Consider the following 144,179-nt stretch of genomic DNA (forward strand, 5'->3'; position numbering starts at 1 on the left):
AGGCTTTATTTATTGGGCCACTCCTTACACTGGTAAAACTAGGGGTCGGGGAGGAAGTTAGTTAGAAGCTGACTGGGTTGGATTCAGGCAACATCCCGTGGCAGGGGGTGTTGCAGGGAGAAGACACAGGGGGGTCCCTGTCAGGCGTGGGAACCTGGCAGGTGCCTAGCGAACAGAGCAGAACATAACGGAACCGCGCCTGCACACCCCGCGGCGCTATCCAAGAGAGAGACACGAAGGGAAGGATATTGTGGAACAGTGTAAACGAGATCAAGCACAAAGGAGTACCAGTAGGAGTCGTGCCGTGAGACCGAGGCAACATCCTACTGAGGCGCGTAGCCGGTGGCCGGAACACCGCGGGAGTAACTGACTCTAGGCCTTACTTCGAACTCCGCAAGACAGTTAATTATAGGTTGGCTGTCTCACCTAAACACCTACAAAGACATAGGGGGCAACTGTGGGAGAGGGGCGTCTCTAGGGTCCCGGAAGAACTCCAGGCCTTCCCGTCATACGGGTGCGTCCTAGCCATAACATACCTGGGGGACGTTGAACTAGAAAGATCTGGAACCAAAGAGAGAGAGCTGTAGAGAACGAACAAACGAGAAAAGCAGTTGTGAGGACTATTCCGAATGCTCAGCAGGGTAGGACTACAACACACAGGCGCTAGTGGTAGGCAACGATTTCCATCTGCGAAGGAAACTCTGGATGTGCCCATCGGACCGGCCGGTCTCAGATAGCCCTGTTAAGCGTGCTCTGGATTGAGGATCCTGAAGTCTTCAGTAAAGAGGTAAAGAGACTGCAACCCTGTGTCCTCGTTATTGACTGCACCCTACACCATTACCATCTACCTTACTGGGAAGCCCTGGGGACATACTTCACCTGTGGGAAGGTATACCATCCAGCTGCCATTCCATCACCCCAGCGGACCCCACAGCAGCGTCGGTCACCCTGACCGAACACCATAGGTGGCATCACGAACCCCTGACAGACTGCACCACCTTTATTGGACGCCCCTTAGCAGGGTTCCGGACCGGGTCTAGCCACCGTGACAGCCTCAGAACCAAACCAGAGAGGCCCGGTACCGAGAACTCGTGGCTCTGTGTCTGGGGGCGCTCCAACTTGGCGTCACGAACAGGATCCTACTTAAGCCTGAGAAGCAGGTCATGTGTGCCTTGGAACTGTGACTGAAACGTGTTGGACTGTGATTTATTGCAAAGACTGTGTATTGCTATCTGCCGCAAGATTCCCGCCAAAACCGCCGCCATTGCCACGCCACGAGGAGCGCAGGAGAAGAAGGAGGGCGTGCCATGGGAGGAGACTATCAAAGTGGTGCCAGAAGTGCCGATCGCGCCCTCCGATTACTGTTGCGGGGGATTGATCTGCCCCAAAGCAGAGGAGAACCGCCCCCTGACTTCCGGCGGCGGGAACCAGGACAAGAAGGAGCCACACCCCCAGGAAATGCAGAAGCAGCGTGTGAGTGCCATTGCAGACCCCGGAGAGGGGATGACGACCAGCGGGTGCCCGAACGACGAAAGAGAGATCTTGGCCTGTCCCCGTCAACCGGAGGTAGACCAGAACTCGAATCTGCCGCGGCTGGAGGGCTCGGATTTCTTGGAGCCGCGGGCGGAGGAGCCGAGTCAGCCTATCCCGAGCGTGGAGCCAGCCGATGTGAAGCAATGGAGATCGGAGCTGTCACTGAGGGCCGCACCGGGAGAACCACGGTCCGAGCTGCAGCCGACTCCAGCGTCCCCATCAAGGGAACCGATCGGCATCGGTGGAACCACATCAGATGGAGGTATGGAAAACGCCCCTGCCCTCCTGATCGATCCGGCTCCCGTGACTGCTCCCCGTCCTGAAAGCGACTGACTCCCTGCTCCTGAGCTGGTGGTTATAGCCCCCGGCACCATGGAGAAGCTGGTGCCTCCGCTACTGACAACCATGGGGATACCACTGGGAGAACGCTCAGAGGGGGTAATATTCCAATGGGACACCCCAAGGATGGGGCCAGACGGGACTAGACAGGAGGGCCTCAGCATCGCTGCGCTTACTTGGGAACAATATAAACATTGTCTAATTTTACACTGGAAAGACCGAAAAGAGACAGAACAAAGTGACCCACTGAAAGTACAAGGACCAAAGACAGAATGCAGTAAAGGGAGTCCGGTAAAGCAGGGAACTGTGCTAGCCTTTCACCCGAAGCGGGGTTGGGGCTATATACAGGAACCGGGGCTACCGACAGAAATCTTTTTTACTAGCTACAATGTGAATGCCCCGCGCCACGATAGAGGTGACGGACAACTGCTACACAGAGCGGACCAGGTGACGTACACCCGCCATCGGAGTGCGCAAGGGTGGTGCGCTCGAAATGTCTACCGATGCGAGCCGGTAATGGTGCCACCTGCTGTCCTGACTACGACTAACCCTGATTTGACGAACTCCACCCCTGTCACCACAGTGTGCATTATCGCCGCTACTGAACTTGCAACCAAAGCTGACATTCGGATCCAGACACCGGGTGACCTGGCCGCACCTGAGAGACGAACCCACGACACTGACACTGCATCAGGCGAGAACACGGAACCAGGGCTTCCACAGCCGGAAAGTGTTCATTACCGATGGATGCCTTGCAACCTATTATAGAACTAAACCTCGAAGACCCGGATATGTACATAGTTAACTGTTTCTTGCTGCTGCTTAAAACCCGGGTTATTCCTAAAAGGGGTCCCTTTGTTTACCGGGGATCCCTATTGTTTATAGTTCTTTTTCTATTTTTGCACAAGTTCATCATTGTTTAAAAGACTGCCGGATCATGAACAGTGAATGATTCAAAACTGTTTTGTATATAGTTTGCACCTTCTTAAAGGTGCTCCCTACTGGTTTTACAAGCGAAAGAAGACTTTGCGAAGATAATGCTTCTGGACATGACGCAGAAGGACTTGCTTTCAGTAGACTTGCAGACAGAGAGAATCTGCACTACTTCCTAGGGACTTGGTTCCCTCTTAAAGGGAATGTTGATATGTTGCTTCGGAAAAGATTGAAACGTTAATAATGTTGAAAGTTAATAAAGTTTGATAATGTTAATAAAGATGGAGGACAGGAAAGCTTGAAGTGAACCCGTAGGGGTTAGAGAGAGAGAGTCCTCCTGAGAACCATAGAATGATGGTCGGTACAATGACAGTAGGCCCAGCCAAGGAGCTAGGCGGTCCTGCATTGGTGAAGCTAGAACGGAAAGAAAAGTTGAGTTATTTATATAGTATTTTATAGTAGGCCTTTAGTGGGTTCAGCTTGTATGCCCTTAAAGGAAAAGTTAAATTATTGTTCAGAGTTTGCACTTGGTAGAATACCCAGCTGGGTACTGAGAGTTATTTATAAGTCAGAAAGTTATTTAAAAATATTTAACCTTGTTTTGTTTGCAACATTCAAGTGTCCTCACTTCCCATAAAGGGAAGCATTGTTCTATTTACTTGTTTTAAGCATTTCAAAAATTTTGTATGTCTTTTGCTGAAATGTATTGTTGTTCTTCTTCCCAGTCCAGGAGCACCAGGGGAGTGATGGTACGTCTGATGGCACTAAAAGAGTTCTCCTGACCAGGTATCACCAGAACACATTACACTTCACACTCCGGCCACTAGGGGGAGCAAAAGGCTTTATTTATTGGGCCACTCCTTACACTGGTAAAACTAGGGGTCGGGGAGGAAGTTAGTTAGAAGCTGACTGGGTTGGATTCAGGCAACATCCCGTGGCAGGGGGTGTTGCAGGGAGAAGACACAGGGGGGTCCCTGTCAGGCGTGGGAACCTGGCAGGTGCCTAGCGAACAGAGCAGAACATAACGGAACCGCGCCTGCACACCCCGCGGCGGTATCCAAGAGAGAGACACGAAGGGAAGGATATTGTGGAACAGTGTAAACGAGATCAAGCACAAAGGAGTACCAGTAGGAGTCGTGCCGTGAGACCGAGGCAACATCCTACTGAGGCGCGTAGCCGGTGGCCGGAACACCGCGGGAGTAACTGACTCTAGGCCTTACTTCGAACTCCGCAAGACAGTTAATTATAGGTTGGCTGTCTCACCTAAACACCTACAAAGACATAGGGGGCAACTGTGGGAGAGGGGCGTCTCTAGGGTCCCGGAAGAACTCCAGGCCTTCCCGTCATACGGGTGCGTCCTAGCCATAACATACCTGGGGGACGTTGAACTAGAAAGATCTGGAACCAAAGAGAGAGAGCTGTAGAGAACGAACAAACGAGAAAAGCAGTTGTGAGGACTATTCCGAATGCTCAGCAGGGTAGGACTACAACACACAGGCGCTAGTGGTAGGCAACGATTTCCATCTGCGAAGGAAACTCTGGATGTGCCCATCGGACCGGCCGGTCTCAGATAGCCCTGTTAAGCGTGCTCTGGATTGAGGATCCTGAAGTCTTCAGTAAAGAGGTAAAGAGACTGCAACCCTGTGTCCTCGTTATTGACTGCACCCTACACCATTACCATCTACCTTACTGGGAAGCCCTGGGGACATACTTCACCTGTGGGAAGGTATACCATCCAGCTGCCATTCCATCACCCCAGCGGACCCCACAGCAGCGTCGGTCACCCTGACCGAACACCATAGGTGGCGTCACGAACCCCTGACAGACTGCACCACCTTTATTGGACGCCCCTTAGCAGGGTTCCGGACCGGGTCTAGCCACCGTGACAGCCTCAGAACCAAACCAGAGAGGCCCGGTACCGAGAACTCGTGGCTCTGTGTCTGGGGGCGCTCCAACTTGGCGTCACGAACAGGATCCTACTTAAGCCTGAGAAGCAGGTCATGTGTGCCTTGGAACTGTGACTGAAACGTGTTGGACTGTGATTTATTGCAAAGACTGTGTATTGCTATCTGCCGCAAGATTCCCGCCAAAACCGCCGCCATTGCCACGCCACGAGGAGCGCAGGAGAAGAAGGAGGGCATGCCATGGGAGGAGACTATCAAAGTGGTGCCAGAAGTGCCGATCGCGCCCTCCGATTACTGTTGCGGGGGAATGATCTGCCCCAAAGCAGAGGAGAACCGCCCCCTGACTTCCGGCGGCGGGAACCAGGACAAGAAGGAGCCACACCCCCAGGAAATGCAGAAGCAGCGTGTGAGTGCCATTGCAGACCCCGGAGAGGGGATGACGACCAGCGGGTGCCCGAACGACGAAAGAGAGATCTTGGCCTGTCCCCGTCAACCGGAGGTAGACCAGAACTCGAATCTGCCGCGGCTGGAGGGCTCGGATTTCTTGGAGCCGCGGGCGGAGGAGCCGAGTCAGCCTATCCCGAGCGTGGAGCCAGCCGATGTGAAGCAATGGAGATCGGAGCTGTCACTGAGGGCCGCACCGGGAGAACCACGGTCCGAGCTGCAGCCGACTCCAGCGTCCCCATCAAGGGAACCGATCGGCATCGGTGGAACCACATCAGATGGAGGTATGGAAAACGCCCCTGCCCTCCTGATCGATCCGGCTCCCGTGACTGCTCCCCGTCCTGAAAGCGACTGACTCCCTGCTCCTGAGCTGGTGGTTATAGCCCCCGGCACCATGGAGAAGCTGGTGCCTCCGCTACTGACAACCATGGGGATACCACTGGGAGAACGCTCAGAGGGGGTAATATTCCAATGGGACACCCCAAGGATGGGGCCAGACGGGACTAGACAGGAGGACCTCAGCATCGCTGCGCTTACTTGGGAACAATATAAACATTGTCTAATTTTACACTGGAAAGACCGAAAAGAGACAGAACAAAGTGACCCACTGAAAGTACAAGGACCAAAGACAGAATGCAGTAAAGGGAGTCCGGTAAAGCGGGGAACTGTGCTAGCCTTTCACCCGAAGCGGGGTTGGGGCTATATACAGGAACCGGGGCTACCGACAGAAATCTTTTTTACTAGCTACAATGTGAATGCCCCGCGCCACGATAGAGGTGACGGACAACTGCTACACAGAGGGGACCAGGTGACGTACACCCGCCATCGGAGTGCGCAAGGGTGGTGCGCTCGAAATGTCTACCGATGCGAGCCGGTAATGGTGCCACCTGCTGTCCTTACTACGACTAACCCTGATTTGACGAACTCCACCCCTGTCACCACAGTGTGCATTATCGCCGCTACTGAACTTGCAACCAAAGCTGACATTCGGATCCAGACACCGGGTGACCTGGCCGCACCTGAGAGACGAACCCACGACACTGACACTGCATCAGGCGAGAACACGGAACCAGGGCTTCCACAGCCGGAAAGTGTTCATTACCGATGGATGCCTTGCAACCTATTATAGAACTAAACCTCGAAGACCCGGATATGTACATAGTTAACTGTTTCTTGCTGCTGCTTAAAACCCGGGTTATTCCTAAAAGGGGTCCCTTTGTTTACCGGGGATCCCTATTGTTTATAGTTCTTTTTCTATTTTTGCACAAGTTCATCATTGTTTAAAAGACTGCCGGATCATGAACAGTGAATGATTCAAAACTGTTTTGTATATAGTTTGCACCTTCTTAAAGGTGCTCCCTACTGGTTTTACAAGCGAAAGAAGACTTTGCGAAGATAATGCTTCTGGACATGACGCAGAAGGACTTGCTTTCAGTAGACTTGCAGACAGAGAGAATCTGCACTACTTCCTAGGGACTTGGTTCCCTCTTAAAGGGAATGTTGACATGTTGCTTCGGAAAAGATTGAAACGTTAATAATGTTGAAAGTTAATAAAGTTTGATAATGTTAATAAAGATGGAGGACAGGAAAGCTTGAAGTGAACCCGTAGGGGTTAGAGAGAGAGAGTCCTCCTGAGAACCATAGAATGATGGTCGGTACAATGACAGTAGGCCCAGCCAAGGAGCTAGGCGGTCCTGCATTGGTGAAGCTAGAACGGAAAGAAAAGTTGAGTTATTTATATAGTATTTTATAGTAGGCCTTTAGTGGGTTCAGCTTGTATGCCCTTAAAGGAAAAGTTAAATTATTGTTCAGAGTTTGCACTTGGTAGAATACCCAGCTGGGTACTGAGAGTTATTTATAAGTCAGAAAGTTATTTAAAAATATTTAACCTTGTTTTGTTTGCAACGTTCAAGTGTCCTCACCTCCCATAAAGGGAAGCATTGTTCTATTTACTTGTTTTAAGCATTTCAAAAATTTTGTATGTCTTTTGCTGAAATGTATTGTTGTTCTTCTTCCCAGTCCAGGAGCACCAGGGGAGTGATGGTACGTCTGATGGCACTAAAAGAGTTCTCCTGACCAGGTATCACCAGAACACATTACATTTCACACTCCGGCCACTAGGGGGAGCAAAAGGCTTTATTTATTGGGCCACTCCTTACACTGGTAAAACTAGGGGTCAGGGAGGAAGTTAGTTAGAAGCTGACTGGGTTGGATTCAGGCAACATCCCGTGGCAGGGGGTGTTGCAGGGAGAAGACACAGGGGGGTCCCTGTCAGGCGTGGGAACCTGGCAGGTGCCTAGCGAACAGAGCAGAACATAACGGAACCGCGCCTGCACACCCCACGGCGGTATCCAAGAGAGAGACACGAAAGGAAGGATATTGTGGAACAGTGTAAACGAGATCAAGCACAAAGGAGTACCAGTAGGAGTCGTGCCGTGAGACCGAGGCAACATCCTACTGAGGCGCATAGCCGGTGGCCGGAACACCGCGGGAGTAACTGACTCTAGGCCTTACTTCGAACTCCGCAGGACAATTAATTATAGGTTGGCTGTCTCACCTAAACACCTACGAAGACATAGGGGGCAACTGTGGGAGAGGGGCGTCTCTAGGGTCCCGGAAGAACTCCAGGCCTTCCCGTCATACGGGTGCATCCTAGCCATAACATACCTGGGGGACGTTGAACTAGAAAGATCTGGAACCAAAGAGAGAGAGAGCTGTAGAGAACGAACGAACGAGAACAGCAGTTGTGAGGACTATCCCGAATGCTCAGCAGGGTAGCACTACAACACATAGGCGCTAGTGGTAGGCAACGATTTCCATCTGCGAAGGAAACTCTGGATGTGCCCATTGGACCGGCCGGTCTCTGATAGCCCTGTTAAGCGTGCTCTGGATTGAGGATCCTGAAGTCTTCAGTAAAGAGGTAAAGAGACTGCAACCCTGTGTCCTCGTTATTGACTGCACCCTACAAAATTACCATCTACCTTACTGGGAAGCCCTGGGGACATACTTCACCTGTGGGAAGGTATACCATCCAGCTGCCATTCCATCACCCCAGCGGACCCCACAGCAGCGTCGGTCACCCTGAATGAACACCACAGGTGGCGTCACGAACCCCTGACAGACTGCACCACCTTTATTGGACGCCCCTTAGCAGGGTCGCGGACCGGGTCTAGCCACCGTGACAGCCTCAGAACCGAACGAGAGAGGCCCGGTACCGAGAACTCGTGGCCCTGTGTCCGGGGGCACTCCAGAAATATTATGAGACACCCGGATCATGATCATATCATTAAAGGGGTCAAACCGCAGCAATCAGAGCTCAGCTCCATTCTCTGCTGTTAGAGTCTGATGTCGGCTGTATACCACAGCCCTCTCCATACATCGGGACACCACATGATGTATGTGTGCATCACACATCGGAGAAGATCTATCCCATATCCCATCTATTTCTCAGGGCAATATATTCAGTGGTGCCAGGTTGCTTTCCAGCATCCTCCATTGTTTGGTCATGTCCCTGAATTTGTGATTATTGAGATTACTTTTTACGTGGATGAATCTTGTCATTACAGGGTCCATAGTATTATTGACACCATGACCAAAAACAAATTTGCCTCTTCAGACGAGGAAACGACAGAAAAGGAGCAAACGCCATTCGAGTTGTCCTGGTAAGTCCATTATTAACCCACAAAATGCCAAGATCCTGCAAACTTTGGAGAATCAGATGGTTGGCATAGTTTGACTTTCTCTAGGATTTTCCATCTGGCTGCCGCAGCAAGATAAGAGTTAAAAATACAGAAAGATTAAAAATAAAACTGTCGAGCAATATTAATGTAACAAGGACTTGTATATTACATATCTTTACTGGTTATTATGTGTCTATATATACTTATATTATATATATATATATTTTTTTTTTTCCCTGTAGGCTCAGCCTAGTACCAGTAAATTATGCCTACAAATCTAATCTAATCTGATTTTTTTTAATACATATTTTTTTAATGCTTGTACAATACAGAAGGTAAAAATACAGTGTGACTTTGTATTTGTGTGCGAGTTTCAGATTTAATGAAGTTTTTTGCTATAATCGGGTCATCAATAGGAACTCAGGTTATGAGGCGACTGAATCCTATGGTGACATCGGCAGGGCCGATCTAGGTCCGGCAGCTTTGCCATTTTGGGGGTGACAAATGATCATGTGACGGCTGGGATATAGCTTTCTGTATGCTGCAAAAGACAAGACAAAAAGCAATAATACATTTCTTCTGTCTTGTCACCATTGCCCTCAACTTTTTCAGCATCCGACCATAGGTTTGAATGGGTTTTTCAGGCAAAGCATGTCAATCTGCTTGCTGAATCCTGACAGTATGCAAAATTTATTTTTGTGATTTCAGGGTGCAAATTTAAAAACATTCAGAGGAACCTTTTTCAAAATGTAGGTACAGTAAGTATATAATGGACCATTACACAAAATATCTGTTCTATAGAAGTATATTGTTGAAAAAACTTAGAACAGGTATGGATTAAAAAAATATGCTTGATTTCACCTGCCACATCACCTCACAGATGCTACTTTGGGTACTGATCAAATAGGAGACACAGACTGCTGCACATATATTACATAGGAGACACTGAGACTGCTGTATATATGTCACATAGGAGACACTGAAGCTGATGTATATATGTCACTTTGGAGACACAGAGGCTGTTTGTAGCGTCACTTTCTAGATACTGAAGCTGCTGTATACTCGTCAGATAGGAGACATTGAGACTGCTGCATATGTATCACATAGGAGACAATGAAGCTGCTGTATATACGTAACATAGGAAACTGATGCTGTATATTCATCACAGACTCTGAGGCTGCTGTATATACATCACATAGGAGACACTGAGGCTGCTGTAGGTACGTCACATAGGAGACACAGAGGCTGCTGTATATGCATCACATAGGAGCCACTGAGGCTGCTGTATATACATCACATAGGAGACACTGAGGCTGCTTTATATATGTCACTTTGGAGACAGAGGCTGCTGTATATACATCACATTGGAGATACTGAGGCTGCTGTATATACGTCAAATAAGAGACACTGAGGCTGATGTATATGTCACATAGGAAACACTGTGACTGTCTTTGGTAAGAAAGGTGGGCCTCAAACTGTCCCTGGAACTGGGACCCTAACTATCCTTGTCTTGGATGTACTCTTGAAGGTTGAGAGGCCCGAATTTCCGACCTTACTATGCTCCTGTTAAACCCTGATCTATTCCCTCCCCAACCCCATGAGGCATGGGACAGAAATGTAAGGTAAACACGACACAAAGACAAAACAGTAATAACAGAAAGCAGCAAACATACAAACACTCACCAAAGGTAGAGGTATATAGGAAAGGATAGGAATGTACCAACCAAATGGGAGTAAGACAATGAGGAAAGTAAACACCCCAAAACAGCATGCAACAATCTCCAGTAGCAACAACGCTGATCTCCAATTCAGTGCAGTGTCTCCAAGGAGCTAGGAAGCAAAGCTTTCAGTTGCAAGACAGAGAAGGTCTGGCCAGGTTTTCTAGGGAGAGGTAATGACCAGATCAGAAGTAGCTGAAATGGAGCTGCAAGTTTCTGACCAGCATAGAAAGGGTCATTAACCTTTTCAGCACCAAAGGAAACCAAATCCATTTAATATGCGACACAAACACACAAGCAAAATGGTAGATCTGTGATTCACAATATGTAGTCATCTAACCCGATATCCCAGGATGACGTGAAACACTGAGGCTGCTGTATATATGTCACACAGAAAACACAAACTCTGCTGTTTACACATCACATAGGAGACATGGAGATGTTTATCAGGGGACATCAGTTCTAGGTCACTGATCTATTATTGCTGCAATTAGATAGGAGCAAGATCAATGGAGATGAGACTCATCATCATGGAACATGCAGTCTGCATCTATAGCAGCAAAACTTAAACATGTAGCCAAAACCTATTTTACCTTTTGCATACAGTATTTTATTTCTTTTCCTTCTAGAGGAAATTAAGAGGCTTGACATCGAAGACGTGTTTCTATTTTGCACTACTTCCAAGCTCACATATTCACCGCACTCCCACTCTAATACAAGAATATCACAAGCAGGGCTTTGCGGTACATCAATATCCTTTCCTTGATGGAGATGTGCCGGAACTTGATACCTGCCATCAAATATTAGAAGACTTACTGACCTGCATGGACAACAGAAGGAAGACTTTAACCCCTTCCCAACCCATGACGCCACGTAGGCGTCATGAAAGTCGGTGCCAATCATGGAAAGATCGCGTCCCTGCAGATCCGGTGAAAGGGTTAACTCCAATTTCACCCGATCTGCAGGGACAGGGGGAGTGGTACTTTAGCTCCCCCCCCCCCCGTGGCTACGATCGCTCTGATTGGCTGTTGAAAGTGAAACTGCCAATCAGAGCGATTTGTAATATTTCACCTAAAAAACTGGTGAAATATTACAATCCAGCCATGGCCGATGCTGCAATATCATCGGCCATGGCTGGAAACACTGATGTGCCCTCCCCACCCCACCAATCGCCCCCCCCCCCAAGCCACCGATCTGTGGTCCGCTCCCCTCCGTCCTGTGCTCCGCTCCCCCGTCCTCCTGTCCGCTCCCCCCGTGCTCCTATGCCACCCCCCCATGCTCCGACGCCCCCCGTGCCCCGATCTCCCCCCTTATACTTACCGAGGCTCCCGGTGTCCGTCCGTCCGTCTTCTTCATGGGCGTCGCCATCTTCCAAAATGGCGGGCGCATGCGCAGTGCGCCCGCCGAATTTGCCGGCCGGCAGATTCGTTCCATGTACATTTTGATCACTGTGATAAAACCTATCACAGTGATCAAAATAATTAAAAAAAAGTAAATGAACCCCCCCTTTATCACCCCATAGGTAGGAACAATAATAAAATAAAGAAAAATATATATTTTTTTTCCACTACAGTTAGAACTAGGGTTAGGGTTAGGGAATGTGCACACATATTCTGGTCCTCAGCGGATTTTTCCGCAGCGGTTTTTATAAAACCGCAGTGCAAAACCGCTGCGGATTTACCGTGGTTTTTCTGCGGATTTCACTGCGGTTTTCTATTGGAGCAGTTGTAAAGCCGCTGCGGAATCCGCAGAAAGAAGTGAAATGTGCGGAATGTAAACTGTGCAGTTTTTTCCGCAGCATGTGCACAGCGTTTTTTGTAAACTCATGGGAAACTGCTGCGGACCCGCAGCGGCGGAAACGCTGTGGATCCGCAGCGTTTTCCGCATCGTGTGCACATACCCTTAGAATTAGGCTATGTGCACACGGTGCGGATTTGGCTGCGGATCCGCAGCGGATTTGGCCACTGCGGATTCGTAGCAGTTTTCCATCAGCTTTACAGTTCCATGTAAACCTATGGAAAACCAAATCCGCTGTGCCCATGGTGCGGAAAATACCGTATGGGAACGCTGTGTTGTATTTTCCGCAGCATGTCAATTCTTTGTGCGGATTCCGCAGCGTTTTACACCTGTTCCTCAATAGGAATCCGCAGGTGAAATCTGCACAAAAAACACTGGAAATCCACGGTAAATCCGTAGGTAAAACGCAGTGCCTTTTACCCGCGGATTTTTCAAAAATGGTGCGGAAAAATCTCACACGAATCCGCAACGTGGGCACATAGCCTTAGGGTTAGGGTTGGAATTAGAGTCAGGGTTGGAATTAGGGCTAGGGTTGGAAATAGGGTTAAGATTAGGCTTGTGGTTAGGGTTATGGTTAGGGGTGTGTTGGGGTTAGGGTTGTGGTTAGGGGTGTGTTGGGGTTAGGGTTGTGATTAGGGTTATGGCTAGAGTTGAGATTAGGGTTAGGGGTGTGTTGGGGTTTATGCTGGAGTTAGAATTGAAGGGTTTCCACTGTTTAGGCACATCAGGGGTCTCCAAACGCAACATGGCGCCACCATTGATTCCAGCCAATCTTGCGTTCAAAAAGTCAAATGGTGCTCCCTCCCTTCCGAGCCCCGACATGCGCCAAAACAGTGGTGTACCCCCACATATGGGGTACCAGCATACTCGGGACAAACTGGGCAACAACTATTGGGGTCCAATTTCTCCTGCTACCCTTGTGAAAATAAAAAACTGCTTGCTAAAACATCATTTTTGAGGAAAGAAAAATTATTTTTTTATTTTCACGGCTCTGCGTTGTAAACTTCTGTGAAGCACTTTGGGGATCAAAGTGCTCAACACATATCTAGATAAGTTCCTTGGGGGATCTAGTTTCCAAAATGGGGTCACTTGTGGGGGTTTTTACTGCTTAGGCACATCAGTGGCTCTGCAAATGCAACATGATGACCATCCCATCAAAGTCTGCATTTCAAAGCGTCACTACTTCCCTTCCGAGCCCCGACGTGCGCCCCCAAACAGTGGTTTACCCCCACATATGGGGTACCAGCATACTCAGTGCAAACTGGGCAACAACTATTGGGGTCCAATTTTTCCTGTTACCCTTGTGAAAATAAAAAATTGCTTGCTAAAACATCATTTTTGAGGAAAGAAAAATTATTTTATTATTTTCACGTCTCTGCGTTGTAAACTTCTGTGAAGCACTTGGGGGTTCAAAGTGCTCACCACGTATCAAGATAAGTTCCTTGGGGAGTCTAGTTTTCAAAATGGGGTCACTTGTGGGGGGTTTCTACTGTTTAGGCACATCAGTGGATCTGCAAACGTAACATGATGCCCGCAGACCATTCCATCACAGTCTGCATTCCAAAACGTCACTACTTCCCTTCTGAGCCCCGACGTGTGCCCAAACAGTGGTTTACCCCCACATATGGGGTATCAGTGTACTCGGGACAAACTGGACAACAACTTTTGGGGTCCAATTTCTCCTGTTACTCTTGTGATAATAAAAAATTGCGGGCTAAAAAATAATTTTTGAGGAAAGAAAACTTATTTTTTATTTTCACGGCTCTGCGTTATAAACTTCTGTGAAGCACTTGGGGGTTTAACGTGGTCACCGCACATCTAGGTTAGTTCCATGGGAGGTCTAGTTTCCAAAATGGGTTCACATGTGGGGGAGCTCAAATGTTTAGGCACACAGGGGCTCTCCAAACGCGACATGTGTCAGCTAACGATTGGAGCTAATTTTTCATTCAAAAAGTCAAATGGCGCTCCTTCCCTTCCAAGCCCTGCCGTGTGCCCAAACAGTGGTTTACCCCCACATGTGAGGTATCAGTGTACTCAGGAGAAATTGCCCAATAAATTTTAGGATCCATCTTATCCTGTTGCCCATGTGGAAATGAACAAATTGAGGCAAAAAAAATTTTTTTGTGAAAAAAAAGTACTTTTTCATTTTTACGGATCAATTTGTGAAGCACCTGGGGGTTCAAAGTGCTCACTATGCATGTAGATAAGTTCCTTGGGGGGTCTAGTTTCCAAAATGGGGTCACATGTGGGGGAGCTCCAATGTTTAGGCATTCAGGCGCTCTCCAAACGTGACATGGTGTCCGCTAAAGAATGGAGCCAATTTTTCATTGAAAAAGTCAAATGGCGCTCCTTCCCTTCCGAGCCCTGTCGTGCGCCCAAACAGTAGTTCCCCCCACCCCCCCACATTTGGGGTATCGGTGTACTCAGGACAAATTGTACAATAACTTTTGGGGTCCAGTTTCTCTTTTTACCCTTGGGAAAATAAAAAAAAACTGTTGCTAAAAGATCATTTTTGTGACTAAAAAGTTAAATGTTCATTTTTTCCTTCCATGTTGCTTCTGCTGCTGTGAAGTACCTGAAGGGTTAATAAACTTATTGAATGTGGTTTTGAGCACCTTGAGGGGTGCAGTTTTTAGAATGGTGTCACTTTTGGGTATTTTCAGCCATATAGACCCCTCAAACTGACTTCAAATGTGAGGTGGTCCCTGAAAAATATGGTTTTGTAAATTTCGTTGTAAAAATGAGAAATCGCTGGTCAAATTTTAACCCTTATAACTTCCTAGCAAAAAAAAGACATGTGGGAAATGTTATTTATTAACTATTTTGTGTCACATAACTCTCTGGTTTAACAGAATAAAAATTCAAAGTTTGAAAATTGCGAAATTTTCAAAATTTTAGCCAAATTTCCATTTTTTTCACAAATAAACGCAAATATTATTGACCTAAATTTACCACTAACATGAAGACCAATATGTCACGAAAAAAACAGTCTCAGAACCGTTAGGATCCGTTGAAGCATTCCCGAGTTATTACCTCATAAAGGGACACTGGTCAGAATTGCAAAAAACGGCCAGGTCATTAAGGTCAAAAATAGAATTATTCTTACCGTTAATTCGGTTTTTAGGAACCTTCCACGGAGGTTGCCTCTTTGTCCTAATGGGGAACAGGAAATGGAGAGGTTAAAAGGCCCTCCCACCTCCCTCTCACCAGTGACTTATAACTGAAAACCATAGCACCGGTTTACCTTGAAACCCAGATTTTAATCCAGGAGTATATAGGGAGGGAACTAGCGCCGTCGTGGAAGGTTCCTAGAAACCGAATTACCGGTAAGAATAATTCTATTTTCTCTAGTCACCTTCCACGACGGCATATGGAGGAATACCAACTAATTTTGGCGCTAGGGAGGGACAACAGCCTGGAGTACTTTCCGGCCGAAGGCTAAATCCTTGTTGGACATTACGTCTAGTCTGTAATGTCTGGAGAAAGTATGCAACGAAGACCACGTGGCTGCCCTGCAGATTTGCTCTGTTGATGCACCTGCTCTTTCTGCCCAGGAGACTGAGGTTGATCTAGTCGAATGAGCCTTGATTCCCACTGGAGGAGTTTTATCTTGAGCGAGATATGCTTCTGCTATCGCTTTCTTTATCCAGTTGGCAATGGTGCTTTTTGCTACTTTCTTTCCTTTATTTTGTCCTGATGGATGGACAAATAGGTTCTGATCAATTCTGTAAGAGCTGGTGTGCTCTAGGTAAAATAATACAATGCGTCTGACATCAAGAGTATGAAATTTTTCTTCTTTTGGATTTGTTGAATTTTGGCAAAAGGAAGGTAAAACAATTTCCTGAGAGCGGTGGAAATCTGATACGACCTTTGGAAGAAAGGAAGGGTCAAGGCGCAGTATTATAGAGTCATCTCAGATAGATAAGTACGTATGGTTCTCTTATTGAGAGGGCCTGTAATTCTCCTATCCTCCTTGCTGAGGTAATGGCCACTAGAAAAATTGTTTTATAAATCAGATTTTTCTGAGAGCAGGAGGATAATGGTTCAAAGGGTGGACCTGTAAGCCCTTGTAATACCAGATTCAGGTCCCATATTGGTACTGTTATTTGTTTTTTAGGGTTCATTCTAGAGGCTGATATCATGAACCTCTTAATCCATTGATGATTCGCCAGATCCTGGTCAAATATTGAACTGAGGGCGGAAACTTGGAATTTTAGGGTGCTAGGCCTGAGGCCTAATTCTAAGCCTTTTTGCAGAAAATCTAGAATTTGTGATAAATTCGGATTGAAGGGATCTGGTACTACAGGAAGACAAAAAGATGAGAATTTCTTCCATATTTTATTGTATATAGCAATGGTTACCGGCATTCTTGATTTTTGAAGTGTGGAAACCACTGCTTCTGATTGTCCTTTGGCTCTCAACACCTGGGCTTCCGTAGCCATGCCGCCAGGTTCCATTTGTGGACATCTAGTAGATGGATTGGTCCTTGAGAAAGAAGGTTTTCTTCCATCGGAATCTGGAACGGCCCATCCACCTGTAAATCCACTATCATGTTGTACTAACTCCTCTTTGGCCACAAAGGAGCTACTAATATAGTTGGTGTCTGTTCTTCCCGAACCTTCTGCAAGACTTTTGCCAATATCGGAATTGGTGGAAACGCATAGGCCAGCCGAAAATTCCATTTCTGGACCAATGCATCCACTCCTCTGGAGCCGTCTCTGGGGTTTAGGGAGAAGAAGGTTTCGACTTTCGCATTTTGCCGGGACGCAAAGAGGTCGATTTCTGGAAGACCCAATTTGTTCACCAGCATCTCGAAACTTCGGTTGCTCAAACACCATTCTCCGGGATGTATGTCCTGACGTCTTAGATAATCTGCCTGAGTGTTGGATGAGCCTTTCAGGTGAACTGCCGTCAGGGATAACAGATGTCTTTCTGCCCAGGAGCATATTCGGGCAGATATGTTCTTCAGGTTGTTGTTTTTTGAACTGCCCTGATGTCTGATGTGAGTCACCATGGTCACATTGTCCGAATATATTCGAACATGATGTCCCTTGATAAGGTGACCCCCTATCAGAAGGGCTTCCTCTACCGCTTTTAGTTCTCTGTAGTTGGATGATTTCTTTCTTGTCGATTGGTCCCAGAGCCCTTGGAAAGGGGTGTGATTTATCATGGCCCCCCAGCCTCTCTTGCTGGCATCTGTTGTAACAGTAGTCAGAGGGACTTGTGTCCAACTGACTCCTTTTTGTAGATTTTTTGGAGCCATCCACCACGCCAGGGAGGCCTTGACACGGCCTGGTGTATACATCCTCCTGTTCAAAGAACTGGGTTGACCGTTCCAATTCTGCAGGATATGTGCCTGAAGAATTCTGGAATGGGCTTGAGCCCATGGTACCGATTGGATGCAGGCTGTCATCGATCCTAGCAGAGTCATGCCTTCTCTAATTGTAGGGGATCTGGTATCTCTGAACATCTTGACCTTTGATAGTAGGGTCAGACGATGTTCCAATGGGAGGAAGGACATTTGTCTTGCAGAGTCCAGAAGAACTCCCAGGAATTTCCTGCATTTGGAGGGTCGTAGATGAGATTTTTCTAAGTTCGGCACCCATCCCAGAGATGTCAGAATATCGAGTGTCTTTGATGCATGAGACTCCAGAGCTTGTTTGGTGGGAGCCACTAACAAAAGGTCGTCTAAGTACGGCACTATACAGACACCTTGCCTCCGGATAAAGGAGACTACTTCCCCCATTATTTTGGAAAATACTCTTGGAGCAGAGGAGATCCCAAACGGAAGGACGTTGAACTGATAGTGCTCTATCAGACGTCCCTTCTGCACTGCAACCTTGAGGTACTGGCGATGTCTCTGGTGAATGGGGATGTGAAAGTATGCATCTTTCAAATCGATAGTGGCCATGAAAGAGTGTGGACTTATCAAGGGGATGGCATTTTTCACTGATTCCATCTTGAATTTCCGGTATTTGATATGCCGTTGAGGCCCTTTAGATTTATAATAATACGGGACTCGCCCGATGGTTTGGGAACCAGGAATAGACGAGAGTAGTGACCCCGATCCCTCTCTGATTCCAGAACCCGGGATATCACATTTGACATCTTTAGGGTCCTGAGACACGACTCTAGAATGGACTGGTCTTTCAAGGAGGGAAGGGAGGTAATCTTTAGACCCCATGGGGGAGAGGAAATAAATTCTATTAGAAGACCCTCTTTGATGATTTTGAGGACCCAGGGGCAATTGGAGATTTTTTGCCACTGGAGAAAAAATTTTGAGAGTCTCCCCCCCACCGGGTCGAAGTCACCGCTTCTCTTGTTGAGACTGCTGCTGCTGTTGCTGAGGGATAAGGATGTTTCTCCCCCCTCCCTTCGGGTAACTCCACCTCCCGGACTTGCCTTTCCCTCTCTGAGAGGTTTGGCCCTGAAAGGGACGAAAAAACTTCTTTTTGGGAGTTTTTTGCTCCGGGAGGACTTTATTTTTATCGGTTGCATTCTCAAAGATGTCATCCAGGGAAGGCCCGAAGACATAGTTACCTTTAAATGGTATGGCGCATAATTTGGCCTTGGAGGTGATATCACCAGACCACATTTTTAACCAAAGCGCCCTTCTAGCCGAATTGGTCTGTACTAATGACCTGGCAGCAATTCTGATGGTTTCCATAGAAGAGTCTGCTAGGAAACCCGTGGCTCTAAGGAGACTGGGTAGCGATTCCAACAATTCAGCTCTAGATGTACCCTGGGATATATGGGATTCTAGTTCACCTAACCAACGGAAAAGTGCCCTAGCCACGCAGGTTGAAGCAATGTTGGCTTTGAGGGCTACCGAGGAGGTTTCCCACGATTTTTTCAACAGACTTTCAATTTTTCTGTCCATTGGGTCTTTTAATTGAGACGAGTCTTCGAACGGAAGAGCCGTTCTCTTAGCCACTCTTGCCACCTGTGAATCAACTTTCGGAACATCCCATTTGGTCAAATCTCCTTCTAGGGGGAATCTATGCTTCATCTCGGATGGAGTACTGAGACGTTTTTCAGGTAGTTCCCACTCTTGATCGATCATATCGGATATATTTGAGTGGATCGGGAACCCCACCCGTTTACCCTTGGATATACCGCCAAACATCTGGTCCTGTATGGACTGTGGCTCTGGCTCTTCCTCCAGCCCCATAGTACTGCGTACAGCAGCTACTAAATCCTCAACCCATTCTGAAGAGAAAAGATACTTCCTAACTTCAGAGGTTATAGGGGACGTAGGTTCCTCCCGTCTACCCGAGGATGAGGCGTAGGAGAGGTCTGATTCCGATTCAGAATCCTCCTCCTGGATTTTCCTTTTTTTTAGCTGGGGAGAGTGGCGGAGGGGGTGGGGGGGGGGGGGGGTAAAGGCCGCTAGGGAGGATTGCACCTCTTGTTTGACCAAAGAGCGTATTTCTTCTAGTAAAGTAGGTTGCTCTGCCCTGACAATCTTGTCAGTACAGTTCTTGCAGAGTTTTTTCTCAAAAAAAAACACCATAAGAGGAAAGACCTCCACTATTCTAAACAAAAAAACACCAGTATACAGGCAAAGATGCTTACCTGTTCAAGGCCTCCAACAATTGCACTAACCAGGGTGCAGCGGACCCAAGTTAAGATGGCAAATACACAGGTGCAATAATACCGATAATGCAGCCACCCTTGACGTGGGTTGGCAGCTTAAATATTGTGGCCATAATATCGACCAATACCTTGCATACATTGTTATGTTTTTGGTGCACTGTATATTTTTTCCAGGGTGCGGCTGGGCCCTAGATGGCTCTGTACACTGTGGCCTCTGTTCGCACAGGATGCATTATGGTAAGCCCGCTATATGGTGTCATTAATAGGCTTTGAGCCATATACTTTGCATTGCTGTGTGAACACGCCACATACAGACTATTTGTTTGCACAGGTGCACCAAGCAGCCAATTCCTCATTGTAGGGTGGCTGCATTATTGGTATTATTGCACCTGTGTATTTGCCATCTTAACTTGGGTCCGCTGCACCCTGGTTAGTGCAATTGTTGGAGGCCTTGAACAGGTAAGCATCTTTGCCTGTATACTGGTGTTTTTTTGTTTAGAATAGTGGAGGTCTTTCCTCTTATGGTGTTTTTTTAGATTAGGACTGCCAATATGTAAGGACCCTTGACGTGGGTTGGCAGTTTAAATATTGTGGCCATAATATCGACCAATACCTTGCATACATTGTTATGTTTTTGGTGCACTGTATATTTTTTCCAGGGTGCGGCTGGGCCCTAGATGGCTCTGTACACTGTGGCCTCTGTTCGCACAGGATGCATTATGGTAAGCCCGCTATATGGCGTCATTAATAGGCTTTGAGCCATATACTTTGCATTGCTGTGTGAACACGCCACATACAGACTATTTGTTTGCACAGGTGCACCAAGCAGCCAATTCCTCATTGTAGGGTGGCTGCATTATTGGTATTATTGCACCTGTGTATTTGCCATCTTAACTTGGGTCCGCTGCACCCTGGTTAGTGCAATTGTTGGAGGCCTTGAACAGGTAAGCATCTTTGCCTGTATACTGGTGTTTTTTTGTTTAGAATAGTGGAGGTCTTTCCTCTTATGGTGTTTTTTTAGATTAGGACTGCCAATATGTAAGGACCCTTGACGTGGGTTGGCAGCTTAAATATTGTGGCCATAATATCGACCAATACCTTGCATACATTGTTATGTTTTTGGTGCACTGTATATTTTTTCCAGGGTGCGGCTGGGCCCTAGATGGCTCTGTACACTGTGGCCTCTGTTCGCACAGGATGCATTATGGTAAGCCCGCTATATGGCGTCATTAATAGGCTTTGAGCCATATACTTTGCATTGCTGTGTGAACACGCCACATACAGACTATTTGTTTGCACAGGTGCACCAAGCAGCCAATTCCTCATTGTAGGGTGGCTGCATTATCGGTATTATTGCACCTGTGTATTTGCCATCTTAACTTGGGTCCGCTGCACCCTGGTTAGTGCAATTGTTGGAGGCCTTGAACAGGTAAGCATCTTTGCCTGTATACTGGTGTTTTTCAGAGTTTTTTCTCCCAAGATGGTGGCAGCTTAATGTTACAGATGGCACACTTCTTTTTTGCAGTTTTCTAAGGACCCCTTGTCCCTGCGGCACTTACTGTGGCAGGGGCAGCGCTGGGCTCTGCAAGCGCAGGGCAGGTACTGCTCTCCATGATAGGACAGTCTTACCTGCGACGTCTTCTGGCAGGTTTTATGCTCTGTGGCATGTCCCAGCCCCCAGCGATTGTGGAATTCCTCCTCCCCTCCATGGTCCAGGGTGGAGGACGCCGTCCTGCACGAGATACCGCCGGCGGAAGTGCCTCCAGGGCGCCCAGAAAAGACCGGAAGTGACGCGCGCGATCACTTCCGGGTCGCCAGCGGCATGTGGAGGAGAGGACACCGGAGAGCTCCAGGAGGACTCCGGATAGGAACGCTAGCCTGCTTTGCCCTCACGGGGGCGCGGGAAGGCTAGGACCAGGTCCCGAGGACACCGCAGCGCGGCGCGACGGGAGCAGCATAAGCGGGAAGGGGAGGTAAGAAACGACCCCATGCTGCCCGGTTTATAATTAGGCAGAGCCTGTGTAGTAGTAGTTACCGGCCACCACTGCATATGAAGTAAACCTCTCCTGTCCCATGGGGAACAGGAAAGACACTGGTGAGAGGGAGGTGGGAGGGCCTTTTAACCTCTCCATTTCCTGTTCCCCATTAGGACAAAGAGGCAACCTCCATATGCCGTCGTGGAAGGTGACTAGAGAAATAGGCTGGGTCATGAAGGGGTTAATACAGTACGTGCCAAGAGGAAATGATTACGGACAGTCTGCTACGTCTTGTCATACCATTTGTATGCTAAAATTATGTAGAGGAAATAGAGAAATGAATACCGCTAATGATTGTAGTTTTCATCCATGGAAATACCAAATGGTACAATATTTTTTCTACATAGACAATTTGCACATTTTTTTATTTTTTTTTTACTTTAAAACAAAATTGGTTGCATAAGGGTACATACCATGAATTAGCTGCTGAGGACACTTTTTATGATACATTCACACATGCGGGTGTCACCTATGGCAGTTGAGTTGGGGTCAGGAGACTAGCAGCCGGTCCGTACTCTGACTGTGACACCCAGATGTGTGAATGTAGCCTTAGTCTGCACTAGTTTCTCATGCATTTCCCCAAATGAAGAACTTTATTTTTCTAATATACGAGAGAAATTGATAGCTCATGTTTGCCCCCTGCCTGCACTTGTGAGGTCCTTTGCATTAGTAAATGTTCATTTTCTGTAATCTTTGCCCCACAGTAGAGGATAATCTGATTGAATCCAGCACAATCTGGAATGATGTTTAATTCGCTGCAATGCCTCAAGTTCTAATTTTATCTAACATCTTTCCCTAGTGAAGAATATTTATTTTCTTAGCCCTGCGGCCAAGAGGAGCTCAATTCTGCATTATCACCTCCTCTAGAATTCATTATTTTGTATAAATTAAATTTTCCAGAATAATGATCATTTTGAATGTTGTATAACACTACTATAGTCTTAAAGGGAACCTGTCACCCCCAAAATCGATGGTGAGGTAAGCTCACCGTCATCAGGGGCTTATCTACAGCATTCTGTAATGCTGTAGATAAGCCCCCGATGTAAAGGTACCGTCACACTCAGCGACGCTGCAGCGATATAGACAACGATCCGACCTAAACTAGACAATTAGCAAGACAACCCCTATAAAGGGGGTTAACACAGACCATTTCTCTTTTTTCATCCTTTTGGCTGTTGTTTTTGTTTAATTTTGCATTTCATCATTGCCCTCACCCCTAGAGGTACTGTACAGTAGCATGATGCGGTGTCTACAACCCGCAGAAGTTCAGATAGTGCAGCTCATCCAGGATGGCACATCAGTGCAAGCTGTGGCAAGAAGGGTAGCTGTGTCTGTCAGCACAGTGTCCAAAACATGGACCAGATACCAGGAGACGGGCCAGTACACCAAGAGATGTGGAGGAGGCTGTAAAAGGGCAACAACAAGGAGGAGCAGAGCCAGAGCCCTGCAGAATGACCTCAGGCAGGCCACTAACATCCATGTGTCTGCTCAAACTGTCAGAAACAGACTCCATGAAGGTGCTATGAGAGGCCGACATCCACAAGTGGGTGTTGTACTGTTGTGCTAACAGCCCAACACTGTGCACGGCGATTGGCATTTGTCAGAGAACACCAACATTGGCAGATTAGACATTGGCACTCTGGCTCTTTATGGATGGGAGCAGGATCACACTGAGCTCATGTGACAGATATGACAGTCTGGAGATGCCATGGAGAATGTTCTACTGCCTGAAACATCCTGCAGCATTACCGGTTTAGCAGTGGGTCAGTAATGGTGTAGGGAAGCATTTCTTTGGAGGGCTGCAAAGCCCTCCATGTGCTAGCCAGAGGTACCCTCACTACCATTAGGTACCAGGATGAAATCCTCAGACACATTGTGGGATCATATGCAGGTGCACTGGACCCTGGGTTCCTTCTGATGCATGATAATGCCAGACCTCATGTGGCTGGAGTGTGTCAGCAGTTCCTGCGTGATGAAGGCATTTAAACTATGGACTGGCCCGCCCATTCCCCAGACTTGAATCCAATCGAGCACATCTTGGACATCATGTCTCGTTCCATCCACCAGTGCTACACTGCACGACAGACTGTCCAGGAGTTGACTGATGCTTTAATCCAGGTATGGGAGGAGATCCCTCAGATCATACACCGCCTCATCAGGAGCATGCCCAGGCATTTTAGGGAGGTCATACAGGCACATGGAGGCCACACACAACTGAGCATCATTTCCTTGTCTTGTGGCATTTCCACTGAAATTTTATCAGCCTGTAATTTGATTTTACACTTTGATTTTGAGTATCATTCCAAATCCAGACCTCCATGGGATATTAATTTTGATTGATCTTTTTTATGTTTTATTGTTCTCAACACATTCCACTATGTAATGAATAAAGATTTGCAGCTGGGATATTTCATTCAGTGATATCTAGGATGTGGGATTTTTGTGTTCTCTTTTACTTTTTTGGGGTAGTGTATATACACTGTCTGATGTCTTAAGGTGCCATCACACTGAGCAACTTTAGAACGATAACGATAGCGATCCGTGACGTTGCAGCGTCCTGGATAGCGATATCGTTATGTTTGACATGCAGCAGCGATCAGGATCCTGCTGTGACATCGCTGGTCGGAGCTGAAAGTGTGGACCTTTATTTCATCGCTGGATCACCCGCTGACATCGCTGAATCGGCGTGTGTGACGCCGATCCAGCAATGTGTTCACTTGTAACCAGGGTAAACATCGGGTTACTTAGCGCAGGGCTGCGCTTAGTAACCCAATGTTTACCCTGGTTACCATTGTAAATGTAAAAAAAAAAAAAAAACACTACATACTTACATTCCGGTGTCTGTCGCGTCCCCCGGCGTCAGCTTCCCTGCACTGTGTCAGCGCCGGCCGGCCGTAAAGCAGAGCACAGCGGTGACGTCACCGCTCTGCTTTACAGCCGGTGCTTACACAGTGCAGGAAAGCTGAGGCCGGGGGACGCGACAGACACCGGAATGTAAGTAGTGGTTTTTTTTTTACATTTACCATGGTAACCTGGGTAAACATCGGGTTACTAAGCGCGTCCCTGCACTTAGTAACCCGATGTTTACCCTGGTTACCCGGAGACTTCGGCATCGTTGGTCGCTGGAGAGCTGTCTGTGTGACAGCTCTCCAGCGACGCTGCAGCGATCGGCATCGTTGTCTATATCGCTGCAGCATTGCTTAATGTGACGGTACCTTTACTCTCTCCATGGAGATATCTATCAGTTGGAGAGCACATATTTAGAAAAAGACCATGACCAAGTGCGACGACACAGCATGTTATCTTAACCCCTTCATGACCAGGGGATTTTTCGTTTTTCCGTGTTCGTTTTTCGCTCCCCTCCTTCCCAGAGCCATAACTTTTTTATTTTTCCGTCAATTTGGCCATGTGAGGGCTTATTTTTTGCGGAACGAGTTGTACTTTTGAACGACATCATTGGTTTTAGCATGTCGTGTACTAGAAAACGGGAAAAAAATTCCAAGTGCAGTGAAATTGCAAAAAAAGTGCAATCCCACATTGGTTTTTTGTTTGGCTTTTTTGCTAGGTTCACTAAATGCTAAAAATGACCTGCCATTATGATTCTCCAGGTCATTACGAGTTCATAGACACCAAACATGACTAGGTTATTTTTTATGTAAGTGGTGAAAAAAAATTCCAAACTTTGCTAAAAAAAAAAAAAAAAAAAGTTGCGCCATTTTCCGATACTCGTAGCGTCTCCATTTTTCATCATCTGGGGTCGGTTGAGGGCTTATTTTTTGCGTGCCGAGATGACATTTTTAATGATAGCATTTCGGTGCAGATACGTTCTTTTGATCGCCCGTTATTGCATTTTAATGCAATGTCGCGGCGACCAAAAAAACGTAATTCTGGCGTTTCGAATTTTTTTCCCGCTACGCTGTTTAGCGATCACGTTAATACTTTTTTTTAATTGATAGATCGGGCGATTCTGAGCGCGGCGATACCAAATATGCGTAGATTTGATATTTTTTTTATTGATTTATTTTGATTGGGGCGAAAGGGGGGTGATTTAAACTTTTATGTTTTTTTTATTTTTTTCACATTTTTTTAAACTTTTTTTTTAACTTTTGCCCTGCTTCAATAGCCTCCATGAGAGGCTAGAAGCAGGCATAGCACGATCGTCTCTGCTACATAGCAGCGATCTGCTGATCGCTGCTATGTAGCAGAATTGCACGTGTGCTGTGAGCACCGACCACAGGGTGGCGCTCACAGCGACGGGCAATCAGTAACCATAGAGGTCTCAAGGACCTCTATGGTTACCATTCACAAGCATCGCCGACCCCCGATCATGTGACGGGGGTCGGCGATGACGTCATTTCCGGCCGCCCGGCCGGAAGCGGTAGTTAAATGCCACTGTCTGCGTTTGACAGCGGCATTTAACTAGTTAATAGGTGCGGGCAGATCGCGATTCTGCCCGCGCCTATTACGGGCACATGTCAGCTGTTCAAAACAGCTGACATGTCCCGGCTTTGGTGCGGGCTCACCGCGGAGCCCTGCATCAAAGCAGGGGAGCCGGCATCGGACGGTATAGTACGTCCGATGCCGGTAAGGGGTTAATCTATATGTTGACTTTTCAATTTGTGTTTTTTCCATCAATTGGTCAAGAGTCTGAGATGTTGACACCTCCTTCATGCAGGGTCATTGAACAATTATGTTTGCTGATATGTTGATTACACATTCTCCAGGTCAGCCAGTTTGTTAACTTGCAAAGTAGAGGAGCAATAAAGACTATGCAAATTGATTAGATGGTCAAACAATGTGAGTCAATCTCATCACATCTTCTCCTTGACCAGTGAATAATGGCCCAGGACAAGAGTTAACTATAAAAAAAAGGTTACATGAGATGAGTCAGATATTCAGCAAAGACATCCTAAGAACCAGAGACCCTCTACAGGACAGCAGCCAAGACATCATTGCTCCATTACGAGGGACACAGATTTGTCATTCTACAGGATGCCAGCTTAAGGGACCACAGCCCTGGCTGGAAGAATACAGATCTGCTCCACTGACCATTGCTGAACCATAGATACGTTTGTGAAAGCCAGGAATCAGACCCACCAGTCACCTGGCTCCATAGAGATGTTTTTTTGTTTTTTTTTACTGAATCATATTTATTAAAAAAAAATTTCAGATTAAACAGATAAACACAACAATTCTGCAAACAGAGCAGAGTAGAATAATAATAATAAAAAAGACAATCCAACGCAAGGGGGTAGGTACACATAGGTATGCAACTGTAGATTATTTAGATCGAAGGTCTAAACATTAACTAATCTACCAAAATACCGGTTCCTGAAAGTCAAAGCTCCATATAAACTAAACTAGAGATGTTTTGAGAAGCCAGGTTGTGACCCTCGGGTCAACTGCCCTTGTACCTGAATAGACTGTCATCCTCCTAAGCTTGCTGTTACCTCCTCTCTGTGTGCCCCAGGTGGGGTGGTCAACCCTGGGAGCTCTTAAGTAACAACTGCTCTTATCCCAGTGGGTCAGCGGAAGGGAGACTCTGTAATGTGCACAATTTGGGGTATTGTGCGGGACTGTTCTGTGTTGCCTGTTTTGTGGTTCAACAAAGTATTGCCAGTTTTACCCTTACCCTGTGTTGTTTGAGTAGCGTTATGCCCACATTAAAAGGATAGCGGGGGTTCGGTGGGATGCTCCCTGGTCCATGCGGTTTCGGCTACCGGACCAGGGCCCCCGCTGACAACCCCAGTGTCCAAGGTCTTGGAGTGGCCGAAACCTAGGCCTCTACTGTACATAAGCGTTTTCTTGAAATGCAAATTAAGTGCCATGATTAGTTACTCTACAATTTATGATCTTCCTGCCACGCACCATCACATATTTACTTTGCGTGCTGACGATACTCCTGGTTCATTTGTAGACGTGATGTCACTGGTCTTACTCCTCTACCAATGTTGTGCAAGTGAGTAGAGCTGGATTTCAGTTTTAAGGGCATTCACGAATATTTAGGTTCAAAATGATGCAAAGTAAAGCAGCCAAGAGGAGTCTAGCAAGATCCACTAAACTTGTCACATGTAAATTCTATTTTAAATACTGCAAAAACGAATTGTCCCCTTCCAAGAAATATTGGTCCTCAGGTGCAATTTGTTAAAAATGTTCATCAACGTTTTCTCTGCAGCTTCTGGTGTCTGGCAGTACACGCGCAGCTGACCTCATATTGGCAGCCAGTCAGTGAGCTCTGTGGCTCAGATTGGGGCACTCAGGCTACACTGGAAGAGCAGCCGAGTAGTGATAAGCGAGCACGCTCACGCGCTAATAGAGCATCTTCGGCACGCTCTAACACTATGCTTGAGTCGCCATAGCTGCCTGTGTCGAACAGCCACGAGACATGCAGCCAAGTCAACTCAAATATAGAGCATCTTTGGCACGCTCTAATACTATAAAACAGCCGCGAGACATGCAACAGAGACTCAAACATAGGCCGGGGTCACACTTGCAAGTGCAATGCGAGAAACTCGAATGAGTCTCTTACATCAATACCTGGCACTGCCGCTGGCACTCAGGACCAGAGTGTGCGGTTGCATGTATTTCTATGCAGCCACATGCTCCATTCCTGAGTGCTGGCGACCAGGTATTGATGCGAGAGACTCGTGCGAGTTTTTCGCATTGCACTTGCAAGTGTGACCCCAGAGCATCTTCGGCCTGCTCTAATACTATCAGCACTTGAGCATACTCGCTCATCAATACCGCTAAGTTAACTCCCCCCATGATGTCAGCAGTGGAGGCGACGCATCGGTGACTAAGGCGTATAGCACTGCTTGTTTTCTATGCACCCAGGGCCAATATTTCCTGAAGGAGAACAACCCCTGTAAATAATTAGGTCAGTAATAATATTGCCACATTGTTACTTGTGCAGTCATCAGACATTTTCTCACACTTAGGCTGCCGTCACACTAGCAGTATTTGGTCAGTATTTTAGATCAGTATTTGTGAGTCAGAACCAGGAGTGGAACAAATAGAGGGAAAGTATAATAGAAACATATGCACCACTTCTGCATTTATCACCCACTCCTGGTTTTGGCTACAAATACTGATGTAAAATACTGACCAAATACTGATATTGTGACCCCGGCCTAATACTTACTGTATATGGCTGATAGTGAAGAATAGATTTGTATGGTGTGAATGTTTAATTGCCTGATGTTGCACACTGATTTTTCCTGTAACTCACCTGTAGGAAGCAGCATCTTCTATCTCTACTTTTCTCCATACTAATTACTTATTTTATTTTTGCAGCTGTTATGGTGGTCTGGGACGTTCTTGTATTAGTAAGTGCTACTCCAGATGATGCGGTTTCACAAAATCACATCTTTTGTTTTGCATTTTCACAAACAGGTCTTCATCATGCACAGCTCAATAGTTGACTTCTGGATGTATCGACAGACACAGGCATTGTGGAGGGTTTTGCATAAAATCGGTGGTACATGGGAAAAGATGTAACTTTACTAAAAGAGGAGTAGAAGTTTAACCCCTTAGTGACGGAGCCAAATTTTTGAAATCTGACCAGTGTCACTTTATGTGGTAATAACTCTACAACGCTTCAACAAATCCCAGTGATTTTGAGACTGTTTTTTCATGACACATTATACTTTATGATGATGGTAAATTTAGGTCAATATGTTTTGTGTTTATAAAAAATATAAAAAAAATTGAGAAAAATGATAAAAAATTAATCATTCAAATTTTGAAAATTGCTATCCCTTTAAATCCAGTTGATCATACCACAGCAAACCATTAATAAATAACATTTCCCACATGTCGGCTTTACATCAGCATCATTTGTAAAATGTTATTTTATTTTGTTAGCATTTTAGGTTTAAAAATGTCGCAGCAATTTTTCATTTTTTCAAGCAAATTTACTAAATTTATTTTTTTTAGGGACTTATCCATGTTTGAAGTGACTTTAGGGGTCTCATATATTGGGAAACCCCCAAACGTGATACCATTTTAAAAACGCACCCAGTGACATATCGAAAACTGGTGTCAGGTAGTTTATTAACCCTTCAGGTGCTTTACAGGAATTAATGCAAAGTTGTATGACAGAAATGAAAATGTGTGTTTTTACCACCTAAATGCCGCTAACTTCTGAACAGATTTCTACAGCCGTCAGACTCTAAAGGTACCTTCACAGATAACGATATTGTTAACGATATCGTTGCTTTTTGTGACGTAGCAACGATATCGTTAATGAAATCGTTATGTGTGACAGCGACCAACGATCAGGCCCCTGCTGGGAGATCGTTGGTCGCTGAATAAAGTCCAGAACTTTGTTTCGTCGCTGGACTCCCTGGAGACATCGCTGGATCGGCGTGTGTGACACCAATCCAGCGATGTCTTCACTGGTAACCAGGGTACACATCGGGTAACTAAGCGCAGGGCCGCGCTTAGTAACCCGATGTTTACCCTGGTTGCCATCCTAAAAGTAAAAAAAAACAAACAGTACATACTTACCTACCGCTGTCTGTCCCCGGCGCTGTGCTCTGCACTCCTCCTGTACTGGCTGTGAGCGTCGGTCAGCCGGAAAGCAGAGCGGTGACGTCACCGCTCTGCTTTCCGGCCGCTGTGCTCACAGACAGTACAGGAGGAGTGCAGAGCACAGCGCTGGAGGACAGACGGCTGTAGGTAAGTATGTACTGTTTGTTTTTTTTTACTTTTAGGATGGTAACCAGGGTAAACATCGGGTTACTAAGCGCGGCCCTGCGCATAGTTACCCGATGTTTACTCTGGTTACCGGCATCGTTGGTCGCTGGAGAGCAGTCTGTGTGACAGCTCTCCAGCGACCAAACAGCGACGCTGCAGCGATCCGGATCGTTGTCGGTATCGCTGCAGCGTCGCTTAATGTGAAGGGGCCTTAAGGCCACTATTTGGTCATCAATTGCCATGGCAAAAATCAGGACCACACAATCATGATCTGAGGGCACCGATTGGGATAAAGAGGAAGCCCCCACACTCTGTTATCCATTTATAATGATGTAGTCACTATTGACAGCAGCATCTAAGGGGTTAAACAGATTTGGATGGTGCAAACACGGATCGTGGCTGATACAGCGAGTTGTCAGCTATAGTGTACAGCCGACAGATGCTGGATTGTCACCTGTATGGGGAGGCTATTCTCTTATATCTCAGGTCAGTTAAAAGACGTATTAGCTGTTATTAAGGGGTTAACATGTCACTGCTGGTAGAGGGTAAATATCCAGAAACCTTTTCCCCAATAAATCTACCCAGACTAATACAGTAACAGTAGATGGGGATGCAGCTGTGAGAAGCCCAGACTGAGCATCATATCATAAAGACACTGGTAGAACAGTGAGCATTCACCCTCTGCTATAGAAAAGCTGTGATCTGGTTTGTTTTCTTGCAGTCGCAGCATGTCGGTTTCTTCAGATGGATGAGAAAACGACACCAGAGGAAGCAATACATTTGGTTCGGGCTGCACGGGGTCCAGGAGCCATACAAACCATTAAGGTAAACCGATTCTTTGTTGCATTGCGCCATTGTTTTTCTTCATGTTAATATCCACTTTAGATCCAACTTGCACATAATGTGTCAGTAAAATAAACCGTTCATGTTCACCATCTCAGTAGTATCATTTTGTCTTATTCCACCGTTTTCTGGGAGACATTCATCCCTTGAAGTTATACTAGAGGTGGCATCTCAATTACATGTTCTGAAGGCCTGTGTGAACGGAGCCTGAGGGTGCGTTCAAACGACCATACTTTACTTTCCATATAGCCGGACCTGAAAGTGGTTATCTGGCCTGGACCTCACAGCTTCATAGTCAATAGTCATACACACGCAAGTGGGGGTGCACGCTAGCGTCCCAGAAGCAAAGCGTCACAGAAGATAAGCGTCGTGATACCGCAGTTATTCCATGGCAGTTAGTCAGGGCAGGAGTCAGGTAACCAACACTCTGCACTCCCCTCTATCCATGTGCTTTATTCCTATCCTCCTATGTTCCCTTGCAATCCACATTCACCGCCCAATCCCCCCTCCATCACGACTCATATACATCAGCTCCTCTCTCGTTCCCTCTCCCATGTACAGCTCCCATGCACTTCTCACCTTCCTGAAAAACCTCAGTCCATCTTACCCAAACAGACTGCATAAAAAAACTTCATACAATCCCAAAAGCTACTTGCTTTTTATCTTCCTACTCCTGCTGATATCAGGAGACATCTCCCCAAACCCCGGTCCACCATCCACCAACCTCAACCCCTACCCTACCTCACATCGAAACCTTAATAATCTTACTAATATTATTTGCACTCCTTCATCTCCTCCTTCTTTTAATTGTGCCCTTTGGAATCCACGGTCTGTATGTAACAAGCTTCCTTTCCTGCACAATTACTTTCTGAAAAACTCTCTGAATCTGCTGGCCCTCACGGAAACCTGGATTCAGGATTCTGACACTGTCTCTCCTGCTGCCATTACCCATGGTGGCTTACAATTCTCCCATTCCCCGAGACCAACAAACAGACCTGGTGGTGGAGTTGGCATACTCCTGTCCCCACAATGCACTTTCCAGGTCATCCCCTCAGTTCCATCACTCTCATTCCCTTCTTTTGAGGTCCACACAATCAGGCTCTTTCGTCCCCTCTCCCTCAGAGTAGCGGTCATATACCGGCCCCCAGGCTCACCCACCCGCTTCCTGGACCATTTCTCTGCCTGGCTGCCGCACTTCATGTCCTCAGAACTACCAACCCTTATCCTGGGAGACTTCAACATCCCCATTAACAGCCCCACTTCCACATCTGCATCCCAGCTTCTGTCACTAACCACTTCTCTCGGCCTCTCACAGCTCTCAACCTCTGAAACACACAAAGACGGTAACACCCTGGACCTGGTTTTTGCCCGGCTCTGCTCAATCTCCTACCTAGATAACTCACCACTTCCCCTCTCTGACCACAACATTCTCTCCTTCACACTCACATATCCTCGCTCACCCCAGCACCCTCCTACACACCATCCAGTCAGAAATCTACAAGCCATTAACCCTCTTACACTTTCAGACTCCCTACGCTCATCATTGTCCCCAATCTCTTCCTTTTCCTGTCCTGATCTGGCTGTACATCACTTCAATGACACTCTTAGAAGCACCCTTGACCAAGTAGCTCCCCTCACCCTCAGAACCTCCAAACACAGAATAAAACAGCCCTGGCTTACATCGCAAACCCGATTTCTCCAGCGATGCTCTAGGTGTGCTGAACGCTTATGGAGGAAAACACGCACACCAGAAGACTTCATACACTTCAAATTTATGTTAAGGACCTATAACTTTGCGCTTCACTTCGCTAAACAGACCTACTTTACCACTCTGATCTCCTCACTATCCAACAACCCCAAAAAACTTTTTGACACCTTTCACTCCCTCCTCAGGCCAAAAGCACAAGCCCCTATCACAGATATTTGTGCTGGTGACCTGGCCTCCCACTTTATAGAGAAAATAGACAATATCCGTCAGGAAATCCGCTCCCAACAACTAAGTTCAGTGACTCCCATCCCTCCCCTCATTGCCCCTGGCTCACTCTCCACATTCGATCCCATCACAGAAGAAGTCTCCAAGCTCCTCTCCTCTTCTGACTACATGCACTACCGACCCCATTCCCTCACATCTCCTCCAGTCTCTCTCTCCAGTTGTCACAAGTCACCTAACTACAATCTTTAATCTCTCCCTCTCCTCTGGCATTTTCCCCTCCTCCTTCAAACACTCTATCATTACTCCATTACTAAAGAAACCCACCCTCGACCCATCCTGCACAAACAACTACAGACCGGTCTCCAATCTCCCCTTCATCTCTAAACTCTTGGAGCGCCTGATATACTCCCGCCTTACCCGTTACCTCTCCACTCACTCCCTCCTAGACCCTTCACAGTCCGGTTTCCGCCCCCTACATTCAACAGAAACTGCACTCATCAAAGTGACCAATGACCTTCTGACAGCAAAACGTAATGGTGACCACTCTCTGCTCATTCTTCTCGACCTTTCTGCAGCTTTTGACACTGTTGACCACCCTCTCCTTCTCTCTAGGCTCCAGTCACTAGGCATTAAGGACACTGCTCTCTCCTGGTTCTCCTCCTACCTTTCTGACCGCTCCTTCAGTGTTCTGTTCTCTGGCTCCTCTTCCTCTCAATGTTGGGGTAACTCAGGGCTCAGTCCTTGGCCCCCTTCTGTTCTCTCTCTACACGGCCCCAATTGGACAGACCATCAGCAGATTTGGCTTTCAGTACCATCTTTATGCCGACGACACACAACTATATACGTCATCCCCTGACCTTACCCCCGCTGTACTACAGAACGCCACTGACTGTCTGTCCGCAGTCTCCAACATCATGTCCGCTCTCTATCTGAAACTCAACCTCTCCAAAACTGAACTTCTTCTGCTCTCACCATCTACTAACCTCCCTAAATCTGACATTTCCCTCTCCGTGGGTGGCACCATAACAACACCCCGGCAGCAGGCGCGCTGTCTGGGTGTTGTTTGACTCCGATCTCTCCTTCACCTCCCATATACAATCTCTTGCCCGTTCGTGCCGCTTACACCTAAAGAACATCTCTAGAATCCGCTCTTTTCTCACCATGGAGACAGCTAAAACCCTCACTGTCGCCCTGATCTACTCCCTCCTGGACTACTGTAACGCTCTATTAATTGGCCTCCCCCTCACTCGACTTTCCCCTCTCCAGTCCATCCTTAATGCAGCAGCCAGGGTCGTCCATCTGGCTAATCGTTACTCGGACGCGTCCGCTCTTCGCCAGTCATTACACTGGCTACCCATTCATTACAGGATACAATTCAAAGTACTTGTTCTCACCCACAAAGCTCTCCACAGTGCGGCACCCCCTTACATCTCCTCCCTCATTTCTGTCTATCAGCCTAACAGACCACTGCGCTCTGCAAATGACTTTCGATTAACCTCTGCACTAATCCGTACCTCCCACTCCCGACTCCAAGACTTCTCCCGTACTGCGCCAATCCTCTGGAATGCTCTACCCCAAGATATTAGGACCATCCATAATTTGCATAGTTTTAGGCGCTCGCTCAAAACACATTTGTTCAGAGCGGCCTATCACGTTCACTAATCAAAGTTATGTTATGTTTGTGTGTGTGTAGCCCATTCACTATCCCCATCTATCCCCCACCTCCTGAAGATGGCTGGACCATCATTGTAAATACATCATTGTAAATACACACCTGTACTTTGCATCTCCCCCTCCTCATTGTAGATTGTAAGCTCTCACGAGCAGGGTCGTCTTATTTTGCATTAATTATTGTATTGTTAACGTTGTTACTTATGACTTTTGTGTTTGAAACTGTTAAACTGTAAAGCGCTGCGGAATATGTTGGCGCTATATAAATAAAGATTATTATTATATATAATTTAAAGCTTTTTGGTTCTGGTATAGAAAATTGTGGTCATGCCAGGCACTGCAGCTGTAAACTTGGAACCTAAAAGTTGAGAAGACTCCTTCTAAAGTTTAATTTTCCTTTACATAAAAGAAAAAAAATACCGGATTACGTACCGGTAATGCTCTTTTATAGAGCCCACGACAGCACCCACTAGAGAGAGAGAGGGGATCCGCCCCTAGGAACAGGAAACCTACAGAGAGATAAAAGGGGCGGCCCCCCCCTCGCTCCTCAGTTGTTTTACAGAGAATAGGAGGAACCGCCGCCAGGTTTTAGTTAACAGGTTCAGGTATATCCATATATATATACATATTTACAACCTTATGCTACTTTCTTCTAATATTTACACCTCACCAAAGAAGCACCACGTGCGACTATATACAGAAAAGGGAGGGATGTGAACGGGTGCTGTCGTGGGCTCTATAAAAGAGCATTACCGGTACGTAATCCGGTATTTTCTATTCGCCACGACAGCACCCACTAGAGAGAATTTCAGAGACTATAGACTGGGTGGGTTTACTGAGTCAAGGACCGATACCCCAAAAGTCAGATCAGAAGCAGAGGATAGATCTAATCTATAATGTTTATAGAAGGTATTAGGTGAAGACCAAGTTGCAGCCTTACATATAAGGTCTATTGGCACATTCGCCCTTTCTGCCCAGGAAGTCGACAAGGCTCTTGTAGAGTGCGCTCCCACATGCATTGGAGGATCTTTCCCTCCAGCTTTATACGCCAGGATTATGGCCTCTCTGATCCAGCGAGATAATGTGTTCTTTGTCACTCTGGTACCTTTGGTTTTACCCTGGAAAGACACAAAGAGAGCCCTACTCTTCCTCCAGTCCCTAGTTCTCTCTAAATAGGTCAGGACAGTCCTTTTAACATCTAGGGTATGAAGTCTTTCTTCTTCTGGAGTTGAGTGGTTCTCATAAAAGGTAGGTAACAAGATCTCCTGGGTTCTATGAAAAGTAGTGGCTACTTTAGGAAGATAACAAGGGTCTGTTTTCAAAATTATCCTATCTGATGTTACAGATAAAAAGGGAGGATCTATAGATAATGCCTGGAGATCACTCACTCTTCTAGCAGAAACTAATGCCACTAACAATACCGTTTTCAAAGAAATATTTTTTAGTGAGGCTGTATGGAGAGGCTCAAACGGTGGCTGTGTCAATGCTTCCAGGACTATGGATAAATCCCACTGAGGTACCTGCGGTATGCTAATTGGTCTTGAACGCTCACAGGCCGATATGAATCGGGATATCCACCTATTACCCGCAACATCATAATTAAAAAGAGCTCCTAAAGCTGAAACCTGGACCTTCAGAGTGCTTACGGAGAGTCCTAATTCCAAACCCCTTTGTAGAAATTCCAACACTGGAAATATAGGAACTTCAGATGAAAGTTGTGAAGTATGGAATTGAAGAAATTTTCTCCAAATTCTAACATAAATTCTAGTAGTTGAAGGTTTTCTACTCTTCATAAGAGTGTTAATTAACCCACTAGAAAACCCCCTTATACTTAGTAACTGCCTCTCAAACTCCAGGCAGTCAGGTTCATGCCCTTTGCCTGAGGATGGAGGAATGGTCCCTGAGAGAGCAAGTCCTTGGACTGAGGTAGAATCCACGGGTCTGACACTGACATCGCCCTCAGCCATGAGAACCATGGCCTTTTGGGCCAGAATGGGGCTATTAACAGAACTCTTGCGCCTTCCTCCCTTATTTTTCTTATTACTATAGGTAATAGATTCCATGGGGGGAAAGCATAGGCCAGGTCGAATGTCCATGGTACTTGGAGGGCATCGAGTATGTCCGGCTTGTCCTCCCTGCATAGAGAGGCAAACCTCCTGACCTGACGGTTGGCTCTTGTGGCGAATAAGTCTATTTGAGGAACACCCCATCGAGCTGTTATTAATCTGAAAATCTTCCTGTTCAGCATCCATTCTCCCTGATGAAGAGTGTGACGGCTGAGGAAATCGGCATGAAAATTGTCTATGCCTCTGATGTGCACTGCTGACAAGGATAGCAGATGGCCTTCGGCCAAGTCCATGATGTCTGAAGCCACTTTTCTGAGTTTGTCCGACCTTGTACCTCCTTGATGGTTCAGATACGCCACCGCAGTGGTGTTGTCGGAGAATACTCTTGTGTGTGAGCCGCTGAGCTGAGGAAGAAAGTGAAGTAGGGAGTAGTATATAGCCCTCAACTCTTTGACATTTGAGGAATTATTAAGTTCTGAACTGGACCAAATACCCTGGACCCATTGATCCTGAAAATGTGCCCCCCAGCCTTCAGGACTAGCGTCTGTGGTCACTATACTAGAAGGAGTGATTACCCATAGAACCCCTCTCGAAAGATTTTTCCGATTCAACCACCACATAAGGGAGTGTACTACTTCTGACGTTAGGAAAACTGTTTTATCCAGACATCCTCTATTTTTAATGTCCTCATCCAATACAAATTTTTGTAGATGCCTAGTATGGAACTGCGCCCACTGGACCGCAGGAATGCACGATGTTAGAGAACCTAATAGTGACATGACATTTCTTAATGACATACTACGCTTTCTGATCGCTAAGGACACTTTATCGAATATGGAAGTTTTCTTATCCTCAGGAAGCTTGCAAATCTGGTCAACTGAATCTAGAAGGAGCCCAAGGAATTTCTGACACGTTACTGGCTGGAGTCTAGATTTTTCCCAATTAACCAGCCAGCCCAGGTTTTGTAACGATGACACTACCTCCTGTAACCTCTGCTCACACTGTAGGGAGTTCTTACCTACAATCAATAGGTCATCCAAATACGGAATGACCAAGGTATCTTTTATCCGTAAAAAGGACATTACTTCCAGTAGCAATTTTGTAAAAACCCTTGGGGCCATAGATAAACCGAAGGGCATTGCCCGGTATTGTAGATGACGAATTTGCCCTTCTATACAAACTGCTACTCGAAGAAATTGCTGATGTAAATGGTGTATAGGAATATGGTAATAAGCATCTTTTAGATCCAATACTACCATGTAACAGTTCGGAAATAGATTTTTTATGGCCGAACGTATGGATTCCATTTTAAATGTTTTGGGTCTTATAAAGGAGTTCAGTTTTCTCAAGTTAATTATAGTTCTGAAAGAGCCATCCGGCTTACTAATCAGAAATAAGGGAGAGTAAAATCCCCTCCCTATCTGGGAAGATGGAACCTCTACCAGCACTTGTTTGAGTAAGAGGGATTTAACTTCGGTTTCAAGTGCCTCTTGTTGAGGCCTGGATCTTAAGGTGGTAAGGAGGAAGGAGTCCGGAGGCCTTCTAATAAAGTCTAATGTGAGGCCTGAAGATATTAAATCAATGGCCCATGGATTAACCGTTATGTTTTTCCACTGCTTACTAAATTGTTTTAGTCTTCCTCCCACCGGTGAAATATAATCAGCGGAATTTATCTGCTGGCTTGAAGGGCCGTTTATTGAACAAATTTCCTCTTTGTTTGAAATCCTTGTTATTCCATCGGTCCCTGAAGCCTCCCTTCCTTCCGAATGGTGGCTTCTTGAACGCCCTTCTGTAAGAAGGAATAAAGGGATTAGGGAACCCCTTCTTCCTTTCACCTGCCTTAGTGAGAATTTCATCTAAGACCGTTCCAAAGAGGTACTCACCCTGGCAGGGTATAGTACACAATTTAGCCCTGGACTGGGCATCCCCTTTCCAATTCTTTAACCATAAAGCGCGCCGTGCCGTATTAGTGAGGCTGGCTGTTCTGGCTGCTAGGCGGAGAGAGTCTATAGAGGCATCAGAAATGAAGGCTGCCGCCCCCTTAATCAAAGGAATAGAGGCACGTAGTTTGTCCCTAGATACACCACTCTTAATATTTTGGTCCAACTGCTCCAGCCAGACCAGCATAGATCTACTAGTGGACGTGGCTGAGATCGCCGGTTTAAATGCCGTGACACAAGCTTCCCATGACCTCTTAAGCAGAGCGTCTGATTTTCTATCCATGGGGTCAGGCAAGGAGCCCGCATCCTCTACGGGTAAGGAGGATCGGCGAGAAGTTGATGCTACAGCCGCATCCACTTTAGGTATTTTTGACCAAACTGCCAAGTCCTCATCATCAAAGGGGTACCGCCTCTTACATGATACCGGTACAAAGCCCTTCTGTCCTTTAGCCCATTCTTTTTTAACAAGGTCTTTAATGGCCTGATTCACAGGGAATACTTGGCCCTTTCGCTGCGATAAACCTGCGAACATGATGTCCTGTGGTGTCTGGGGATCTTTAGACTCTGACACCCCCATTGTTCCTCTTACAGCTTTAACCAAATTATTTACATTGTCTGTAGGAAAACAGACATAATCTTCCTCCTCCGAGGAATCCAATCTCTGAGAGATGTCTGAGTCCACCTCTCCACTTTCTGCTGATGTGTCGGCTATAGGTGAAAGAGTCCTTCTACTTCTCCTTTCCATATTAACCGCCGGACTACCCCTCAAGGACTGAAGCTCTTCCCGGATCATGAGACGTATGTCATTCATCCTGACCGAACTCTCCTGCTGTAAAGTGTTATCAATGCAATGTTGACATAGCTCCTTAATATATGAGTCAGGTAGGGGCTCATTACATATCTTACACTGCTTATGTTTAGATTTTGACGTCCGCTTAGCCTATAAAAAAGACACAAGCAGAGGAGACTACTGTAAGAGATATGAAGCTATATATACACTTATCCGGAAAACAAAACATATACCGGCTGCAGAGTTGTCTGGTCGGCCTGGGGTTTGGAACGGGACGATTTTTTCCCTGATTTATCCGTGGAATCACTCATTTTTGAGTGTCCGCTGATTTTCTTATTAGCATCACCACTAGGCAGGATTACAACCTCCAGTGGGCGCTCAATATCTTCCTGAGACGACATGGTGCGCACAGTGCCATGTGTCTCCAGCCTTATATAGAGCCGTTCTTACAAGGGATACACGCCCCCATGTTTCCTCCCCCCTTTTTTTTTTTTTTTTTTTTTTACCTGACCAACTTTATTGGTCCTCTCCACCGCTGTTGAGCGCCAAGCGTCCACGCCAGCATGCTCAGCTGACCCCGCATACCCGGAAGTTGCCTTTACATCCGGGTACGCCGACCATACAGCGCCTGCATGTGCGCTCGCGCGTCTTCCTTCTATGCTGCAGAGGAAGAGAAGCTCCTGCTACCGCGGCCGTTCATGCCCCACTGTGGCCGGAGGGTAAGCGCTTTCTATAGCGTCACTTACTTGGTGTGCTGACGGGGATTCTTTAGGCAGTGGAGCAAAAACCAACGGTCTCCCAACAGGGAGACTGTTGTAATCCCGGCATGCTGATGCATCCAGATGAGGGGGGAACCAACAGGAACCCCCGTCTCTGATGCTCGCTCTGGGGCCCCTGTCGCTCAACAGAGACGTACAGGCTGTGTTCCAGGCGAGCTTTTCCTCTTCTTAGCTGCAGAGATTCTCTCTGAGGGTTCCCTCCTTGGGAACAGGAAACCAACTGAGGAGCGAGGGGGGGGCCGCCCCTTTTATCTCTCTGTAGGTTTCCTGTTCCTAGGGGCGGATCCCCTCTCTCTCTCTAGTGGGTGCTGTCGTGGCGAATAGAAAAAATCATCTCACCTGATCTGAAATTTAATTAGTGTAAGGTAGTGGTCTAGGTCGCGTGAAATATACATTTCTTTTTCTCTTCCAACAATACAACTTTGTATACGCAGTCTGTGAGAACATGTCCCACCGTCATCCAGACAATCCCTGCCCAGATGAAGACGCTCTGCGCTCATCCACATATCCTGAATCAGAACTGTTAACTTTTACCTTCCTGTTTTGTTTCGGATTCTTTAACAGGTGGGTGCTTGCTGGTTTCCTTTCCCATTTTTCCACAAGAACCGATTAGCAAATGTATGGTTCTCTTTTTAAGGCCGGGATCACACATATGCGAGATACGGCCGAGTCTCACAGGTGAAATCGCAGCTCTGGCGCCGCCACTCCAGAGCGGAGCGTGCAGCTCCATGTGTTGCTGTACGGCTGCACGCTCCGCTCTGGAGTGCCGGCGCCAGAGCTTGGTTTTCACCTGCGAGGCTCGGCCATATCTCGCGTATGTGTGACCCCACCCTAATAAGTTTGGGAAATATACACCTGCGGGTGCCGTTGTACAGCTGCTATTCACTTACTGAAACAGACGATGTGCCCTGAAGTAATCACACTCAGATGCCATTTGCTGGTACCCTCTATGGACTATGCAAATTGTCTCTTCAGAGAGGAAGAGGACTTGAACGCTAGCGCCACCTATTGGAAGTAGCAATCCTACAAGTCAATATAGACTAACGAGCCTTGTCACATGACTTGGGATAAAAGTCCGTTTCCAGTCCTTGGATATTCAGAGGAAGAAAAGTTCTTTTGTGCAGTGCCCCATCCTGTATTCTGACGCCATACAGAGCATTGTAATGATCTGCACCATTACTAAATAGACAAAAACACAGCATTTTAGCGATAAGAGCAATCAAATGTAAAGTTGGTGAGAATCAATTCTCAGGGTCCGACCGGAAATCCTGAGAGCCACCTCTTACCTGACCAACATCCTCGGCGCATCCTGTGATGAGCCAGCGTGAAGCACACGAGCCAGATACCGACAGATAAGAAGTACTTCACTGGGCTCCCGTCACATGGCCGCAGCTCGCCAACATGGCCGCAGCTCGCCAACATGGCCGCTGGGCCTGGTCTTGCAAATCCATTCACACCATCTCTAAATAATTGAAGTTTGTCCAATTCTGCGAGCCAACTGACAGCTGCACTAGGGCGATAATAAACTTGGCTTCACGAGGCCTTATTCATACAAGCATATTTTAACAAGTACCTATTCATTTGTGGGCATTTGCTCCCAAAATGACAAATCTAAATCAAAGCCAGATACGTATACAGAGAACCTAGAAAAGATAAGACGCTCATAGAAAAGAGGCCTGATCTCCTACATTCATACACCCCCTTACTAATGAACTAATATCGTATGATATTGGATCTCTAGTCCGAATCGAAATATGGAACAATATAGCACAGCACTTCTCTCTCACTGGGATCAGCCCCTGTTGGAATTGTTGATCCGCTCAGAATACTCTCTTATCAGCTTGTATCACACACTAAGCTCTTCCTAGGATTATGCAATCCTTCACCTGCAAAAAACGTGCAAACACAGTAGGTAAAGTTGTTGAACAAGGTCAATGTCCAGGTCTCTCTTTTTATTGGTATATTATATTGCATTTGTTGTATTTCTCAGTACTAGAAAAAAAAAGGCATTTTGGGATGTTGTGACATGGAAACGTGAGGCATGCATCTAAAAAGATATACAACTTAAAAAGATGGCTAATTAAATTAGCTATACAAATCAGAACGCATCACAGCAGCCACAAAATAAGAGTTGTTTAGGAAGGGGTAGGGAACGTTTTAAAAAAACAAAAAAAAATATATGCTTGGTAGAAAGTGAGCATAGGTTAGTTATGTACAAATAGTGACGGGATAGAAATCACTTGTAAAAAGGATGCATCCTGAAGACAAAGAGGCTGGTGGAAGCTGCAGATAGTCATGAAGAGCCCCCCATGTAATACAAGCACAGACTGGGTCCGCCAACACCACAGACAGAGGGGCCGCCGCTGTGTCCTAATCCGGACTACGGAAGCGTGGGTTTGGTTTTCTTCATGAGATAATCCCTCTGAGATGCAATAAATGGAGACCTGGCTCGCTATCAGTAGCTAATAATCCATTTACATGTACCAACCTGCGATCTTCTATAACAATCGTTTGCTGAGCTTCAGATGACAGATACGGGTCTTGAAAAGCTCTGTTTGCAGCGTGCTCCAAAACTCTTTAGGTTGGAAAAAAGTATTGTTTTTTTTTCCCACAGGGGATTAATCGATCCCAAAGCAGGGTAATTACTGCCGATGTCAAATTAAGACTATCACACGACCATTAATAACGTGTTGCCCCCTTTAGTGGCAAAGGCTAACAGAAAAAGCTCCGAGCTTACCAGCACCCGTGAATAGTAAAAGTCCATAAACCCATATACAGTCGGGAGTGTTTCTAAACCAAACTTTAAAAAAAAATTTTTTTTGCAAAAGGCGAACAATTTTAACTGAAGAATTACATTAAGCCAATTCAATCATTAACATCAGTGCAAGACCTTTCACACAAGCAAAAATATCAGAAAAGGCTTAAAAAAAAAAATACAGCAACAGCTTAAAAGGAAGCGGAGGAAAGAATGATGAATATACACAATTTCTCAGTCCTTGTAAAACGAAGAATCTTCCCTCTCCAGCACAAAATGTGACTGGCTGTTAAGAAAAAAAAAAAAAAGTTGGGAAGCCATGTTTGTCCCTCAAGTATATACGCAGTGTAGGGTACGCACTGGCCGCTGCGGTAGGATCTGGTCGGATCAAATGCCTATAGTGTTTACAGCTTTGCATGCAATTATATTCAACCAGCTTCTTGTTCAGGCTTTTCTTAGGAGCTCACCAACACGTAGATCATGCTGCAAGAGAAAGATGGAAAGAGGGGATGACTACAGGGTGGGCCGACTATTGGTGCTGCTTCAACTGGGGATACAGGGGAGTGTTTCTCTGGTAGATCTCTAACTGTAGGGACATGCTGAGAGTTGTAGTATCACAAATTGAAGGACACATAGGTTGCAGATCACTGCCTAAGGACTCCGGTTTATAAAATATACATTGCCCCTTATATCATCGCCCTGGAAGCTTTGCTTCTTAGATTAAGTGGTCTCATGGACCATCCTGAAGCCTCTGCCATGTGCATTAGATCTGGAGGAGACGTCAACAGGGCGTCAAATATTGGTTTGGGACTGGAAACCCCAACCCCTGGCAGCTTGTTTTACGCAGGGCTGTGGAGTCGGAGCCCATTATGATGGAGTAGGAGTCAGAGGTTTGGCTTACCGACTCCACAGCCCTGGTTATACGCAGCCATTCAAGCTCAAGGCTAACAGGGTCTTACAACGTGGCCCGCATTAAAGAGCAGGGAGCCAAACTCCCCACCCCCCTGTGCACTAATAAGGAATAATGGCAGGGCTTACTGTGATTATACAATCTCTCTACGTTTCTTCCAGTAATTTCCATTTGGATCCCCTCATTAACTGTATGGGTAACTCCATCTGCAAGCACAGATCCATCCATAGAGAACAAGCTCCAATGTCCGTATATTGCAGACCATAATGCCCAAACTGGCCACAGGCATCGGGACCATGACGCGACAGTCTCATGGGCATATATGAGGCCATGGTCATGATATACGGACTGAACTCGGGGGGTCTAAGGCAAGGACCCTAAACACAACTTACCCATAAAGATAGTAGAAAAATGAGAGCAGGTAAAAAGCTAGTTTACACCATCCCTCCTTTTGACAATATGCTAGAATGTCTGCATTCATAATAGTTGTTGGGTCGTAAAGTCCAGGGCCGCTCATTACAGGCCTGCTCATGTACCTGCAAACGAGAGAGAGGACAGTGCACAGCGTCACATTAAACTGAAAATTACCAAAATAGTGAGAATAAAACCGTAACACAACATTGCACAGGATCAGAAAATTCAGCGATGTTTTCACTGGTAACCAGGGTAAACATCGGGTTACTAAGCGCAGGGCCGCGCTTAGCAACCCGATGTTTACCCTGGTTACCAGTGTAAATGTAAAAAAAACCAAACACTTCATACTTACATTCCGGTGTCTGTCGCGTCCCCGGCGTTCTGCTTCCCTGCACTGTCAGCGCCGGCCAGCCGTAAAGCAGATCCGCTCTGCTTTACCGCCAGCCGGCGCTCACAGTCAGTGCAGGAAAGCACAGCGACGGGGGACAGACACCGGAATGTAAGTATGTAGTGTTTTTTTTTTTTTTACATTAGCACTGGTAACCAGGGTAAACATCGGGTTACTAAGTGCGGCCCTGCGCTTAGTAACCCGATGTTTACCCTGGTTACCAGGGGACTTCGCATAGTTGGTCGCTGGAGAGCTGTCTGTGTGACAGCTCTCCAGCGACGCTGCAGTGATCGGGATCGTTGTCTAGATCGCTGCAGCGTCGCTAAATGTGACGGTACCTTTATGGAAAAAGTGAACTCAAATTAAGTGGTAGAAACTGACACATTGAAACAAATCTCATCCACACTACAGAAATTGATATGGAGGCGAGTGTTTTTTTTTATAATAACTTTGCAATCTCATGCACTTTGTTGTTACGGTTCTGTACTTTTCCACCTAAAATCAGGGCAGAAAATCTGCAACAACGTGAACATTAATTCTGTCATGTATTCTACAATATTAACTCCCTTCTTTGTGACACAGTCTAGGCCAAAATCACCAATTGACTACAGGATTTGTCGCTGACTTGTGAAGAAACTCGTATCATATTTTTGCCATTGTCAGGCCCTCAGCAGTGATGGACGAACAGGAGACAAAAAAAAAAAAAAAAAAAAACAGGTCACGTTTACACAATGGTTGGTAAAAATACCTACAACGCTATGGATTTTCCACATCCTCCACAAAAACAAGCATCATATTCTGTCGTAGGATTGTCAGACATGAGGGCAAATCATAATTATTATACATTACCTCCAAATGTGGTACGCCAAGAGTGGCATGTTTAATCCGAGCGTTAACCACTCTGCAGCACAAAGGAACATGACACAGAAGAAGGCATGGATGAGGTACTCGGGAAGCACAAGCTGCAAGAGAAGGAACATTTCCGTCAATGCCATACTGTGCCAGGACACTGGAGCAGACCCTCGGTGCAGACCCTCAGTGCACAGCCCCTTTCTCCATCACACACTGCAGCGGCCATCGACAGGAAACTAGAATGTGCCGGAAAGTAAAAACGGAGGGTAGAGGGGTGGAAAGTGGCAGTAGTACCTCCAATGTCATTGGAGGATGTTAGGGGTTTCCTTTTTATTCCCATATTTGCAAGTTACTATACCCACAAGATAATGGATACCTCGCAGATCTCAGGGGTCCTACTGCTTCACGCTCCTCCACTCAAGATTGGGGCTCAGAGACCCCAAATATGAGTGCACCATCGTTCCATTGTTTGCACTGTCGTCAATGGGGCCACTAAACAGTGCATAAAAACAAGACATCACCGTGCATTTATAGCTACGGTCACAAGTGCGTATTACGTGGTCTGTACTCGGACCACAATGACCAGACCAACCCTGAAATAACAAATACGAGCTGGTGAGTGCAGCTCAGGAGACCGAGGTTGGTCCGGGCATTACGGTTCGTATACAGACTAATACATTTGTTGTGAACAGCGCCTGAGACCTAGTCTGACGGAACAATCGTTTACTGTCCAACGAATTCTGATTAATAGATTTGCTCTGTCCCCGTACAGCATCATGCCTGCAGCCCATGCCGTCTTCTTATGGGGGGTAAAGTGCTTATTTAGGGGGCACACTCATCCTGTGGGGTCACAGCGAGTGAGGCGATTGGGGCTTATGCACACGGAGGGTCTACACGCTCGCATCCTGATAACCCGCCGACACTACGTGCTGTCGCTCATTCCTGCCTACAATACACCGGAGCAGTGGGGGAAGGATGAATTTCTTACTTCTGGAGAAACAATAAGTGATGGTGCCTGAAGTGGCAGAGATCTCTACAAGAACATTATGTCACTGACCGCCGAGAAGATCTGCAACGTGTTACATTATGTGGACTCTATAGAATCACAGACATTTCTCGTCTGAAAACCAGGAGACTTACAAATCTCCAATACACCTCCGAAGAAAGCAAAATAAAAGCAGCCTTATACTGCAGAGCTGCACTCGCAATTCAGCTGGCTTTAGCACTGAAGTCTCACCAGTATCTGATCTTAGGTAGTTAGTCTCTGCTTGCTCTGGCGATTTGCATGTCACTAGGCACCGAATGGCAATATGACACCTGACGAGGACGCGCCATTTATAGCTGCCTCAGTGCAAAAAGCCTCAAATTGTACAACTGTGTGCAAATTTGGGGCAGATGCATCCTACATAAATCAATGGATGAGGAACATGATTGGGCCTCATTCTGTGGTCAGATTCTGCACCCGTATGCAAGGTGTATGAGTACATGGACCCAGTCACTGGTCTGAGGAGGCCTTTCTTAAAGTAAAGGGTGAGTGCACACATCTGACGTGCACGGCCTGAACTCAGTCTCATTCATGTATATGGGTCAGGGGAGCAACCATCATGGTCACTTAGAAGTGAGGCCAAAACATATCTTCCTTCCATTCCTCCATTCCAATCTAGGACATTGGTGAACAAAGTCCACTGCACGGGTATTGTAGGGCATCAATGCACTCAAACCAGGTGGAAACCCAAGTCCTGGTGGAATACCCCTTTAAATCTAAACCTCAGATGCAGGATTATCTGGTCTGGACACGCAAATGGTTAATGATTGCAGCAGTTCATATGGGGCCCTGTAATACAGGAACAGCTGGAGAGGCGGAAAGGGCTTAATCCAGCTGCCCAGGCCCCGTAATCTCTGCAGATGCGACGACTGAGCTGCCATGAACATCAGGCGAGGCATCGGCCGGGATCAAGCTCATCTACCACGGAAATACTTGGCGCAATCCCCGGAGTCGTGCACATTCCTGTGTCAATATCACACACGCTTTCCATGCATGTTAATAACCTCACGGTGAATAATAGGATGGGTGACGTGAATGCACAAGCGACGTCAGGTCCGCATTTATAACAGGTGTGACGATGACGAGGGATCGGGACAAACTGTGAAATGCCTTCTGTAGCAATAGTGTGTGGTGTGCAGGGGGGATCAGCAGGGGGCAATTTGGTCTAAAAAACAAAAAAGATGGAAAAGTAGGTCCCGGTCTATAATCTTCGTATATGGAGACTTTCTGGCGCCGTCTACTACACTTTGCGTTGCAGTTGATCATTTTTCGAAATATATGCCTGCTGTAAGTGACAATCATTGCTCAGAGTCAGGGCAAAAAAAAAAAATTTAGGTTGAGCAAAAAGATTTTTCTATCAACTCTATCCAGCATTGTTCTTTCATAGGGACGTGCAGTCAATTACTACAGGGACATTTATTTTTTTTATTTAAATGCATGTATTTTGGGTTATATTTTGCAGTTGGGGATTCAAACGTTTAGCTTTTCCAATGTCTTTAGCTCGCTCTCTGTGCGGAGTGTCTAATTCTTTTATCTGGCTTTTACTGAGCTCTCTGCCAATTTATGACCCGATCAAATGTGCAGATAAAGCAAAAAGTCTGGAAAAGCCAAAAAGTGCTAAATGTGTAATGTAACCCAACTGCAAAAATCATAGTTAGCATTTAAGTTAAAATAAAAAAAATAATAATGAGCCCTTGAAGGCGGCCATATCCTTTAAACATGAGCACCACATTATCTGGATAAAGGTCTTTCTCTTTTTTTTTGCTTATTAAAGGAGAACTCCGAAGGCAGATAACAGTTTTTCTTGCACGGCAGCAGGCAAAGATCAAGTTCTTCCACGTGAGAAGATGAACAAACTATACGGAAATCTGAGGATGCGGATGGATCAGGCACAAAAAGATATAGATATGATGGAGGCAGGGGAATATCCACACACACGGGGTCCTAGAACAATGGGGGAGGGTGTACACACCTTCAGTGCACTTTTCACTCTTTTAATCTGTTTCAGCTTTTCAAATGTCTTTGTTTGCGACAAAGTAAAAAGCAGATTGAGAGACGTTAGTGTGAGAGATTCACAGCCAGAAAACGTACTATACATCCCAGCTTGTCCGCACAATACAGGGGCCGTCCCACTTAGCAGGAGCTGAAGACTACAAGCACTATTTATTATTATTTTATTTTTTTAAGAGGAATATTGCAGGTTCCACTTTCCAAATGTGTAATGTGATTAAACAGCTATAGACACCGCCATCCTGGGGGGGAAGAGAGAGAGTTATCCCCACACCAGCAGGACACGCTCCAAGTCAGACCCTTGGGACCCCACTGATCCTCAGCAGGATTTAGTGCTGCACCTCCTTCCTACGTTTTCCCTGCATTGCTGTAGATCATGTTCCCGATGCAGCACAGCTCCAGCCATGAAATGGAGCCGGGAGCAGCATCACCGAGCAAAGAAAGGGACTTCAGAAAATTAACAATTGTTTAGGTTTTTGTGTGTCCTATCAGTTTATTAAAAATACAAATAAGAAATCTTGCAATTTTCACACCAGCCAGGGGGATTTATTTTTAGACATTTCCTGTACTTTCAGGAAATGCACATGTACATTAGCCACAATGATCAGACTCTGACCCCATATTTTGCATTGAAGCATCTAATGAGCGGGTGCAAAAATCAATGTGATAGAAGGTGACCTCAATTATGAGTGGTGGATCCTGTGTCATCTAATGTATATAGAGGTGTTATCAGTCATTGTACAGGAGGAGGTGAGCTGTGATATCACCTATTGTGAATGGTGGATCCTGTGTTATCTACTGTATATAGAGGTGTTATCAGTCATTGTACAGGAGGAGGAGATCTGTAACATAATCTATTGTGAATGGCGGATCCTGTGTTACCTACTGTATATAGAGGTGTTATCAGTCATTGTACAGGAGGAGGCGGTGAGCTGTGACACCACCTATTGTGAGTGGTGGATCCTGTGTTATCTACTGTATGTAGAGGTGTTATCAGTCATTGTACAGGAGGAGGAGGAGAGCTGTGACACCACCTTTTGTGAATGGTGGATCCTGTGTTATCTACTGTATGTAGAGGTGTTATCAGTCATTGTACAGGAGGAGGAGGTGAGCTGTGACACCACCTGTTGTGAATGGTGGATCCTGTGTTATCTACTGTATATAGAGGTGTTATCAGTCATTGTACAGGAGGTGGTGATCTGTGACATCACCTATTATGAATGGTGGATCCTTTATTATTTACTGTATATAAAAGTGTTATCAGTCATTATACAGGAGGAGGGGGTGAGCTGTGACATCACCTATTGTGAATCGTGGATCCTGTGTTATCTATTGTATATAGACGTGTTATCAGTCATTGTACAGGAGGAGGGGGTGAGCTGTGACATCCCCCTATTGTGAATGGGGGATCCTGTGTTATCAGCTGTATATAAACTTGCAATCAGTCATTGTACAGGAGGAGGAAGAAGTGAGCTGAGATATTATTGTGAATGGAGGATCCTGGGTTATCAGCAGTATATAAAGGTCACTGTAGTCCTGCTTCTGATATGCAAACTGGTTAAAACGTTTCCTGAAAGGATAGGAAATAGAAGTGTACGGCCGGGTGCAAACGATCCAGAGCTAGCAGCGCTTAGGATGCAGCACATGATCGCTGCGTCCAAAGTGCTGCCATCTATTGAACGCAGGTAAATCCGTCCGCATGTGTTCTCTGAACCGTGAGGATTCACAGCGTCCAATACATTCTATTAATGTAATTTCTGTTGTGGAGACGCACCGCTTGCCCGTCTCTGCGGGTGAGCCTCAGGTGTCACCGCATGCATAGTGGACATGAGATTTCTTGAAATCCCATCCACTATGCTTAACATCTGGACACTGTGGGTTGCACAAATACGCAGCCTCAAACCGGCAGAAACTCTGGATCAAGGGCATATACACTAAAATCATGGATGGATAGATAGATAGATATGGGATAGATAGATATTAGATAGATCGATAGATATGGGATAGATAGATATTAGATAGATACACACACAAAATATTTTAAAAGGACATTAAACACATAAACCTGATCTCAAGGATCCTTTGCTGTTCTCAGGATGCGGGGGTCCCAAGGGTCAGACAGCAGCCGAACAGTGAGGGCACGTCTTGGGAGAGATTAGACTTCCTTTTGAGCACTAAAAGGTTGGGGAACTACAATTTCAAACCTTCTGCCATTGTTAGTGGAGATTTCCTCAGCCTTTTGGGGTGCGACTAATGTCAGGAGAGCGTGAATCCCCTCAGTCCAGAGCTCAGTGTATGTAGTGACAATAATAGGGCCGGGATAGGGTCAGTGGGGCTCCAGGTCATCCGGCCTCTCCCTTACAGACATAATGCGGGACAGAAGCGGCAGACCATACTAGCTCCACTGCTAAGAGGGACGGCTCCTCGGTCGTGACCACAACTCCCATCACTGCAAAGTGCAACTGATGACACAGACCGTCAGGACAAGAAAGGGGAACGAGCGTCGCCCGTAACTTACAGGATTGAGCGTGTTACACTGGTCTATCGGGTTCTTGTAGTCCGTCTTCAGTTCATCAAATGCAATAATCTGGGGGAAAGAAATCCAGGATTAATGTACAGGAAGAAGTCTGCCCCTCATGGAACACTTGGCCCTGTGCGCCCCATTCACACCTGTGGATTTAGGTGGCCGGATCTGCTCCCGGTCTGTGGGTGGATACGCCCTGCTTCACACATACTAATGACATCCTGACCTACATACACCGGTGTGAATGAGGCCGTGGGGTGGGGTCGTCTCCCCGCACCTCATGCAGGTGTGCACTGTTTGGGCTTAGACCCTTTATCTTTTCAGCTTACGGTTTGATAATATACACAAGTTAGAGGTGCATTATACATGTGCACCGGGTCTCTGGGGGGACACTGCCGGTTTCCACATCAGTGGGTTCTGCAAAATCCGTCTGGGGGTGCCGAGTCTGGATGTAACCCGCAGTACAGATCAGTCTATATAATCCGTTATACAGGGAGGACCACAAGTGCCAGGATGCAAGTAGCTGGAAGGCAGTGCCTGCTGCGGAGAAAGCGGCAGCTCCCAAGCTCTAGATGTCAGGTCACAACAGCTGTGGACACCTGGTTATTAACATGCACAACAAACTATCCTGACAGCAGGAGGAGATCACTAACAGAAAGCAGAGGGAAAGGATGGGCGAGCTGCCGATTGCCCTATAATAAACCCATCAGACCACCTGCGGAGCAGACAATAGGACTACAAGTCCCAGAATTAAATCCTATAGCTTTATTAGGATTGAACTACAAATCCCAGGATGCCAAGCTGGCAATAGACTATGAGACCAGAGCTCCATGCCTTATATTCGTATTCCACGGTCAGAGAGTGAAGAACTACAAGTCCCAGCCAGGAGTGACCGGCAGCGACGGTCATCGTTATGTAACAAGTGGACTGCGAAGTGCAAGCGCCAAGGGCATTGCATGCTGGGAGTTGTAGTTCTGAGAGCAGCAGAGAGGAAATCGAGGTGGAGGTGTGAGGCTTGTACTGGGAAGGAAGGGAGCAGCCAGCTCAGCACTGCCGCCGGATACTTACGTGCCAGATAGCGAAGAAGATGAGCGCGGCCGTGAGCAGCAGAGCCAGCATGTAGCAGAAGGCCGCGAACGTGAACGCCATGTTCCGTCCGGGGGGCGCGGGGACTGCTGGGAATAATCATTCACCGGGTGCTCTGCTGGGCAGGACCGCGCACGTAACGCCGACGTGAGAGGCGGGGCCGAGCGCGACACCCAGAGATGAAGGCGGGGCCGCGCGCTCTGTGGTCAGCTGACTGCTCGGGCGCTACCAAGTGATGGTACTGGTGGGGGGGCAGTCACGTGACTACATGTCTGATTATAATAACCTTACACAGCGCGTCTTTGAAAAACCATACTGGCGGTTTCTTTAGTGGGTGGAGTTTACAGAGAAAAGTCCAGAAGACTCAAAAAAGACGCCACAAGAATGCTAAACAGAAATCGGAAACGTCAAAAAAAAAGTCTGAGGAGACAAGCCGTCATAGCTGGATCTTGTCAGACAGGTCTTGTGGCTACACACTTTTACAATTTACTGCCTATTAAAATTTTCATCTATTCTTCATGTGTTGACACTTTGGTTACAGCTTGTTGCCTAGGAAACCGACCACCACTACTGTCTAGCTTGTAAGCGCTGCTCTGAGCACTGCTGTGGCCGAGCGTGGTCGGTAACGGTGCTCTCCGGCAATCTTTACAGGCTTCAACACTGCGCTTACAGGCACATTAGAAAAGAGTTTGTAAGCGCTGCACATGTTCTGCTTTCTAGCCGCGGTGGTCGTCTCCCAAGACAACAAGCTGTAGCCTAAAAGTGTTAATATCTTATAAGCGGCTGAATATTTTAATAAGAAGTAAATTGCAGAATTGCTGGTCTCTACAGGCGCTAGCCAACAATAACCAATATGAGGAATAAACGCATAAAGAAGAGAATTGTGATTTATTTAACCTCCACATTGCACTAAAAAGTGATGGACTGACCACATGTAGAACTGCTCTAACTGAAGAGAACCAGGTGTGGGCACTGAAAAGTGATGGAGTGACCACATGTAGAACTGCTCTAACTGAAGAGAACCAGGTGTGGGCACTGAAAAGTGATGGAGTGACCACATGGAGAACTGCTCTAACTGAAGAGAACCAGGTGTGGGCACTGAAAAGTGATGGAGTGACCACACGGAGAACTGCTCTAACTGAAGAGAACCAGGTGTGGGCCCTGAAAAGTGATAGAGCAGTTCTAAATGTGGTCACTCCATCACTTTTCAGTGCACACACTTGGTTCTCTTCAGTTAGAGCAGTTCTACATGTCGTCACTCCAACTGTAGAGAACCAGGTGTGGGTACTGAAAAGTGATGGAGTGACAACAGGTAGGACTGCTCTAACTGTAGAGAACCAGGTGTGAGCACTGAAAAGTGATGGAGTGACCACATGGAGAACTGCTCTAACTGTAGAGAACCAGGTGTGTGCACTGAAAAGTGATGGAGTGACCACATGGAGAACTGCTCTAACTGTAGAGAACCAGGTGTGTGCACTGAAAAGTGATGGAGTGACCACATGGAGAACTGCTCTAACTGTAGAGAACCAGGTGTGTGCACTGAAAAGTGATAGAGCAGTTCTCCATGTGGTCACTCCATCACTTTTCAGTGCACACACCTGGTTCTCTACAGTTAGAGCAGTTCTCCATGTGGTCACTCCATCACTTTTCAGTACCCATACCTGGTTCTCTACAGTTAGAGCAGTTCTCCATGTGGTCACTCCAACTGTAGAGAACCAGGTATGGGTACTGAAAAGTAATGGAGTGACCACAGGTAGGACTGCTCTAACTGTAGAGAACCAGGTGTGTGCACTGAAAAGTGATGGAATGTCCACAGGTAGGACTGCTCTAACTGTAGAGAACCAGGTGTGAGCACTGAAAAGTGATGGAATGACCACAGGTAGGACTGCTCTAACTGTAAACAGGTGCAGTTATCTGTGATCACTTCATCACTTTTCAGTGCACACACCTGGTTCTCTACAGTGAGAGTAGTCCTACCTGTGGTCATTCCATCACTTTTCAGTGCACACACCTGTTTACAGTTAGAGCAGTCCTACCTGTGGTCATTCCATCACTTTTCAGTGCACACACACCTGGTTCTCTACAGTTATAGCAGTCCCACCTGTGGTCACTCCAGCTGTAGAGAACCAGGTGTGTGAACAGAAAAGTGATGAAGTGACTATAGGTAGGACTGCTCAAACTGTAGAGAACCAGGTGTGTGCACTGAAAAGTGATGGAATGACCACAGGTAGGACTGCTCTAACTGTAGAGAACCAGGTGTGTGCACTGAAAGCAGACTGATCCCAGCAGAACGTAGGTGAAGTGACCAAACCACAAAGCCCTTTACATCAAGCATTCACCACAACATGGTCTGTCAGTCCTGTGTTAGCACTCCTCCAATTATCATCCCTTACAAGACCCTGGAATAATATCAGCATCACATTAATAGTTGCTGGCGATGTAACACAATTTGCCTAATTCAATAGTAGAAGCGCCCATCAGTCATCCGGTGCCTCCATACACAAGAGACTGATTGCTGCTACGGCCAGTAGTAATTTAATGTGTATGTAGTGAATATGTCAAAAACTGACCTTGTGTTTCCTCCCTCCACTAACCTACTGGTGCCCGACATTGCCATTTCCATGAGTGGTTCTACCATTACTCCCCAGCAACATGCCGACTGTTTTGGAGTCATACTTGATTAAGATCTTTCCTTCACTCCTACATCCAATCACTCACTTGCTCCTGTCACCTACACCTCTAGAATTCGACCTTTTCTTACCTTTGACTCGGCAAAATCTCTTATGGTTTCTCTTATTCATTTTTGTCTGGACTATTGTAACTCTCTACTAATCGGTCTCCCTTTTAGCCAAACTCTCTCAGCTCCAATCTGTCCTGAATGCTGCAGCTGAATCATATTCCTCACCAACCATTACACCGATGCCTCTAGCTTGTGCCAGACATTGCACTGGTTACCCATCCACTCCAGAATTCAATATACCGTAAACCGATCACTCTCACCCACAAAGCACTCCACGGTTCAACACCACCCTACATCTCCTCCCTCGTCTCAGTCTACCACCATACCCGTGCCCTCTGTTCTGCTAATGAACTGAGCTTAACATTCTCAATAATCAGAACCTCCCACTCCTGTCTCCAAGGCTTCTCACGTGCTGCGCCAATTCTTTGGAATGCACTACCCAGGACAATTTGATTAATCCCCAATACCCACAGTTTTAAGCGTGGCATAAACGCATTTCTTCAGACTAGTCTACTGCCTCAACATATTTAGCTAACTATCCCTGTTTAGCCCATACAAAATTTCTTCAAAATCATGACACCCAGAGCATCTGTTCACCCCCCATGCACTTAATAGCCCTCTGTACCTGCACTGTACACACACTGGCTGGTGACCGGTTTATACAGCATTATATGAATACCTATTTTATTGATGGCCAGACCTTACAATACAAGCACCTTTTACCATTTACCTTTCACATCCCCTCTATTCCTCATAGATTGTAGCTTGTAAGCACGGTCCTCCACCCTCTTGGTATCTGTTGAATTATGTGTTTACTCTGTATTGTCTGTACGAGGTCCCTCTGAATTGTAAAGTGCTGTGGAACATGTTGGCGCTAAAGAAATAATGATTATTATATGGCCTTTAGATGACTTGTCTCATAAATGGAGCGCACAGCTATTCCCAATCCTCATCACTCACAAGCACATTCGACTTTCCCCGAGTTTCTCATCTGTGTGTGAAAAATAAGCTGTTTCCTAGATGAGCATTCTGGAGCAAGTAATAAGAGGTGTGTATATACACATGTTGTTGTGCAGTGTGTCTGTGTGATGACATGGTTATTGTCACACTGGTGTTGGAACTTTGGACGCTAACCAGGTGCACACAGACAAAACTCCAAGCAACAATCTCCAAACACCAACTTGAACCACGAACTACACCTCTAACTCCCAAATCAGGCAGTAAGAACTAACACTGGCAATCCCTAAGTACCAAAGGCCAATTTTTATAGCAGAGGGGAGTGGCCAACAGTGAACAGCTGAGACAATCCAAGTAGGAAAGCTCCAGGAGCTTCAACTGAACAGATTAACCCTTGCAATACTAGCAAGTAAAAAAACCTACATTGTCTATTAAGATGGTGGAGAGCTTTTAACAGGTGCAGGAGTACATGAAACCAAACACCGCGGTCTTCTGGTCCCTCTCTGGCGCAGTATACCCGTGACAATTAAATTTGAATAAGTGTTGATTTTGCTTTCAAGAATAAATGTGAATTGTTGTTCATTGAAAAACAAAAAATACATACCCAGAATATAAGCCCTAACACAAATTTCAGAGCAAAAAATTATATAAGACCCTGTCTTATATTTAGAAACACACTATTTAGAATGGAGACGTACAGTCTGTACAAGCTGCTGTACAGGCTACATTGTAGTATATCTAAAGGAAGACACGTCCATACATACAGCACATTAAGTAACCCTTCAGCATGAAATTGGCGGCGTGCAGATATATACAGTAACGTCACCATGGTCGACCATTCAACAGACGCAGGGTAAAAGTGTGTTCTTTCAGCTCCATCTGGCTGGCATTCACTTATGTAACTGTAGGAAAGCGCAGCAGATTGCATTTTTCTATACAGGAGGAGAATGCAAGATGTATACCATGCAATATTCATCTTTTTACAGTGGGTCCCGATGGTGGATGGACGCTTCGGGATCCATCCTGACAGTGCATCTTGATAAGCACATACAGGGCTGCCACCAGGAATTTCAGGGCCCCAGACTGGCAACATTTTCGAGCCTGCTTGAGACTGTCTAGGCTCCACTAGAGCTCCTCCTCCACCCCTCAAACCTTCTATTGTCCCACTGCGCACTCTTGGAACTCACCAGTGACATTATACACATGAGCTCTGTCAGTGTACAGGTAATACAGTCAGTGTCAGTGTACAGGTAATACAGTGACCATTAGTGATATTATACACAGGAGCTCTGTATATACTGTCAATGTACAGATAATACAGTGATCACCGGTGACATACACAGGACCTCTGCATATAGTGTACAGGTAATACAGTGACCACCAGTGATATTATACACAGGAGCTCTGTATATAGTGTCAATGTACAGGTAATACAGTGATCACCGGTGACATACACAGGAGCTCTGCATATAGTGTACAGGTAATACAGTGACCATTAGTGATATTATGCATCATAGAAATATTAGTTGGCGCACCACAATGATATCAAATAAATATATATTGGGGGTGCAAAACAATGGCTAATACGGAGAGCAGATAATAAACAAGAAAAGAAAAGCCACTATAATGTATGCACACCACCAAAAGTTATAAGTCAAACAAGCTTTATTGTTAACATATAAAAACAATTAAAACCATACACACAAAACTCCCTCCATATACGTGTGCCCAACACTGCCCAATACACAATACTTCCATATAGCAGTGGGAAACATGCATCAAATATGGCAGATAATCAAATAGTATACACATGAATAATTACTGGCAAAAGCCGCCCTGTCCTGATCAGCAAAAGATATATCTGTCAATAGCAAAACCCTGTCAGGCTGCAGCTTACCCACAGCAAATAGTCCTCCTGGTATGTAATGAGTAGGGCACATGCAAATACGGCCAAATAATAACCCCAAATAGGAAGAAAGAGCACTGCTGTCACCCATCCTGAGCAAAAGGGGGGAACATGCTGCAGCAGCTAGAAGGTGATCTTCACTTGCTGGCTGCCCAGTCCTTGCTATATTGTCTCTATATTTTGTGAGCCTTCTGTCTGGATCACCTTTATACAGAGCTCCATTGTATAATGTCACTAGTGATCATTGTATTACCTGTACACTGACACTATATACAGAGCTTCTGTGTATAATGTCACAGGTGATCACTGTATTACCTGTACACTATATGCAGAGCTCCTGTGTATAATGTCACTGGTGGTCACTGTATTACCTGTACACATATATGGAGGGAGTTTTGTGTGTATGGTTTTAATTGCTTTTATATGTTACCAATAAAGCTTGTTTGACTTATTATAACTTTTGGTGGTGTGCATACATTATAGTGGCTTTTCTTTTCTTGTTTATTATCTGCATTAGTGATATTATACACAGGAGCTCTGTATATAGTGTCAATAAATAATAATAAATAATAATCTTTATTTTTATATAGCGCTAACATATTCCGCAGCGCTTTACAGTTTTGCACACATTATCATCGCTGTCCCCGATGGGGCTCACAATCTAGAATCCCTATCAGTATGTCTTTGGAATGTGGGAGGAAACCGGAGTGCCCGGAAGAAACCCACGCAAACACGGAGAGAACATACAAACTCTTTGCAGATGTTGTCCTGGGTGGGATTAGAACCCAGGACCCCAGCGCTGCAAGGCTGCAGTGCTAACCACTGGTGCAGTGTACAGTGCGCAGTCAATGTACAGGTATATAGTACATAGTGTATAGTACACTATGCATATAGTGATATTATACACGGGAGCTCTGTATATAGTGTCAGTGTACAGGTAATACAGTGATCACCAGTGACATTATACACAGGAGCGCTGTATACAGCTCTCGCAAAAATGTCACAAAATGCAAAATGTCCAGTTTGTCTGATTTTTCTCTTTATAGGTATATTTGAGTAAAATCTAAATTGTTCTTTTATTCTATAAACTTCTGACATGTCTCCGAATTTCCAAGCAATAAATTTTTTATTTTTTCTGAAAAAGAAAAAATGGTCAAAATAAAACAAACAAAAAACAGTGCTTTCAGACCTCAAATAATGCAAAGGCAAGCTCAAAATCATTTAGAAACAACAATACTAATGTTTTAACTCAAGAAGAATTTAGATATCAATATTATGTGGAATAACCATGTTTTTTAATCACAGCTTTCATGTGTCTTGGCATGCTTTCCACCAGTCTTTCACACTGCTCCTGGAGCAAAAATCTAAGCAGTTCTTCTTTGTTTCATGGCTTGTGACTATCCATCATCCTCTTGATTACATTCTAGAGGTTTTCAATGGGGTTCAGGTCTGGAGATTGGACTGCCCATGACAGGTTTTGATGTGGTGGTCTCTTAATTTTTGCCAGAGCTGTGTAGTGTGTGTACAGGTAATAGTAATTGCTAGTGTTGAGCATTCCGATACCGCAAGTATCGGCCGATACTTGCGGTATCGGAATTCCGATACCGAGATCCGATATTTTTGTGATATCGGGTATCAGTATCGAATCAATAGGGATGTGTAAAATAAAGAATTAAAATAAAAAATATTGATATGCTCACCTCTCCGGCAGCCCCTGGACTTCACACTGCTAACCGGGAGGCTTCTTTGTTTAAAAAGCGCGCCTTTCAGACCTGTGAATGACGTCCCGGCTTCTGATTGGTCGCGTGCCGCCCATGTGACCGGCCCGCGACCAATCAGAGGCCGCGACGTCATTCGCAGGTCCTCAATTCCTAGAATTAGCAGTTTTGTGAATGAGAATGACGTCGCGGCTTCTGATTGGCCGCGTGCCGGTCACATGGGCGGCACGCGGCCAATCAGAAGCCGCGACGTCATTCTCATTCACAAAACTGCTAATTCTAGGAATTGAGGACCTGCGAATGACGTCGCGGCCTCTGATTGGTCGCGTGCCGGTCACATGGGCGGCACGCGACCAATCAGAAGCCGGGACGTCATTCACAGGTCTGAAAGGCGCGCTTTTTAAACAAAGAAGCCTCCCGGTTAGCAGCGTGAAGTCCAGGGGCCGCCGGAGAGGTGAGCATATCAATATTTTTTATTTTAATTCTTTATTTTACACATCCCTATGGATCCCAGGGCCTGAAGGAGAGTTTCCTCTCCTTCAGACCCTGGGAACCATGAGAATACCTTCCGATACTTGATGTCCCATTGACTTGTATTGGTATCAGATATCGGTATCGGCGATATCCGATATTTTTCGGGTATCGGCCGATACTATCCGATACCGATACTTTCAAGTATCGGACGGTATCGCTCAACACTAGTAATCACCAGTGACATTATACACAGGAGCTCTGCATATAGTGTACAGGTAATACAGTGATCACCTGTGACATTATACATGAGCTCTGTATATAGTGTCATTGTACAGGTAATACAGAGATCACCAGTGACATACACAGGAACTCTGTATATAGTGTCCATGTACAGGTTATACAGGGATCACCGGTGACATACGTAGCTCTGTATATAGTGTTAGTGTACAGGTAATACAGCAATCACCAGTGACATCATACACGGGAGCTCTGTATATCCTGTACAGGTAATATAGTGATCACCAGTGACATACACAGGAACTCTGTATATAGTGTCAGTGTACAGGTGTTATGCCAGAGATGGTGGTGGACAAGACTGGACCCACTGGACCGTGATACCGAACCTCCTCCAAGTGAGCGATCCAGTATAGACAACCCCTATACAGGGATAGTTAGGAAGCAAACTTGGAGGCCTCAAGTACCACGGATGCCAGGACCAGGGATCGGCTCAGGAGAGGAGGGAATGAGGACAGGACAGGGGAACTGGATAGGGAGCGGAGAGGAGGACGTATAGGAGAGGAGAGCAGGGCTGAGGAGAACAGAGAAACCAGAAGGTTAACAGAGGCAAAGGAAGCATATGAAACAAGGAGCTAGGCAAGCTGATTAGAGACTGAGATCAGATGTGAAACAGGCAGCAGGACGAGCCTGGAATGACTAGCAGAACCAGAGCAGAAGCTCAGAGTAAAACTCAACAGTCAGGCACCTCCACAAGGAGAGGACAGCCTGAAATACAAGATGCCAAGCCCCCATTGGCTAACCAACACTACCGGGTCAGGTCACAGCCCAGGATAAGGAGGAGTGTGCGCACGCCCGATCTCTAAGGAGAGGACGGGAGGACAGGGCGCGTGACAGGTTGCAGAGGGGAGGTGCGCCGACGCGCCCGAAGAGACACGCGCCGGGAACCAGACCAGGAAGAGGCAGGAGCGACAACTGCGGAGAAGGAAGAAGCAGCTAGTGCGGCGTCGGCAGAGACAGACCCGGGACCGGCGGAGGCAAGTATAATGGTAACAACGGGTAATACAGTGATCGCCAGTGACATTATACACAGGAGCTCTGTATATAGTATAGTGTACAGGTAATATAGAGATCACCAGTGACATGCACAGGAGCTCTGTATATAGTGTATAGGTAACATACAAGGATCACCAGTGATATTGTACACAGGAACTCTGTATATAGTGTCCATGTACAGGTAATACAGGGATCACCAGTGACATACGTAGCTCTGTATATAGCGTCAGTGTACAGGTAATACAGCGATCAGCAGTGACATTATACACAGGAGCTCTGTATATAGTGTTCATCCTGGCCCCATATGTTCTCCCATCTTGGTCCCATGTATCCATTCTAGCTCCATACATTCTCCCATCCTGGTGCCATGTGTCTCCATCCTGCCCTCAGGCCCCATATGATGTCCCATCCTGCCCCCATATTGGCCCCATGTGTCTCCATCCTGGCCCCATATGATGTCCCATACTGACCCTGTGTGTCTCCATCCTGCGTCCAAGATCAATATGATGTCCTTCCATCCTGTCCCCAGGTCCCGTATAATGTCCCATCCTGGGCCCATATTTCTCCATCTTATACCCAGACTCCACATGCTGTCTGATCCTGGCCCAATATGTCTCCATTTTGCCACCAGGACCCAAACGATTTCCCATCCTGGCCTCATACAAAAAAAAAAAAAAAATAGAAAAAATTTCCTTACCTGGCCTGATGTGTCACCATTCTGCCCCCAGGCCCCACATGATGTCCCATGTGTCTCCATTCTGCTCTCATATGTTCTCTCATTTTGGTCCCATGTGTCTCCATTCTAGCTCCTTACATTCCCCATCCTGCCCCAGGCCCCATATGATGTCCATCCTGGCCCTATGTGATGTCCTATCTTGCTCCCAGGCCCCATACGATTCCCCATTCTGGCCACATACAAAAAATAAAAAATTCTTATCTGGCTGCAGTCCAGCGGCGTCCTCTTCCTCATCCGTTTGAGGCGTGACTGTCAGCAGTGACGTCATATGCCGAAGACCTGCATACCGACATCAGCTGCCGGCCTCAGATTTCTGCGGGCTTCCTGCACAGCAATAGATTTTAACTGAACATGCACATGAAACAGTCCCTTTCCCTATCACTAAGCCCTCCCCTTGTGTGCTAGTCCCAGCACTTGACTACTTCTGTCCCTACAGTCTGTTGCTGGGCAGGCTTACCCTTTCACCTACATTCTATGCAAACACTACTTTATGTCCTTACCTATACTAAAACGAAATGCTGCAGACATTGCTCCATAGTGGCTGGAAGTTGACGCTGCATTATCAGCTCCTTCACCATCAAGGTCTTTTTACGGTCCCGATGAACCCCAGTAAAAAACGGGTGGTGGAGGAATTTGTCGGAACAGGACATTGAGTACTGCCTATGAAAACTGCACATTAAGATAAGTGTAAAGCTATTGAACCCAATTTTACTGGTATATTTTTGTGCTATGTTAGGCTACTTTCACACTAGCGTCGGAATCTCCCCGTCGCAATGCGTCGGGCAGAGATTCCGACGCTAGCGTTTGACGCACTGCACAACGGGTGCAGCGGATGCATTTCTCCGGCGCATCCGCTGCCCCATTGTGGGGAGGTGGGGGCGGAGTTCCGGCCGCGCATGCGCGGTCAGAAAAAGCGGTCCGTCAGGAGCAAAAAACGTTACAGGTTACGTTTTTTGCTCCCGGCGGTCCGCCACAACACGGCGCAACCGTCGCACGACGGTTGCGACGTGTGGCAGAGCGTCGCTAATGTTAATCTATGGGGCAAAAAGGCATCCTGCAAACAACTTTGCAGGATGCGTTTTTTGCCATAAACGACGCATTGCGACGTCTGGCAAAAAACGCCAGTGTGAAAGTAGCCTTAAAGGGACCCGGTCACCAGAAATAATGCTAACCTCAGGTATGTGGTTAATCTGCAGGTTAACAGTTATTATGCTACCCGCTGCCTGCACGCAGAGGGGAAAAAAATTAACCTTATTCTCCCCATCATTTGGTTTTAGTCACCAGGAATTTTACATACTGCATAGAATATTGTGAGGGGTAAAAAAATATTGAAAACGTCACTTCTTCAAAATGACTCCTGTACACCAGCATTTATCTGTTTATATCTTTTTCACCCACTAGCTCAGGGACATCTGAAAATTACGAGCCTGGAATTGGGAAAACTGGTACCCCCACCCCTCCCCCCCCAAAAAAAAAGTGGATACGAGTCATATAATGGCCAGAAATAGTGTGATTCCTCTTTACTTGAAGTCCTGGGTCTCCACTGTCGTCGAGCATCAACCTTCTTTTCCGTAAGTTAAGACGCACACCATTTACCATTTTCAAAATGTTTATTTAACCAAGAGAAATGAACGCACAAAACGCTGGCACTGGTAAAACACAGAGGCGGAAGATTCTAGAACCGTCGACAGGCAGCAGCTGAGAATCCATAGTAAACAGCAACGTGTCTCATCGTATACAAAAGGCAAAAGACAGTCACACAGTAAAATGCGTTATCCAAAAGGCAGGAAATGAAACCGTGTCTGATGTGCTTCATATACAGAGGCGACCGGCAGGTTCCAGCCGCGAGCAAGTCTAACGCTCAGTGCTGGGAGCCTGGTGCCCATGGGGCCGAGAGGTCTATGGATATGTGGCCCCGACTCTTTACCGAGCTACAGTAGTTGGTGCCGATCTCTGGGGCCACATTTAGTAACTGATGTTCTTGTAATGTGCAGAGGTCCAGATGTGAGGTGGGGGCCCCAATAATGAACCTCGGAGCCTGGTATTAAGAGGTTAACTGACCCACAGTATTTATCACCTATCCAGATGGTAACTGGTGATTGATGCACATCTGATCTCTGGGACCCCCACGGACCATGAGAATGGCCAGGCCTCTGCCCCCGTGAGTGGAATACGTACATGTGACCACTGCCAATGAGGAAGGTGGTCTTGTATGAATACTTTAACATAGGAGATACAGCAACCCCCCCGGTTTTGGAATCATAGGGGGGTCCCAGCTGCTAGACCCCTTCGTGATCATAGATGTCATTTTGTGGTTTAACTCTTTTAATGAGAGAAAACCTGTCTGCTCTACATACTTGCATTTCCCATGAGCTTTTCTTCTTAGATCTCTCCCTTGTGCTGTTCCTCTAACTATTCATGGAAATGTAGGATCCGCTGGATGTCCCTTGTAAATAAGGCACGTGTCTTCCAACTCTGACATGGTCACCTATGATTGGATAATGTGAGTAAATTAGTGCACCCGTTAACAAGGGAAGTGGCAATGCTGAGCGGGCAAGTTATCCATCAAATTTCCAGGAGGAATAACAAAAGGAATAACCACAGAGTTGTAAGAAAAGGTGCTGCAGATGACTGTAGGTATTATTGATAGGATATGCATGCGGGAACAATCAGAGCGTCTAGGTACAGATGAATCATTTAGCAATTTGTAGAGATCTTTCACTGCCCGGAATAAGCGCGGGTTGTAAACCTTGTTCGCGCCAAACCCTCGTCTCCGGCACAAACGCGACACGGAGTTAATAGAAAGCCATATATGAAGAGCGCACATTATACCAGCCGGTGTCACAGCATGGGACACATGCAAGGCTGCTCAGAAGCAAATCCATCACGGGCTCACAGGAACCATGCAGGAATGTAAAAAAAACTAAAATATATAACAGATTGCAAGGAATACGACAGGCGTGACCCAAAAAGACGGCATGATTTCATGGGCTAAGAATGTATTCACCCCAGAAATCACACGCGGACAGCCCCACTCTGGGACGGGCCCCCCTCTGGGACGTGCTGCCCCGGATTTCCGGGGTCCCTGAAAATGCAGGAATGTTTGAAGTGCTGGAGCCATCACTGGTCCCTGTGGCACCATATGAAGGGGCAGGGCGGCATCCTGACGGTGCCCATTTGTGAGCGCACGTTTAGCCTCATCATGCAATGCCCTTGTGTCACTTATGCCAGTCAATCAGAAAAACTTGCTCCCGAGAAAAAAAAAAAAAAAAAAACAAAAAAAAAAACCAACAACATAAAATGAGCAAATAACTGGTATTCGGTTCATATTGGGGGGTCCGGCCCTGCTTGGACCACCTGAGAATGAAGTATCCCACAGCCACCAGCAAGGTCTGTCCACATATTTACAGTTTTTAGGGACAGAAGCTAGTGATAAGCGGCAGTGCTTGTTCGAGTGTGCCCAGGGTGCGCAGGTATGTACCGTATATTGCGGGTATTTGGGTGACATTCAGGGATTGTCAGACGTATGTTTTGTGGCTGTCTAACAGCCGTGAAATATGCAGGGTGGGAACTCAAACACGTCACTCCAGCACCCGTCATACTCGGCACGGACCCGAGCACCCGATGCAAACTCGAGGAACAAGTACTGGCGCTCATCACTAGCAAAAACGCTAACAGATGTTACCATATCAAGCCCATTACCAGCTACTATTAGGGCTCAGGGGTTGTCACCCAGCTTTATTATAGTCCTTAAGGGCACATTTGACTAATCAAAGATTAAGTAACAACTGGTGGCACTTGCTCCACTCCATTCAGCCTCCAAGGGTCTGATGGAGACCGTCCATTACAAAGACTCTGAACCAAGCGTGTGCGGCCACAAATGGGGAACATGAGACCCCAGGTCTTGAAACTAACAGGGGCATTAGAGGTCAGACTCAACCGATCTAGAAGTTAGCACTGACTTACAATTGAGAGCATAGCACCCATGTACTGAGAGGTTAGAGCGGGGTTCCTTATATAGGATGATGCTATTAAAAATAATACAATTTACCAATATACTATCTGCATTAATCCTCCATAGCATTTAAGATCTCTGCTTGCCTAAAGGCTGGAGCTACATAGGGACTTTGGCCACGACAATAGATCGCTATATGCCCCTGTTACATCGCATGTGAATGGGTTCGCATTATGACCCCTATGGTACAAGCTTAAAAAACAAAACAAAAAAAAAAAAAAAACTGGGTTCCAGTTTTTCATCACTGTACGCTAGGAGGTGACAACGCCACCCCATTCACTTGCATTAATATCTTTGCAAGGTCGTTGCAGTGTAGTCCCGCTCATGTGATGGATGTAGGTACATGGCTCATTACAGTCCAGATATCGAGCCATGCTCCTCTATGCACCAACGAATCTTCCTACTGACAACAAGCAGAGATCCTGGAAACCCTGCTGAATAGATACGGAACGTATATTGCTAAAAATGGTAGCACGTTTCATTAGTCAAAGACACGTAATTGCTGAAAACATAATATACAACGGCCTTAGGCCAAAGTACATGTACAGTATACATATCTCTCATGTGTGCCAGGTACATAACCAAGCGGGGTTATAATAAAGCCTCATCAGAGGTAGATCTGGTTAGTAAATCCAGAATAAATGCTGGTCATCCAGTGTGGTCAGGATCAGATATTCCAGTACACGTGTCTCCCACCGCACACGGCTCAAGGCAGTGAAAGAGTTAAGCCGATTAATGTTGCTCGATATTACTAAATATATAATGTGAAAAAAAAAAAATGATGAAAAAAAAAAACCTGCACATCGCTGCAGCACAGACACTTGGAGAGTGGGCGGACGCAAGATATGCGGAGTATCGAGGGAATATACTCCAGGCGAAATTCACATAGAAAAATACAGATTAGTGAAAAAATCCCAGCTTCTCGATCAGCCATTCTTCAGTCAGGTCCTCGGTGTTTCTAATCTCAAACACCTTAAAGAAAAAATAAAATGAAAAACATCTGTTAGATTCACATTACTTCCAATACTACAACATATAAAAAGGTGTGTATGCATATGTGTGTATTATGTGTATGTGTGTAAATTTATATATACACACAGTATATACCAGAGTATAAGTCGACCCGAGTATAAGCTGAGGCCCCTACTTTTGCCACAAAAAACTGGGAAAACTTATTGACTCGAGTATAAGCTGGGTATGTATTGTCCCCTCATCCCTATCCTGCTATGCATAGCTCCCCCCTCCCATCCTTGTATGCATGGTTCCTCATCCCCATCCTTGTATGCATGGCTCCCCCCTCCCATCCTTGTATACATGGCTCCTTATACCCATCCTTGTATGCATGGTTCCTGATCCCCATCCTTGTATGCATGGCTCCTTATTCCCATCCTTGTATGCATGGTTCCTGATCCCCATCCTTGTATACATGGCTCCTTATTCCCATCCTTGTATGCATGGTTCCTGATCCCCATCCTTGTATGCATGGCTCCTTATCCCCATGCTTGTATGCATGGCTCCCCCCGTCCCATCCTAGTATGCATGGCTCCCCCCTCCCATCCTTGTATGCATGGTTCCTGATCCCCATCCTTGTATACATGGCTCCTTATTCCCATCCTTGTATGCATGGTTCCTCATCCCCATCCTTGTATGCATGGCTCCTTATCCCCATGCTTGTATGCATGGCTCCCCCCGTCCCATCCTAGTATGCATGGCTCCCCCCTCCCATCCTTGTATGCATGGCTCCTCATCCCTGTCCTTGCATGGATGGTTCCTATAAAAACAAAAAACAAAAAAAAAAACACAAACAAAAAAAACAAAAAACATCCTACTTACCCTTTCTGCGCGCCATCGCTGCATCTTGCTCCAATGCCAGCAGCTCTTTTGCCCGAGTGATCACATGTCATTGCTCATTAAGGTAATGAATATTCACTCCATGCCTGTGGGAGTGGAGAGGCGTGAATATTAATTACCTTAATGAGCGGAGCCACGTGATCGCTCGGCCGGAAGAGCTGCTTGCGCCGGAACGAGATGCAGTGAATGCATGAAGGGAAAGTACGTAGGAGGTGTGCTAGAAGCCGGTGGCTGCAACTGTGCGCGCTATAAGAGAAATGAAAATTAAATTGCCAGCGCAGTGAATATTCATTTCTCTTTAGCAGCAGCACAGGCTTTAGCCGCAGCAGCCGGCTCCTGCCTCCTGTGACCCGCAAGAAGCCGAACTGGAGCAATGCTGTATATACCATGCAGAGCTATGTGTCTCCGTGGCAATAACATTTATTATATCCGAATGTTTACCACTGTCAAAACAAGCCAGTAACGTATGAACATAATAAAATAATAATCACCTTTGTGAGTTCGGCTTTCTGGACAAGTTTATTTTTGCTTCCAGCGTACATCATCTGCTGTTCTGGTTTACAGCCTAGAAAAGCGAGAAAAATTCTGGTGATGTAAAGATGGAGAAGTAAGAAAACCACAAAATAACAGTAAAATAAAGAAGTGGCAATGTCTGACCCTACTAAGAGAAAAAAAATGAAGAGGAATTAAAGGAGATGAGCCCATTATAGCAGAGGAGACCCATGCAGAGTGCTGCTCCCGCTGTGGGGGGGCCCCGATACAACCATGTATTACATGATCAGGCAGTCATGTGAATGATCGCCATATAATATTACACTAGTCTCTGGGAAACGGAAAAATCTGATCGGCAACGATCAAATTATTATTTTGGAGATTTATTCTAAAGTTGCCTATTCATTTTTAAAACAGTTATGTCATCAAGTGGGGGGATAGTCTGGGGGTCTTTCCCTCATCGGAAGATTCAACCATGTACGAGCAAGCCTTTAGAAAAACTGGACCGGCAGTGATCAGGTGATCATTAAAGGGGTTGCCCATTATTAGAGAGCGCCTTCTTAACCACCTCCTGCCATGTCGGCGCAGACTCTCTCGTCCCGGTGGTCACTTGACATTATTATATTAAGTGACCGCTGGCGCTGATCAGTAGTTATGCGGCATAACATTGACTGCAGAGGTCTCATCACATAAGGACTCCAACATGGCAGGAACAACCCCACTGCAGGAGAGTATGGAGGGATTTTATAAATGACACTGACTGGATTAAGAATTGATTATCCAGTGGCGGACAACCCCTTTAAGGCGGTGTATTCTAAAGCTGGCCATAGCTGTCAGCCGACAGTAATTCTTCCCGACCCCTCCATTTAAATAGACCCTCAACTTGGGCGAGCGTGCAAGTGGGAAGAGAGGAGCAGGCGGCTGTCAGGAAGAAGGGTATGACACCCACGAGTAAGGGCCGCACTTACCTACAGGGCTGGAGAAAATGAAGCATAATGGATAAGACACTCGCCCGTCCTCGTGCTGGTACTTATAGCTGTACACTATGAATGTAAGGTGAAGTTAAAGAAAATGACAGCTTGGCTGAGGATACACACACACAATCTGGTTTCAGATGGTGCAATTACCTTTGGGCCCCCCTCACTGTTCACTTCTGCTGAGAAAGCGAGCGACATTGGAAAGGATTGAAACACCAGGAGTAATATTACTAGGGAGCGTGGATAGGAAGCTCCCACACCTACAGTGCTGGCAGAATGCTGAAGAGGAATCGGCTACTCTAAAAGGGATGGCAATTTACAGTGCATGAGAACTGGCACAGCTCCTGAACATATTAGATGATTTAATGTCTTGTGGGGGCTGAGGACAAGATGGTGCTTTTCTGCAGGTTTTATGACAGCAAGAGGTGTAGCAGGCATCTCCATCACTGAGTGCGCCCGTCATCAGCCATATATGAAAGGATATCTGGGCTGCCTCTCTGGAAGTTCATCCTTGAGTTCATCAGGAGAAATGCCCTGCTCAGAAGAGAGAAGCAGCAATTAATAGGACAGGAGCCGTGGGAGCCATAATTGCAGAATGTGCAGAGCCATAATTGCAGAGCCGTGGGGCCGCGCCTGGCAGCGCACAAGGATTTAATCACAGTGGTAATTGCACATCACCACGGAGTGGTGAACATTCAGTACCAGCTGCAGAGCCGCTCTGCCCACACAGGCATTATATTCTGGGGCCACAATACCTGTCTGCCATGTCATCAGTGACCTGACACGTGGCTGCAAAGCAGCAGCAAGACTACTGTCGGCAGTCAGGGCTTGCTGGGACTTGTACTTCTGCAACAATCAGAAGCTGACTTGGTAATCTAATGATTAGCTCAGCTTGTGGAGTGTATGTGGGTCCAGTATATAAAGAATAAAGACCATGTTGTACTGACCTCGTGTTCCTCCTCTAGGACAACCAGACGTCTATCCTTGTCTATTTTCACTACAGAAGAAGAAAAACAAAAAAATTAGAAATGAGCAAAATTAATTTAGAGCTTCTGGCGCCCACATTAGCGGTCTGTGGCCGTCTGACGGGAGCCCCACGGGCCTCACACTGGCATTGTCCCCCTCTCATATGTAGCTCTGGAGGCAGGTTCTCGCGGAGATCTATGTCCGATCCATAGATCTTAGCAGCTCATTCACATATTCAGACATAAAGGTTTCTCTAGAATAAGATGTCGAATCGCTGATACCAAGGTGTTATTTTATTCAGCTTCCTAAGACCTGCAGCCCATGTAGACTGCTCAGAAGGGTCTGACAGATGCCCTATAAAGCAGGGCTGTGAAGTCGGAGTCGTGGAGTCGGAGTCAGAGCCCATTTTGGTGGAGTCGGTATAAAATGGATCGACTCCTAAAATATATAATTGGGTACAGTAGTTCAAAGCAGTTTGTGGGGAATATGTTTTTTCATACAAATTTCGGAAAGTTAGGAAATGTCTGTCCTATTCCTGATCTAAGGTCTAGACTTTTAGCGGAGATGAATCTGTGCTGCAGATTATGTTCATAAGTAGTGAAGCTCCTCCTCTACAGATAAGGGGAAAAAAATAAAAACACACAGGGAAGGAATGCCTGCATTCATCTCAGAACTTCTGGAGTGAACAGGAATGCAGGATTAATGCAAGTATTTCTTAAATCACTAGATCAGTGTTCCCCAACTCCGATCCCCAAGAGACACCAACAGGTCATGTTTTCAGGATTTCCTTAGTATTACACAGGTGATAATTGCGTCACCTACACAGGCACCTGTGCAATACTAAGGAAATTCTGAAAACAAGACCTGTTGGTGGCTTTTGAGGACCGGAGTTGGAGACCACTGCACTAGATGGAGGCCAGATGCTATCACATCGGGAGGGCGGTAATGGGGGCAGGCATGCAGCGCTGTTGTTGCCTAATGGCATCCTGTGATAGTCTAATGACTTTTGCATCAGGGGACTCATGTGCTTGATGCCTACGCTTATATGCATTGTTTTTGTCCCAGTGATGATGTCGCTCTTTAAGAGTCTCATTTGCCCTTTGTTGTCTTCGACGTTGTGCCTTTGCCACTTTCCTTTCATTGTCATACATTTTATGAGAAGCCATGTTGGCGTTGATATTTGCTTTTTAAAGGGGTTTTCCCACAAACAAAATTCATTTTAAAAATGGTCTGTGTCTGATGGTGTACCGAACATACCACAGCTCCTGGGCAGGGGAGGAAGCAAAAGACAATACTGACTTTACAGCAGGAGATCGCAGAGGATACATTTTGTGAGGTAAAATATTTTTTTAAAAACAGTCAGTGAAATATTTTACCTCCCAAAATAAATCCACTGTGATCCCCTACTGTAATGTCAGTATTATCTTTTGCTCCCCCCTGCCCAGGAGATGTGGTATGCTCCGTACATAGCCAGAAAGTCAATTTTTAACATGAACTTTCGTTCATGGAAAAACCCCTTTAATGTGACCAGCTTCCTCTGCCTGTAGACACATCGCGCATCAACTACCGGATCAGCCGAATGATTCACTGCGAATAAATTTGCGCAGGCGCAGTAAATCAGACCGCCATCATCTTTGTGCAGACAGATAGCGGCGGTCACATTAAAACTGCGCCTGCACTCCTTCTGTACAAAGATGGCGGCAGTCAGTGAATCATTCGGCTGATCCCGGCGGCGGCGTGTTTGCGACGGTGTTCTGCTGACGGTAACGCGCAAGAGGCTGCGTGAGTGTGTGTGAGGCGTATAGCGTGTGAGGCGTAGTGTGAGGCGTAGTGTGTGTGTGTGTGTTGCGACGGTGTTCCGCTGTTGGTACCAGCAGCAGTTTCCATATTGAGACACAGATCACTTGGGTGTCCCAATATGGAGATCGGTGAACTTCCTCCGCTTGCAATTCTGGGATACGGTGACATCTGGACAGAACAGGAAATGAAAACATTACAAGGCAATTATATTAAACTAGATGGTGGCCCGATTCTAACGCATCGGGTATTCTAGAATATACATGTCCACTTAGTATATTGCGCAGCCCACTTAGTATATTGCGCAGCCCACTTAGTATATTGCGCAGCCCACTTAGTATATTGCGCAGCCCACTTAGTATATTGCGCAGCCCACTTAGTATATTGCGCAGCCCACTTAGTATATTGCGCAGCCCACTTAGTATATTGCGCAGCCCACTTAGTATATTGCGCAGCCCACTTAGTATATTGCGCAGCCCACTTAGTATATTGCGCAGCCCACTTAGTATATTGCGCAGCCCACTTAGTATATTGCGCAGCCCACTTAGTATATTGCGCAGCCCACTTAGTATATTGCGCAGCCCACTTAGTATATTGCGCAGCCCACTTAGTATATTGCGCAGCCCACTTAGTATATTGCGCAGCCCACTTAGTATATTGCGCAGCCCACTTAGTATATTGCGCAGCCCACTTAGTATATTGCGCAGCCCACTTAGTATATTGCACAGCCCACGTAGTATATTGCACAGCCCACATAGTATATAGCAATGCGGGCATCATATCTCTGTTAAAAAAAAGAATTAAAATAAAAAATAGTTATATACTCACGACGCTCCCCGCGCGCTCCAGTCTCAAGAGTGCATTGCGATCTTGCGAGATGATGACGTAGCGGTCTCGCGAGACCGCTACGTCATCATCTCGCGAGATCGCAGCATGGACCGGTTACCAGAACATCGCGAGCGGGAAAGGCCTGTTATGGATCCGAGGGGCCGACAGACGGCGAGTATATAACGATTTGTAATTTTTTAAATTATTTTTTAATATTAGATCTTTTTACTATTGATGCCGCATAGGCAGCATCAATAGTAAAACGTTGGTCACACAGGGTTAATAGCAGCGTTAACCGAGTGCGTTACACCGCGGCATAACGCGGTCAGTTAACGCTGCCATTAACCCTGTGTGAGCGCTGACTGGAGGGGAGTATGGAGGGGGCACTGATTGCGGGGAGGAAGGAGCGGCCATGTTGCCGCCGGACTGTGCCCGTCGCTGATTGGTCGTGGCTGTTTTGCCGCGACCAATGAGCGACTTGGATTTCCATGACAGACAGAGGCCGCGACCAATGAATATCCGTGAGAGAAAGACAGAAGGACGAACAGAAGGACAGAGACAGACAGACGGAAGTGACCCTTAAACAATTATATAGTAGATAGATATCTAAACTTTCAATAAACTGTGCATAAATCAATAGTCCAGTATATGTTGTCTCTGTATGCTTGATGTTTTAGTTTTCCTCCTAGCTCATGTTTGGAGAAATGAGATGCTCTGATAACTTATATACATAGAATATAAGGGGAAAAACTGTTTTCTAACATAGACTGTGAAGAAATATGATGTGAAGCATTTAGTGAACTGTACCCTGAGACAAGCCTGACATTGAAAGTTCAGAGTAAAGCTATCTAATATATTTTAAAAACTTTATACTTATCTGTCCTATTGATTTATGCAAATATTGTTTTTTTTCCTATCCTAAATTATACAGTGCATGATTCCTTATTCTTAAAAGAATTACAATATACCATTTTTTTTATTTTTTACAGGACCCAGATGAAAACAAATGCTGTGATGCCAAAATCAGTGCATACTCAGGCAGAGATAAAAAAAAAGCTCCTTCAAGAGCTTTGCACAGATTTGAAGTGGAAGCACTGCAAGTCTACACAATTAATTCTGTCATGGTGCGTCCTGAGTTTTTCTGTGACATTAAAGGGGCGATCTGACAAAAACTTCTCCTGTTCATAAAACAAGCAGCTGAGACAACCCCTTTAAGAAAAGATAAGATTTGACTGCGAGATGTCCGACCACTGGGATATCTCATAATACCGAGAGCAGAGAACCCACGTCCCCTTCTCAAGTCACCGCCACCAGGCGGTGCACAGCCCCTCCTCCAGCCACCACCACCGCCAGGTGGTGCACAGCCCCTCCTCCAGCCGCTGCCACTAGGCGGACCATAGCCTTCCCTCTAGCCACAGCCGCCTGGCGGAGCATAGCCCCTTCTCTAGCAACTCCGCCTGGCGGAGCATAGCCCCTTCTCTAGCCACAACCACCAGGTGGTGCACAGCCCCTTCTCTAGCCACTGACGTCAGGCAGAGCACAGCCCCTTCTCTAGCCACAGCGGCCAGATGGTGCACAGCCCCTCCTCTAGCCACCAACGCAAGGAGGAGCATAGCCCCTTCTTTAGCCACAGCTGCCAGGTGGTGCACAGCCCCTTCTCTAGCCACCGATGCCAGGCGGAGCACAGCCTCTAGACAAAGAAGCAACAAAGTATTGCAGCAATATGACACACAACCTGGGGGCAGGTGTGGCGCCATTTCTGGAAAAATGCACCCATGTTTTTGTAATTCTGGACAACTTTATAAGATAGAAGTTTAAAAAATATTGTTAAGGACAAGAAAGTTTGGGGAGCACCCAAAGACCCTCTTGTAAGTACACTAGGTCCCCCCAGCAGTCAGTGATGTACAGAGTATCTCATCGCTGGCACTGACTTATTACTCACTGATAATTGCAGCATTGCTGGTCTCCTTGCGGAATCGAAACTTCTTCAGCTTCTCCACTAGTTGCTCCTCCACTTCACACACAACCAGGGACTCGCTCTACAAAAGAAGAAAATTACCCAGTAAATCACCCAGAATATTACAAGTGGTCTGGAATCAGGATAGTTAATAATGCCCCTGTTAGGGGGTCTTCTGCGGTAGTGACTTCATGGTAATTTCTCCTCACTCCCGCTTATAGAGATCTGGACTTGTACTGACAATGCTATTCAGGGACCCTGCGGGGATCTTACCATTGAGGAGACACAGATTTTCTATATATATTGTTGTCATTACTACAAGGAGCGGATTATTTCCCTAAATAATGTCATACTAAAATGAAGCGGAACGAGCTGACATGAGATATCAATTATCTCCATCACCGGAGCTTCTTCTCTACAACCAGCCCAAGTGTCAACTGTTGTTTATGGAGTCTCATGCATGTATTTAATAAAGATATAGGTTTTTTCATACAGGTTGATTAGAGACATTTCCATACATCGGTTTGTGACTTAACTATATATCAGACCATATACAGTTATTGCTGAAAGTGTTGGCACTAAACACGCCAGTCCTCCTCTGACCAGTTACCATGGGTGACTGCACCGCTGTGGGTGCCAGGCATCTCAGCTCCCCTGGCTGCTTGGCTCCGCTTGCGTATGTTGCCTCACACAGGAGCTCTGCAGAGCCGACTGCTCTGCGCTCTAGCATAAAGCAGACTAATACTGACTGACACACCCAAACCCTATACTGCAGGGATTTTAACTGGGATCTGTGGCTTTCAGCCACACAGAAAACCCAGACCTGGAATGAAATGGACTGCACGACTACCATCCTGCAGTCTGTTTCAAAACACAAAAGCCCAAAGCAGGTTTTCCCTAAATCTGCCTTGGACAACCAGTATGTCCAAGACCTATACTCACTTTAGTCTGCATTGCCACCACAGGTACGTCTGTGACTGCAATGCGCTCTCATGGCCTGCATATTCCACCGTGCACATCCTGGGGGGGATAAGAGGAACACACAGCGACCCCAACCTGTGACATTAGTCACTGCCTCACACCTTGTATATTGGAACACCACAAAAAAAAATTGGAAAATTTCACATAAAAGCCCCAAAATGGGCCAGACAATTGTTGTCATCCTCAATTTAATATTTGGTTGCACAACTTTGGAATAAATAACTGCAATCCGTCGCTTCCTATAACCATCCACAGGCTTCTTACACCTCAGCTGGAATTCTTCACCAAGCTCTTCTTTCGCAAACTGCTCCTAGTCTCTCATATTTGAAGATGTCTTCTCCTAACAGCAATTATTAAGATCTCTCCACACGTGATCAATGGGATTTAGATCCAGACTCATTACTGCCACTTCAGAACTTTCCAGAGTTTTGTTTCCATCCATTTCTGGGTGCTTGTTGAAGTATGTTTGGGGTCATTGTCCTGCTGGAAGATCTATGATCCAAGATGCAAACCTAGCTTTCTGGCACTGAGAACTACATTGTGACCCAAGATGCTTTGGTGATCTTCAGATTTCATGATGCCTTGCACACAGCCAATGCACCTAGTGCCAGAGGCAGAAACAACCCCAAAACAGCTCTGGACCTCCACCATATCTGACTGTAGGTACTGTGTTCTTTTCTTTGTAGGCCGCATTCTGTTTTTGCTAAACAGTGGAATGATGTGCTTTACCAAAAAGCTCTAAAGCTCTATCTTGGTCTCATCTGTCCACAAGACGCTTTCCCAGAAGGATTTTGGGTTAGTCACGTACATTTTGGCAAACTGCAGTATAGCTTTTTTATGTCTGTGTCAGCAGTGGGGTCCTCCTGGGTCTCCTGCCATAGCGTTTCATTTCAAATCACATGTGGATGGATAGTGCGCTCTGACATTGATGCACCTTGAGCCTGTAGGACAGCTGGAATTTCTTTGTAGCTTGATTGGAGGGACTTATCCATCCATCATCCTGACTATGCTGTGTTGCAACCTTTCATCAATTTTGCTCTGCCATCCATGTCCAGGGAGATTTGCTGCAGCGCCATGGATTGTAAACTTATTGATTATGTTGTGCACTGTGGACAAAGGAACATCAAAATCTCTGGAGATGGACTTGTTACCTTCAGAAGGGTGACATTTTTCAACAAATTTGGTGCTCAAGTTCTCAGACAGTTCTCTTCTCCTTCCTCTGTTTTCCATGCTTAGTGTGGTACACACAGAGAAAAGATTGAGTCAACATATCCCCTTTATCTACCTTCAGGCGTGATTTTCATATTGCCTACACCTGTTGCTTGCTACAGGTGAGTGTGAACGAGCATCACATGCTTCAAACAAAGTTGTTTACCCACAATTTTGGAAACGTGCCAACAATTTTTGGGGCCCATTTTGGGGTTGTGTGTGAAGTTATGTTCAATTTTCCCTTTTTCCCCCCTCAGTTTTTTTGTGTTGCTGTAATACATGCAAAGGAAATAAACATGAATATAACAACACAAGTGTAATTGTAATACTTTTCTGGGAGAACAACCTTCATTTTCTGAAACAGATTTCAAGGGTGCCAACACTTTCGGCAATGACTGTAGGTTGTGTATGTAGAAGCCGAACTTAGGGTGACAGTATGGTTATAAACCATATTGTTACAATTCAAATCGTATTTCTATCAATGTTTATGGTATATGCCCAGTACAAACCACATTGGTTGTGATTCTGATGGTGGTCACCACTGATCTTTAAGCAAAGATTTTAATCATTCATGTGACCACTGCGGTCAAACACTGACCTCAGAAATGAAGTTTTCTTGTATAGCAAAATACTGGACAACTCCTCATGTAAATATTCATACCAAATTACATTGGGTCCAGAGCTGCGCTCACCGTGTGCATACATTACCGATCCTTAGTTACATCCTGTATTATACTCCAGAGCTGCACTCACTATTCTGCTGGTGCAGTCACTGTGTACATACATTACATTACTGATCCTGAGTTACATCCTGTATTATACTCCAGAGCCGCACTCACTATTCTGCTAGTGCAGTCACTGTGTACATACATTACATTAATGATCCTGAGTTACATCCTGTAATATACTCCAGAGCTGCACTCACTATTCTGCTGGTACAGTCACTGTGTACATTACATTACTGATCCTGAGTTACATCCTGTATTATACTCCAGAGCTGCACTCACTATTCTGCTGGTGCAGTCACTGTGTACATACATTACATTACTGATCCTGAGTTACATCCTGTATTATACTCCAGAGCTGCACTCACTATTCTGCTGGTGCAGTCACTGTGTACATACATTACATTAATGATCCTGAGTTACATCCTGTAATATACTCCAGAGCTGCACTCACTATTCTGCTGGTACAGTCACTGTGTACATTACATTACTGATCCTGAGTTACATCCTGTATTATACTCCAGAGCTGCACTCACTATTCTGCTGGTGCAGTCACTGTGTACATACATTACATTACTGATCCTGAGTTACCTCCTGTATTATACTCCAGAGCTGCACTCACTATTCTGCTGGTGCAGTCACTGTGTACATACATTACATTACTGATCCTGAGTTACCTCCTGTATTATACTCCAGAGCTGCACTCACTATTCTGCTGGTGCAGTCGCCCTGTACATAGTGACATTACAGGGGGGCAGCACACCAGCAGCTGCAGGATGATTGGTCCATAGATCTGGGGTATACTGATACATCAGTGATCAGCTTTCCACAGTGACAGCGGCGCCCCCTGCCGTCTACCCCCGGTAGCACCCTGCACTGGACCGATAACTCCCACTGGTGACGGTGCCGCCGACACTGCAGAGGGAAAAGCTGCCGTGAAGTTTCCAGCCCTCAGGCTGCATTTCCTGTGCGGTGAGAGGGGAGTCTCCCGGGAATGAAGGGGAGGGAGGAGCGGCCGCATCTCCTGTCAGTCACACCGGCGACCCCTCCGCTCTGTCCCCGCTGCCCACTCACCATCTCCGCGCCCCGGCTGACAACACTACGCGGTAATAGCTCCGGCACCGTCTGGCTTACTGAACCGCCACCCGGTGTATAAAGGGGGAGGGGTAAAATAAGCCAAACGTCACGTGTCTTTGGAACAGCCCAATCAGAAAGCTAATCTTCCAACAATGGGCGTGTCCTGCGACAGAACCAAAGCGAGCTGTCATCTCTGCAGAGGACACGCTCGTCCGCTATTGTCTCCGTTCTCCGATCTCGTGCTCGTTGTATCAGAGTCTCCCAGCGTTTACAGCGTCCTCTGTTCTATAATTTATGCAGAGCGAATAAGTCCGGAGCCCAAAACAAAAATGGCCGATGACGATCATGGCATTAGGTCATGTGATGCGTGACCTCACCAAAGTTGACCAATGAGCAATGCAGGAAGGATGACAGCTAGTGCCTACGGCACGTCAGATAGGAAAAAATAGTTCGAAAAGCGTTTTGTTTTTCTATCGTGGATTGAGCCAGGCTGATCGACAGCTGCGATGCCAGCGATATTCCTGGCCACGCTGTACGAATATTCTCCTCTCTTCTACATTGCAGTGGTGTCTATCTGCTTTGTAGTGACTTGTGGGATTGTACTGGGATGGTGAGTGACTTTTTGGGCATTGCTATGCGGGTCTGCCATTTGTTTCCTTCATTTCCATTCTCTTGCAGCCCTCCACAGTGGTGAGGGAAGATTGGAGCAGTTGTCTGTAGCAGCCAATCGGATTCCAGCTCTCATTTCTCTAAAGCTTTTTGGGAATTTAAAGCAGCAATCTGATTGGTTGCTAAGGGCAAGTGCTACACTGTACCCTAAATAACAGTAGACGTCTTGATACCGCAACGCGTTTTCATTTTTGCTCTGTTTTTTCTTCTCCTTCTTCCAAGAGCCATAACTTTATCTGTCTCCCTACTTGTATGACAAGTTTTTGTTTTGCTGGCTTAGTAAAGATAATCTTTATTTATTTAGCACGTACATATTCCAATTCCGGAACTCCCTGCCGCGGGTATATTGCATGCAGAATTGGCATGCGTCTTCCCGCTAAACACTAGCGTTTTACAAGCGTAATTAGCCTGCAGAATGCTAGCGTTTTCCAAGCGACCTGTAGCATCGCCTGGAAAACTGATTGACAGGTTGGTCACACTTATTAAACATAGTGTTTGACAAGTGTGACCAACTTTTTACTATTGAGGCTGCCTATGCCGCATCAATAGTAAAAAGATCTAATGTCAAAAATAATTTTAAAAAAATAAATAAAAAATCGTGATATTCTCACCTTCCGGCGTCCCCCGCAGCCTTCCAGCTCCTCGCGATGCTCCTGTTCCCAGTAATGCCTCACGGCAATGACCCCAGATGATGTAGCATCATGCGAGACTGCTATGTCAGCACAGGTCATTTTCGCAATGCATTACTGGGAACAGGAGCATCGTGAGGAGCGGGAAGGCTGTGGGGGACGCCGGAAGGTGAGAATATCACGATTTTTTATTTTAATTCTTTTTTTTAAACAATTATATGGTGCCCAGTCCGTGGAGCAGAGTCTCCACTCCTCCACCCCGGGTACCAACCGCACATGATCCGCTTACTTCCCACATGGTGGGCATAGCCCCATGCGGGAAGTAAGCGGATCAATGCATTCCTAGGTGTGCGGAATCCCACGATTCCGCACATAGAATAAACATGCTGCGTTTTTTTCCGGAATGTAATTCCACCGTGGGAAAAAACTTAGCATGGGATGGGATGTTTATGTAAGCGTCTTTTTAGCATTTTTTTGGCCAATAAAACGCTAAAAATCATGAACGTGTGCACATAGCCTTACAGTTCAACACTTCTTGTACAAGTCATAAGTAACAACGTCAAAGATAATACAATACTGGCAACCTTGCCCATAAGAGCTTACTATCTACAATCTACACTATCTACAATGAGGTGGGATAGGTACTACAAAGTACAGGGGCTTATGGTGGTCCGGCCATCTTGAGAGAATGGGGGATAGATAACGGCTGCATGAGCTGGTCACCAGCCAGTATTTGTGGTGCTATTGGGTGCGGTGGAGTTTGATGGACGGTTATTCTCAGATAGATGGTGAATGGGCTATATATAACAGAACTTTGAATAGGGAACGTGATCTACCGCCCTAAACAGATGTGTTTTCAGGGAGCGCCTAAAACTGTATAAGTTGTGGTTAGTACAAATTTCTTGGGGTAGAGCATTCCAGAGGATTGGGGCAATTCGTGAAAAGTCGGGAGTGGGTGGTACGGATTAGTGTGGATATTAGTCGACAGATTCTTGCGGAGCATAACGAGCACGATAAACAGAAATGAAGGAGGAAATGTAGGGGGCTGCACTGTGGAGAGGATGGATAGGGTGACACCGAAATGAGGGGGAGATGTAGGGGGTACTGCACTGTGGAGATGACGAGTAGGTGATAGACAGAAATGGGGGGGCACTATGGAGAGGACAGGTAGGGTGGCAGAAATGAGGGAAGAGATGTAGGAGGTCGCACTGTGGGGAGGACAGGTACGGTGATAGACAGAAATGAGGGGGAGATGTAGGGGGTACCGCACTGTGGAGAGGAATAGTAGGTGACAGACAGAAATGAGGGAGGAGATATAGGTGAGCCGCACTGTGGAGAGGACAGGTACAGTGACAGACAGAAATGAGGGAAGAGATGTAGGAGGCCGCACTGTGGAGAGGACAGGTACGGTGACAGACAGAAATGAGGGAAGAGATGTAGGAGGCCGCACTGTGGAGAGGACAGGTACGGTGACAGACAGAAATGAGGGAAGAGATGTAGGAGGCCGCACTGTGGAGAGGACAGGTACGGTGACAGACAGAAATGAGGGAAGAGATGTAGGAGGCAGCACTGTGGAGAGGACAGGTACGGTGACAGATAGAAATGAGGGAAGAGATGTAGGAGGCAGCACTGTGGAGAGGACAGGTACGGTGACAGATAGAAATGAGGGAAGAGAAGAGATGTAGGAGGCCGCACTGTGGAGAGGACAGGTACGGTGACAGATAGAAATGAGGGAAGAGATGTAGGAGGCCGCACTGTGGAGAGGACAGGTACGGTGACAGACAGAAATGAGGGAAGAGATGTAGGAGGCCGCACTGTGGAGAGGACAGGTACGGTGACAGACAGAAATGAGGGAAGAGATGTAGGAGGCCGCACTGTGGAGAGGACAGGTACGGTGACAGACAGAAATGAGGGAAGAGATGTAGGAGGCAGCACTGTGGAGAGGACAGGTACGGTGACAGATAGAAATGAGGGAAGAGATGTAGGAGGCAGCACTGTGGAGAGGACAGGTACGGTGACAGATAGAAATGAGGGAAGAGAAGAGATGTAGGAGGCCGCACTGTGGAGAGGACAGGTACGGTGACAGATAGAAATGAGGGAAGAGATGTAGGAGGCCGCACTGTGGAGAGGACAGGTACGGTAACAGATAGAAATGAGGGAAGAGATGTAGGAGGCCGCACTGTGGAGAGGACAGGTACGGTGACAGATAGAAATGAGGGAAGAGATGTAGGAGGCCGCACTGTGGAGAGGACAGGTACGGTGACAGATAGAAATGAGGGAAGAGATGTAGGAGGCCGCACTGTGGAGAGGACAGGTACGGTGATAGACAGAAATGAGGGGGAGATGTAGGGGGTACCGCACTGTGGAGAGGAATAGTAGGAGACAGACAGAAATGAGGGAGGAGATATAGATAGTGTTTTAGTTTTACATTTTTAGTCCAATATTTTTTTATTTTGATGGTTTGGACTTATGAGGATATGTGTCCACTTAGCTGCGGATTGAACGCTGCATACAACCTCAGTGTTAAATCCGCAGCGTCCAGATGTTACTGCATAGTGGAGGGGATTTTTGTTTCCGGACATGCGGCGCGTCTTTTAGATCGCAGCATGTCTGTTTACCTTGCGGCGAGGCTCCGTCGCCGCAAGGTAAATCACAGGGCCCTATGAATGGGGCCGCGCGTATAAAAGGGGGAGGCGCTTTGGACAGAGCGAGTTTTCCGCTCTGTCCAAAGCGCCGGCAATCCGGAACGTGGAACCGTACCCTAAGGATGCCCCAATACTGAATGTGATTAATTTTTGTTTTCTGTATTGTTGGATTCAAAGTTATGTTTTTTTATTAAGTTCATATTTTTAAAACATTCTTTGTTTTGTTTTTTTTTAAATGAGTTAAATATGGCAGATTTAATAATGCTGAGCGCTGCAATATTAATGTGAAATATTGGTGTTAAGTAAACCAATCTGTGAATGGTATAACACTAGGATGAAGCACCAAAATTATCCACTGGCGTATACCGCTGCGATAAATCCCCCATGTGAATATGCCCTAATAATAAATATATCACATTTTTTTTTTTGGCTGTTGCAGGCGAGGCCTGGATGTTCCCATTATACTGAGAAACTCAGAAGAGAGAACATCCAATACCTTCTTGTGTAAGAAACAGATGAAAGAAGTCAGGAATCCCTTTGGCTTGGAAATAGTTAATCCAGATACAGCTACAATAGAGAGTAAGTTGTTCAATTCACTGCAGGAAATCGGGGGATAAAAGTGGTCTTTCCAATAAATGGAGCTTGGTCCCCCATACATATATGTAATAGGCTGATCATTTCATTGGAGGACGTTCCAGGGGCGCTGTGTGTAGCTACCCCCCACTCCACACTTGGCGATAGGTTAGAATGCAAAGTAAAAGACCCCCAGTGGTTCCTGAAGTGAGCAACCTCCTATGGTAAATTTCCCTTATTAATAAAATATAATGAAACGCAATGTAACATTGTTTTTGATGTCGCTGTCACTTGGCACTGCCACAGCTATTATCATTGCTGTATTCTGATCCTTATCTACTATAATAATAATAATCTTTATTTTTTCATATAGCGCTAACATATTCCGCAGCACTTTACAGTTTTGCACACATTATCATCGCTGTCCCCGATGGGGCTCACAATCTAAATTCCCTATCAGTATGTCTTTGGAATGTGGGAAGAAACCCACACAAACATGGAGAGAACATACAAACTCTTTGCAGATGTTGTTCTTGATGGGACTTGAACTCAGAACTCCAGAGCTGCAAGGCTGCTGTGCTATCCACTGAGCCACCGTGATGCCTCTACTATCACAATGTCTGGTTGGTTAGCCAACACCTACTTATCCGTCTGGATCTTGAAGTCTCACAGGATTTTAGCCCTTTCATTCTCCACCACTTTTTCTGGGGTCTCCCACTTGGACTTAGGGGGACTTAGCCCATATGCTGTGCAGATGTTCCTGTATACAATCCCCCGCTACTTGGTTGTGGCGTTTGGTATACGCTGTTCCTGCTTGCATTTTGCATCCTGCCACTATGTGTTGGATGGTTTCTGAGCATAGTTTGCACCTTGGGTCTTGCCTTGTGTGGTAGATTCCTGCTTCTATGGATCTGGTACTTAGTGCTTGCTCTTGTGCCGCTATGATTAGTGCTTCTGTGCTGTCTCGGAGTCCTGTTTTCTCCAGCCATTGGTAGGATTTCTCCTTGTTAGCCACCTTCATTATCTGTCAATGGTACGTCCCATGCAGTGGCTTGTCTTGCCATGACGCTTCATGTTCCTGTTCTTCCTTCCAGATCTGTTGTTGTTGCTGCCTTAGGCTTTCTCCCAGCATCTCATCTTTTGGTGCCATTTTTCAGATGTATTCCTGTATACTCTTTGTTTCATGCGTGATGGTGGCTTGGATGCTTATCAAGTCTCGCCCACCCTCCTTTCTGTTGGTATACAAGACTTAGGGTGGAGACCTCCATACATTGTGAGGAGCTTTCGTGTCTTCACATCTGCAGCTTCCATCTCTTCTTTTGGCCAGCACACTATGCCAGCAGAATATCTGGTAACTGGCAGGGCATACGTATTGATGGCGCGGATTTTATTCTACCCATTGAGCTTGCTCTTCAGGACCTGTCTTACCCTTTGATGGCATTTGGATGTTGCTGCTTTCCTTGCCTCCCCATCCCTGTGGAATGCCGAGGTATTTGTAGCTTGTCTGTACATCTTCTATATTCCCTGCTGGTAATTCCACTCCATCAGTCTTGACTACCTTGCCTCTCTTTATTACCAACCAGCCGCACTTCTCCAGTCCGAAGGACATCCCGATGTCTTCACTGTAGATCCTTGTCAGGTGGATCAGTGAGTTGATGTCTCGTTCATTTTTCGCATACAGCTTGATGTCATCCATGTAGAGGAGGTGGTTGATGGAGCTTCCACTCTTGAACTTGTATCCATAGCCAGACTCTGTAATTATCTGACTGAGGGGTTCAAGCCTATGCAGAACAGCAATGGGGACAGTGCATCACCTTGGTATATGCCGCATTTGATGGTAACTTGTGCTAATTGTTTTGAGTTGTAAAGCGATAGTGCTGGCGCACCACTCAATAGTAACTAATAAACACAAAGGGGGTGCAGAGAAGTGGCTGATGAATGACCATCCAAAAAAAAGAGAAAAAGAGGCCACTACATAATCTGCACACCACCAATACGATATATGAAAAAAGAACAAACTTTATTGGTAACAATTGCTAAAAACAGTTAAAACCAATACAAAAAGAGAGAACTCCCCCAATAGGCCTGTTCATTATGCAATATGCAACATACATATATAACCAAAATAATCCACATGGCACTGCATATATTTATGTATATATATATATATATATATATATATATTTTTTTTTATATATATATATATATATATATATATATATATATATATATATATATATATATATATATATATATATATATATATATACAATAGTAGGATACTGGGTGGAACAACCAAACTATAATAAGAATGCAGGTCCCTACATGTAAACAATCCTGGCAGATACTGAGACAAAAATAGAAGTCCCCTTGAAAGATAATGGACTGCTCATACGTGAGCGCTGCCCTGAGTATAAGATCACACCAGCCACAATGCGGAATGCAATGTAGCTACAATAAGGATGAAAGAGAGGGGTCCCACAGCCGTGGAGGCCCCTAAGAGAACCACGGACAGCACAACACAAGAATAGCCTGGGAAAGCCCAGATGGTAAAAGAAAATAACCTGACGGCCAGTGGAGGGAACAGGACCAAAAGGCAGGAGGACCCAATGCGTATCGCGGTTGCTGAGACCGCTTCGTCAGGGAGAGTAACTTACCAATGCCGTCAGCGTCCTTTTATATCATGGTAAGAAGTCATAAGCGGGTACTGGTGTGCGGCCGCTACAGGCCGGAAGCAGGGAAGCCGGAAGTGAACCGTGAGCGGAGGTCAGAGGCACCGGCAGAATAGCGCATGCGCAGAAAGAAGGAAGGTGTACAAAGTGGGCAGACGTCTCTGCCCATAATGTTCAATTGCGTACGCGCCGGTCAAAGATCAGCGGTCCACAAGAGGACAGGAATTATATGAGTGTGAGAGCAGGGACTGATGAGAGGGGACCAAAATGGGGCCATAAGCAAATGTAGAGGGTGGTAGCAAAATAAATGAAGACAATATAATGAAATTACCCTATTTAAATAACAAAAGAGTACCTAAAAGGAAAAAAAAACATAATTAAATAAAACAAACGACAAAATATATGAATGAGTGCACGAAAAAAGTGCAAAAAATGCGAGTAAACAGAAAACACAAATAACAACCCAAATTAAATAAGGACAAACAAGAAAAAAATATAATGATGAAAGTAAAAGTAAACATAATGACTGAAAAATAAACATAATATACAAAAAAAGAAAAATATAATAAATAAAAAAATAAATAACCAAAAAATAATAAATAAAGACTGCCAATACGTTTATTTCCCCCATTCTGAGAATCAAAAAGTCCCATATTGATGATCCAAAAACGAATGGATTCCATAAAGCAGAAAAATAGTCCATAACATCCAAAGAGACGTGACAAGGCTCATGGCAAAGTCCCTTCATTCAGAGGAAGGTTTCCACGTGAATATAGCATAATCTTCAAAAGTAGGCCAGGTTCAACTGGATGGGGTATGCCTGGAGGCCCACAGCGATACTCGACCACGACGAGATATCTGTAGCTGAAAATAGACGTATGTCCGCAAGGTCCTGTCCAGAGTACTGCCAGCCAAAGATGAAGCCTGCCCCGAAAGAACAGCCCAGGAAGCCTGTGAAAAGAAGATCCTCATTAATCCCATGAGGTGCTATGTAATGGAGTGAATAAATCCACCGGGATTCGACCTGTAGTAGTCGCTTATGTAGGGAGCCACCCCTACCAGAGCTCCTAATATGCTCCAAGCCGATTACCCTTGTATTTGCATGACTGCTCATGTGATGAAGTAAAAAATGTGAGGCCACCGTGGTCAGCGTCTTACCTTTGCGGTTATCCGCTGCAGCTTTATTTATAGTTGAGAAATCACTTTGCACTCTCCGGCGCAGCTCCTGTGAGGTCTGACCTACATAGATGCAAGGGCAAGGACAGATCAAGGCATAAACGACATGTGAAGTCTTACAGTTAGTATATGCTTTTAGTTTATGCTGCGTCTGGTCAACAAGACTGCGAAAAGAGTCACGAGTGGGATGCATATAAGGACAAACACTGCAGTCACCACATGGGAAAGAGCCTCTCAAGAAAATTCCACGGTTGAGTCTCTGTGTGGGCCCAGTGTAGTGACTCTTGGTAAGTATGTCCCTAAAATTAGGCGCCCTCCTGGCCGTCATCAATGGCTGGGTGCTAACTACTTGGGACGCTTGCATGTCCGTGGTTAGAATCCTCCAATGCTCATTCAGAATCCTTACCTGTGGCCATTGGGTATGATATCCCGTGATGAAGCGCACGTAGTTGTCTGATCTTTTCTTGGTAGAGACAAGCAGGGAATTCTGTGTCTGTAGATTAGCCCTCTGGTAAGCACAGGAAATTTTTTTAGGGTAGTTCCTACCCCTAAATCTTGTTGTAAGGTCCTGGGCCTCTCTCCTAAAGTCAGAATCCTGTGTGCAGTTTTGTCTGGCCCTGAGGAATTGACCTGTCGGGACACCGACCTTAGTGTGTTTAGAGTGGAAACTCTGATAGTCCAATAAGCTATTTACAGCTGTGGGCTTCCGATACAAACATGTAGACAATATGCCATCCTGACACTTGACCTCGAGATCCAAGAAATTAACCGTAACGGAAGAAAGATGGTGAGTTAGAAAAATGTTGAAGGGGTTATTGTTGAGAGAGTCCAAGAACCCCAAGCATTCCTCCGAAGAACCAGACCAGACGAAAAATTTGTCTTTTATGTAACGTGATCAGTGTCGTACTTTGCTTTTGAAAAGGCCAGACGCATAGACAATATTGGACTCCCACCATCCTAAGAAAAGGTTTGCGAAGGCCGGGGCACAACGCGCCCCCATGGCCACGCCGGATGTTTGTAGGAAAAAAGTCCTATCAAACAAAAAGAAGTTGAGTCTCAGGGCAAAGTCAAGCAGGTCAATAATGAAGGAGTCATGCATTCTATCAGAGTTTGCCTGCTGGTCAAAAAGAACAACACAGCCCGCATGCCATCATCATGGTTGATGTTTGAATACAGTGATTCGACATCACAAGTAACCATAAACTCGCCCGGAGCTAACGTCATCCCTTTGTAGGTACTGATGAAATGTGAGGAGTCCCTGATATAGGAGGGAAGTGTGATGACCAGCGGCTGCAGAAAAAAGTCAACGTAGGTGCATGCTTTTTCGCACAGACTACCAATACTAGAGACTATTGGACTGCCGGGAGGTTGCTTAATATTTTTGTGGACTTTGGGTAGCATATAGAAAGTTGATACAATAGGTTGTTCTACCCAGATAAAGTCCCTCTCATTGATGTTAATGATTCCCAGCTCAAAGGCCTTGTCTATAAGTACTCTAAATTTAGTAGAATAAACCCCCGTAGGATTGGAGGGGAGTCTGCGATAAAGGCGTTGGTCATCAAGTTGTCTGTAGGCCTCTTCCAGATATAAATCATGGGGCCATAGTACCACGTTCCCACCCTTGTCTGCCTCTCTAATGAGAAATTCCTTGTTGGTCTTAAGGTGGGATAAGGCCCTCCGCTCCTGGATAGTGAGGTTGGCCATGATACCAGTACCAACAGGCAACGCTTCTATATCCTGCCTGACCATCTCAAAGAAAATTTTTACAGCTGGAATAGTGGAAAGAGAGGGACATACTAAGGACTTGTTTCTATATGGAAATCGTGGCCTACCTGTGGAGGAATCCCCTTCCTGTAGAAGGTCCATGAGGTCCTGAAATGCCCTGTGTTCAGTTTGATCAAGAGATGGAATAGATTGCGGATGATTATGCAAAACCTGTAGAATAATCTTTTTGCAAGACAGAAACAGATCTTTTATTAAAATGAGCTTGTCAGTCTGCTGGGATGGCGAGAAGGTCAGGCCCCTCCTTAATACAGAAGCTTCAATGGTAGTTAGCTGGTATTGGGACAGATTGATGATTTGTAAAGTATCATTCTCATTAGGGTTAGCATACTCACGGATATTGTGGACTGGCAATATGGTCACATGCGGTTCTTCTTCCGTTGATAATTGTATGCTGGCTTGTAATTCCTGCTCCATGTGACCCGGGTGAAGAGGCCTGTGCTTCCTGCACCCTCGCCTTGTCCTGGCCCTGATTCTGTTTCGCTCTCTGCGGACGATAAAAAATCACTTGAGCTCCGTCCATCCGTTGCTGAGGCTACCTGTGCAAATTCAGTGGTAACTTGTGCTAATTGTTTTGAGTTGACTTCCAATGTTGTTCTCCATTGCCCCATTGAGTTTCTGAGGAAGGGTCTTAATTTCCTGTTGACATTGTAGAGAGCCAAGCATTCACAGATCAATGTGTGCGGCATTGAGTCATAGGCTTTCCTGTAGTCACTCCAGGCTGTGCTGAAATTGGTCTGTCTGGATCTTGAGTCTTGAGCGATTGCTCTATCTACTAGGAGCTGGTGCTTAGAGCCTCTGGTGTTGGTCCCAACACCTTTCTGAGCTGGATTCATGTACTGGTTCACATGGTTCTGTACCTTGGTGGCTATGATGCCTGACAGGAGTTTCCATTTTGTTTTAAGGCAGGTTATTGGGCGGTAATTGGCTGGAACTGTTCCTTTGTGAGGATCCTTCATGATCATCACTGTTGTTCCTTGTAGTAGCCAAGCTGGGTTGTGGCCTACTTCTAGCAGTTGGTTCATCTGCTTTGTTATGCGTTCATGTACCACTGTTAATTTCTTTAGCCAGTAGGTGTGGATCATGTCTGGGCCAGGTGCTGTCCAGCTCTTCATGTTCTTGACCCACTGCTGGATGTCTGCTTCTGTAATGATTCTGAGAAGAGAGTATTGGCCTGCACTCTGTCCAATGGTGAGGTGCTGGTGTAACGGGCCGATAGACCACTGGTCCGTTTAGTCAGAATTCACTGCACTGTAATGGTGACTGGTTCTTGCTCTAGTCAGTGTTTCATTCTCAGATCTTGCAGCCACATTGCACTGGTGGTGTTTGTTTGTTTTTCATTCTCTGCTATTGGTGGAGTTGCTGCCTTTGTGCTGTTACTCTGTAGTTGGGAGTACAACGTGGATGGTTCTTCCCTTCGTGTCACCTTGATTTTTGTCTCCATTCTTCTTTTCCAAGGGGGGCAAGTACTTCTGTTGTTCTTGCTGGTTGTATAGCCAAGCATTTCCATGATAGCTGAGGCAGTAGCATAGATTAGTTTGAGTTATGGTGGGGGTAGGTATTAATGCAAGTGCTCTGTTGGCATCTTCTAGCATACCATCTGGTGGTGTTTCTTTGTTGAGCCTTGGCAGTCGATCTCTGGTATTGAGTTTATCCAAGATCTTCTGTTTCAGATAAGCTGCAGTGCTTTCTAGTTGTAGGATTGGAACAGGATCTTCAGGGGGTTGCACATGTTCTTCCAGGTCTTCTTGTGGGGCGGATCTGCAGTGCAGTTGATCCATCTCAAGTTGTGATAATAGCTTTCTCTTTATGATATTGATATATTGGGTGACTAGTTGTTACTCAGTCAATGGACATGCAGGTCTTGTATCCATCCAGAGTTTCCTCATACGCTTCATATATCCTCTCTCATTTGGTCTACTGTTATAGTGGCATTTCATCAGAAAAAGGTTCTCTTGCCTTGTTCCAGTAGCCCATTTATCATCAGATTGTCCTGGCTCCTCGACACAAACTTTGTTAATCCTGGCGATGTCCGAGCCGGCATGACTCACTTTGGTCGTGACACTCACGTTTATTGAGGTAGGCACTATAGTGTTAGTAGTCCAAGGACCACTACTGGTACATTATTCCAACAGGGCAGAGCCAGGCTATGTACCCCAGTCTCCCACATTCATTTTGTCTAAATTGCAGTTAAGATCTTTCACATTATTCATCCAAAAGACGGTTGGATTCTCCATGTTTTCTTCGTTTGTTACTACCAAGCAGGAACGGTTTTTCAACTTCAATTTGTGTGAGCTGGATAGTATTTTTCCTTTGTAGTTAGCAAATACCTTCCTGTTAGTTTTTAGGTCTGTATTAGACAAATAATAAATAGTCCTGAACAACCCCTTTAATTGCACTCATTAGCTGAAAACTCTTCTCTCCTGATATTTTGCTAGAAATGAGATAAGATGTCTGGAGGAGTCTGGGCGGTTCCGCTCTGAGAGGTTTGGATACAATTGTCAATAAAGTTTTTCTGCCAATGGTTAGAAACGAGAATGTTTTCACGCACTGACAGCAATCAGAGATTTTTAAAAAATGCTGACAAATTGCAATTAACACCTTGGAGTTTGGAATAACCCTTTAGGAATGGGATAATGTGGGGTCGCACTTGGCATTTACATTGAGCAGAAGAGTGGGTGTTCATGCTGCCCTATCCAAAGTTTTGGCGACAGGGCTACAGACCATGAAGAACAGCCATGGAGCCCTATATAGGGAGGACGGCCACCATGACACGATAGAGGCTGGGAGTTAGAGGGTTAACAGGGGCGCAGAAGTTTAATGTGGCCAGTGGGGTAGGGCCAATGGATGTGTTTGGTTACAGGGTTGGGGAATTTGGGGATGGGTCAGAGGACCTTTATAAGGTGTGAGGGGATGCAATTTACCTCCTCTTTGTTCTGGTCAGCGAGAAACACAAGACAGGACACAACATAGGAAGCTGTTGCAGGGTCGGGAGTAATGGCAGATCTAGCAGAGCTGATGGAGCTGGTGCGGGCGGCATTGGCGGTCCATGAATCAAACATCGTGCAGGAGCATCTATATGCGGCCTGCAGGGACCCTCCTGGAGCTGCGGTAACTTCTCACCACCTGGCAGCTCGTGCTTGTCGGTCACAGCCACCATAGCATTATGCACCTCAGTAAGCCCGGAGTAGCAAGAAAAGATCTAGGAGTCCCTTTCGGGACCCTCTGGGGTTAGAGGAAATGGCCACACGCTCTGCCTCTCCCCCGGTCACCGGGAGCATTCCTCCCCAGAGACGCAGCGTTCCAGAAGTGGGCATGGCCGAGATGCGGACTATATCCGGTTGGCAGACTACAGGGATCCGGAGCAGAGGCACGGTGGCCTCCAGTGATGGACAGGCGGGGAGGCCGATTGCAGCAAAAAAGCCCTCCCTTGGCCGTATTCATGTTTCCTTCAATGGCAACCAGTCGTCCTGTCCCTGCAGCTGAAAAACACCCCCATAGCATGATGCTGCTACCACCATGTTTCACTGTTGGGATTGTATTGGGCAGGTGTTGAGCAGTACCTGGTTTTCTCTACACATACCGTTTAGAATTATCATCAAAAAGGTCCATCTTCGTCTCATCAGGCCAGAGAGTCTTATTTCTCAAAGTCTAGGTGTCCTTCATGTGTTTTTTAGCAAACTATGCGGGCTTTCATATGTCTTGCACTGATGAGAAGTTTCCGTTGGGTCTTCTGCCATAAAGATGCGACTGGTGGAGGGCTGCAGTGATAGCTGACTGTGTGGAACTTTCTCTCTTCTCCCTAATGCATCTCTGGATCTCAGCCACAGTGATCTTGCTTAACCTCCCTCACCAAGGCTTTTCTCCCACTATTGCTCTGTTTGGCTGGATGGCCAGGTCTAGGAAGACTTCTGGTGTTCCCAAACTAATTACATTTAAGGATTACACGTGCTGCGCCGATTCTTTGGAATGCACTGCCTAGGTTTACACGATTAATCCCCACAGTTTTAAGCGTGCCCTAAAAACTCATTTGTTCAGATTGGCCTACCACCTCAACGAATTAACCTAACTATCCCTGTGTGGCCCATTAAAAAAACAAAATAAAACCATAATCAGGTTCCTCGCATCATGTTCTCATACACCTCTGTGTCTGTACTGCTACATACTTAGGCAGTTAACTGGTTCATGCAGCTTTACATGAACACCTGAGCCTTACACTATGGCTGGTCCGAATAACTAAAGCAATTGTTACCATCCACCTCTCGTGTCTCCCCTTTTCCTTTTGTAGTTTGTAAGTTTGCGAGCAGGGCCCTCATTCCTCTTGGTATCTATTTTGAACTGTGATTTCTGTTATGCTGTAATGTCTATTGTCTGTACAAGTCCCCTCTATAATTTGTAAAGCGCTGTGGAATATGTTGGCGCTATATAAATAAAAAATTATTATTATTATTATTATTATGGAGGCCACTGTGCTCCTATGAATCTTGAGTACTGCAGAAATTCTGTTGTAACCTTGGCCAGATCTGTGCGTTGCCACAATTCTGTCTCTGAGCTCCTTGGCCAGTTCCTTTCACCTCATGATTCTCATTTGGTCTGTCATGCACTGTGAGCTGTGAGGTCTTTTATAGACAGGTGTGTGCCTTTCCAAATCAAGTCCTATCAGTTTAATTAAACACAGCTGGCCTCCAATGAAGGAGTAGAACCATCTCAAGGAGGATCACAAGGAAATGGACAGCATGTGACTTAAATATGAGTGTCTGTGCGAAGGGTCTGAATACATATGACTAGGGTTGAGCGACTTTTCTTTTTTTAGGATTGGGTCGGGTTTTACAAAACCCGACTTTCTCAAAAGTCGGGTCGAGTGAAATCGGCCGATCCTATAGAAAAGTTGGGGTCGGCCGAAACACGAAACCCAATGCAGTGCAATGGGATACTAATGGTTCCCAGGGTCTGAAGGAGAGGAAACTCTCCTTCAGGCCCTGGGATCCATATTTAAGTGTAAAATAAAGAATAAAAATAAAAAATATTGATATACTCACCCTCGGACGCGCCCTGGTTCTAACTGGCAGCCTGCGTTCCTAAAAATGAGCAAGTGAAGGACCTTCGAAGACATCGCGGCTTGTGATTGGTCGCGTGAGCGGTCACATGAGCGGTCACGCGACCAATCACAAGCCGCGACGCGCCCTGGTTCTAACCGGCAGCCTTCCTTCCTAAGAATGAGCTCGTGAAGGACCTTAGATGACGTCGCGGCTTGTGATTGGTCGCGTGACCGCCCATGTAACCGCTCACGCGACCAATCACAAGCCGCGACGTCATCGAAGGTCCTTCATTTGCTCATTTTTAGGAACGCAGGCTGCCGGTTAGAACCAGGGCGCGTCCGAGGGTGAGTATATCAATATTTTTTATTTTTATTCTTTATTTTACACTTAAATATGGATTCCGATACCGATTCCCGATATCGCAAACATATCGGAACTCGGTATCGGAATTCCGATACCAGATCAGAAGATCGCCGACCTCATGGCCGACCCCACACAGGGGTCGGGTTTCATGAAACCCGACTTTGCCAAAAGCCGGCGACTTCTGAAAATGGCCGACCCGTTTCGCTCAACCCTACTTATGACCATGTGATATTTCAGTTTTTCATTTTTAATAAATTTGCAAAAATTTCTACATTTCTATTTTTTTTTTCAGTCAAGATGGGGTGCAGAGTGTACATTATTGAGAAAAAAATGAACTTTTTTGAATTTACCAAATGGCTGCAATGAAACAAAGAGTGAAAAATTGAAAGGGGTCTGAATACTTTCCGTACCCACTGTAGGCTTCCTGAGGAGAAGCTGATGGATCTGAGGTTAGCAGTTGTAGCATTGAAGCCGGCTTTGGAGTTGAATGTGCGCGTGTGGTGGCAAAACATGTTCCTGGTTGTGAATAACGAAGTAGCTGATGCATTATCCCGTTTTCAGTTTGTCAGGTTTTGGGATTTGGTTCCGTGGGCAGACATTGTGGCATTAAAGTGTCCCAATTGGTTGTGTACTCTACTAACAATATAGTTTTGAAATTTTGGTTTTGCTCATGATCTCAGGATTTTGTTGAAGGAAAATCGGCTTCGGCCATAACGCAGAAGATGGCGGCACTAACGTTCTTGTACAAACTACAGGGTGTAAGGGATATGACAAAAGATTTTGTGGTGAGACAGGCATTGAGGGGTTTCCGGAAGGGTGCATGTAAACGCTACTGGAGGAGACCAGTCTCATTTAAGCTAATGGAGGGGATTTTATCCTGTTTAAATAATGTATGTAACTGATTATGAGGTGTCGTTGTTCTCAGCTGCTTTCACTTTAGCCTTTTATGGCGAGTTTAGGATAAGCGAGTTGGTAAGTTCCTCTAGAAAAGCCCAGGGAAGTTGCAAGTCAGGGAAGTGAGTTTACTGAATAACAGAGTGGAGTTTTTTGAGGTGTTTTAAGACTGATCAATTTGGGCGGGGTAAGTTGATAGTGTTATATGGTATAACGGGTCATAGGTGTTGTCCGGTAAAACTGGTGGCTAAAGTTTTGCGCATAAGAGGGGGCTTCCTGGGTTCTTTGCTATGGCATGTAGATGGTTCAGCTTTATCCAGATTTCAGTTTGTTGCAATATTTTGGGAGTGTTTGGCACATTTGGGAGAAAGGCCCGATGAACATGAGTGGCACTTTTTTTCAATCGGAGCGGCGACAGAGGCGTCACGCTGGAGGTTGAGTGAGGAGTTGGTGCGGCACATTGGGTGCTGGGAGTCATCTAGGTTTAGAACTTATGTTTGTCCTTCTTTAATTACTTGGTGAGGTATAGGAGTGTGTTGTCTGTTTATGTGCCTTCTGATGGAATTGGTTGTTTTATCGTAGGTCTGTGCCTAGTTTGGATTCTCGGTCACTTGTTTTTCTGGGGGTGTTGCGAGCTGATGTTCGCCCTAACGGTCGGCAGCTCGGATAGGTTAGAACGACAGCGTCAATGAGGTGGTTGGGAATTCACGGCATGACATGGAGTAGGGCGTTGCCTGAATTTTCTTATTACAGTTGGGTGGATCGGCCCCCGGACATTTTCTTGTTGCACGTTGGCGAGATTGACATTGGCGTGAGATCTTCCCGAGAATTTATTTGAGATATTAAATTTGATATTCTGCGTCTATGGTCTTCATATTCGGGGATCATGGTGGTATTGTCAGACATTGTCTCGAGGCAAAAATGGAGATATGCAAGGTCTGTGGACAGTCTTAATAAGACTAGGATTAAGGTTAATAAAGCAGTGGCTCGGTTCGTGGATAGGAATAGTGGAATCTTGGTACGTCAATACCACAATGTCTGCCCATGGAACCAAACCTGATGAACTAAAAACTGGATAATGCGTCAACTACTTCGTTATTCAACCCAGGCACATGTTTTGCCACCACACGCACACATTCAACTCCAAACAGCGCAATACCAAATGGAGCAAGTATGCTACCACTGGAAAAGATTTTTCGGAGAGATAATTGATCGCTTGAACCACGGACAGGTTATTGTAATGAAAACACACTTTCTTGTTCTTAAATTGCAACCCCCAAAGTTCCACCGCCACTATTATTGGAAAGATTTCCAACAATGACAATTTTTTTACTAATGCCGACTCTCACCAAGTCACTGGCCAATGGCCAGCACCCCAGTGACCCTGAAAAAATGCCCCAAAACCAAATGCTCCCGCTGCATCAGTATACAATTGTAAGGCTGAAGTCAACACCATTTTGTCCATCCACAGAGAGAATCCATTGTACCTTCATAAAAAGAACTCCCCTACTGCCATGTCATCTTTTACTTCCCAACCGACTCACAAAATGCCCTGTGGACTCTATCCCCGCTGTTGCAACTGCCAAACGCCTAGAAAAAAAATCAGCCCATGGGCATAATCCGGCAAGCAAAATTGAATTTCCCCAATAACGACTAAACTTCTTTCAAACGCACTTTTTTAGCCGGCTTCAGTGCTATAACCGCTAACCTGAGATCCATCAGCTTCTCAGGAAGACTACAGCGGATACAGAAAGTTTTCAGATCCCTTTCAATTTTTCACTCTTTGTTTCATTGCAGCCATTTGGTAAATTCAAAAACGTTCATTTTTTTCTCATTAATTTACACTCTGCACCCCATCTTGACTGGAAAAAAAAGAAGTGTAGAAATTTTTAAAAAAGAAAAACCAAAATATCACATGGTCATAAGTAATCAGACCCTTTGCTCAGACACTCGTATTATAAGTCACATGCTGTCCATTTCCTTGTGATCCTCCTTGAGATGGTTCTACTCCTTCATGGAGTCCAGCTGTGTTTAATTAAACTGATAGGACTTGATTTGGAAAGGCACACACCTGTCTATATAAGACCTCACAGCTCACAGTGCATGTCAGACCAAATGAGAATCATGAGCTCAAAGGAACTGGCCAAGGAGCTCAGAGACAGAATTGTGGCAAGGCACAGATCTGGCCAAGGTTACAAAACTTTCTGCAGTAGTCAAGGTTCCTAAGAGCACAGTGGCCTCCATAATCCTTAAATGGAAGATGTTTGGGACCACCAGAAGTCTTCCTAGACCTGGCTATCCAGCCAAACTGAGCAATCGTGGGAGAAGAGCCTTGGTGAGAGAGGTAAAGAAGAACCCCAAGATCACTGTGGCTGAGCTCCAGAGATGCAGTAGGAAGATGGGAAAAAGTTCCACAAAGTCAACTATCACTGCAGCCCTCCACCAGTCGGACCTTTATGGCAGAGTGGCCAGACAGAAGCCTCTCCTCAGTGCAAGACATATGAAAGCCTGCATAGAGTTTGCTAAATAAAACACATGAAGGACTCCCAGACTATGAGAAAAAAGATTCTCTGGTCTGATGAGATGAAGATAGACCTTTTTGGTGATAATTCTAAGCGGTATGTGTGGAGAAAACCAGGCACTGCTCATCACCTGCCCAATACAATCCCAACAGTGAAACATGGTGGTGGCAGCATCATGCTCTGGGGGTGTTTTTCAGCTGCAGGGACAGGATGACTTGTTGTCATTGAAGGAAACATGAATGCGGCCAAGTACAGAGATATCCTGGATGAAAACCTCTTCCAGAGTGCTCTGGACCTCAGACTTGGCCGAAGGTTCACGTTCCAACAAGACAATGACCCCAAGCACACAGCTAAAATAATAAAGGAGTGGCTTCAGAACAACTCTGTGACCATTCTTGACTGGCCCAGCCAGAGCCCTGACCTAAACCCAATTGAGCATCTCTGGAGAGACCTGAAAATGGCTGTCCACCAACGTTCACCATCCAACCTGACGGAACTGGAGAGGATCTGCAAGGAAGAATGGCAGAAGATCTCCAAATCCAGGTGTGGAAAACTTGTTGCATCATTCCCAAGAAGACTCATGGCTGTACTAGCTCAAAAGATGCTACTACTCAATACGGAGCAAAGGGTCTGAATACTTATGACCATGCGATATTTCAGTTTTTCTTTTTTAATAAATTTGCAAAAATGTATACATTTGTTTTTTTTTTTTTTTGCAGTCAAGATAGGGTGCAGAGTGTACAGTAATGTGAAAAATGAACTTTTTAAATTTACCAAATGGCTGCAATGAAACAAAGTGTGAAAAATGTAAAGGAGTCTGAATACTTTCCGTACCCACTGTATTAGCCTGTATGTAAATGTAAATAAATATTTACTGTATTTATTTGTTGTGAGTTCCATTTGTTGCCCGCATCCCTGTTTGGTTATGCACATATTTAATAAAAGCCCCGTAGAATGTAAGCCCACAAGGACAGGGTCCTCTCCCCTCTGTACCAGTCTGTCACTGTAAACCTGCTTACTGTAATCGATATCTATAACCCTGTATGTAACCCCTTCTCATGTACAGCACCATGGAATTAATGGTGCTATATAAAAATAATAATAAAAGGCTGCTGTGGCCATTTAATCCAAGTCGCAAGCAGTCCTGTGACTTATTTCCGCGTGTAGTGGGATAGGGGGGAGCGTGTTTATGGGTGGACGGTATAATGAGGAGGACCAAATACCTCTTAACTTGTCATGCCGGTTTCCTATTAGGTACCATAGTGGGAGAGCAGTCGGTCTAATCCTCTTATTTGCTTTCTTTGCACAGAGGGAGTTACATTGAGACCAAACTGTCTGGAGAAATGTATCCTGTCCTGTTTCTGGGGCTGCAGTGTACAGAAAGTGCAGGAGGCTCTGCAGAAGCATGTGTATTGCTGCCAGATACAGACCCCCGGAGTATTGGAGGACGCCCTGTATAGTGAGTACTTCTACAAGGAGCAGCATGTGTATCCTTTTCTAACTACCGGTAATAGTGAGCACAGCTCTGGAGTATAATACAGGATGTAACTCAAAATCGGTAATGTAATGTATGTACACAGTGACTGCACCAGCAGAATAATGAGTGCAGCTCTGGGGTATAATACAGGATGTAACTCAGGATCAGTAATGTAATGTATGTACACAGTGATTGCACCAGCAGAATAGTGAGTGCAGCTCTGGGGTATAATACAGGATGTAACTCAGGATCAGTAATGTAATATATGTACACAGTGACTGCACCAGCAGAATAGTGAGCACAGCTCTGGAGTATAATACAGGATGTAACTCAAAATCGGTAATGTAATGTATGTACACAGTGACTGCACCAGCAGAATAATGAGTGCAGCTCTGGGGTATAATACAGGATGTAACTCAAAATCGGTAATGTAATGTATGTACACAGTGACTGCACCAGCAGAATAATGAGTGCAGCTCTGGGGTATAATACAGGATGTAACTCAGGATCAGTAATGTAATGTATGTACACAGTGATTGCACCAGCAGAATAGTGAGTACAGCTCTGGGGTATAATACAGGATGTAACTCAGGATCAGTAATGTAATGTAAGTACACAGTGATTGCACCAGCAGAATAGTGAGTGCAGCTCTGGGGTATAATACAGGATGTAACTCAGGATCAGTAATGTAATATATGTACACAGTGACTGCACCAGTAGAATAGGGAGTGCAGCTCTGGAATATAATACAGGATGTAACTCAGGATCAGTAATGTATGTACACAGAATAGTGAGTGCAGCTCTGGGGTATAATACAGAATGTAACTCCGGATCAGTAGTGTAATGTATGTACACAGTGACTGCACCAGCAGAATAGTGAGTGCAGCTCTGGAGTATAATACAGGATGTAACTCAGGATCAGTAATGTAATGTATGTACACAGCGATTGCACCAGCAGAATAGTGAGCGTAATACAGGAGGTAACTCAGGATCATTAATGTAATGTATGTATATAGTGACAGCACCAGCATAATAGTGAGTGCAGCTCTGGGGTATAATACAGGATGTAGCTCAGGATCTGTAATGTATGTACACAGAATAGTGAGTGCAGCTCTGGGGTATAATACAGGATGTAACTCAGGATCAGTAATGTAATGCATGTACACAGTGTCTGCATCAGCAGAATAGTGAGTGCAGCTCTGGAATATAATACAGGATGTAACTCAGGATCAGTAATGTATGTACACAGAATAGTGAGTGCAGCTCTGGGGTATAATACAGGATGTAACTCAGGATCAGTACAGGATAAGTAATGTAATGTATGGATGCATTATTCTGCAATATTTATGCTGCTGTGATACAATACAAAAATCATGATATTTGGTAAGATTTCTGCTTTTCTACCGTTTGGCCACTAAGTGGCGCTGTTTGGCAGCTAGTTGAACACAGTTTGTGAATGGCTTTTAGAGATTGTTCTGTAGATCTCTTGGACCTTATAACACGTCTATGTGGTTTTTGTCAAAAAAACATAGTCATTGTATATTAAAAAAACTCTGAATATTTTTAATTTTGCTTCTTTTTTAAGCCTCAACTTCTCTTCTTGCTGTCAGTAAATAGAGAGATGATTTATTTTTATTTTTTAAACGTTGCTTTGATTCATCACAAGTACATGTTTGTTTTCCGTATTGTTGTCGCGGCTTGTGTCCTTTTACCATTTGCGGCCTCATTATTTGGGTGATGACTGCTGAGAGTATGATCATGACTCAGCAGTGACCGTATCATGGGAGGAACGGCCATTTAGTTATGGGGAAACTGGACAAAAGAGGATTCCTGACATTCACCCTTTACTGGAAAAATGTGTGTAATCCAGGCAGTGCTGAGCTGAGGACATTTTGGACAGTATGGCCGTTTTTGATGATATTTTGTGCCTCACTGTAAGATATTTGATGGCTCGCGTTGCATCGGTACTATATTATATGGAAAGATCTCTGCTTAACAGTGAACATCCGTGTCTCCATCCAGAGACTGTACATACCCAGGAATAGGTGAAGGTTTATTATAAGAGTATGCGGTATAGACAAACCTCCGTGAGATAAAAGCATCTGCAGCACATCGTCTGCTGTAGTGACTGTTTGCTGCAATGTGTCAGTGCAGGTAAATTGTAGCAGTCATTGTCACATGTACAGTTATAGCTGTTGATCTGTGCAGCTTTTCAGCCAGAATGTTTTCATTCACTAACAGTAAGCAGAAATTATAAAAATGGCTATATACAAAGTATGTCAAAAAGTTGCAGAACTTTTCAGTCTACAATACTTAAGTTTTAAACTGGTAACCTTTGGTGCAAAAGTCATGGATGGTGACAGGTTGTCATTGGAGAAACTTTGCTGAAATGAGCGGCGCCAAACGGTTGAACAACAAACACATCCATTATTTTGGTATCAGTGGGTAACATTATGTCTTGATATGGGTGAAGCTATATGTAGTTACTGTTCCCCTTTAAGAGTGAAAATACTATACCTGTTCTCAGGTGACTTCAAATAAAGGAGTCCGGTGTGCGTACATGAGGAATAACACTATTTCTGGCCATTATATGACTCGTATTTTGCATTTTTCACCTCTTTTCCCTTCTTTCTCTAATATTCACTTGTCTCTGAACTAGTAGGTGGAGCCTACCTGTTCTGATATCCCCCATACACGGCACATAGAGGCGTGAGGGATTCCTGGAGGACAATATACAGCGTTACTGAGCAGTGTAGCTGTGAATCCAGGTATGGATGAGATAAAACACTTACTAGAAAGCTGCAATCTGATCCGTCTTTGATAGACCAGTCAGTATTGGACACAGATAACCACAGACATGAGTACTCCTGTCTTCATGTAGCCCGTGTACAACAGCAACAGCAAGGACATTATCCAGCAGTACTGAGCAGTGTTACTAGTAATCCAGCTCTGGGGGTGGAATAAACACTTACTAGAAAGCATGAGCACAATCTCTGCCTGTTTTCTGTGTGCTGTAATCTGATTCCTCAGTGAACTGGTAGTCCCTCTTGGTAAGATTTTTTTTTTCAGAGCCAATGATGAGTTCAGAAGAAAGGAGAAGAGGTTCAGAGGTGGAGAATGAAGCAGAATTCTCTGATACAATTTTACAAAGTCTTATATTTGCTTGTACTATTTGATTTTCTTGAAAGTTTATTGAAACAACAGTGACCATTTATCCTTTACAAAACAAACAAACTTGGATGCACACTAGGCCCCCGGGAATTCAGGGAGCACACCAGTCACTGAGCCACGTATCGCACTAACCACTGTTCCTTTGTGTCAGCGTTGTGGTGCAGTGAGTAAGACCCTCCTCTCTTAATCACCATCTGCCGCTAACGTGGTGAACGCAGCATTTTCCTGAACACTGATTCAGCGTGCAGAAACAAAGCAAGGAGGAAATATTAATTCAGCTGGCAGAGGACAACAAGATGGAGGATTTTGGCCCGGTGCCCCGGACTCGTTATCCTCTCGTAGTCCTGCTGACAATGTCTGATGTGGATGACCGGGAGTTCTACCCCATTGTAAGTCTGCCCTCATGATTGATGATTGCATATGGCCGCCCTCCGCTCTGAGATTTCCTCCTTGTATTTACTGGATGAAGATCAGTAAGTTGTGGTTTGTTGCTCTCGAGTCGCATTTCATCATGGTGATATAAAGGGAAGCCCCGGAGTCAATGGTTTTCATATTTTCACCTCCATTATAGAAAGTCCCTGTCTTTCCTCCTCTGACTGATCTGCTTGTTTTGATGCCTCACCTGTTGTGTGAATCGCAATGTTAATGCTTCTCACAGCTGAGGGTTTGCTACAGTTGTTTCCAGGCTATCCAGTCCATTATGACCTTTGCGTTCTGCACCGATACATTGTAGCAAGACATAAATGTGCGGCTGATGTGCAGCATACTGGATGCAAGGATTCGGTCTGTATAGAATTCTGTGTGCAAATCTCGACGTTTCCATTTTCTCACAGCAAACTGAGATCTTGAAACCAAATTTCCAGGCAGGTTTCCATTGTCAGGTTCAACTTCTCACAGCTGAGCGTTTGCTACAGTTGTATCCAGGCTATATGACCTCATGATGTTTCAAGATAGAAGGGAATATTGCTTAGACTGGATGCAATTGTCGCACACCTTCAGCTGTGACAAGTATTACATCCGTCCAGATTTTCAGCGTCTGGATGTGTCTACTCGCTGACAGTCGGATCACTAGGCAGGTTTCAAGCTCCATTTTCAACCTAGCACTTCTCACAGCTGGGCATTTGTTACAGCTGCATCCAGGCTATACAATCCTCTGTGAGCTCATCACTCTCCAAGACAAAAGGCAGGCATTGATACTGATACCTGTGTTCATCCTGGGCCTCCTGATTCATGAACAGATTGCACAGCTTTAGTTCTACATAACATTGAGGAGGGATAAAGTGGGGTGACAACCCCTATGATCACTGACCTGACTGCCATGGAGGGTTGTCACCCCAGCCGGAGGAACTTAGCAGACGTGGTAAACTTTGTCGCAGTCGGTCACGTGACCCTCGTCTGTGTGCGATTTTGACCCTAACGATCCATCACACCTCTTCGTTTTTGGACTTGTTCTCCTGAAATCCGAGCTGTAGGAGACAACGGCGGAATTTGGCATTGTGCTGACACAGCCGTTTCCCGGTGAGCGGCAGGAACTTGGGTGGAGCAGCGTCCATTAAACACCACGTGGAGGTGATTTCCAGCTTCCCTTTATTGCTGGCTGCTTTATTCCACGTTTTCCAGCAGATTTGATTGGAGTCTAAACTTAACCCTGAAGCTGAATACTCAATTTTTCGGGTTCTGAAAAGTTCTGCAACTTTCTAATGAACTTTACATTTTCACTTTTTTTTTTTAGCCAGATCCCTGTTGTCAAAGAAAGGAAACATTGTGTTACAGGAAAGTTATATTCCAAGCTTATTACTCATTACTGTACACCTAAAAGCTAAAAATAAAACCTGTCCAGGCCAAGTCCTGCTCACACAGCTGCAGTTTGTTACAGTGTATCACCTAGAGATAATAATCCATGAGCTATAACAAGTTTTCTTTGTCTTCCATAATGTTCGACACATGACGTATTACCCAATGTACCCCTTTAAGTGTTTACACTGGTCATCTTCTTACAGGTGGCCATGCTCACCATCATTCATGTCCCGGACAGAAGTTATAGGATGCCCTGCAGGATAATGTACCAGTATCTGCTGACTGCACAAGGTCAATTCTATGACCTAAAGGTAAGGATATTTCAGGCTTGGTGGTAGTCACTTGGCTTTGCAGAGTTTAAGAAATCCCTGGTCTTCACCCTTGGACTGCAAGACAAGGGCCCCTGGGTTATGTCTGCGGTGTAGCTGCTTACTGGGAGAGGGAGCTGAGCGCTGGAGTGGTGTAGTGTCAGTTCATCTGCTGATTGGAGCTGTGGGATTAAACTTGGCAAGTCAGGTCCGAACCCGAGAGGCAGAGTCAAGGACAAAGTCCCATCCCAGTGCATAGTCAGCCTAGGGGTGTCAAACATTTTCTGGTTTGCTGATCAGCTATTGTGCCTGGCCAGTTACCCAGACCACCAGAATGGTTTCTACAGCTGTCCTCCTTACTGATGGTCTCTTAGAAATAAGTGGCGGTACCTGACAGGTTCAGTGCAGAAATGGGTGTAGGTATGTGTTATGCCACAGAGCTGACTTTGTCACAGAGTCCAGTGCAGAGCTGGCAGCTGTACGGCAGGCTTGACTCATCGATATAGCAGAGCTGAGTTTGTCATAGAGTCCAATCCAGGGCTGACATCGGCATAACAGGGTCATCCAACAAAGTAATACAAGTAGTAGAGCTTGGTTTGTAACAGAATCCAAGGCAGAACTGGCCATCAGAATAGCGGAGCTACCCAGCAATGTAGCAGAGCTGGTTTTGTCACAAGGCAACATTGGACAGTGGTATAGCAGAAATGGGTTTGTCTGGAGGTTAATGACTTAAGGAATCAGTTCACGATAGCACCACTAACATCACCTACCTGAATAGTCAGGCAGCGTGCCGCCCCCTGAGCCTGCTAATGCAGCCTGCAAGCAAGATCTGTCCGTAGTGCTCTATCCCGACATGGCAGCCTGAAGAGCAGAGGAAGCCAACAGCAGAAGGATGGAGATGCATTACCTGGCCCTGGATCCAGGAGGGGCGTGTAACAGTGTGTGTATATATAATCAATAAATATATATACATAACACAGACCCTTTATTCTAATTTTGGACATTACCTTTTAGAGCAGAATTTGCTATGACCCGTATATTTTTTACTTCTAGCAACTTTACATGTCTGTGAGTGATCACGCAGCGGAGACCGCAGAGGCCGGGGCGGAGGACATCTCCAGAGATAAAGAACTGCTGGAGAAGTTGGGGATATCCGAGGAGGAGCTGCAGGAGAACAACGCCAAGGACTGTGTTGTGTGCCAGAACGACTCTGTCAATTGGGTACTGTTACCATGTCGGCACGTGTGCCTGTGTGATGGCTGCCTACTGCGCTTCCAGCATTGCCCAATATGCCGGCAATTTGTTCAAGAAACGTTCCCTTTACGTAGCGAGACAGATCCAACTGAGTCCTAAACTGTAAGCAGCAAGACCACATACAGTGCACACTTCCTAATGACAAATATTCCTCACTGGCCACCTGTGAATGTCATTTAAAAAAAAAAATTGTTCTAAAATTCGATGCAGATTTCTCTATCGTGGCCGAAATCCTTCTGTCTGATACAAAGCTGAAATCCGCTTCACAGGTAAACAGGTAAATGGTAAAATTGTATCTGCCTGCAGCTGCCACTAGGGGAGCTCTCTGCACACCGTTTACATGTGGTTCTAAGGCAGAGGTCCCCAACCTTTTTGACCTTGAGAGCCACATTCAGCACTGAGAGAGGGTTGCGAGCCACATTTATCTCTGAGAGAGGGTCATGAGCAACATCCTGCTTAAGTCCCCCTCAAAGTCGTGTCAACCAAAGCCACCATTATGGGTATAATGATAACCAAAGCTTTTCCACAGAAATCACTCCAAAGCAGTACACTGAGATCCGGGGGTTCCCACAAAGCCCCAATTCAGTATTATCCCATCAAGGACTCCCAACATTCTGTTGTATCCAGCTTCAAGAACCTCATCTAACAGGTACTATCATCCTCCAGAGTACCATACCTAAAACATCTTTAAACCCCAGTATATGTGCATCCAGATCTTATCTTCTGTGCGGGGTACTCAAATATTCACAATTTTGAGATGTGCTCTTCATACCTGTTTGCTAGACCTGGAGCTAATGCACCAAGCTGGCAGACAGTCGCGAGCCACAATTCCTGGGACCGCGAGCCACATGTGGCTCCCAAGCTACAGGTTGGGGACCCCTGTTCTAAGGGATTCTATGACGTTTGCCGGCAGTGTGATAACATAATAAATTAAACATAATTCACCTTTTTAAATCATCCACTGTTCCATTGCTGCATATACTCTAGTCCTCACAGGTCCATGTTTTTGTAATTGCTGCAGCCAATCACTGGCCTCAGGTGATGCTTGCAAGGTTTGCATGAAACTTTGGAGACCAGTGATTGGCTGCAGCGGTCGAGTGAAGGATGTATGGCACGTAACCAGCTTCAGGATCCACGGGGACTTCAGGAGCAAGGGATAGGTGTTAAGTTGCTGATTCTTGGGTTGTGGACCTGCACTAATCCTGAGAATGGGGCTCTGGAGTCCTCCATTGGAATATTGCAAGTATGCACGTCACCGCTCCATTCATTGACTATGGGAGTGATAGCAGAAAACAGAGCTTCTCTATGTCCATAAGCCACATGTACATGCAGTGGTGGTGTGCATGCTTACATTACTCCAATGCAGACTCCAGTGGTCTGACACCCAGCATTCAGAAAATTATCACTATATGGATGGACTAGGTGTTTCCAGCCAGCTAACGCTCGGCACGCTCATTGCTATCTAATTAACGCTGCTGGTGATTAAACTAAAGTAAATAATTACAACATTCAATAGCGCTTACGCAGGTGGTAAATTAACGTGTGGTAATGGGTGTGGACGGAGCCTCGTGTGGTAATGTGTGGGGACGGAGCCTCTTGTGGTAATGTGTGGGGACGGAGCCTCGTGTGGTAATGTGTGAGGACGGAGCGTCGTGTGGTAATGTGTGGGGACGGAGCCTCATGTGGTAATGTGTGGGGGGACGGAGCATCGTGTGGTAATGTGTGGGGGCGGGATTGTGTGTGGTAATGTGGGGGGCGGGATTATGTGTGGTGATGTGGGGGCGGAGCTACTGTGCAGGAGGCGGGATTAGCAAGTAATCACGATGCCTCTTATATATATATAGACTAGCTGAAGAGCCCGGCGTTGCCTGGGCATAGTAAATATCTGTGGTTAGTTATAGCACGTCACTTCTCTTATTTTCCCATCACGCCTCTCATTTTCCCAATCACATCTTTAATTTTCCCCCTCACATCTCTCATTTTCTCCCTCACACCTCTCATTTTCTCCCTCACTCCTCTCATTCCCGCCTAACACTTGTCCTTTCGACCTCACATCTGTCATTTTCCGATCACTACACTATTTTCCCTCACTCCTCTCATTTTGCACTCACACCTTTTCATTTTCACCTCACACCTCTCATTTTCACCTCAGTATATACATGTTTGTCATCTCCCTTATATATAGTATACACCTGTATGTCATCTCCTGTATATAGTATATACCTGTATGTCATCTCCCCTGTATATAGTATATACCTGCTGTGTGTCATCTCCCCTGTATATAGTACATACCTGTATGTCATCTCCTATATATAGTATATACCTGTATGTCATCTCCTATATATAGTATATACCTGTATGTCATCTTCTCCTATATATAGTATATACCTGTATGTCATCTTCTATATATAGTATATACCTGTATGTCATCTCCTGTATATAGTATATACCTGTGTGTCATCTCCCCTGTATATAGTATATATCTGTGTGTCATCTCCTCCTGTATATAGTATATACCTGTATGTCATCTTCTATATATAGCATATACCTGTATGTCATCTCCTCCTGTATATAGTATATACCTGTAGGTAATCTGCTCCTGTATATAGTATATACCTGTGTCATCTCCTCCTGTATATAGTATGTACCTGTATGTCATCTCCTCCTTTATATAGTATATACCTGTGTGTCATCTCTCCTGTATATAGTATATATCTGTGTGTCATCTCCCCTGTATATAGTATATACCTGTGTGATCTCCTGTATTAGACCTCGTTAACACGTTATTTGCTCAGTATTTTTACCTCAGTATTTGTAAGATAAATTGGCAGCCTGATAAATCCCCAGCCAACAGGAAGCCCTCCCCCTGGCAGTATATATTAGCTCACACATACACATAATAGACAGGTCATGTGACTGACAGCTGCCGTATTTCCTATATGGTACATTTGTTGCTCTTGTAGTTTGTCTGCTTATTAATCAGATTTTTATTTTTGAAGGATAATACCAGACTTGTGTGTGTTTTAGGGCGAGTTTCGTTTGTCAAGTTGTGTGTGTTGAGTTGTGTGTGGCGACATGCATGTAGCGACTTTTGTGAGATGAGTTTTGTGTGGCAACATGCGTGTAGCAACTTTTTGTGTGTCGAGTTGCATGTGACAGGTTAGTGTAGCAAGTTGTGTGCAGCAAGTTTTGCGCATGGCGAGTTTTGCGCGTGGTGAGTTTTATGTCTGGTGCCTTTTGAGTATGTGCAAGTTTTGTGTGAGGCAACTTTTGCAGGTGTTGCAAATTTTGTGCATGTGGCAATTTTTCCGCATGTGCAAGTTTTGCGTGTGGCGAGTTTTCCATGAGGTGAGTTTTGCACTTGTGGCGAGTTTTGCGTGAGCCTAGTTTTTGCATGTGGCGAGTTTTGCGCGTGGTGAGTTTTGAGCGGCGACTTTTGTGTTTCGACTTTTATGTGGCGAGGTTGGTGTATGTGTGGTGAAATGTGTGCTGAGGGTGGTATATGTGTTCAAGCACGTGGTAGTGTGTGGCGCATTTTGTGTGTGTGTTCATATAGCCATGTGTGGTGAGTATCTCATGTCGGGGCCCCACTTTAGCAACTGATCGGTATATACTCTTTGGCGCCATCGCTCTCATTCTTTAAGTCCCCCTTGTTCACATCTGGCAGCTGTCAATTTGCCTCCTACACTTTTCCTTTCACTTTTCCCCATTATGTAGATAGGGGAAAAATAGTTTGGTGAATTGGAAAGCGCGGAGTTAAAATTTCACCTCACAACATAGCCTATGACGCTCTCAGGGTCCAGACGTGTGCCTGTGCAAAACTTTGTGGCTGTAGCTGCGACGCCTCCAACACTTTCCATTTCACTTTTTCCCCATTATGTAGATAGGGGCAAAATTGTTTGGTGAGTTGGAAAGCGCGGGGTTAAAATTTCACCTCACAACATAGCCTATGACGCTCTCGGGGTCCAGACGTGTGACTGTGCAAAATTTTGTTGCTGTAGCTGCGACGCTTCCAACACTTTTCCTTTCACATTTTTCCACATTATGTAGATAGGGGCAAAATTGTTTGGTGAATTGGAACGCGCGGGGTTAAAATTTCGCATCACAATATAGCCTGTGATGCTCTCGGGGTCCAGACGTGTGACTGTGCAAAATTTTGTGGCTGTAGCTGCGACGGTGCAGATGCCAATCCCGGACATACATACATACATACATACACACATAAACACACACATTCAGCTTTATATAGTAGATGAGATGACCCTTTTAAACTGCATAGTAAAGCGTTTTCAGTGAGCTCCCTCTAGTGGTGGCTGCAGGCATCTTGGAATTTTATTTTTAAACTGCGGAGGGGAATGGTAACGATGTATCAGAAAAAGAGAATTCTGGGCACTAAGAAGATATATTAAGAAATGAATCGGCATGGAATGACTGATAATCTCTGATGGGGACGAGTCCAGGACCCTGGAGGAAGTGTGTAATATGCACAAGATTTACTCCTTAGAATAGAGGAACTTCTGGTTTGTGCAGTAGCATCTTATGGACGAGTCAGCGTCACTATGGCATGGGCACTAACCATATTTATTTATCAAGATTTTATTCCATATTATTCCTAACATGTTGCACAGTGTGCATGGAAGCCTATGCTGCTCGTTAGAGTGTAAGCTCCTTGTGTAAGGGCAGATACTAAGTGACACATTCCCTGTGCTTCCGGCCATGATGTCGTGCTATAAAGATCACTGTGTTTGCTCTCTTGCCTTTTATTGTGAAAAAAGGAAACAAAATCACTTCCCACTGATATCAATATAGAAACCATATATTTAATGAAGTCCGTCAGGCTCACATTGCCTTATATTTAGGGAAAAAACATTAACCACCGTTCTATTTTATCGATATAAAAATAAAAAAATCTCCAACCTTCCAATATAATTTGTGGTTCCATTCCCCCACCATTTGTAAAACCTCTGCTTGCCGTCAGTAACATTCTGGTTTACATCCATAGGTTGAAGACATGTACAGACCTTTTCATTACAATTTTGCAAAAATTGTATCTTGCCCGTCAATCTTCTTTTGTGGGCAGAAACAGCCCTACCGAATGGAAAAAATTCTATACAAAAAAATTGTAAAATTATTCCTTAAAGGGGTTATTGAGGGTTAGAAAAAGCTGTTTCCAAAAAAACAGCGCCACCCGTTTACAGGTAATGTCTGACATTGCAGCTGGGATTTATTTGATTGAATTGTGTAAAGTTGTATTACCATACCCATCCTGTATACAGGGGTGGCGCTGTTTTTGAACAAAGGCAGCAATGTTTTTGTAATCCAGGACGACCCCTTTAATAAATCAAAGCCCCACTTCTTTCAGGAAGAGACTGGTAGAAGTGGTGCGGTCCCAGGTCACTATAGATCATAGCTCCTGTGCGCCCGTCGTTCATCTCCGTTGTGTCGGCCCCTCCGAGTCTTTATGTTTCACATGATTGGCCATCACTTACTGAAGGTAATTAAATCCACTTTTAGGCAGATGATCGAACAGCAAGCTTTTGTGTCAGGCAACTGGAATTTTCAGCTGTCGGGGAAGATATTGAGTTGCTTTATGTGGTCAGCGAAACAATGTAAAAGCGAAATTATCCCAAATTAATCCAGCAATTTTTTTTTCTCTTAAAACAGCATTGCATTGTGCCCAATTGTATCCGTCACCAGGGTAAAGGGCACTGTGCAGGCATCGGGGTCTTTAATTTAGTGTTGCTTTTACTTCCATATCATGGACTACAACCCTCATCCTCTGCTGATTTTTGTATGGCGGAAGCTGCAAGGGTGTGGTGCAAGTGTTCGCTCCTTTCCTCAGAGACCGCCCACCTCTGATAGACTGCAGAGGTGGCTGGTAACCTACAGTTTGCCCATTTCTGTTGCTCAGGACAGTGTCCATCTGGCGTGTAGCACTATTCGCGCTGTGCATGGTCACTGTATGTATTGCGGTATAGTAGGAGGACAAGGCAGAGGGTAAAATATTAGCTGACCCGAGTTACTTGTGGATATAATTTGACTTCCTAATGTCTTTGTGAACCGCACGGATGAATAGGGGTCTTTATTCTGCGGAGGGCTCCATACCATGTCAGCATTTGGTTCACACTTGTGCCAGCTCCATAGAGGGGAAATTGGACAGCTGCACATTTGCACTCGGCTCCATGCTGAGACATGCACTGATGTTTACTTTATATATAAGCGGCATCCTCTCCAGATATATAATATGCACTGTACATCTGCCTAGCTTCATTTACAATTACAATGTAGCGCCAGCAAAAAAAAATGTATGGTATATCATATTAGATAATTGTTATTTATATACATATTTAGATATATCTGTTATATAAGATCATTGTTCAGACTAATCTGGTGTGTGTGTACATGAGGAATAACTCTATTTCTGTCCATTATATCTTTTGTAGCTTGCATTTTTCACCAGTTTCCCCCTATGCAGGCTATATCTCCCATTTTTAGTAGTCACTGAGCTACTTCGCACGGACACAGAGGTTCCCAGGTCTCATACAGACCTAACCGTAGCTGGAAACCCAGACCGAGGTCATCTGGATCTAAGGGATCCAGATCCCTTAGACCAGAGGTGTCAAACTGCATTCCTCAAGGGCTGCAGACAGGTCATGTTTTCAGGATTTCCTTGTACTGCACAGGTGATAATTTAATCACCTACACACATAATGATTACAGCACCTTGTGCAAAGCTAAGGAAATCTTGAAAACACGCATGGTTTGCGGCCCTCGAGGAATGTAGTTTGACACCCCTGCCTTAGACCTTCCACTCAATGACTCGTTGCAACATCCGGGGGACATCAACCAAGTAGGCGGCCGTTTACTTTCGTTCCGCCAAGCCTGGCTCTCAGTCGTCCACAACGAGTGGGTCAGAGAACTGGTGTCCTCCAGATACAAAATAGAGTTTTCTCCCCTCCCCGACACGTTTCTTTCAGTCGTGTCCTCCCGAAACAGACAACGGCTTTTCTTCAGTTTTACTTGAACCTATTTGTGGTCCCAAAGAAAGATGGATCACTACGATCGATACTGGACCTAAAGCTTCTGAACCACTTAGTGCAAATTTGGCGCTTCAGAATGGAATCCCTCCTCTCTGTCGTCGCATCCATGGAAAAGGGAAAGTTCCTAGCATCCATAGACATCAAGGATGCTTACCTCCACATCCCAATTTTTCCCCCTCATCAACAGTTCCTTCGCTTCACTTTTCGCGAGGAACACTTCCAGTTTGTGGCCTTACCTTTTGGCCTCGCCACCGCTCCAAGAGTTTTCACCAAAGTCATGGCAGCCATCATGGCTATCCTTCATGCTCGGGTAGTGGTGGTACTTCGATACCTGGACGATCTGCTGATAAAAGGGCCGTCATATCCAGCCTGCGAGGAGTCCGTCAACATCACGGTGGATACTCTTTCTCGCCTGGGTTGGAAGATAAACTTCCGGTTCCAGCACAGCAGATTTCCTTCTTGGGAATGACCATGGACACTTCCGTGGCTTAGGATTCTCCCTCCAGAAAAGGCCTCGGCCTTGAAGCAGGGAGCACGGAGTCTCTCCCGCCCAGTCTCTCACTCCATTCATTTCAGCATGCGCATTCTCGGCAAAATGGTAGCTGCCATGGAAGCGGTTCCGTTTGCGCAGTTCCATCTCCATCCCTTACAGCAGAGGTCCCCAACCGCCGGTCCGCGGACCAGGACCGGGCCGTTGAGGTTTTTCAGCCGGTCCGCGGCGCCGCTGACAGCTAGCTTCGCGGCCCTGCGCCTGGTCAGAGCACGCTCTGTGACAGCTCGCAGCTCCCGGCAGAGATCATTATGCAGGACGGGGCGGGGCGTCAGGCGGGTCTTAGTGACGCAGCCCTCCTGCGCAGCATGGTGTGTTCCTGATGGGGTGGAACGGCAGGCTCTCCTCACTGACCCGCCCAGTGGCGTATCTGGGGGGGGGCAGCCGGGGCATTTGCCCCGGGCGCAGCCGGCAGGGAGGGGCGCAGTCGGGCCGCCTCATTCGGCGGTCCGCAGTGTCTCCCCCGGCGGCTGCATTCTGCCGCCCCCCGGTCAGGGAGTCAGCTGTTCTCTGTGCCGACTGTCAAGCTGACAGCCGGCACAGAGAAGCTGCAGAGCGCCGGCTCCCAACGTGTGCAGAGGTGGAGGGGAGCTCCTGCAGGGTGGCTGCGACGGGCAGGGAGAAATCCCCGCAGCTCCGCTGCCCAGCGATCAGTCTTCCTGCTTCCTCTCACACAGACGCGCCGCTAGATGACGTCATCATTCAGCGGCCGGCTGTGTCAGAGGAAGGCAATGAGATGCTGTGGTAGAGTGCGAGGAGAGGTGAGAGGGGTGTGTGAATGTGTGTGTGAGAATGTGTGTGCGAGAATGTGTGTGTGTGAGAATGTGTGTGTGAATGTGTGTGTGTGTGAGAATGTGAATGTGTGTGTGTGAGAGTGTGTGTGTGAATGTGTGTGAGAGTGTGTGTGTGTGAGAATGTGTGTGTGAATGTGTGTGTGTGAATGTGTGTGTGAGAATGTGTGTGTGTGAATGTGTGAATCACATTCTCATTATAAATGTCATAATTACATGATAAGTATGCACTAAGCTCCACCCCTCCATAACCCCACCCCCATATGACCAGAGCCCCACTCCTGCCCCACACCCACCCCACCGGGCCATGGAAAACTGGTCTTGCTTAAAGCCGGTCCCTGGTGCAAAAAAGGTTGGGGACCTCTGCCTTACAGCATGTGCTGCTGTCGGCTTGGAGCGGGAACCCATCTTCTCTCGACCGTCACTTCCGTCTGTCTTGGCAGGTCAGGCAGACCCTCAGGTGGTTGACGCTGAAGTCCTCTCTGAACCAGGGGAAGTCCTTTCTCCCAGTGCGCTGGCTGGTGGTGACCACCAATGCCAGCCTTTTGGGCTGGGGTGCAGTCTTCAGTCACCACACAGCTCAAGGGCGGTGGTCCACTCTAGAGTTGCGCATCCCCATCAATATCCTGGAAATACGAGCGATGAGACTAGCTTTGCTTAGTTTTCACGTCGACCCATCAGAATCCAGTCTGACAAAGTCACAGCGGTGGCGTACATCAACCGTCAATGGGGAACCCGAAACAAGACGGCCATGCTCAAAGTCACCCACATCCTCCGCTGGGCCGAGCGCAACCATTCGGTGATCCACATACCAGGTGTGGAGAATTGGGCAGCGGACTTCCTCAGTCGCCAGGGTCTCATCTCGGGCGAGTGGTCCCTTCACCCGGAAGTTTTCCAGCAGATTTGCCATCGCTGGGGGACCCCAGATGTGGACCTCAAGGCTCAACAACAAGGTCCCCCAGTTCATTGCCCGATCACTCGATCCACGTGCCATCGAAGCAGATGCCTTGGTTCTACGTGGCATCAATTCTGCCTTCCGTACATTTTTCCTCTTCTCCCCCTGCTACAGAGGGTCATCAAGAAAATCAGGGCAGAGGGGGTACCAGTAATCTTAATTGCGCCAGACTAGCCGTTCCGGGCATGGTACGCGGAACTGGTTCAGCTGGTCGCCGACGTCCCCAGGCGGCTCCCAGATCGCAAGGATCTCCTCTCACAGGGCCTGATTTACCACCAGAACTCCGGGGCCCTGTCTTTGACGGCGTGGCCATTGAATCCTGGATTCTAGCCCAAGCTGGATTCTCCCCTGAGGTGTCCTCCACCATGATTAGTGCTTGAAAGCCTGTGTCCATGGGCATTTATCACCGTACCTGACGATCACCTCTGGTATTTTCCATCCCTTCCATATTGGAATTTCTCCAAATCAGGACTAGAATCGGGTCTCGCACTTAGCTCCCTCAAGGGACAAGTGTCAGCATTGTCAGTCCTTTTTTAACAAAAAATTGCCACCAGATTACCAGTTAAGATGTTCATTCAGGGAGTTTCCCGTGTGGCGCCTCCCTATTAAATGCCTTTGGATCCATGGGATCTTAATTTGGTCCTTGGAGCTCTTCGGGAGGCCCCTTTTGAACCACTGCAGGATGTCTCCCTGACCTTCCTTTCCTGGAAGGTGGTTTTTCTAGTGGCTATTACTTCAATCAGGCGTGTCTCGGAGTTGGCGGCTCTTTCCTGCCGACACCCGTTTCTGATTTTTCACCCAGATAAGGCAGTCTTGAGGACTTCTCCTTCTTTTCTACCCAAAATCGTTTCCTCCTTCCACCTCAAATAGGAGATTATTCTGCCTTCATTCTGTCCGGCACCAGTCCATCGCATTGAGAAAGCTCTGCATACTCCTGATGTGGTTAGGGCTCTTCGACAGTACATCTCACGGACGGCTCCCTTCCGTAAGTCAGATGTTCTGTTCGTGCTTCCAGAGGGACAACAGAAGGGCTTACCCACTTCCAAGGCCACTCTAGCCAAGTGGATCTGATCAGCTATTCAGGAATCCTATCGTGTCAAGGGTGCTTCTATCCCAGCAGGGATTAAGGCCATTCTACTCGGTCAGTGGGCGCCTCTTGGGCCATTCGGCACCAGGCGTCAGCACAACAGGTCTGCAAAGCTGCGACTTGGTCCAGCTGACATACTTTTACAAAGCATTACCACATTCATTCTTTTTCCTCTACAGATGCTGCCCTTGGCAAGCGCATTCTGCAGTCGGCAGTAGTACCTTAAGTCTATGGTACATGTGGTAATAACAGCTATGTTGCTCCCCACCCAGGGACTGCTTTGGGACGTCCCATGGTCCTGTGTCCCCCAATGAGGCGTAGGAAAAATAAGGATTTTTGTGTACTCACCGTAAAATCCTTTTCTCCGAGACAATCATTGGGGGACACAGCACCCCTGTTAGCCTTTTGGCTTGTTGTTACTTCTTTGATTTTGACATAGTTTTATTGTCTTTTGTTTAATACTCCTACTGCTTTTTTACCGAACTGGTTAAATATTGTCCAGTGAGAGGGTGTATACTGCAGGGGAGGAGTTAATCTTTCTGTGTTAACTTAGTGTCCTCCTAGTGGCAACAGCATAACACCCATGGTCCTGTATCCCCCAATGATTGGCTCGGAGAAAAGGATTTTACGGTGAGTACACAAAAATCCCTATATCACAGCTTGTAAACGCTTTTTGTAGCCAATAGTTTTTCATTTCTTGTTTGAGGGATTTTCATCCATTCTTCCTTAGAGAATTCCTCCCGTTCTGTGAGATTCCTGGGGCGTCTTGCATCCTCTGCTATTTTGAGGTCTAGCCACAGATTTTCAATGATGCTCAGATCAGGGGACTGTGAGGGTCATTGTAAAACCTTCAGCTTGCGCCTTTTGTGGTAGTCTATTGTGGATTTTGAAGTGTGTTTAGGATCATTATCCATTTGTAGAAGTCATCTTTTGAGCTTCAGCTTTTTTTTACAGATGGTGTTATGTTTGCTTTAAGAATTTGTTGAAATATCATTGAATCCATTCTTCTCTCTACCCATGAAATGTGCCTAGTGACATTGGCTGCAACACAACCCCGAAGCATGATTAATCTAACCCCATGCTTAATGGTTGAAGAGATGTTATTTTCCTGAAATTCTGTTACCTTTTTTCTCAACACATACTGTAACAGGCTGGGTGGTGGAACCACTTTGTCGAAGCCCAATGAAGTCCTGGAGGGCCTTGACTAGGAGCCAATCTGACCATGGATCCACAGCAGCTAACGACACCGCAGTCCGTGGAGAGACAAGGGAGGTGGTCCATGTGATACTCCAGGACTGACCTTGGGTAGATGGAAGCTAGGAATGAGTAGCTGGGGCAGCCCGAGTGAATGTCCAAAAGAAGCAGGCAGGGGAAGATGACAGAAACTGCAGATGCAGACAGGACCGGCTGACGGAGAGATAAGCACTGGCAGGTGCAACTGGACCGGCTGCCTTTGAGATAAAGCCTGGTGGGTGCAACTGGAGTGGCTGCCTTTGAAATTAGAACTGGCAGGTGCAGCAGGCTCTGCTGCAATTGAGGTGAGCACTGGCAGGTGCAACTGGAGCGGTGTTGTGAATTCTGCTTTTGGGCTCCCTCCTGTGGTTGTAGATGGTAATGCAGTTGTGCCTGGACTGCAGGATTGGACAGGTGTATCTGCTAATTGCAAGGCTGACTGGGGTATTTAGCTTTGCTGGACTCTTTAGTCCCTGCCAGTTGTCAATGTTTCTTGTGAAGTGTTGGATCACTTTCTGGCTTCTCCTGCTCGCTGCCAATTTCAGCAAAGATAAGTGTTTGGTTTTTGTTTCTGTGGCACACTGCCGGTGTGCTTGTTTCAGTTTTATTCCTGCTCTGATTGTAGGATTCACTGGAGTTGCAGATATACGCTCCTGCATCTTTTAGTAGATGTAGGAAGTTTTGGTATATTCTGCTGTGGATGTTTTGAAGGGTTTTTTACTGACCGCACAAACTCTGTCCTATCCTGTCCTATCTAGCTAGAGTGGCCTCCTGTGCTAATCCTGTTTTTCTGCCTGTGTATGTTTTTTCCTCTCTGACTCACCGCCAATATTTGTGGATTTTCTCTGAGGCAAGATAGTATTCCTATTTTCATCTTTAGGGGTATTTAATTCTCCGGCGGTGACGAGGCGTTTAGGTGTGTTAGGTACACTCCACGGCTACTTCTAGTGCGGTGTTAAGTTCAGGATTGCGGTCAGTACAGTGGCCACTTTCTCCAGTGAAAGTTCTCATGCAGTTCCTAGGTCACCGGATCATAACAGAGCGGCTGCCGTTGAGGTGAGCTTTAGCGGGTGCAACTGGATCAGCTGCCATGGAGATGAGCACTGGCGGATGCAGCAGGCTCAGCTGCCATTGAAGTTAGCACTGGCGGGTGCAGCAGGCTGAGATACAAGCACTGGGACTGGGAACTCACAAGAGTGTTAGCAAAACAAACAACATTGCACAGGCACCTCCATGTTGGACACTTTAGAGGAATGTGCGTGGCCCCTTTAAGAGAGAGGAAGTGGGCATGCGCCCTAAGCACAGTGCCCAGGGACCTGCTCACGGTGCACGCAGCCCGGGCAGCAGCAGACCTGGAAGGATCTGGATGGGAGCTGCGGTGGTGAGTACGCTAGTGTCTGTGCAGGGAAAGAGGCGCAGGTACTACACATACCTTTTACTATTGTGACCAAAGAGATCTGTTTTAACCTCATCAGTCCACAGGACTTGTTTCCAAAATGCATCAGGGTTGTTTAGATATTCGTTTGCATACTTCTGACACTGAATTTTTTGGCGAGGACGCAGGAGAGGTTTTCTTCTCATGACTCTTCCCTGAAGGCCATATTTTTGCAGGTGTCTCTGAAAAGTAGAGCAATGTACCACACCTCCAGTCTGCTAAATCTTTCTGAGGCCGGAGTCACACTTTCAAGAAACTCGCACGAGTCTCGCATCTCAATACCCGGTACTGCCGCCAGCACTCGGTAACCCCTTTACGACTTATGACTTATAGGAACGTCATAGGTCAGAGATGCAGGCTCCGCACCAGAGCCCACATCTTTTCACTTTTCAGGCACATGACAGCTGATTTGATGAGCTGTCATGTGCCACTAACAACTGCGGGTGGAATCTGATAGCGGCATTTAACGCATGCTTACTGGAAACATGTCACAAACCCTGCCAAATGACGCCCCTGTCACATGATTGCAGGCCGCTAATGGGTTGGCATGAGATCCGGGAGTCTGCAGAAGCATTCATAGAAGATGATGATTAGTGCTACACATAGCATAAGCGATCTTTTAGCTTCAAGTCTCCTAAGGAAACTAGTAAAGCCAGTAAAAAGTAGAAAAAAAGTTTTAAAAAATGTTTTAAAAAAATACGGTATTTTGCGGTTTATAAGATGCATCGGATTATAAGACGCACCCCAAATTTTGAGTTGAAAAATAGGAAAAAAAACCTTTTTTTTTAATAAAATAGCGGTGCTTTTTACAATCCATGTGTCTTACTGCTTACCGGGAGTGGTGGCTGCGGTGAATAAAGATTCCACAACAACCACAAGATGGATTTCATCACCAGGTATCATTGTAATCAGTATAACAGCGCCAACCTGACACTGTGTGTAGTTAATTAGCGCAATTCTGATCACAGGAGCATGTAAAAAAAAAAAAAACACAATTGTGGAATTGCACTTTTTTGCAATTTCACTGCAATTTGAATTTTTTCCTGTTTTGCAGTACACTATTTGGTAAAAACAATGGTGTTATTCAAAAGTACAACTCGTCCAGCAAAAAACAAGCCCTCACATGGCCATATTGAAAGAAAAATTAAAAACAAATGGCTCTGGGAAGAAGGGGAGCAAAAAATGAAAATGAAAAACGAAAAATCCCAAGGTCGTGAAGGGGTTAAACGGAACTTCTTATTATCTTTAGGAAACTAAACACATTTCTGTGTAGGGCATGAAAACACAAGCTCTTGCATTAGTTTCTTTTCACAAAGTGTTGTTCCATTGCAGGGAAAATCCACATCCCGGTTCATGGTTCACTACCTAAAAGTGGCGTAAGAGTGTTGGAAAAGTCTCAATAAGTCAGGGTAAAAATGTATCTTAGACTGGGAGTGGATGGTGGGCGGACTGATGGCGGCTGTGCGGTATTCTCTGACCTAGCACCGGCCTTAGCTGCTAGATTTACATGTGATTGTCGCATCTTCACAGGTATGGACCACGAAATGATGCGCCAGAAGGTAGCGTACCGCACATGCACAAGATAGGACAGGCAATCCCCCGGGTCTCACACTTAGGGGTGCTACTTGGTGAGTGAAATGCATTAACCCCTATTCTCGTTATCAGTGGCAATCCCAGTGGTGGTACTTCCAACGATCACAGTCTCATCCAATGTGGATGTGACTTCCTACAGAACTGCCTTTTGGTTTTTCTATTATTGGTTGGTAATTTTAGAGTGTAATCTTTTCTGGCACACTGTCGTACAGCACTGCAGTTCCCAAATTGGCCGCTAGAGGAACTATGAAGAATGCACTTTTGCTTCCCAGTGTGTCCAGCATCATCCAGAGACGTCCCAACTGTAATCAATGTATTCATTCATTACTATGCAGATTAGAGGAGGAATACCATGGCTGAGTAATGTGGAACTGTCACCTCTACCCCTGTCAGTGGCATCTACACAAAGGCGGGTATTCTTCCTAATGTGCAAAGGAAGAATCTGGAATATTTTTATACAAATCTTACAGTATATGGCGTGGCCCACATCTGCCGCTCAGATACAGCAGATAAAGTGTAAGGGCTTTCTGTGTAGAAACCTACTCTGTGAATTAGTTCCGAATGCAAAGTCCCACATTTGAACGTCACAAATAAACTAATGAGCCACGAACAGTTCTCCATTCACACCCAAAGTAAAAGATACATGAGATATCATAATTTGCAATTGTTCCCTTTGCTCCTTCCTAAATTTTTTATATTAGTTTGTTTTATAGGTTTGTTAGTCATTATCCCGGTATAAAAGCAAAACATTTACATGGGATGAAAAAGAAATCAGTCCATCAAGAAGAACCAGAAAAAAAACAAAACCGGTTTCTAGATCTGACGTTGTATCAGCCAGTAAGGAGTATATATCCCAAATTTAGGAGTCTGATCAGACACCCACGTAGGCAGTAAAATCTGTCCGTTGTGGAGCATTCTGTGGGCATTTCACCTAATTACTAAATGCCCAGGTATGCGAGTGGTTTCTGTTTTGCGAATGTAGACCAAACAAGTGAATAACTTCCAGCCTCCATATTCTCGATTCAGCTAGTTCCACCTACACCCACGAGCTGATGTTTAAATCCAAGCAGAGATGGTTTCCGGGCCATTTGAGGGCAAATAAAAGAATTTTATGTCCCATTAAGTGTCAATTTGCGCCGTAGGTGACATCACTGCGCTATTTGTAGTGACATCACTACTCCCAGACATGGTGGATTTAGCCTGTTCCTGCTCCTCATTTATCAACTACCAATTTTTTTAATGCATGGTCCAATATGTTATACCTCTAAGCAGGAAAAAAAAAAACATTTTTCTACAAAAATCGATATAAAACAGAGAACATCATGGTTTCACTACTACTTATTTATGCCTTGTCCATTTTAAGTTTTGAACTGAACTTACGAAAAACCAAGTAATCTAAGACAGACTGTTTAGGATAAAGAAGTCGTCAGTTTTTTTCAGATTTTTCTTAAAGACAGCCTAATATAGTAAATGGTGTAACAAATCTTGTTTCAAGATTACTCAACAATTAGTGCATGTGTGTCCCTGGAAACACTTTGCCAACATCCAGTTATTGGCATGTCAGCCTGAGTTATTAATCCGATTTATCTGAAACGAGCAGATATTGCCGAGTAAGGTCAGGCTTGGTACAGGAAGTTTTTCTTTTGACTTCCCAGCCTACATTATTAATTAGATTTTTTTTTTAAATGAGCAAAATGGTCCTGAGTGAGACAAATTGGTTGCAAAGCTTTGTATCTTTAGCAATGTTTCAACAGCTAGATGTTCCCCCATCTCCGCTTGCTTTATTAACGAGGCTTCTGTGAATGGAGCACCTCTAACAATATGGAAAATGGTGCTGAATAATGTAAAGCTGGCTGTCAACGATGCTACGGCCGATCGTTTGGCTCTCCCATACTCGGGAACACTTGTTTAGTGGCGCGCTCCTGTGTTTACTATGGGAATGTCGTCACCAGACAGACATGATGGCTTACCTCTAGAACAAAGGGATTGCCAGTGCAAAGGTGGACATGCCCAATCAGTATCTTCCCCAACTATCAGTTGTCCGGGTTCCCCATACACACTGTGAGCTGAACCCATATGGGTTTGGATAGTATTAGTCTAATGTGCAGGGGGACGTTTGTCCAAATTAATGGTTTTATTGGTCTCTTGCAAGCAGTCTCTCATCAGCCACTCCTCCGTCTCCTGCTGCTTTACTAATCAGATGTTTTTAATCTGTAACAACATGTAAAAAGGAGGTAAATGATTTGAAATTAACTGGTTGCCAGTTTAATGTGTCTTAAGCAACCATTTGTTATGATAATGTAGTCTGGTAAAAAGGTAACACACTAAAAACTGCAACTGACCATGCCTGTTCCTGTACAGATTAGAGATCCTGACCCCGCAGTCCCTAGTGGTTCCTGCATGAGCTGAGATAGCCCTAACCACAGGCTAGAGGATGGCAGCTCAGACCTGTGCCTCCTGAAAGGCCGTCGTGCGCTTCACGTTCCTCCTGAAGAACCGGACGGCAGAACAGAGTGTGAATTACCTACAGAAAGGAAAGTGTGCTGAAAAAAAAAGAAAAGATTCCAGAATGTGTAAAACAAACAACAGAATACAAAAATAAGGGCATAATGTTAGAAAATAAACAGCCTACTTCTTAACAAGAAACAGAAGATAGGTGTAGGGTAAAGAACATAAATAGTAGAGAGATACACCCTAGCTGGTCTTTCACTGACTGGCTTAAACTACAGAAGTATGGCTGGACATCCACATGAGACGATCACCAGCAGGGGAAAAGTATATAAAGCCGCACCCGAAAGGTGATAGGGAAGACAAATGGGTAAATGAAAACACATGTTATCCTAAAAAAAAACAGCAAGGATGACAGAAACTCAATACCCGGAGAAAAGGTGTATGTGCTGTGGCTTGGTGGTAAGAAAAGCTGACACCAAAGCACAGGCTCAAGGGTTCGAACCCAGACGCATAACACCAGTCTGTCAGCAGCTACGACGTTCCTCATCTCAGCTGCTTAATTAATCAGATTTTGTTATAACAATATATAAAACTAGATGGCAGCCCGATTCTAAAGAATCGGGAGTCTAGAATCCATATATACTTTATTTATTCAAATGTAAGAATAATACAATTAATAAATAATAGTAAGAAAGAACAAAAATAATAGGCAGTATATGGAGAAAACACCAAACAAAAGTTCAAAATTGGTGTGAAAATGTCACTGAACCACTTCACAACTAAATATATATAGTTTTGGTAAATGGTATTATAATTTTTTTGACGAAATTCGGCAGGAGCTTGAAGAGCAACGTCACTGGGCCCGCCTCCACGCAGTAGAAACTTGCTGTGAGGTAAAAATTCAAAAATCACACCAAAATGGCGGGCGGAGTGTGTCACAGTACGGCACGTTTCTGACACTGGACACTGTTGACGTCACTTATCTCCGGACATTAGCTCCGGACATTAGCTCTGCACATTAGCTCCGGACATTAGCTCCGGACAAAGCCACGGAAGTTGGCACAAATTGCAGGAAGTAGTATTCTAGGCAATTAATCTCCGGACATTAGCTCCGGACATTAGCTCCGGACAAAGCCACGGAAGTTGGCACAAATTGCAGGAAGTAGTATTCTAGGCAATTATATATTAGATGATGCATTTGCTTATGTATTGAGATTGGGCTTCATTTGTGTGACTTTCTGAACTTGCAACTTAATTTCTTAAACTGCAATAAAAAAAAACAAGGGAAAATGACAGCGGAGAGAAAATGAAAGCTTCGTTGAGCATGGAGTCCGCCTGGAAAACTTGACTGTAGGACATTGTGCTAAATCATTAGTGTTCTGCATGAATAACGAAAATAATTGTTATTTAAATGTCATGCAAATAAACCTGATTGGTCCAAATCTCAACCAGATTACCAGCGCATAAAGTCACATAGGAGATGCACAAATATTTTCCTATGTAGTTGTTAAAAGGAGTAAATACTTGGTACATAAAGGCTTTCATTCATTACTAGGCGTACATGCATAGAGAAAGGGGAAGAAACAAAGGAAGTGTTCCCAGTTGAAAGCTTGGGTTCATATTACAGACACCACATTCCTACAGTCTCTGCTCAGTAACTATTTGGCTGCTGAAGGGGCCACTGCCCGCTGCTTGCCTCTGGATGTAGATACTTTGTGCTAATACTGTAGCCACATAGTGCAACATTGCAGGATGTATTCACTATACAGATCGTTTACTGCCCTGATCGTATCTCATCCTAAAGGGGTCTAATAGAATTCATGGGGTACCATTGCAACGTAAGATGGGCCCCTACCACCTAATGACAAAAAACGTAAACTGCAGCAGCTATGTCTGAGAAGTCACATAGTAATGCTAGATACCAATTTTATTGTCAAGGGTCCTGCACTGGGACCCCCTACCGATCTGCATGCTTGCTCCAAGTGCACGGGTCTGTACTTGAATTGACAACTTTGTGCTCAGTGGTTAGCACCATGGCTCAGTGGTTAGCACCAGGGCTTTGTAGTGCTGGGGTTCTGGGTTCACATCTCACAAAGGACAATCTCTGCAAGGTGTTTGTGTGGGCTTCCTCCGGGTTCTCTGGTTTCATCCCACACTCAAAAGACATCCTGATAGGGAATTTAGATTGTGAGCCCCAATAGGGACAATAATCACAATACCTGTAAAGTGCTGCCAAATATGATGGTACTATATAAGCATAATAAATAAATAACTTTTTACCCCTCTTTCTACTTTTGTAAAAAGGCGAGAGAAGGGGAGTGTTTAGCTGGAGTCTGACTTTTTTTATTTTAATTAACACCTAAATTGGTGTAGGGTTTCGCGCTCTCAGGTAGGCATTAGGTAGTGTTCACACATGCAGTGCGGTTTGGTCTAAACAAGTGCAGGTTTATTGCTTTCATAAAACTCCAAGGGATTCGAAATCAAAAATGGCCTTTTCTGGGCACAAAGGTATCACAGCAAATAGTCCACTTCGCAGGCACGTATGTCAGTACAGGATCACCGGATCAGATTACAGGCCCTTCTATCAGGGAAAAGATTAGGCAAGAGGTCAACCACACCAGTCTCAGTATCCTCTTCAGCCCGAACTCCTATAGCTTCCAGCGCCTAACAGAAATGTTCTTATCTGTGCACACTGAGCAGACTGCGGCTTCCACACATTACTCTGCAGTTCCAACACACAGACTGCTTAGCTTTCCTAGCTGACCCCTGCAGTCTCTATTCAGAGATAGACCCCAGCATGTCTCTTTCTCAGCTACTGCTCACATTTTTGCTGGTCACTCACCAGCTTCAGCACACTCAACTGCTTCATCCAGCAGACTGACACAAGGTGAACCAATTTCCTGGTTCTTAGTCAAAGCTAGCCAGGTGAATCTAAATAAGAACTGTGGGGCTAGGAATTAACCCAGTCCTGCCTGGCTCTGTTACACTGGTGAAAAATATACCTATCTAGATACAATTGATTCCAGTGTAGACAGCACACATTCATTAGCAGCAAGTATGCAAACATCACTGCTGGGTTGCTACAATGTATCACCCCTGGCAAAAATTATGGAATCATCGACCTTGGAGGATGTACATTCAGTTGTTTAATTTTGCAGAAAAAAAGCAGATCACAGACATAGCACAAAGCTAAAGTCATTTCAAATGGCAACTTTTTGGCTTTAAGAAAAAGTAAAGTAAAAGAAATCAAGAACAAAAAATGTGGTAGTCAGTAATGTTTTTTTTTAACCAAGCATGGGGTAAAAATTATGGAATGGCTCAATTCTGAGGAAAAAATTATGGAATCACCCTGTAAATTTTAATTCCCAAAACTAACACCTGCATCAAATTAGATCTGCTTGTTAGTCTGCATCTAAAAAGGAGTGATCACACCTTGGAGAGCTGTTGCACCAAGTGGACTGACATGAATCATGGCTCCAACACCAGAGATGTCAATTGAAACAAAGGAGAGGATTATCAAACTCTTAAAAGAGGGTAAATCATCACGCAAAATTGCAAAAGATGTTGGTTGTTCACAGTCAGCTGTGTCTAAAATCTGGACCAAATACAAACAACATGGGAAGGTTGTAAAAGGCAAACATACGGCGCCTTACGGCGCGCGAATTTTTGCCTGTAGGACATTATTGCAAGAGAGCTTGGCTAAGTAGATTACACAAGAAGGAAAACACACAGCAAGTCAGCAGGATCTAGGAGCAACATGGCAGATGTGACAACCTACATGGTGAGCTGCAGCATGTGCTACATGTTCACAGATCGACCAGAAGAAGAATCCAATTTCACCTGTCAGAAGTGTAGACTAGTGGCCCTTTTAGAAGAAAAGGTGCGGGGTCTGGAAGAAAGAATAGCAACTTTGAAACTCATCAAAGAGAATGAAGACTTTCTAGACAGAACAGAAGCATCTCTACTGGTCACAGAAGGTGCAAAAAGTGTCAGAGAACCTCCAAAAGCAGATGAGTGGAAGCATGTGACCAAAAGAAGCAAGAAGACCATGGAGAAATCACCAACCACACAACTGAAGAACCGATATCAAATCTTTGTAGAGGATGAAGATGGCACACCTAAGAATGAAGCAATACCAGCAAGCAAAAAAGAAAAGGGCACACAGCAACAAGTGACAGCAAAAAGTACAGCCAAGAAGCAACGAAGAGTGGTGGTGGTGGGAGACTCACTACTGAGAGGCACAGAAGCAGCCATCTGCAGACCGGACATAACTGCAAGAGAAGTATGCTGCCTTCCAGGTGCGATGATCAAGGATGTGACCGATAGGATACCAAAGCTCTTCAGCTCCAAGGACGTCCACCCATTTCTTCTGATACATGTTGGCACCAATGACACGGCAAGGAAGGACCTACCGACAATCTGCAAGGACTTTGAAGAGTTGGGGAAGAAAGTAAAGGAACTGGATGCACAGGTAGTTTTTTCTTCTATCCTTCCAGTAGATGGGCATGGCACCAGGAGATGGAACAGGATCCTTGATGCAAACAACTGGCTAAGACGATGGTGCAGACAACAAGGATTCGGATTCCTGGACCACGGTGTGAATTACTTGTACGATGGACTCCTCGCCAGAGACGGACTACACCTCAACAAACCTGGGAAACACACATTCGCCAGAAGACTCGCTACACTCATCAGGAGGGCGTTAAACTAGAAGAAGAGGGGACGGGAAGAAAAACATTAGACTCGAACAAAGACGACCCAGGAAAACATACTCAGAAGGGAGGTAAGAACATTTCTAAAACAATCCACAGTGAGGAGATTGGAACAAAACAAAATCCTCTAAACTGCATGCTCGCAAACGCCAGAAGCCTGACAAACAAGATGGAAGAACTAGAAGCAGAAATATCTACAGGTAACTTTGACATAGTGGGAATAACCGAGACATGGTTAGATGAAAGCTATGACTGGGCAGTTAACTTACAGGGTTACAGTCTGTTTAGAAAGGATCGTAAAAATCGGAGAGGAGGAGGGGTTTGTCTCTATGTAAAGTCTTGTCTAAAGTCCACTTTAAGGGAGGATATTAGCGAAGGGAATGAGGATGTCGAGTCCATATGGGTTGAAATTCATGGAGGGAAAAATGGTAACAAAATTCTCATTGGGGTCTGTTACAAACCCCCAAATATAACAGAAACCATGGAAAGTCTACTTCTAAAGCAGATAGATGAAGCTGCAACCCATAATGAGGTCCTGGTTATGGGGGACTTTAACTACCCGGATATTAACTGGGAAACAGAAACCTGTGAAACCCATAAAGGCAACAGGTTTCTGCTAATAACCAAGAAAAATTATCTTTCACAATTGGTGCAGAATCCAACCAGAGGAGCAGCACTTTTAGACCTAATACTATCTAATAGACCTGACAGAATAACAAATCTGCAGGTGGTTGGGCATTTAGGAAATAGCGACCACAATATTGTGCAGTTTCACCTGTCTTTCACTAGGGGGACTTGTCAGGGAGTCACAAAAACATTGAACTTTAGGAAGGCAAAGTTTGAACAGCTTAGAGATGCCCTTAATCTGGTAGACTGGGACAATATCCTCAGAAATGAGAATACAGATAATAAATGGGAAATGTTTAAGAACATCCTAAATAGGCAGTGTAAGCGGTTTATACCTTGTGGGAATAAAAGGACTAGAAATAGGAAAAACCCAATGTGGCTAAACAAAGAAGTAAGGCAGGCAATTAACAGTAAAAAGAAAGCATTTGCACTACTAAAGCAGGATGGCACCACTGAAGCTCTAAAAAACTATAGGGAGAAAAATACTTTATCTAAAAAACTAATTAAAGTTGCCAAAAAGGAAACAGAGAAGCACATTGCTAAGGAGAGTAAAACTAATCCCAAACTGTTCTTCAACTATATCAATAGTAAAAGAATAAAAACTGAAAATGTAGGCCCCTTAAAAAATAGTGAGGAAAGAATGGTTGTAGATGACGAGGAAAAAGATAACATATTAAACACCTTCTTCTCCACGGTATTCACGGTGGAAAATGAAATGCTAGGTGAAATCCCAAGAAACAATGAAAACCCTATATTAAGAGTCACCAATCTAACCCAAGAAGAGGTGCGAAACCGGCTAAATAAGATTAAAATAGATAAATCTCCAGGTCCGGATGGCATACACCCACGAGTACTAAGAGAACTAAGTAATGTAATAGATAAACCATTATTTCTTATTTTTAGTGACTCTATAGCGACAGGGTCTGTTCCGCAGGACTGGCGCATAGCAAATGTGGTGCCAATATTCAAAAAGGGCTCTAAAAGTGAACCTGGAAATTATAGGCCAGTAAGTCTAACCTCTATTGTTGGTAAAATATTTGAAGGGTTTCTGAGGGATGTTATTCTGGATTATCTCAATGAGAATAACTGTTTAACTCCATATCAGCATGGGTTTATGAGAAATCGCTCCTGTCAAACCAATCTAATCAGTTTTTATTAAGAGGTAAGCTATAGACTGGACCACGGTGAGTCATTGGACGTGGTATATCTCGATTTTTCCAAAGCGTTTGATACCGTGCCGCACAAGAGGTTGGTACACAAAATGAGAATGCTTGGTCTGGGGGAAAATGTGTGTAAATGGGTTAGTAACTGGCTTAGTGATAGAAAGCAGAGGGTGGTTATAAATGGTATAGTCTCTAACTGGGTCGCTGTGACCAGTGGGGTACCGCAGGGGTCAGTATTGGGACCTGTTCTCTTCAACATATTCATTAATGATCTGGTAGAAGGTTTACACAGTAAAATATCGATATTTGCAGATGATACAAAACTATGTAAAGCAGTTAATACAAGAGAAGATAGTATTCTGCTACAGATGGATCTGGATAAGTTGGAAACTTGGGCTGAAAGGTGGCAGATGAGGTTTAACAATGATAAATGTAAGGTTATACACATGGGAAGAGGGAATCAATATCACCATTACACACTGAACGGGAAACCACTGGGTAAATCTGACAGGGAGAAGGACTTGGGGATCCTAGTTAATGATAAACTTACCTGGAGCAGCCAGTGCCAGGCAGCAGCTGCCAAGGCAAACAGGATCATGGGGTGCATTAAAAGAGGTCTGGATACACATGATGAGAGCATTATACTGCCTCTGTACAAATCCCTAGTTAGACCGCACATGGAGTACTGTGTCCAGTTTTGGGCACCGGTGCTCAGGAAGGATATAATGGAACTAGAGAGAGTACAAAGGAGGGCAACAAAATTAATAAAGGGGATGGGAGAACTACAATACCCAGATAGATTAGCGAAATTAGGATTATTTAGTCTAGAAAAAAGACGACTGAGGGGCGATCTAATAACCATGTATAAGTATATAAGGGGACAATACAAATATCTCGCTGAGGATCTGTTTATACCAAGGAAGGTGACGGGCACAAGGGGGCATTCTTTGCGTCTGGAGGAGAGAAGGTTTTTCCACCAACATAGAAGAGGATTCTTTACTGTTAGGGCAGTGAGAATCTGGAATTGCTTGCCTGAGGAGGTGGTGATGGCGAACTCAGTCGAGGGGTTCAAGAGAGGCCTGGATGTCTTCCTGGAGCAGAACAATATTGTATCATACAATTATTAGGTTCTGTAGAAGGACGTAGATCTGGGGATTTATTATGATGGAATATAGGCTGAACTGGATGGACAAATGTCTTTTTTCGGCCTTACTAACTATGTTACTATGTTACTGGTAGACCAAGGAAGCCATCAAAGCATCAAGACCGGAAACTTAAAGCAATATGTTTCCAAAACAGGAAATGCACAACAAAACAAATGAAGAACGAACGGGTGGATACTGAAGTTAACATCTGTGACCGAATTGTAAGAAACCACCTAAACGAAATGAGATTTACATACAGAAAAGCTAAACAAAAGCCATCATTAACACCTAAACAGAAAAAAAAAACAAAGTTATAATGGGTTAAAGAAAAGCAATCGTGGACTGTGGATAACTGGATGAAATTCATATTCAGTGATGAATCGCGAATCTGCATTGGGCAAGGTGATGATACTAGAACTTTTGTTTGGTGCCGTTCCAATGAGATTTATAAAGATGACTGCCTGAAAGAACATGCTAATTCCCACAGTCATTGATGATTTAGGGCTGCATGTCAGGTAAAGGCACTGGGGAGATGGCTGTCATTACATCTTCAATAACTGCACAAGTTTATGTTGATATTTTGGACTCTTTTCTTATCCCATCAATTGAAAGGATGTTTGGGGATGATGAAATCATTTTTCAAGATGATAATGCATCCTACATAAGAGCAAAAACTGTGAAAACATTCCTTGAAAAAAGACACATAAGGTCAATGTCATGGCCTGCAAATAGTCCGGATCTCAATCCAACTGAAAATCTTTGGTGGAAGTTGAAAAAAATGGTCCATGACAAGGCTCCAACCTGCAAAGCTGATCTGGCAACAGCAATCAGAGAAAGTTGGAGCCAGACTGATGAAGAGTCCTGTGTGACACTCATGAAGTCCCTGCCTCAGAGACTGCAAGGTGTTATAAAAGCCAGAGGTGGTGCAACAAAATACTAGTGATGTTTTGGAGTGTTTTTTTGTTTGTTTGTTTGTTTTCATGATTCCATATTTTTTTCCTCAGAATTGAGTGATTCCATAATTTTTCCCCTATGCTTGGATTAAAAAAGTAACCATTACTGACTGCCATAGTTTTTGTTCTTGATTTCTTTTATTGCTTCTCAAAGCCAGAAAGTTGCCATTTGAAATTACTTTAGTTTTCTACAAAATTAAACAAATGAATGAACATCCTCCAAGGATTCCATAATTTTTGCCAGGGGTTGTATCAGTCTGTAATCCGGGTTGTTGAGCTCACAGACAGAGCCTTTGAGTGTGGATGAAATAAAACTGTATCCACTCCTAAACTAGGTATAGTGGAAATTGCAGTCTTTGAATGTAGAAAAAGAGTTCTCATTCACTGACTGGTAACAAGGTATGTTAAAAATGGTCAGAACATATAAGAAAGGAGGGTGCACACAGAACTATAGGGTACAAAAAAAAACACTTTAAAAGACACAAAATAAGCCCAAATGCTCAGTGGTGAGCCAACAATTAATGTGGCATCACAGCTGAACAGGGACAAATAGTATTGCAGCAGCAGAAAAATATTGTGCGCAAATTTAATTACATAGATATACCAAGAAATAATGACCCACAGTAGGCCTGTCTAAACCAAATTGCTTAAAAGTGCATAGTGCATAAGGCTACTGCAGTGGACAAGAAAAACCAAGGTATTAACTAACATAGCATATAGTGCTGCAAATATATATATATATATATATATATATATATAATGATGGTTTACCTGTAAGCATTTATGGTGCTACAACTCCTACGCGCATTTCGGCACGTACCTTCATCAGGGAGGAGTGGCATCATAGCCTCACAAATGAATGAATGTATGCGTACTAATATCCATAACGGCGGACCGGATTGGTGCTCATGTTTCCACTGTTCAAACAGAGGTGTGCACTTCCAGGGATGGCGCATGAAGCATCAACGTCACACACATCCCCGGAAGCGCACACTTCTGTTTAGACAGCGGACTCCAGAAACATGAGCACTAATCCGGTCTGCCATTATGGATATTAGTACGCACACATTCATTGTATGGGCGGGATCACTCCATCCCCCGGATGAAGGCACGCTGTCGAAACGCACGTAGGGGTTGTGGTACCATAGCTGCTTACAGGTAAGCCATTATTATATATATATATTTGCAGCACTATATGCTATGTTAGTTAATACCTTGGTTTTTCTTGTCCACTGCAGTAGCCTTATGCACTTTGAAGCAATTTGGTTTACACAGGCCTACTGCTGGTCATTAGGGTTGAGCGAAACGGATCGTTCATTTTCAAAAGTCGCCGACTTTTGGCAAAGTCGGGTTTCATGAAACCCGACCCGATCCCTGTGTGGGGTCGGCCATGCGGTACGCGACTTTCGCGCCAAAGTCGCGTTTCGTATGACGCGCTCGGCGCCATTTTTTTCAGCCAATGAAGGAGCGTGGGCAGAGTGATGACATAGGTCTTAGGGGCGTGGACGCCTATCGTCATTTTGTCCATTGTGCGCAGCAGCGATTTGGAATGTGTAACACCAGCTTTTCTGTTCAGTGACGAGAGAGAGAGAGAGAGAAAAAAAAAAAAATTTCTCATTGGCTTTGCATTGGGTTTCGTGTTTTGGTCGATCCTCGACTTTTCGCCATAATCGGCCGATTTCACTAGACTCGACTTTTGAGATAGTCGGGTTTCGCGAAACCCGGCTCGACCCTAAAAAAGTCAAGGTCGCTCAACCCTACTGGTCATTATTTCTTGGTATATCTATGTAATTGTATTTGCATACAATATTTTTCTGCTGCTACAATGCTATTGGTCCCCGTTAAGCTGTGGTGCCAGAATAATTTCTGGCTCACCACTGAGTGTTTGGGCTTATTTTGTGTCTTTGAAAGTATTTTTATCATTGCTGTATTTTGATCCAATAAAGAATCTTTTTTTTACCCTATGTTCTGATCCTTTTGGCACTGAATTCCAGTTTTCAGCAGCCCTATATGTCAATGCCTATATGATACCTGATTTATATGATTTAGTTTAGGTGATATTGTTTGGGGATTTATTTTTGTTTCATTCATATTAAAAATGGTGAAGGATTGAAATTCATGCATATTAGAAAGTTGCAGAGCTTCCTTTTTTACATTAATTAAGAATTATTAACATATTAGAAGAAATAGAGGGAGCCTTAATTTTTCATAATTAACTGGGGTCCACATCAGGTCAAACATTGAAATTCCTATGTTGCTAGCGAACTACCAATCCATGTCTGACATTCTTGTTGCTATGGACACAATTGTCTTTCTTATTGTGGTAGACCGGGAGTTCTTTCCATGCTATCAGGTTGTCTCAAGTTACTTGGGTCTTCACTTCAAGATCAGGGTTGACTTGGTACGAAGATTGGGACAGAAATATATTCTGTGTTAATTTTTACACAATTTAGTGAAGAGACCATTACTAAGTAGCAGAACTGCAAAACATGAAAATTTGCAAACATCCGTGTTATTTGGTTACCATACCTAATATACTTCTGCTAAATAATATAAAGTAGTTAATAAGCCTTTATGCATTCCAAGTGCTAAATATAAAAAAACACAATCTATCTGCAGCAGCTTGCTGATGGTTTCCAATAGACAACGGGAGCTCTCATTTCTCTTTCTGTGTCTGGTACTACAATTTAGCACATCAGTCCATGAACAACAGTAATGGTGTTCCTAACCTTAATGGTAATGCACCATAGGGCCATTCAGAGAATTGGACACAAAACTTATGGGGCCCCAGAATACCAAACTTTCCCAGATATGGGCTGTGCTCTCCTTACTCTGATCCATTGAACTGTTTTATCCCATGTCGGGATTTGCAGATGGCCCAGTGTGATCCCATGTGATCACCTGCCTGATATCCTATAAAAGGCCTTCCAAGATACATACCTATGTCTTGGTATTAAGAATTTCTAGTAGCACCGAAGTTCAGTCTGCTACCTGTTTGTGGTTTCCAGTACCTCTGTTACCTGTTTGCGTCTCTGGGACGTCTCCAGCCTGACTTTGGCTTCCAGTATCACTTATACTTGTTTGCGGTCTCCAGGACATCTCATGTCTGCCTGCAGCTTCCAGGACCTCTGCTACCTATTTCCTGCATTCTGCAATGAAGCCCATGGCCCTTGTGCCCACCCAGACCTTGGGGTTTGAAGATCCACCTCATTTAATGAGCCTAATAGACTACTCATTGACTTCATTAGCCAAAGTAGAATGTGGCCACAATTAGGGTCTTTCCTTCTGTACGACTTGACATCGCAGTGCATTACACAGACAGCTCAATGATTTCAATAGGATTTGTGCAATGCCCTGTTTAACCTTTAGGGACGCGGCAGAATAATTAAACATGCTGCAGAGTTCCCAGACAGATCACAGCAGATTCGCGGGGACTTCTTCTGATCAGCTTATTATCAGGGAACTCTTCTAAAAAGAAATTGTCCAAGGCTGACTGTATAAGTATCGCATCCATGGATCTTGCACGTTCTTCCCTCCGTGTATATAAGCTATCACAAGTAATGGTGCGTTATATGTGTGTATTCTGCCGTCAGCTTTTGTCTAAACCCATTCATGTTTTTTTTTTCTTTTGAATGAACTTGCGGTGAGTCATCTGAGTGTCACGTGGTCAGATTCTCCGGAGCTGCCACACAGGGCACACTGCGATGCCCAAGTAGGGTGTACTTTACAACTCTACCGTCTCCAGCTCGCTCAGGTTCAAAGGAGGAAGTTAATTTAGCCAAAATACTGTGAATGTGTTACATTCGTGGGAAACTGTGTCTTTTATTATAATAGATTTCTGAGCACAATACGGGGCGGTCTTGAGTCTTCTGCTTCCCAGGGCAGTTAGGGCCATGGCCTGATTGCTACATACAGTTGTGGCCAAAAGTATTGACACCCCTGCAATTCTGTTAGATAATACTCAGTTTATTCCTGAAAATGATTGCAAACACAAATTCTTTGTTATTATTATCTTCATTTAATTTGTCTTAAATGAAAAAAATAAATAAAAAAGAATTGTCCTAAAGCCAAATTAGATATAATTCCACACCAAACATAAAAAAGGGGGTGGACAAAAGTATTGGCACTGTTCAAAAAATCATTTGATGCTTTTCTAATTTGTGTAATTAACAGCACCTGTAACTTACCTGTGGCACCTAACAGGTATTGGCAATAAATAAATCACACTTGCAGCCAGTTGACATGGATTAAAGTTGACTCAACCTCTGTCCTGTGTCCTTGTGTGTACCACATTGAGCATGGAGAAAAGAAAGAAGACCAAAGAACTGTCTGAGGATTTGACAAACCAAATTGTGAGGGAGCATGAGCAATCTCAAGGCTACAAATCCATCTCCAAAGACGTGAATGTTCCTGTGTCTACCGTGCGCAGTGTCATCAAGAAGTTTAAAGCCCATGGCACTGTGGCTAACCTCCCTAGATGTGGACGGAAAAGAAAAATTGACAAGAGATTTCAACGCAAAATTGTGCGGATGTTGGATAAAGAACCTCGACTAACATCCAAACAAGTTCAAGCTGCCCTGCAGTCCGAGGGTACAACAGTGTCAACCCATACTATCCGTCTGCGTCTGAATGAAAAGGGACTGTATGGTAGGAGACCCAGGAAGACCCCACTTCTTACCCCGAGACATAAAAAAGCCAGGCTGGAGTTTGCCAAAACATACCTGAAAAAGCCTAAAACATTTTGGAAGAATGTTCTCTCGTCAGATGAGACAAAAGTAGAGCTTTTGGGCAAAGGGATCAACATAGAGTTTATATGAGAAAAAAGAGGCATTCAAAGAAAAGAACACGGTACCTACAGGCGGAGGCTCCCTGATGTTTTGGGGATGCTTTGCTGCCTCTGGCACTGGACTGCTTGACCGTGTGCATGGCATTATGAAGTCTGAAGACTACCAAGAAATTTTGCAGCATAATGTAGGGCCCAGTGTGAGAAAACTGGGTCTCCCTCAGAGGTCATGGGTCTTCCAGCAGGACAATGACCCAAAACACACTTCAAAAAGCACTAGAAAATGGTTTGAGAGAAAGCACTGGAGACTTCTAAGGTGGCCAGCAATGAGTCCAGACCTGAATCCCATAGAACACCTGTGGAGAGATGTAAAAATGGCAGTTTAGAGAAGGCACCCTTCAAATATCAGGGACCTGGAGCAGTTTGCCTAAGAAGAATGGTCTAAAATTCCAGCAGAGAATTGTAAGAAACTCATTGATGGTTACCGGAAGCGGTTGTTCTCAGTTATTTTGGCTAAAGGTTGTGCAACCAAGTATTAGACTGAGGGTGCCAATACTTTTGTCTGGCCCATTTTTGGAGTTTTGTGTGAAATGATCAATGTTTTGCTTTTTGTTTCATTCTCTTTTGTGTTTTTTTCATTTAAGACAAATTAAATTAAGATAATAATACCAAATAATTTGTGATTGCAATCATTTTCAGGAAGAAACTGAGTATTATCTGACAGAATTGCAGGGGTGTCAATACTTTTGGCCACAACTGTACTTTATGTTCCCTATGGTCGCAAGCAGCTACAGGAAGATACAGTACAGTAATGATGTTGGCCTCTAAAATCAGTGGTCCACTGTCCTTTCAGGGGCTTTGATGTCCTTGTGCCTGTCTCTGAGATGGAGGGAACTTTTTGACAGTCACCAGGTGGTGCAGATTCCTGGACCCCCAATGGCTTCACTTGGATAGTGAAGCAGTGAATACGCTCATCAATCTCCATATCTATGTACATTTTTGAGCTCCCCACAATTTAAGACCTATGAACATTCCTTCTGATTAGTTATTATTATAAGAGTCAGACTCCCTTAACCCCTTAGGGACAGAGCCAATTTGGTACTTAATGACCGAGCCAATTTTTGCAATTCTGACCACTGTCACTTTATGAGGTTATAACTCTGGAACGCTTCAACGGATCCCGCTGATTCTGAGATTGTTTTTTCGTCACATATTGTACTTCATGTTAGTGGTAACATTTCTTCGATATTACTTGCGATTATTTATGAAAAAGACCGGAAATATGGCGAAAATTTTTAAAATTTTGCAATTTTCAAACTTTGTATTTTTATGCCCTTAAATCAGAGAGATATGTCATGAAAAATAGTTAATAAATAACATTTCCCACATGTCTACTTTACATCAGCACAATTTTGGAAACAAATTTTTTTTTTGTTAGGGAGTTATAAGGGTTAAAAGTTGACCAGCAATTTCTCATTTTTACAACACCATTTTTTTTAGGGACCACATCACATTTGAAGTCATTTTGAGGGGTCTATATGATAGAAAATAACGAAGTGTGACACCATTCTAAAAACTACACCCCTCAAGGTTCTCAAAACCACATTCAAGAAGTTTATTAACCCTTTACGTGCTTCACAGGAACTGAAACAATGTGGAAGGAAAAAATGAACATTTAACTTTTTTTTGCAAACATTTTAATTCAGAACCATTTTTTTTATTTTCACAAGGTAAAAACAGAAATGTAACCATAAATTTTGTTATGCAATTTCTCCTGAATACGCCAATACCCCATATGTGGGGGTAAACTACTGTTTGGGTGCTCCGCAGAACTTGGAAGTGAAGGAGCGCCGTTTGACTTTTTCAATACAGAATTGGCTGGAATTGAGATCGGACGCCATGTCACGTTTAGAGAGCCCCTGATGTGCCTAAACAGTGGAAAGCCCCCACAAGTGACACCATTTTGTAAACTAGACCCCTTAAGGAACTTATCTAGATGTGTGGTGAGCACTTTGAACCCCCAAGAGCTTCACAGAAGTTTATAACGTAGAGCCGTGAAAATAAAAAAAATTGCATTTGTTTACACAAAAATAATCTTTTCGCCCACAAATTCTTATTTTCACAAGGGTAACAGGAGAAATTAGACCACAAAAGTTGTTGTGCGATTTCTCCTGAATACGCCAATACCCCATATGTGGGGGTAAACCACTGTTTGGGTGCACGGCATGGCTTGGAAGAGAAGGAGCGCCGTTTGACTTTTTCTATGTAGAATTGGCAGGAATTGAGATTGGATGCCATGTCGCGTTTGGAGAGCCCCTGATGTGCCTAAACAGTAGAAACCCCCCACAAGTGACACCATTTTGGAAACTAGACCCGTTAAGGAACTTATCTAGATGTGTGGTGACCACTTTGAACCCCCATGTGCTTCACAGAAGTTTATAACGTTGAGCCGTGAAAATAAAAAAAATCACATTTTTTCTACAAAAATGATCTTTTTGCCCCCAAATTTTTATTTTCACAAGGGTAACAGGAAAAATTAGACCAAAAAAGTTGTAGTGCAATTTCTCCTCAATACGTCGATACCCAAAATGTGGGGGTAAACCACTGTTTGGCCGCACCGCAGAGCTTGGAAGAGGAGGAGTGCCGTTTTTCTTTTTCAATGTAGAATTGTCTGGAATTGAGATCGGACGCCATGTCGCGTTTGGAGAGCCCTTGATGTGCCTAAACAGTGGAAACCCCCCACAAGTGACCCCATTTTGGAAACTAGACCCCCCATGGAACTTATCTAGACATGTGGTGAGAACTTTGAATGCCCAAGTGCTTCACAGAAGTTTAGAATGCAGAGTCGTGAAAATAAAAAAATATTTTTTTTCCACAAAAAAGATTTTTTAGCCCCCAAGTTTTTATTTTCACAAGGGTAACAAGAGAAATCGGACCCCAAAAGTTGTTGTCCAATTTGTCCTGAGTATGCTGGTACCCCATATGTGGGAGTAAACCACTGTTTAGGCGCACGGCAGAGCTCGGAAGGAAGGAGCGCTGTTTTGGAATGCAGACTTTGATAGAATGGTCTGTGGGCGTTATGTTGCGTTTGCAGAGCCCCTGATGCACCTAAACAGTAGAAACCCTCCACAAGTGTCCCCATTTTGGAAACTAGACCCCCCAAGGAACTTATCTAGATGTGTGGTGAGAACTTTGAATGCCCAAGTGCTTCATAGAAGTTTAGAATGCAGAGTCGTGAAAATAAAAAATATTTTTTTTTCCACAAAAAAGATATTGTAGCCCCCAAGTTTTTATTTTCACAAGGGTAACAGGAGAAATTGGACCACAATAGTTGTTGTCCAATTTATTCCGAGTACACTGATGTGCCATATGTGGGGGTAAACCACTGTTTGGGCGCACGGCAGAGCTCGGAAGGGAAGGAGCGCCGTTTTGGAATGCAGACTTTGATAGAATGGTCTGTGGGCGTTACGTTGCGATTGCAGAGCCCCTGATGTACCTAAACAGTAGTAACCCCCCACAAGTGACCCCATTTTTGAAACTAGACCCCCCAAGGAACTTATCTAGATGTGTGGTGAGAACGTTTAATGCCCAAGTGCTTCACAGAAGTTTAGAATGCAGAGTCGTGAAAATAAAAAAATATTTTTTTTTCCGCAAAAAAGATTTTGTAGCCCCCAAATTTTTAATTTTCACAAGGGTAACAGGAGAAATTGGACCCCAAAAGTTGTCCAATTTATCCCGAGTACGCTGATGCCCCATATGTGGGAGTAACCCACTGTTTAGGCGCACGGCAGAGCTCAGAAGGGAGGGAGCACCATTTGACTTTTTGAGCGCAAAATTGGCTGTCGTGTTTGGAGACCCCCGATGTACCTAAACAGTGGAAACCCCCCAATTCTAGCTCCAACCCTAACCCCAACACACCCCTAACCCTAATCCCAACCTGATCCATAATCCTAATCACTAACCCTAACGATAATCACAACCCTTACCCCAAAACAACCCTAATGTCAACCCTAACCCTAATCAAAACCCTAAATCCAACACACCCCTAATCCTAATCTCAACCCTAACCTCAAACCTAACCCTAATCCCAATACACCCCTAATCACAACCCTAACCTTAACCCTAATCCCAAACCTAACCCTAATCCCAAGCGTAACCCTAATGCCAACCCTAACCCTAATACCAACCCTAATCCAAGCCCTAACCCTAATCCCAACTCTAACCCTAACTTTAGCCCCAACCCTAGCCCTAACTTTAACCCTAAGGCTACTTTCACACTTGCGTCGTTTGGCATCCGTCGCAATCCGTCCTTTTGGATAAAAACGGATCCTGCAAATGTACCCGCAGGATGCGTTTTTTGCCCATAGACTTGTATTGCCGACGGATCGTGACGGATGGCCACACGTCGCGTCAGTCGTGCACTGGATCAGTTGTGTTTTGGCGGACCGTCGGCACAAAAAATGTTCAATGTAACGTTTTTTTGTACGTCGCATCCGTCATTTCTGACCGCGCATGCGCGGCTGTAACTCCGCTCCCTCCTCCCCAGGACATAGATTGGGCAGCGGATGCGTTGAAAAACTACATCCGCTGCCCACGTTGTGCACAATTTTCACAACGTACGTCGGTATGTCGGGCCGACGTAAGTGTGAAAGAAGCCTAACCCTAAATTTAGCCCCAACTCTAACCCTAAATTTAGCCCCAACCCTAACCCTAAATTTAGCCCCAACCCTAACCCTAAATTTAGCTCCAACCCTAACCCTAAATTTAGCCCCAACCCTAACCCTAGCCCTAACCCTAATTTTAGCCCCAACTGCTCTTCTCCTGCCGGCCGGCAGATGGCGACAGATGGCGGGCGCACTGCACATGTGCCCGCCATTTTCTTTTGCCAAGAAGATGCCGGCGGCCAGGAGGAGCAGCAGGAGGACCCAGGGACACTGGTGAGTATAATAGGGTCCCCGAATCCCCCTATTTCTCTGTCCTCTGATGTGCGATCACATCAGAGGACAGAGAATTACACTTTGCTTCTTTTTTTTTTTTTTGCGGTTGCCGATAAACAGTTAATTACCGGCGATCACAAAACAGGGGTCGGTAAAACCGACCCCGATCATGTTCTTTGGGGTCTCGGCTACCCCCGGCAGCCGAGACCCCAAAGATTCTCCCGCTGCCGGCCGGCGGGCGCACTGCGCGTGCGCCCGCCATTTTGAAGATGGCGGTGCCCATCGGGAGCAATGAGGAGCACCGGGGAAAACAGGTAAGTATTGGGGGGCTACCTGGGACCCCATTTCTCTGTCCTCTGATGTGCGATCACATCGGAGGACAGAGAAATTAAAAAGAAATCGCGTTTTTTGGGGGTTTTTTTGCAATCGCCGGTAAACGGTTAATTACTGGTGATCGCAAATGCGGGGTCGGTAAAAACACCCCCGAATCATGTTCTCTGGGGTCTTTGCTACCCCCGGCAGCCGAGACCCTGGAGAAAATCCGACTCTGGGGGGCGCTATTTACTTTTTCCACAGCGCCGTTAAGTAACGGCGCTGTGGTTTAAGTACCCTTAGCGGCCGCCGTTAAAAGGCGTATCGGCGGTCGTTAAGGGGTTAAAGAAGTTATATACAAAGAGACCAAAATACGATACCACTCAAAAGGCCGATAACAGAGAACAATCCTCAAAACCAAAATTCAACATCGACCTGACTTGCATTCTTAAGAATCGTCTTTTTGCAACAGCAGGAAAAGGTCACGTCTGATTTCCTTGCGGATTTCACTCCTTTTATAGGTCTAAAAATCAATTGTGTCCGCTGGAATAAAGTGGATATCCTTTTTCTGCAATACATGGCTCGTGGAAAAGTCTGATAAAGGAACACACCAGTGGAACAGGTTGGTATTCGGAATGCAGACTGCTTCCAAGAGCGTATTCCACAGACGTCATAGGTTGTGATCAGTGCAGCAGCGAGGAAGGGGCCAGCTGTCTATTCTCCTCTGTCCCCTACCCGGGATCCCCTGAGTCACATTTTTATATTATTTGTTCAATCCAGAGAATCATTTACTGGAAAGTTCTACAATATATAATAATAGGGATGATATAAGTCGCAGGCGATACACAGCGACTCCCAGTGAGAACTACAAGTCCAAGGATGCTATGACCGTTTTCAGTGCTGGTTGCAGTTTCAGCTGGAGTCACAGATTGCTGGTTTCAGCTCCCCTGATAAAGGTTATTAAGGGTCTTGGGCGTTTTCCTTCATTGCTCCACTTGGAAAGAGTCACAAAACGTCAAATGAATTTCAGCTGCACGGTTCAATATCAGATTTCTACACAGAAACGGGAATGTTTATAAAAATAATTTAGCATAAAGACAAAGGTTTCTTAGAGCGCGTTTTCCTCTAAAACACATTTTATCTGTTTCTGTTGCAGTTAGATGACAACTACACTTACCACCATTACAACAAATAGGTCTGCTGTCATCCCCCACAACAAGCTATATCTCCTGTTAGTGCACACACCAGCATACGATGGCCAGTAACTGACCCAATTCTCATGCTCTGTAACTTGTAATTCACTCTTTTTCAATGGGTAGTTCCTCTTCAGTATTTTTCCAGCATTATAGGTGCTAGACTTTCCTTCTCCTTTACAGCTTACATTGTTTCTGCCGTTTTCAAATGGCGTACCTGTCCTGAACTGAAAGTCTAGTGATACTGTGATATACCAGTATGCAGCTTGACAGACTGGATAGCAGGAGCAGAGAGACAAAGTCCAGCCTTGACTTCCTGTACAGACAAAGACAGCTCCCACATCCTGTAGAGAGACAAAAACCTACCCTACTTCTGGTAAAGCCAACCCCCCCTACTTCCTGAACAGATAAAGTCCTGCCCACATCTCCTGTAGTGACAGAGACCCACTCCCTCTTCCTGTAGAGACAAATGCCACCCCCACTTCCTGTAAACAAAAAGCAATGCCCTCACTTCCTGTACAGTGACAAAGACCCTCCCCTACTTCCTGTAGAGTAACAAAGACCCACCCCCACTTACTGTAGAGAGACAAAAACCAACACTACTTCTGGTAAAGCCAAAAACCCCATTTCTTGTACAGATAAAGTCCCGCCCCTACATCCTGTAGGGACAAAGACCTGCCCCCACTTCCTGTATAGACAAATACACCCCCACTTCTTGTAAAGAGACAAAGAACCACCCCCACCTGTACAGTGACAAAGACCCACCTCCATTTCCTGTAGAGACAATGACCCACCTCCACTTCCTGTAGAGAGACAATGACCCACCTCCACTTCCTGTAAAGACGAAGAACAAATTCTCAAGAGAGAAA

General features: G+C 45.3%; 4 protein-coding genes across 5 annotated transcripts; 2 read left to right on the forward strand and 2 right to left on the reverse strand.

The window, feature by feature from the left end:
* The first annotated feature begins 8,741 nt into the window (after positions 1 to 8,741).
* CDKN3 (cyclin dependent kinase inhibitor 3) lies at positions 8,742 to 41,717 on the forward strand. The gene is given in 9 exon segments (XM_069735764.1): positions 8,742 to 8,815; positions 9,076 to 9,114; positions 9,525 to 9,586; positions 11,181 to 11,245; positions 11,247 to 11,403; positions 29,273 to 29,305; positions 31,399 to 31,500; positions 41,110 to 41,263; positions 41,675 to 41,717. Coding segments are annotated over 9 exon segments (729 nt in total).
* An 895-nt stretch (positions 41,718 to 42,612) lies between these two features.
* On the reverse strand, positions 42,613 to 52,842 carry CNIH1 (cornichon family member 1). The gene is made up of 5 exons (XM_069738607.1): positions 52,666 to 52,842; positions 51,592 to 51,660; positions 46,016 to 46,128; positions 44,757 to 44,900; positions 42,613 to 43,937 (listed from the first exon to the last, which is right to left on the reverse strand). Exons 1-5 carry the CDS (start codon positions 52,744 to 52,746, stop codon positions 43,910 to 43,912), a joined length of 435 nt encoding a protein of 144 aa, XP_069594708.1. The 5' UTR covers positions 52,747 to 52,842; the 3' UTR covers positions 42,613 to 43,909.
* An 11,253-nt stretch (positions 52,843 to 64,095) lies between these two features.
* Positions 64,096 to 79,499, reverse strand: GMFB (glia maturation factor beta). The gene is made up of 7 exons (XM_069738622.1): positions 79,377 to 79,499; positions 75,373 to 75,469; positions 70,787 to 70,836; positions 70,324 to 70,373; positions 69,831 to 69,913; positions 68,862 to 68,935; positions 64,096 to 67,491 (listed from the first exon to the last, which is right to left on the reverse strand). The coding sequence occupies exons 1-7, from the start codon at positions 79,377 to 79,379 to the stop codon at positions 67,420 to 67,422; spliced, it is 429 nt and encodes a 142-aa protein (XP_069594723.1). The 5' UTR covers positions 79,380 to 79,499; the 3' UTR covers positions 64,096 to 67,419.
* A 334-nt stretch (positions 79,500 to 79,833) lies between these two features.
* On the forward strand, positions 79,834 to 111,398 carry CGRRF1 (cell growth regulator with ring finger domain 1). 2 transcript variants are annotated; one of them, XR_011315187.1, is made up of 7 exons: positions 79,834 to 79,989; positions 83,762 to 83,901; positions 99,653 to 99,830; positions 103,233 to 103,380; positions 104,992 to 105,099; positions 106,150 to 106,703; positions 107,240 to 111,398. XR_011315187.1 is itself a non-coding variant. In XM_069738634.1 (6 exons), exons 1-6 carry the CDS (start codon positions 79,886 to 79,888, stop codon positions 106,447 to 106,449), a joined length of 978 nt encoding a protein of 325 aa, XP_069594735.1. In that variant the 5' UTR covers positions 79,834 to 79,885; the 3' UTR covers positions 106,450 to 111,398. The 2 variants fall into 2 exon arrangements, 1 of the variants encoding a protein (XP_069594735.1); XM_069738634.1 differs by having other exon boundaries at positions 106,150 to 111,398.
* Positions 111,399 to 144,179: the final 32,781 nt, after the last annotated feature.

This window comes from Ranitomeya imitator, chromosome 1 (genome assembly GCF_032444005.1).
Source record: "Ranitomeya imitator isolate aRanImi1 chromosome 1, aRanImi1.pri, whole genome shotgun sequence".
Classification (NCBI taxonomy): domain Eukaryota; kingdom Metazoa; phylum Chordata; class Amphibia; order Anura; family Dendrobatidae; genus Ranitomeya; species Ranitomeya imitator.

Bases quoted from the DNA above. Each gene is read 5' to 3' on its own strand.
- GMFB (XM_069738622.1), bottom strand. The intron at 69,914-70,323 runs ATATCCTTTCAT...ACTTCACCTTAC, and splicing joins CTTCCAGAGAGGCAGCCCAG to ATTCATAGTGTACAGCTATA. The intron at 67,492-68,861 runs GTGATTATTATT...TTTTTCTTTAAG, and splicing joins AGAAAGCCGAACTCACAAAG to GTGTTTGAGATTAGAAACAC.
- CGRRF1 (XM_069738634.1), top strand. From the start codon at position 79,886: ATGCCAGCGATATTCCTGGCCACGCTGTACGAATATTCTCCTCTCTTC. The intron at 83,902-99,652 runs GTAAGTTGTTCA...TTCTTTGCACAG, and splicing joins AGATACAGCTACAATAGAGA to AGGGAGTTACATTGAGACCA. The intron at 105,100-106,149 runs GTAAGGATATTT...TTTTACTTCTAG, and splicing joins GTCAATTCTATGACCTAAAG to CAACTTTACATGTCTGTGAG.
- CNIH1 (XM_069738607.1), bottom strand. From the start codon at position 52,746: ATGGCGTTCACGTTCGCGGCCTTCTGCTACATGCTGGCTCTGCTGCTC. The intron at 51,661-52,665 runs GTAAGTATCCGG...TCTTTCCCCCAG, and splicing joins TCTTCTTCGCTATCTGGCAC to ATTATTGCATTTGATGAACT. The intron at 46,129-51,591 runs GTAAGTTACGGG...CTTCTCTTGCAG, and splicing joins AGTGTAACACGCTCAATCCT to CTTGTGCTTCCCGAGTACCT.